The sequence below is a fragment of the Chanodichthys erythropterus genome, chromosome 16, assembly GCF_024489055.1.
Source record: "Chanodichthys erythropterus isolate Z2021 chromosome 16, ASM2448905v1, whole genome shotgun sequence".
NCBI lineage: Eukaryota > Metazoa > Chordata > Actinopteri > Cypriniformes > Xenocyprididae > Chanodichthys > Chanodichthys erythropterus.
Window position 1 is genome coordinate 26,283,967 of NC_090236.1, and position 112,163 is coordinate 26,396,129.

General features: G+C 37.4%; 4 protein-coding genes and 1 non-coding gene across 7 annotated transcripts; 2 read left to right on the top strand and 3 right to left on the bottom strand.

Moving 5' to 3' along the window:
* Positions 1-15,044: 15,044 nt before the first annotated feature.
* On the bottom strand, positions 15,045-15,117 carry trnak-cuu (transfer RNA lysine (anticodon CUU)). The gene has a single exon. It is a non-coding gene; the product is annotated as a tRNA-Lys (tRNA).
* A 4,265-nt stretch (positions 15,118-19,382) lies between these two features.
* Positions 19,383-62,639, bottom strand: fbxl7 (F-box and leucine-rich repeat protein 7). Of its 2 annotated transcripts, none has more exons than XM_067363305.1 (4): positions 62,147-62,639; positions 54,253-54,342; positions 25,775-26,380; positions 19,383-20,796 (listed from the first exon to the last, which is right to left on the bottom strand). In XM_067363305.1, the coding sequence occupies exons 1-4, from the start codon at positions 62,277-62,279 to the stop codon at positions 20,060-20,062; spliced, it is 1,566 nt and encodes a 521-aa protein (XP_067219406.1). In that variant the 5' UTR covers positions 62,280-62,639; the 3' UTR covers positions 19,383-20,059. The 2 variants fall into 2 exon arrangements, with proteins under 2 accessions (XP_067219406.1, XP_067219407.1); XM_067363306.1 differs by lacking the exon at positions 62,147-62,639 and adding an exon at positions 57,503-58,020.
* On the top strand, positions 58,720-61,220 carry c16h7orf25 (chromosome 16 C7orf25 homolog). 2 transcript variants are annotated; one of them, XM_067363125.1, is made up of 2 exons: positions 58,720-58,807; positions 59,473-61,220. In XM_067363125.1, exon 2 carries the CDS (start codon positions 59,491-59,493, stop codon positions 60,802-60,804), a length of 1,314 nt encoding a protein of 437 aa, XP_067219226.1. In that variant the 5' UTR covers positions 58,720-58,807; positions 59,473-59,490; the 3' UTR covers positions 60,805-61,220. The 2 variants fall into 2 exon arrangements, with proteins under 2 accessions (XP_067219226.1, XP_067219227.1); XM_067363126.1 differs by having other exon boundaries at positions 58,787-58,858.
* A 1,921-nt stretch (positions 62,640-64,560) lies between the features above and the next one.
* On the top strand, positions 64,561-72,432 carry ralab (v-ral simian leukemia viral oncogene homolog Ab (ras related)). Its single transcript, XM_067362231.1, has 5 exons — positions 64,561-64,986; positions 67,791-67,982; positions 68,067-68,275; positions 68,351-68,525; positions 69,628-72,432. Exons 2-5 carry the CDS (start codon positions 67,881-67,883, stop codon positions 69,748-69,750), a joined length of 609 nt encoding a protein of 202 aa, XP_067218332.1. The 5' UTR covers positions 64,561-64,986; positions 67,791-67,880; the 3' UTR covers positions 69,751-72,432.
* A 43-nt stretch (positions 72,433-72,475) lies between these two features.
* Positions 72,476-73,389, bottom strand: mplkip (M-phase specific PLK1 interacting protein). Its single transcript, XM_067362232.1, has 2 exons — positions 72,909-73,389; positions 72,476-72,676 (listed from the first exon to the last, which is right to left on the bottom strand). The coding sequence occupies exons 1-2, from the start codon at positions 73,251-73,253 to the stop codon at positions 72,479-72,481; spliced, it is 543 nt and encodes a 180-aa protein (XP_067218333.1). The 5' UTR covers positions 73,254-73,389; the 3' UTR covers positions 72,476-72,478.
* Between the last annotated feature and the right edge of the window lie 38,774 nt (positions 73,390-112,163).

Below are 112,163 nucleotides of genomic sequence, written 5' to 3' on the forward strand. Positions count from 1 at the left end.
CCTACCTGTCTCCGCCCCCTGGATCTGGATCCAACTCCTCCCACTTTACATATCCCTAAACCTACTGGTCTCCGCCCCCTGGATCTGGATCCAACTCCTCCCACTTTACATATCCCTAAACCTACCGGTCTCCGCCCCCTGGATCTGGATCCAACTCCTCCCACTTTACATATCCCTAAACCTACCGGTCTCCGCCCCCTGGATCTGGATCCAACTCCTCCCACTTTACATATCCCTAAACCTACCTGTCTCCACCCCCTGGATCTGGATCCAACTCCTCCCACTTTACATATCCCTTAACCTACCCGTCTCCGCCCCCTAGATCTGGATCCAACTCCTCACACTTTACATATCCCTAAACCTACCCGTCTCTGCCCCCTGGATCTAAACATACCCATCTCTGCCCCATGGATCTGGATCCAACTCCTCCCACTTTACATATCCCTAAACCTACCCATCTCCGCGGGTAAAAAAATAAGCTCTGTGTTTAACAAAGGGTTATGATACTTGCACGTTTTGTCCATCAAGATAATTTTCACAGATGAACATATTTTTTATGAAGTTTGAAGCCTAAATGCAGTCGCCAGAAGTAAAAAGCTAAAGGTAGGCGAACTACACCACAGTCGCTCGACTTAAACGTCACCATGACTAAGCTTCTGACAACTCTTTCAGTTTTTATCTAAAAACATTTTCCCAGCACGTTTGAGTTAAAATAGTTTATAAGAGTACAATTATGAGCATAATGAGGCTGTAAAAGCATGTACCCTGACTGCCTATGTAGTCCCATTTAGCCACTTGTTAGCAACCGCCTTTTTCAAGACACATAACCGCTTAAAAAAATCACGAGTGGGGTAATACTGATGTATTTTTTGTCGTAGAATAAAACGTGAAACTGTCTTGAGCTTACATTCACCACAGACCTTATTTCAAGCCATTTAACCAAAATCCCATTAAAAAATAAACATTGTGCGTCCCAATTCGCGTACTTATGTACTATTCTATGACGTTTTTAAGTATAAATAGTGCGAGTAGTGCATTCACACTGAAAATTCCAAAAAGAAAAAGTACACTTTAAATACCCGGATGATGCACTAAATTAACGGGGAAAAACGAAGTGTGGAATGGATGAGTGCATAGTGCACAAGTACATAGTGCGTCATTTGGGACATAACTATAGTGTATGTGCGTCATTTGGGACGCAACTAATGATTTAAGGGCGTTGGAACCGGAAGTGGAAGCTAACTCACTTCCGCATTGTGGCCTACAAAGTGATGTCAGACCTGCACCACTCTATTACTGTTCCAGGACTGATTCATGGACGCAAGTCTGTTCTCTCAGAAGAAATGACCGGAGGCATTGAGGTGCGACTAATTAAAATTATTATTACATAATCAGCTAATTGGTGGACGCTTCCTTTTAATGAGAGCAGCTCATTAGCTATTGTGACAGGTCTGTTTCAGCAAGCCTGGGGCTCAGCGCACTGTTATCTAGCGGCAGAGATCCTGTATCTGTTCGTACGATTATATGGTCCGGTCAGCCGCTGAACTGATTTAATATTCAGCGGAGAGCCTACATAGTTTAAGTAATGCACAGGAATGTGATCCCGATGACCTGCAGTTTCCTCTTACACGATTCCAGGAGATGTGTCACAAAAAGCATGGGTTATATAGCGTCTATTCTGAGCACCCAGCCAATGAGCCTAAAAACTACTGTTTTCTTCAAATGTCAGGCTCTGGCCAGCTGATTCTTATTCTGAGCCAATAAACATGTCATTTCCAGCTGGAGTTGGCCGGGCCGCCTGTCTCTGCAGCTTTCCGATAAAGAGCGATTTGCGGTCGCCTTGACGACCTAGTGCCTCGCAGTCTTGGTTACGTGATTGATCACAGTATCCTGCGTCGGTGACACAGGTAGGGGGAGGAACGTTGCTGAGCTCTATCAGATGCAGCGTCGATGTCCTTCTCCCCGGCTGAAGGGATTTAAAACCGTCACACGCTCTCACACCTCCTGTTTCCCCCGGAGACGGATGTGTCGTGCGTGACATTGAGGGCGAGAGGCAGAGCATCAATCGCAGACTGGGTGATAAGTGTCATGCCGACTGCTCGCCTGGCCTGTTTCTCAAACTGCGCTCACACACTTTTTCACGCTCTCACTCAGTAGTGCAAACAGATGTCAACTTTAAACTACCGACAGCTTCTTGTGGAAAACAGCGAAGGATATAAAAATAGAAATATATTTTAAATGAATAGTTCTCCCAAGCATATGTCATTTACTCATCCTCATATCGTTCCAAAACAGTTTAAATTTCTTTTTTACAAGAAACAAAAAAAAAAAAAAATGATTTTAACAGAATGTTTACGTTGCTCTTTTCCATGCAATGGAAGTTAAAGGGTTTGTTCACACAAAAATGAAAATAATGTCATTTATTACTCACCCTCATGCTGTTCGTCACCCGTAAGACCTTCGTTCATCTTTGGAACACAAATTAAGATATTTTTGTTGAAATCCGATGGCTCAGTGAGGCCTGCATAGCCAGCAATGACATTTCCTCTCTCAAGATCCATTAAATGTGAGCACAGTGGTTCAATATTAACATTATAAAGCGATGAGAATATTGGTGCGACAAAAAAAACCAAAATAACGACTTCTATAGTGATGGCCGATTTCAAAACAATGCTTCATGAAGCTTTGGAGCATTATGAATCTTTTGTGTCGAATCAACAGTTCGGAGCACCAAAGTCACGTGATTTCAACAGTTTGGCGGTTTGACACGCGATCTGAATCATGATTCAACACAAAGCTCAGAGGCTTCATGAAGCATTGTTTTGAAATCGGCCATCACTAAATAAGTCGTTATTTTGTTTTTTTGGCGCACCAAAAATATTCTCGTCGCTTTGTAATATTAATATTGAACCACTGTACTCACATAAACTGATTTAAATATGTTTTTAGTACATTAAATGATCTTGAGAGAGGAAATGTCATTGCTGGCTATGGAGGGCTCACTGAGCCATAGGATTTCAACTAAAATATCTTAATTTGTGTTCCGAAGATTAAGGTCTTACGGGTGTGGAACGGCATGAGGGTGAGTAATAAATTACATTATTTTCATTTTTGGGTGAACCAACCCTTTAATGGTGAATGGATATCAAGCTCCATAAATGACCATGAAATATTACAATATATTTGAAGTCTTCTGAAAGTCATGTCATAGCTTTGTGTGAGGAAAAAGTCTGAATTTTCAGTCGTTCTTCATTGAGAATATCCTCCGCAGCTCTTTAATCTTATTTACGTTCATGTATTGATATGTGGGATGTAAAATGTTGTTTGATATCAAAGATGGCAGATTTCATTGTGTCTACTTTTATAATACTTTTATAACTTGATATGAACATTCTGTCTAACATCATTTTGAATTTAATGGAAGAAAAGAGTGTGTTGCCAGGTTTGGAATGGTTGAGTAAATAATGAGAGTTCTCATTTTTGGATAAATTATGAGTGAAAATCCTTTGTAAAAAAAACCCAAAAGATCACACTCATGTCCACCAACTTACTTGAAAGCCTCTTGTTCATGCTTGCTGGTCTGTGCTTGTCAGTTGAGATGAAGACTGATTATTCAGCCCAGGTATGACTCATCAGAAGCCATATTGCCTCAAGCCAGTGTCTGTGAGCTGTGAGGCCCCAGAGACGGGCTGTATTTCACTGTGAAATTAAACGCTCCTGCGCTACACAAACAACCTCATTATGCCCTGTTCGCCCAGGAAGATTTGCTGCAGAATGTTTTGCCCAACTTCTGCTGATATGGGGGTGGAAGAGAGGAATGCATAACTTAACACATGGCAGTTTCTCATCTCTGAGAGAAAATGATGTTAAATCCTCAACTCTCAGTGTTATAGTCTTAAATTGTCCTGTTATGAAAGTGTCTGTCCAGTAAACAAGACCCTAAAAGTCAGTGGTTTTGGTGGGTTGTCTGTTCTGAGTAGAAACTCAAGTTAGACGGACGCCAAAAAGGAAAGGTAGTTCAACATATCTATTAACAAAACTACACAAGGTAGAACAAAATATGACACAGACTAGATTAAAGGGTTAGTTCAACAAAAATGAAAACTGTCATCATTTATTCACCCTCAAGTTGAGCCAAACCTTTATGACTTTTGTTCATCTTCAAAACACAAAAGAAGCTATTTTAATGAAACTTGAGAAATTTCTTTTGGTTCAGATCACATTGGTTCTCGTTGTTTTGACATGAGAACCAACAAAGCTTGAGTCCGGTTGAGCTTCTATTTACCATATTTAAAGTACGCTGATAAATGTTTATACGTATGTGTATAAAGGTCTAAATGAAATCTTATCATATAAAGTGATCATGTATCTTTAGAAGACTTGGAAAAAACTGCTTGATCAATATAGATTACTTGGTTACGCTTTAGGTAAGTGTCCTTAGTGTCCAAGTGTCCAACATACTATAGGATTAGGGTTAGAATTAGGGTTTGGTTTATGGTTGGTTACATGTATTTATGCAGAATTTTATTAACATGGTAAGTCAATGTAATGTGTAAAGTTACCGATTTCTTTTATGGTCTCTTTATGAATGTTTTGGATGAATGGGCTTTTAATGGTGGGAAATCTCTCAGGTTTCATTAAAATATCTTAATTTGTATTTCAAAGATGAACGAACATCTTACGGGATTGGAATGACATGAGGGTAAATAAATGATGAGAATTTTTTTTTTTTTTTTTTTTTTTTTTGGGGTAAACTCCCTTTACACAGATTGACTTGCAATGAAGATCACAAGCTTGTGATTCGAGTCCATTCCACTCCGATTCAATATTGATTAATTTGTACAGCACAAGGCATTTACATAAACTATACAGGGAGTGAGTTGATAATCTATTTATCTGTTACCATTTCAGTCGTATCCGACTCTTGGTGATTCTATGGCCATCTCTTTCCATTTTGCAAGAGACTGGCAATGATTTTTTTCCAGGGTAGGTTACCAGGTCTTTCTTCAACCTTCCTTTTACATGGCTTAGGACTCTCTCACACACACACACACACACAGAATTTAGTGTCTCCAATTCACCTAGAAACAGGAGCACTGGGAGGACACAGAGAGAACATGCACATGTAGAAAGTCCACACAGAAAGCTCAGCCTGGACCTTTTTGTTTTGAAGCGACCGTGCTACCCACTGAGCCACTGTTCCGGATAGATAATACATTACTATAATACTAAAGGTTAAAATAGACTGATTCTGTAAAAAAAAGAATTGTTGGTTTAACTTAAAATGTTGAGTTTAATGCAATGAAGGCGATTGGTTTAATCACAGAAACTCAAAATATTATGTTATCTGAATCACATTAATTATCACATTAAGTTGATTTGAACAAAGAAAACATGATAAATCATAATTTTTTTTACAGTGGTTGTTAAAAAACATTTAATTACACACAAATAATTTTTATTATAATAAAGTTATAATACTAACTTTATAATTATATAATTGTTTCTACTGCAATTTGTTTTTGAAATATAAACATTTAAATTTGAGCTGTCATAAAAACTTGACAGATTTATTTATACATTAAATATTTAAGAAAAGTAAAAATATATATATAATATGGTGCATATATTTAGCAATGCTCCACTCTAGAGTTCATTTTTCTAGATGATTAATGAGTTTCCCTTACAAAAGAGAGTTTATTCAAGTGTGCTATTAGTATACTTCTATTAGTATGCCTCTTTTTTATGTAATTCTCAGAAATATACTTTATACTTCTCAGAAATATATTTAAAATTACCCTCAGGAAAACTTAAATTGTTCTGACAGAAAAGTCTAAGTATGTTTGGCCTATACTTCAATCTTTTGATCGAGATATACTTTAATTAAAAGTATAATTAAATATTCTAAGCCTATACTTGGCTTGTAGTTGTGTGTACTCTTTTGATTGAGTAGCCTATTAAATACTTTTTTCACATAGTTTTACATACTGCCTTATAAACTTACATTGTTTGAAAATATTGATTTTATAAAGAAAACATATGTTCTTAATTCTGAGTAAGTGCATTTTTGTGTAGTCCGCTGGTAGGTATAGGGATTTACTCCAAATCTACTTAACTCTTTCCCATTGACAGAATTTTCCATCATTTACGCAATACACAATACGCTTGCTGACGGCATTTGTGGAGGTGTGTCAGTTAACTTAAAAAAAAATATATTTACAAGTATACTTGCTGTATAAAACTACTAAAATAGTAGTTTACTGAGAGTATACTTTTAATGAACTAATCAATCAGTTGAACTAATTAATGAAGTGTACTTTTAATAAACTAATCAATGTGCTACAAGTATTTAACTAGTAAGCTATCAGTATACCTATAAGTTCACTTGTTGCAGTACAAACTAAAAACCTAGATGTGTACTCAAAGTTTACTACTTTTACACTTAAAGCACTCAAAAGTATACTTAATTAAAAGTGGGCCAATTTAGTCCCATATTGAAATACACATAGAAGTATACTACTTGTACAATGATATTATTATACTTATTACATAAAGTATACTTAAAAATATGTGAACTTTACTTAAGTAGGTAAATGTAACATTACATGACATTGTTTACAAGCTATTTTATTGACGTCTTTCTGTGGTTGAAACACTGATTGCGTGAGACATGATACGGATTTCGGCAAGTTGTACTATATCTTTCAACATACCTTCTGATGTTCATTTATGTTAATTTTGTGCTGTAACTATAGAAGTAAAGTGGAAAAAAGATTAACTGTTCATGTGCCCTTCCTGCTGCTGCTTCACTTGAACTAAGGCGGCAACAGTGATCTGTCACACTACATTAAAGAGTGGCAAAATTATATTTATTGTTTGAATTTCATAATAAAATGGACAGAATTTGAAATTTGACACTGAATCTGAAATCGAAAACTTCCCTACTATATAGTATATGAAAAACATTACGTGAGTAGTATGTCCGACAAATAAAGTAGTATGTTCAAATTCATAGTATTCGAAAAACAGTAGACGAAAAGTCCCCAGATAATCTACTTTATCTGGTGAGATTCTGAAGTGCACATTCGGTGGACACTTTACTATCCCGTGTGGGGATTTATGAATAGAGGTGAAGCAACACAACTGACGCTGGTAGGTCACATGATAATAGCGACATGGCGGATGTAGTACGTCCGGATTACATTCATACTACATACACTCATTTTTTATATAGAACAAACTTTTTTAACAATCTCAAAGTAAGTTCAAATTCAAACGTAGTACCTACTCAGACAGTACGCGATTTTGGACGCATCGTGCGTGAGACTTATATCAAAAACATACAAAAAGTAACAAAGCACGTTTATTGTGATTTATTGGATGAGAGGCTACAATGTTCCGTTTATTCATCAACTGAAAACAGCATAGAATAAAAGATAGATTCTTGGGTTTTAAAAATTGATATCAGTTCATAAATATGAGAAATCAAGAAATCTAAATTTTTACCCAGCCCTAATATTAATACATTTCACTGATCAGTTACAAGGACCTTTTTCATTTATTTATTAATAAACTGTTTTTTGGGCCGCCACTTGTCCAAAGTAGCCTAACATATGGGTCCTGAAGCAAACCCAGTTGTACGGAAGAGGATTAGGGCCAAGCAATAATAAAAAAATAAAACCATCTTGAGATTAAAGTTGTTAAATTACAAGAAAAATCTCGTTAAATTTCGAGAAAAAAGTCAAAATAAAATGTTGAGAATAAACTCATTAAATGACGAGAAAAACTCATTCAATTTGAGAATAAATTTGTTGAATTACGTGAAAAAAAAACTTAAATTTCGGAAAAAAAGTTGAGATAAAATGTTGAGAATAAAGTCGTTAAATTATGAGAAAAATTTTTTTTAAATTTAGAGAAAAAGGTTGAGATAAAATATTGAGAATAAACTCATTAAATTACGAGAAAAAACTCGTTAAATTTCGAGAAAAAAGTCAAAATAAAATGTTGAGAATAAACTCATTAAATGATGAGAAAAACTCATTAAATTTCAAGAAAAAAGTCGAGATAAAATGTTGAGAATAAATACGTTGAATTACGAGAAAAAAAATTGTTAAATTTCGAGAAAAAAGTCGAGACATAATGTTGAGAATAAAGTCATTAAATTACGAGAAAGAAGTTGTTAGATTATGAGAACAAATTCGTTAAATTATGAGAAAAAAAGTTGTTAAATTTTGAAAAAAAATTTTGAGATAAAATGTTGAGAATAAAGTCATTAAATTACGAGAAAAAAGTTGTTAAATTATGAGAACAAATTCGTAATTTAACAAATTTGTTCTCGTAATTTAACGACTTTTTTCTCATAATTTAATGACTTTATTCTCAACATATCTCGACTTTTTTCTTGAAATTTTACGAGTTTTTTCTCGTGATTTAATGAGTTTATTCTCAATATTTTATCTCAACCTTTTTCTCTAAATTTAACGATTTTTTTCTCGTAATTTAACAAGTTTATTCTCAACATTTTATTTCGACTTTTTTCTTGAAATTTAACGAGTTTTTTCTCGAAATTTAACAACTTTAATCTCGAGATGGTTTTATTTTTTTTATTATTGCTTGGCCCTAATCCTCTTCCGTACAGTTGAGAACCTCACTACACGCTTTTTATTATTATTTTAAGAGTAACATTACAAAGAAATTATAGTTTTTTTGTTGTTTACAACTTTTTATATGACCCCATTCATCTGTGTTCTGGCTTCTTCTTCTGCTGTCTTTTGACCAAGTGAGGCTGGTTCCCCTCCAGCTGCATTTCTTATCAGCGTGACACACAAACCCAGCCGTGAGTCTGGACCGCGTCTGTGCCTTGAGTTCTGGCTGCCGCCTGCACATAGACGCTCTACTGAGACGGTTGAGAATCAACATCCAATCTCTAGCCAGCATTGTCGCTGAAGCCACATCAAGTTTGTTTAAAGGGATAGTTCACCCAAAAATGAAAATTCTGTCATCAAAAGTCAATGTGGCCCATCAACAGTTTGGTTACTGACATTCTTCAAAATATCTTCTTCTGTGTTTAGCAGAAGAAAGAAATTCATACAGGTTTGGAACAACTTGAGGGGGAGCAAATGATGCGAGAATTTTCATTTTTGGGTGAACTAACACTTTAACTCACTGCACTTTTTTTAAAACAACCATGGTAGTAAAATATCTTTTTAAATGACAAATGAAGTTCTTAGGGGTGTCTGCTGTGAGAGACGTGTGGTTTGATGGCCTTCGAGGACTGGAACAGCAGGTGTTGCTGTGGTGCCATGCTGAGCAGTAAAGGTCACTATTGATGGAGCTGGGTGCAAAAATATTACATTTTCTCTTCACAGTCACGCACTCAGGGGTGGGCTATAGAAATCTAAAGATAGAAGCACAGGTCACAGAGTCCCAATACATATAATTGGCCAGACACGATCCTGATCTTAAAACAAACCTTCCCATCTCCTCCTCCAGTGAAAGATTCATTCATTTACATGTGTTACATACTTTACCTGCCCAAAACTCTAGATTACCATGACAAAAGAGGCGCTCCAACCCCCTCAAGAGAGATTAGAAACTTAACTCTGTGAATCCTCCAGCAGTCATTTGGCTTGTGAGGAAGGACAATGCAGGAGGTGGTGGGGCTGTAATGTGTGGCACTGTGTCCTGCTGTTCTCCTTTTCGCCATGCTGACTAATGACCTTCCCCCCTCCTCCAGCCTTCGACGTCTCCTCCTCCTCCTTCCGCCCCTCCCCCCTTGCCCTCTCACGCGATCTCCCATCCCCCCTGCTCCTCTCAGGGGTGGAGTCCAGCGGCCTGTGCCGCCAGAGAGGCGTCCATCACAGGTCTTTAGATTAGCCACAACGCCGCTCAGGACAAAAGAGCTCCTCCCCCCACCCCTCCACTCCCCATGTCCTGATGGTTAATGGAGGAGGGGATGCATCATGGACACGGAGAAGAAGTTCACGGCTCTGCACTAATACCACAGTGCTTCTCAGCAGATCAAGTGTGGATCTGACAGGGACACATCTCTGTTTGAGATAAACATGCTCGGAATGACAAGCTGTGAAACTTGACAATATAAAAGAAGATGAGAAGTCATATTTAAAAACCACATAAATTACAATGGCAAAAGCTTCATGTATAGGTTCTTATAACAAGTTGATGTAAAAGTCTAGAGTGATTCTGTAATCTCATTTCTTCTAGGGCCACTTTAATAGATTCATAGAATTATTTCAAGGCAAAGAGACAATTTCTAATCATTTGATACCCTCTAAGTTCAGGCTTTTAATTTCAGGGTTTTGGACATCCCTTGCAATGCGAGTAGATCACAAACAACAGGAGGCAAGACTCAGCTTTACATGATAAAAATCCAATTTAACTACAAAAACTGATCTATCACACCTCTACCAACAACCAGCCTGTGCTGCAAGTTAATATGTACTTATGTTTACCTCTTTTCTTACATTTTTTCCCCCATGCTAGCATATCTGAATGAAGCCAGGCTGATGGTTTTCCTTCATGATCAAGAAAAATGTCTGAAAATACACAGCAAGCACATGGTCAGTCAGATTGAGAGTTGTTGTTGGAGGGACCTCTGCTGGAAATTAAATGTAGTGTACATATAGACCAAATGTTCAAGCTTTCATACAGGACGTTTCTGTGTTTGGACCTCATTGTTTTGTAGATTTAATACAAGGGAGATAAAAGTAAAATTAAGTGTAGGGTAATTGTAAGCACTTAATATAGTCTAGTAAATTGAATCAATTAAATTAAATTTATATTGTCATTATTTGGCCTATACTCTCACTCATGTTGTTCAAACTGTATGTCTTCTGTGGAACACAAACACATATTTTGAAGAACGTTTCAGTTCTTGCAATGCTTAAATTCATGCTTCCTTTGATTTATTTGGGATTTATATCTGCCTTTCATTTAGATCATCTCTCTGTGGTCTAGCGTCTGTTGTTATGAGCTATTTATTGTCAGTTGACATTTTTTACATAACCATCTTTTCTGAATTTCAAATGATCATTGTTATCTATGAAATGAATAATCAGAAGTTGTAAAACTGAAAACCTATGTGTGGGCCGTTGAATTCCTATAAAACCTGTATAGAACATACATTTACTATATAGTTCACCACACAATGAACTGCACGATTAATCGTTAAAAGATCGCAATCTCGATTTATACATGCAATTTTATTTCCGGTGTTGGTCAGTAACTAGTTAATAGTAACTAGTTACAGTAATAATATTACTTTTTGCAGTAACTAATTGCTAATAAGATTTCAGTAATATTACAGTTACCATTCATAAAACAACTCGTTACTTAGTTACTTCTGATGCCTCAACCCCTACTGATTTGAAATCCAACAATTCCTAGATATATTTTCATAATTTTCACAACTCGCACAGGCACATGAAGTTACCAGTCAGCAGCAGGCAAGCTTGGAATATGAAAAAGTTCATATTCAGTGGATTGATTTTATCAGGAGAAAATATGATCTGAACACCCCTCTGATCCCGATATAAATTATATTACTAATATAATATATAATTAAAAATCTTTTTGGAAAACAAAACATTTTTCTTACGTAATTTATTTTGATGAAATACATCATGAAATAAAATCGTATATGTGTAACAGAGAAATTACAGCTATAATTATCTTCAAGCTACACCTGATAATTAATGATTAACACTTTTTACTTAAAAGTCACTATCAATCACCACTGAGTGTTTGTAATAACTTCTGACTGCAATCCAATGTGGATTTCAGTCAAATGATGAGGCAGAAATATGTTGTTAGTAATATTTTAGAAGAATTTTATAGGGAAGATACACAATTACAACTTCTGTGGGGTGTGAAGGGTAGTAGTGTAACTAATTACTGTTGCCAGAAAGTAATAATATTACTTTTGAAAGGAGTAACTAACTTTTTGAGCAATGAGCCCAACACTGCTTATTTCTAAATGACAACAACTAGCGTCTATTAAACCTTTGACAAGTGGGCCTGCGATCACAGCGAACATTCAGATCTGCGTTGGCACTGCCGCTGACCCATGCAGTTGTCATGTATGAAACAGCTTCACAGTCATTTCAACCACACAGTGTCATTATTTCTGTGTTACAAACATTCAAAGTATCACAGAAGTACTGGGATTAATGTTTATAGTTTGGATATAAACACTGATGTCTATAGTAGTGATGAAAATAGAGTAAATTTCACACTTGAATTTGAAAGTAAGGACGCTTCAAATAAAGACTATATCAATTACATCATTCCACCAGTAGGTGGAGACAAATGACCTTTAAAAATGTATTTGCCATTGAATCATTAATTCAAGAGATTCGTTTCAAAAATCGGTCTCATCCTGTAATGAAACAAGTGCGCAATACTACTATATAGCATACGAAAAACAGAACGCCAACAGAGTAGTATGTCTGAATGTATAGTAATCGAAAAACAGTAGTCAAAAAGTCCATGAATGACCTACTACTTCCGCCAAGAATCGGAAGTGCGGATTCTATCCAATGAGGCCATGGGAGGGGATTTATAAATGGAGGTGAAGTGACGCTACTGACACTGGTAGGTACACTACACATGATACAGAACACACTACACACTATATAATATATCCACCTTATTTTTCAATGCGGAAGAAGGTGTTTTCTGTGAATGTGAATATTAGCCGCTATAGGGAAATAACGAGAGGAATATCAAAATACAGTAAACTATAAAACTGTTTGCGCTACAAACCAGTATGTTTATAAGTAAAGCAAGGCAAGGCTATTTTATTTGTATAGCACATTTCATACACAATCTTAATTCAAAGTGCTTTACATAAATAAGAAGAATAAAAATAGAACATAAGGAATAGAAATAACAGTAAAAACAGAGAATTTTGCTATCTGGATGGATGAGCTAGGAAGTCTTAGGGAGCCAGACACACTAAATTTATAAATGACAGCGCCTGCTCTTACCTGAAAAACGGTGGACAGAACATACTTTTTAACGGTCACAAAATAAGTTCAAATTCAAATGAAATACCTACTCAAACAGTACGTGATTTCAGAGTATTTATGAGTGAGTCATTGAATCATTCATTAAACTGTTTCTTTTTAAATAATTAATTCTAATTAATTAAATATTTTTAAAATAGATCACAGCACTAACATTTCATCAGAACCTCTAGTACACTGCATGATATTTTTTGTCTATTCAGGATGGTGGGAGAATCATGATCTCTATTTTAAACAAAGAAATCGTGACTCTCAATTCATCCCGAATTGTTCATCTATAACTACTAGCCTATAGGCTAGTATGGTGGAAATATGGCAATTTTCCTGATATTATTTAAAATCTTCCCCTCTCCATTGGCCCTAAAACTTTCCCCCAACAGACTGTCTGCCAGTCATATTCATAATATTCATTATTTCATATAGCTTTTGATGAGCACTGCCTGTTCTCCAGCACACCCTCTTCCACCCTGAGCCCACAAGAGCTCTGTGCTGCACACTTTTTACTGACACATCAGATTTTTTAACAGATGCCATTGCGCCCCTTTGAACTAACCACCTCACCCCACTGCCCAGGCATGCATGACTCATAGTTTAACATCATCACATATGTGGCCAACTTTTCCATGTCATTGCCATGTTTATCTTTGTCTTCATTTTAGTTTTAAAATTAAGTAGGGTGGAAAGCTGTAGTTATAAAGTAAAGCAAAACACAAACCTAGACTATCAGAATATTTCTCTTATCCATGGTCAGTAAGATGGCAACATCCTCAAAAACCACTAAGTTTTCCTGCTCCTACAGATTTCTATAATTTCTATCTTTCATGAACAAGGCTGTTGTCAGTAAAAAGATACATAACAGCCTACAACACAACCTTGAAAGGAAAGATCTTTTTAAAAAGATTCAGACCTGAACCTTTTTAAAAACATCAAATTGTTAGTTTTCATGTGTAAAATCTCTTCTTACAAAGAAAAAAATTAATGCCTGACTATTGGCATGTTTGTTAGAACTGCCCTCTGTTGGCTGAGAAAGGTTAGTACAATTACCTTAACCTTGTCATCTTGTCCTGTTTTTAAATTAAAAAGTGTATAATAGTGTTTTCTTTTCTTAATATCTGATGATATAAAATTGCTACTATCTTATATATTCACTGGACCAATTCATGCTGCAGGGATGCAACAAGTCCTACCCCGATTTTTGTTAGGTCTGATAATATTTAGTCATTTTAATATTTAGTAAATCTATATACATTATTCATTATTATTACTTAATAAATAGAAAGATCGGTGTTAGTAGGAAGTAACTGTTGTAACCCCATATGTTTATATTTATTTATTACCCATATGAATATGGGGTTCCTTGAAATTAAATATGCAATACATATGAGATATATAGGCCTATAATAATAACAACAACAACAATAATAATAATAGTAATATTTTGACTCCGGCTCACAGATAATCACTCACCTAATAATAATAATAATGATAATAAATATATAAATAGAAAACACAACAAAAGAAACACAAAAGAAACCTTATGAGTATTTAAAGATTATAAAAAAAAAAACATAAAATAATTAAAATAAAAGTGCTTGAGCTGGGTTCGAACCACCAACCTAAGAATATTTCTTTGTGTTTTTATTACTATTATTATTATTAGGTTGGTGGTTCGAACCCAACTCATGCACATATTTCATCATAACATACAATAACACGAGAAGTGTGCCGATAACACTAAATAAACACCTTAATGAATCATAAAATACGAGAAAATATAGATAGGTAGTAGTATTTCGGCGGGGTATTCCTGAGAATAAAAAAGAGCCAGCCGCCTCAACGGCGACTGCAAGATAAAGATCCGACGCGTGATTGGCCGAGGAACTCTGAAAAAGATGAAGCCCGAGAATGCCATTCGCGCAGTAAAGATGGAGTAGCTCGCGTTGATTGGCCGCCGTGAAAATTAACTCTTTTCTCTGTCAGAAAAAAAAAAATGTATGTCGCCCAACGTGGGGCTCGAACCCACGACCCTGAGATTAAGAGTCTCATGCTCTACCGACTGAGCTAGCCGGGCTGCTGATCTCCACTTTTAAATACAGAATAAGAATAAGTGTCAAACAACGAAAACACTTTTTACTATTGAATAACTCATTCTAAAGCATCCACATTATTAAATATGCACATCCTTATCCACTCTACGTATTTGTCCATGATCTATAGATTTTCTAAATTTTCCGTGAATTTTGCGGGTCAAGACAGCAGGTGGTGCCCAAACCTCACATAAGTAATGGCTAGCTTCATTTGTCTCTAATGTAGTTAGGCCTATGTCTTTCTTGTCTACTTTATACTATATATGTGTTTCTCTTTCTAGTTGTCTTGACACCTAGTTTGCTTATCCTTAAAAGGTAAATGTCACCACCGCAGACAAATAAAACTATGAGGTGGTATGTATTTCTGAGGTAGCTTTAACAGCATCAATAATGTATTTTATTATTAGAATATGGTCAGGCCTAGGCTAGCTTTAATGTGATTTTTTACTCATATCCTAAGAACATCCCAACTTCTTGTAGGCGACACATTTATTTGAAACATTTATTGAAATATTCATATATGGGGATTTCCCTAACAATCTGGGGAAACTCTTCTATGTACTGCTGTTCTGAACTGCTGTGGGCTGTGATGTTAATTGTATTAGTTGTATAATGTAGTGTAGTGGCTATATAGTGTCTGTTAGCCTGGACTGCTCTGCTGCTCAGGGATGTAATATTACACTGGACTGTACTGCTGTTTTATCACTGGGAAATAGTCCGACTCAAATGAATTTGATTACATTTCCTTCTATTTTCTCACAACTACCTTGCCAGCTAGCTTTGTTCTGTGGCAACTGACCAAGGTGTCAGTTAGCGGCTAAATGATAGCTAAAACAGCTTAACCTGCAACACTGTCTTTGAAGTGTTTCATTATAAATCATAAAAATTCAAAAGCACACAGTACTTACGTTAGACGCCTGTTCTTTTCTTTAAACGTGGGTAACATATTGTGTGACTGGGAGCATCACTGAATATTGTACCTTTTGTTTTGTAATAGTTGTGCATGAGTCCCGAAGATTCCAATCATACAGCCAATGTTGGAAAGGGTGTGTAAAGGATAAAGAACAACGGGCAATTTAACTATCACAACTATCACAAAATAGCTGTTATGTAAAATAGCTTATTCAGGTAATGGTTTTTACACTGAGCTAATGACATTTTCTATCCCCTATCCCCAATTTTACACCTAAACACAACCTTCATAGAAAACATTATGCATTTTTACATTTTCAAAAAACATAATTTACAGCTGTGTTTGTGTTTGCAAAGTGCTTCTAGATTATGTTCAGATGCATTTTAAATAATTGCAAAAAGCAAAACAACAACAAAAAACTTTATTACAACAATCCAAAACAGCTAACATAATTTCACTAATCATATCATCAGCACATGGGGAAATGTGAACAAGTACTAGTTGGGTGAAATAATTCTATAATACTTCCAATCATTGTGTTCTTGTGTTAACCATGGTTACCTCCAAAGAAAGTTGTGCAGCCATCATTGCTTTGTATCAAAATGGCCTCACATGCAAGGAAATTGCTGCAAATAGAGGTTCAACTACAGTGATGAAAGCTTCAGGTCGTCCCAGAGTGTCCAGCGAGTGCCAGGACCGTCCCCTCCTAAAGAGTTGGCTATGGAATCTTGTCATCACCAGTGCAGAGCATGTTCAATATTGGCAGTAGGTGGGTGTGAGTGCATCTGCATGCACAGTGAGGCCAAGACATTTGGAAAATGGTCTGGTGTCAAAAAGGGCAGCAAACTCCAAGAAAAACAAAAAGGACAGACTGAAATTCTGCAGAAACTACAAAGATTAGACAGGAGAAGATTAGTAAAAAAAATTATTTTCTCTGAAGCACCCCACCGACTGTCTGGGACATCTGGAAAATTGATTGTCCGGAGAAGGAAAGATGAATCTGTGGATCCTGTGTCGTACCAACAGAAGCATCCTTAGACCATCCATGTGTGGGGCTGCTTTTCATCCAAGTGAGTGGGCTCTCCTGCAAGACCAAACTTCTCCCATTGATCCAGGGGCAATTTGGTGATGATCTGTGCATTTTCCAGCATAATGGAGCAACTCCTTGAATCTTAATCCCATAAAGAACCTGTGGTCAATCCTCAAAAGGCAGGTGGACAAGCAGAAGCCAACAAATTGTGATCAACTCCGAGCACTAATTGGGCAAGAATGGATCACCATAAATCAGGATATGGCCCAGAAGCTTATTTACAGAATGGCAGAGTGAATCCAGAAGTTATGAAGTGTCAACACTGTAAATAATTACTCTTTGCATACTAGTGGCAATGCTACAGGTGGGCAGATCTCTCTATCCACTATCTTGAAATGACTGTTTTGCTTTGGAAGACAAAGGCCTGCACACAATTGCAGCTCACTGCACTCAGCTCATTGCAGGCAGTTTCTTAGTTTTACCTATTACTATAGGTGCATATCATACGCTTCGCACTTCTCAAAATGATGATTTGTCAGTTGTTAGTCCTACCCACAATATTATCTTTACTTTGTAAAGACATAATACGAGTCATGCATTTGTGGAGTTGAAATTGAAAATAATTAAACAAATATCAGTCAGTTTAAAAATAAAAGACAAATCATTTGAGCGCCATGCCCAGATTCCCACTGTCTTTTCTAAACGACAAGTATATTGTGGTCAATAGTATCAAACGTTGCACTGAGATCTAATGAGACTAAAATCACAAAGCTACCAACCAAATTTCTTTTTTACATTTTTTTTTTGCTTTGATTTTGATTTGATTTACTTTGATTTTGTCATTTCATGACTGCCACGGCAGAGCTTCATCACGCCATGGCCGCCACGGCAGAGCCTCATCACGTCATGACCGCCACGGCAGAGCCTCATCACGTCATGGCCGCCACGGCAGAGCCTCATCACGTCATGGCCGCCACGGCAGAGCCTCATCAAGTCATGGCCGCCACGGCAGAGCCTCATCACGTCATGGCCGCCACGGCAGAGCCTCATCACGTCATGGCCGCCACGGCAGAGCCTCATCACGTCATGGCCGCCACGGCAGAGCCTCATCACGTCCTGCGTTTTGGAGGGGGGCTATAGTAACCAAGCTCCAGCTAATAGGTGGACGAGACTAACTGCCAGTGTTACGGATCCGCAACTGGGGTTCATGGTCAAGCAGGTCAAGTCCGGTAGTCCTAAGTCTAGTGGTTCTGGAGGTCATCCCATTATCTGCAGTGCTTCCAGTGGTGGCCACCACCATCTTGTGTGTTTAGGCCATACACACTTCCGCTGCTCCTCCAGAGGCAGTGGTGGCGACCACTAGACCTCTTCCAGAGGCGGCTGCGGAGACTGCTACAGTTCGGCCACGAGGCCATCCATAAACTGTGTTTGCCCCAAGTCATGGCCACATGCTCTATGTCACATCCATTGAGATCATCCATGTCAGCCATGTCACATCTAAAGAGTCCGTCCATACCAGCCATGTCATTGTCATGAATGCTGTCCATGTTCCTGATCCGCCATGGCCTCCTGACCCACCAACTCCACTATAGAGGACTACTGCTCTACTGAGGTTGTCATCTCCTTCTCTAGCTCCACCCTGGTGAACTCCATCGCTACTGGCGCCACCATGGCCGCCCGAGGCCCCATAGGATTTACCACTGCTCCATGGTCCAGGCCCTCCACATCGCAGGCCTGACCTTCCAACCCTCACCCTGGAAGGCCTCCGCTCACCTGGACTTATGTTATTTTGGGTTTTGGGTGTAAGGATTCTGGAGCCACCCATAGATTGGCTTGTTGTTTGATTGCTTCTAGGTATTCCTTGTTATGTGATTAGTCCTTGTGTATATATATCACCCTCATGTTACCATTGTCTTTTGTCTAGCTCTGTTTGTGTAACAACTGTTTGATGAGTTTTCATGTTTTCAAGTTTCAAGTTTGTTCAGGTCATTGTTTTAGTCTGTTTATGTTGTATTTGTTCTCGTTTACTCTAATAAAACTGCAATTTGGTTCTATACAACTCTTCTTAAGTGGACTCAGTTACACACTTGATTCTTTAAAGTATAAATTGGATATCCCAACTGAAACTAAGTCTTAGCAATGAATCTGGACGTCTACAAATGAAACCAGACATTATAGACTGAAAACTTCTGAGCCAAGCATGTTTGAAGCATCATATTAGCATCAGTAGAGTGTTTGGATAGATGCTAAATAGATCGAACAATAAACTGCATAAAAACATCTATGTTCCTTGATGCTTACTCTCTTTTGAACACAAACTGACAAAGACACTTGATTTTGAGATCATCTGCATTTTAACCCATGCATCTTCATTCAGGGATAAAAGCAGACATGATTTTGTTTGATATGGCTTAGACCTCTTTATTCCACCGTGGTCATCCATTTGTTAAACACCCGAAACAAGCCTTATTGACCATTACAAAGGTGAACGTCACAACAAAAATGGCACTGTTTGGTAAAATTCCTTGGCAATGAAACCAAGATAGAAACCAAGCTGTTACAAGGCTAACATGATGAAACAAAGCAAAACATTCATAAGAGAGATATCAAATGTAAACACTGAAGAAATTGAATTATGGGCCACTGTAGTTCTGCAAAATAGTTTCATTTCTGGTTAAAGTCACATCATGTAATCCTCTATGCATCAACAAATTGCATTCATGAAAATTCATTGCTTGAAATGTACATGTTACATGTAATACAATCTGACATAGAAAAGATGAGTAATCAAAAAAAAATATATAAGTGAATAAAAATATAAATAGATGAATTAAAAAGTTAAGATTTCTCTCAACCATGCAAATTAAATACAGAGGTGGAGCAGTGCAAATCTCCACTATGTTGTATAGCAGAGACGTCACCGGCCCGGGTCAAAAGAGATTATCTTCTCAAATCCATCCACACAATCTCATGTGTGCAGCTCTCAGAAAAAGGCTGGATTGGTGTGTTCAATGACGCAGCGTTTACAGTGACGTTTGACAAAGCGCAGCGCCTCCAGTGACACGTCACAGTCCTGTACATTCAGCAGCTGAAGGTCGAAGCAGTTTGCCGCAACCACCTGCAGCCCACGGCCCGTGATGCTCTCGCATGACTTCAGACTCAGTCTCTTCAGGTTGAACGAGTTTAGTGCAAGCTGCTCCAGGCCTGCATCCGACACCAACGGGCACTTCCCAATGTCCAGGGACTTGAGCTTGAGGCAGTTCTTGGCTAGGTGCTCAATGCCGTGGTCCGTCAGTCCCTCGCAGCCACGAGCGTTCAGGTAACGCAGTCTGATGCAGTATTTAGCCACGTAGCGCACGCCCACGTCTGTGATGCGGCCGCAGTGCGCTATGCTGAGGTACCGCAGGCGGCCCTCTAGTTTAGCGATCTCCCGCAGGCCAAAGTCACTGATGAAGCGGCAATCGCTGACGCTAAGCTCCCGCACAGATGGGCAGTAGATGACCAAAAATCGCAGGCCCTCGTCAGTCAGACGCACGCAGCGCCGCAGGTAGAGATGGGTGAGCTGAGTGCAGTGAGCTGCAATGGTGTGCAGGCCTTCGTCTTCCAAAGCAAAACAGTCCGTCATGTCAAGATAGCGGATAGAGATCTGCTGTCCATGAAGAGGGGAGAGTTTCACGGATACGTCCCGAGTCAGGCTGATGCAGGTTACCTTAGAGCACCCTGCAGAGAACAAAGACAGTAAAGAATATTAACGTTGATGTTTAACCAAAACCTTGTATTTAGAGATGAATTGTATAATTTCACCAAATTAAATAACAAAAATAATTAAAGCTGCAAGCAGTGATGAAAGGGCCCTTGCACCAGTGCCACCACCACCCGCTGGCTTTAGGAAAACAGAGCACGGTGGGCAATATGCATTTAAGTATATAAATATAAGAGGACAACATCAGAGATTTGTATTTGCCACACTTCTTGCCACCAGCTGGTGGCACTATGACTATAACTAAATTTTGCCATATAGATGTCTTCAGGCCAGGGCACTTATCAAACATGTGAAGTTTGAGGCAGATTGGACATTGTATACTTGTGTTACAACAACTTCCTGTTTCATGACAATAATTGCAAGCTTTAGCACTCAGCTAAGTGTTGCTAGCATGTTTAGCACTCAATTGCATATTTTAGTATGCTGCTAGTAGTGAATATCAGTGTTAAACACATCACTTCCTGTTGCCAGTGGGCGGCGCAATTACTATAACTGAATATTGGCAGGACTCTTATCAAACATGTGAAGTTTGGGGCAGATCGGACATTGTATGCCCGAGTTACAACAGGAAACAGTTTCCTGTTTCATGGCGAAACATCGAATTTTGTCAGGCAGCCACAGACACACTCTTCGCAATTTAATGTCGCAAAAGCCTTTAAATTAGACTGACTAAATATGATGTTTATCTGATAAAATCTCTGGGGAGGAGTTTGTTATAATACAGCGTCTGGAAATGTCAAAAACTGCAGAAAATTTTGCAGAGAAAATTCAAAATATATCACTTCCTGTTGGGTTTTCAGATTTTGCTCCTAGGGACTTTTATTGTATGTGTCTACCGAATTTCATACTTGTACGTGAAATGTAATGCGAAGGGCGCTTAATTGAAATTTTGTAGGTGGCGCTATCGAGCCATTTTGCCACACCTAATTCTAAAACCCATATCAGATGTCATTTTTCACCACTTCTAACGTGTGTGCAAAGTTCCATGAGTTTTCGAGCATGTTTAGGCCCTCAAAAATGCAATTAATTTCGGAGAATAAAAATAATAGACAGAGCAATTACAATATTGGGACCTCACACCATCAGTGCTCGGGCCCTAATGATAAATATTAGTTATAGTTTTATACAGTTATTATATATTATTTATATTATATAAAAGTTGTCTGCATTTAAGCTGCATATTAACATTTTAGGATAGTGTACGTCTGTCTATAATAATCTATGTGAGCGATTGCAAGGTATATTGCGAGGGGATATTCAAAAATACATGTCCTATCTGGAGCACCCATATATTTTGCTTTATTTTTTGAGTACCAAATACGCTCTGTGATTTTTTTCTTCTTCTTTTTTTCTTACTTATAGCTGTCTCTGCATATTAAGTTGCAATAGGAGTAAGTATTTTATGAAAAATTACACATTTCATCTTTGAAGATAAATTATTTAGGGATAGTTTTGACCATTATGAAAAAGAAAAATCCAAAAACATTTCTTCAGAACCATGAGCATGTGATGATTTTTACTCCCAAAAGACAAAGAGTTTTTCATGTTGTCAGATGCACATGAAAAGAAATACCAAATGTTTGGTTTCAGATCTGTTTTTATAGAAATCACAGAAGAAAGCCTTGATGTAAAACATGCCATCTGAGAAATGTATCTACTCCGCTGTCTGTTCTTCACCTGTGTCATCTGATTTTACTTATGAAACACCAACATCAGACTTAACAATAGAACTAAAGCTGAAGGTTATTGCAGAATATCTGAAGAACATGAAAATGGCAACAGAGGGTTTGATTTAAACCTTGGAGAGACATCTGAAATGAGTCATATCAGGAAGAGTGGGGGATGGGATCTCCCTATGTCTCCTTTAGGAGCACAGTGAGAATGCAGAGCTCGAGTCTAACAGCAGAGGGACTCCAGCCGGACCCCTGCACTCACACAGGGAAAACAACAACGTGCTTACACAGGAAGTGCAGTGCAGGAAGTTGGAAATAAAACACCAGGGAAGGGACTTGAGGGCATGAGGAGGAGGAGTATTATTTTCTGACATATTCACTAAATCCTACATTGTCAAATTCTATATGGTCCTTTGGGAAATGTAGTACTTGTAAGAAAACTGAAAGGAAATCCGGCTAAAATGTTGCCAGGTAAAGTCATTAATAACTGAGAACACAATACTGAAAACAAACTGGAGAAATGGACAAAGATTCATATAAAGGCTCATTTAAAAGAGTTTAAGTTATATGCACATTTAATAATCTACTTTTATAGCCATTTATTTAATGCAAAACATGGTTGATCATTGATTCTCTAAATTAGGGTAGCAGATTTTCCCAAAGCACCTTAAAGTCAGAGGTCCTGGTTCTGCTTGGGCTTATGTTTCTTTTGGGAAGTATAGAGAGCAGAGATAGAATGCCAGAGCTATTAATACCTTTTCCAGCTTTTCCAAGAGGAAGTCCTGGACATTTCAGAATAATCTCTGTGAGTAAAAAAAAAGGACTCAACTGTCTTCTGTGCTGGACAACAAAGCAGGTGAAGCACAGGCTGTCTGGCTCTGATTCAGGAAGTCATTTATAAAGCTGAATACAAATCCTTCTGGGTTTTTACAGAGTTTGTAGACCAACACAGCAACTTTACTGACATGTTAGGTTGAGAATGTCAAATTAAATATAATTGTGTCAAGTCAATACTCATATATGTCATTATTTCCTTTTTTTGCCAAATATCACAGGACTGTTCTGATAGGATTGTGGACCGCAGGAGAAATTCAAAGGTGAATGCAAATTATAAAATACAACTATAGTTTCTCATCTTTAAAAACATGAACAAGACTACACAAGTTAGAATAAACTTAAAGGTGCCGTAGAACGTATTTTCAAAAGATGTAATATAAGTCTAAGGTGTCCCCTGAATGTGTCTGTGAAGTTTCAACTCAAACTACCCCATAGATTTTTTTAATTAATTTTTTTAACTGCCTATTTTGGGGCATCATTAAATATGTGCCGATTCAGGCTGCGGCCCCTTTAAATTCTCGTGCTCCCCACCCCAAAGCTCTCGACTGCCTTAAACAGCATAAACAAAGTTCACACAGCTAATATAACCCTCAAAATGGATTTTTACAAAGTGTTCGTCATGCAACATGTCTAATCACGTAAGTATGGTATTTATTTGGATGTTTACATTTGATTCTGAATGAGTTTGATAGTGTTCCGTGGCTAAAGCTAACATTACACACTGTTGGAGAGATTTATAAAGAATGAAGTTGTGTTTATGAATTATACAGACTGCGAGTGTTTAATAATGAAAATAACGAATAAGTCTTGTCTCCGTAAATACAGTAAGAAACGATGGTAACTTTAACCACATTTAACAGTACATTAGCAACATGCTAATGAAACATTTAGAAAGACAAATTTACAAATATCACTAAAAATATCATGATATCAATGATCATGTCAGTTATTATTGCTCCATCTGCCATTTTTCGCTATTGTTCTTGCTTGCTTACCTAATCTGTTGATTCATCTGTGCACAGATCCAGGTCGTTAATACTGCCTGCCCTTGTCTAATGCCTTGAACATGGGCTGTCATATGCAAATATTGGGGGCGTACATATTAATGATCCCGACTGTTGCGTAACAGTCGGTGTTATGTTGAGATTCGCCTGTTCTTCGGAGGTCTTTTAAACAAATGAGATTTATATAAAAAGGAGGAAACAATGGTGTTTGAGACTCACTGTATTTCATTTCCATGTACTGAACTCTTGTTATTCAATTATGCTGAGGTAAATTCAATTTTTAATTCTAGGGCACCTTTAAATTAAATCCTGTTTCACTAACAATGAAGATAAACATAGTCTGTGCCAACCACAATTTGATATGTGGCAGCTAAGACCATGAGATCATTGAAATTCAAGAGACTTTCAGAAATGAAAAGTAATCCATTTTCAAAATTCAGTGTAAGTCATAAATAATTTTGCATACATTTGTGCCTATGTATATAATTTTGTGTATTTAATTACACAACATAACAATTACAACGTAACAATTTTGGTGCTGTTTTGGGATGCCACTTGATATAGCTAGGTAACCCCACTCAATGTGAAATCTCATTGGTCTAAAATCTTGCTAGAACTGTATATTGAAGGGTTAGTTCACCCAAAAATTAAAATGATGTCATTAATTACTCACTCTCGTCGTTCCACACCCGTAAGACCTTTGTTCATCTTCGGAACATAAATTAAGATATTTTTGATGAAATCCGATGGCTCAGTGAGGCCTCTATTGAGAGCAATGTCACTGAACCTCTCAAGATCCAGAAAAGTACTAAAAACATATTTAAAACAGTCCATGTGAGTACAGTGAGGTCTACCTTAATATTATAATGTGACGAGAATACTTTTTGTGCAAATCTTTTGTTTCGAATTAGTTGTTTGGAGCACCAAAGTCACATGATTTCAGCAGTTTGGCAGTTTATGCGATATGCAATCCGAATTACTGATTCGCAACAAAAGATTTGTACAGCTTCGAAGCAGTGTTTTGAAATCGGCCATCACTAGATATTGTTGAAAAGTCATTATTTAGTTTTTTTTCCACACAAAAAGTATAATATTAAGGTAGACCCACTGTACTCACATGAACTGTTTTAAATATGTTTTGAGTACCTTTCTGGATCTTGAGAGGTTCGGTGACATTGCTGACAATAGAGGCCTCACTAAGCCATCGGATTTCATCAAAAATATCTTAATTTGTGTTCCGAAGGTCTTATGGGTGTAGAACGACATGAGGGTGAGTAATAAAAGACATTATTTTCCATTTTTGGGTGAACTAACCCTTTAAACATTTAATGTCTTCTGATTGCATTCAGTGTTGGCAGCACCTGTTTAGAACAGATAAATACTAGTAATAAACCCAAACATTATTACTCAAAATGAATTACCTGAAACATCCAGGTGTTCCAAGTTGGGGCAGCGTGACACCACCTCAAACACAGCCTCGTTGGACACGTTATAACAGCCGGCCACCTCTAAGCGCCGGAGTTCCGGGCAGCACTGTGCCACCGTGTACAGTCCTCGATCAGTCAGTCTCCGACAGCCACTGACCACCACCGTCTCCAGGGTCAGACACACATTGGGGGTGTCCTGGCACAGTCTGCGAGTGAGAACCCGAAGCGCACGGTCCACGTGTAGCACATCTCCCGTTAGACGAATAGTTCTCCACAAGCGGGGATCCCACGCCAAGTTGTACCAGCGACGGCACACGCGGGCGCACCGGCACAGCTGGTTGGTGGGCAGGTGGGTGAAGATCTGTAGGAAAGCATGGTCAGGGAGGATGTCAATGGGCGCCCCCTGCTGGTCTCTCGGTTGCCGCAGGCCTCTTTGAGGATGGGTGAGGGAAGTGGGCGGCGTGTGGACCATGGCGATGGTTTCTGTGCCAAACGTGGAAGAGGATGTAGATGAGCCATTAAGTACGGCTGAAGATGAACGAGGTGGCAAAATCAGAGCTGGACTTGGCGTACTGACTGTTCGCATGCTAAGGTCCGAATCTGGGAAGAAGGGAAATAGAAAAACAGACAGGAAAGTCAGAGAAAGAAAGACAAGAATGCACTATGATACTGCACTCAAACCACTCTGAGAACATCATTATGTAACACAGACAAGTTGTTGAAATATTGTAAACAAATCTCAGTCTTTCTTTTCCAAATCATTTCCTCAGTTAATGCATTGTCTTTCTGCACATGCAAAGCGCTTGGCTCCATCCCGCAATGATGACTGAGGAAGAAAGTGTTTCATAGCTTAAGAAAAAATGACTCCCTGGCAGTGGTGTTGAGATCTAGCATGTACACACAGCCTGCAAAAGCCATATTCACAGACTAATCTCCCATGAATTTCCTCCACTGTAGGATCTGGCCCGGTTTGTGCCTGAAACCCCAGATATAATGTATCAGGCCTTATTTATTTTTTCCCAAACCATCAGGACAGTAATGATTGGATGAGGATCAAGGGTTACTAAGCTTTTATTATTCCATTTGATTAAACTGCGAGCTGCTTAACTGGAATATGTATTGTTCAGCAGAACTGAAGCCATAACTCTGTTATTTCCATTAATTTATGGGCATGATGACCCCATTGTTCCTTTTGACAGATGTTTTTGTCTCCTACGGTTTCACTGTGCATCGTGTTGAGTAATGGGAAACAGAAGCGCATGATCATATCCCATATATGAGGGATATGCTTCTATTGACAAGAATCTGAGAGCCAGCAAACTCAGTCATCAAGCACTGCCTATGAAGATCATATCTCTATAACATCACAAGATATTTAAGTCCATTGATCGACAAATTAGCTTCTGTTCTGATTAAATATTTGAAAGAAAGTGTTACATGTTACATAAATCTCTAAAATATTTGGCCTATATTAAACAACAATACTAAATAAACAAAAACGTGGTAAAATATTTCATTTTCAAAAAAAATGAAAAAATGCATGTGCAAGAACTGTTAATGGTAGTAAACACCATTTGGTTACAGTATTTTTTTGTACATTTTTTTATTGGATGTTATTCAGAATTTGCTATTGAACCAAAGTCCCTTTAAGACAAATCATTTTACTCGGCCATCTTTGAAACGCCTCTCAGGCATTCAAGTGCAGCTCCTATCTCTTTGAATGGGGAACATCAAATTCTCCAAAGTTGTTTGCCAAGCTTTCGATTAAATTTCATATTTGAAATTACCAATAAAATCTGCCAACAACTATCTCATAAATTTTGGTTCCAAACGCTCGAATCATGACAAAAAACCCTGATATTTTTTAGGCTGGATCAAGCTAATGTGAAAACGCAGGTCTAAATGCGTTTGTGTCTCAATTCGAAGGTGTGTCTGACTGTTTCTATAGGAACCGGAGCTTCTAACGGCCGCTGCAGTGACGCGATGACTTTACCGATTGGTGATTGGCTCTTACTTGGAAGGCGGGACTTATTCCGCCACTTTGCGCATTGCACTTTCTCCCATTCAAAACAATAGTGATGTGTCTTGTGTTATTCTAGTCTTTGTTCCAAACCATATAATTAATAAAGTAAATACAAAATGCTTTAAGAAATAGAAATCAGTAAGGACAAAACCCCCACACAACTTATAGTGCCGGAAGGGAACATAGACAGAGACATTTAGCTTTGAGTGAATGGCTACAGCCACCACATTCACAAACTTAGTCCTCAGAGCAGCCAAAGCCCCATAATGTTATGGGGAGCCACTACAGTTGGCAGAAGAAGTAGAAGCCAATTACGTTTTAATGTCACCACTAAAGATGAAGAATTGGAAGTAGCCGTGTAGGCTGGCACTGATCGCTGACTCACACGATAGATCACCGCTCTCACTACCAGCTGAATTACACTGCTATGCACAGCTAATACAAGGCATTAGATCCTAGTTGAACAAATATCAGGAGGAGCTTGTGGTCATTTTCAAAGCATTAACCTTGCAGGAAAACCCATCTTAAACCAGTAGCTGATTTGACATGGTTTCATTTATGGACATGAGCCAATCAGCCAAATTATCAAGTGGCCAACTTGGTTTTGACTGCTGTCTTATTAGTTGACACAGAGGGGTCCTAAAGATCACAGTTGAATGAATTCCAGAATTTCCCATTATCTTTAATGACAGCAGCAATTGGGCTGCATGAACTCCACACATTTGTGTCCAACCTGATGTGATTTAAGAGTAATCCAATGAGCATCAAGAACACATGGTCAGTCGCTATGAATGTATGAAAGAATACTGGAGTGCCTATATGAAAGTTGTTTGCGGGTTTTAACCACCAGGGAACGTCTTGCTCAATTTATCTTGCTAAATGCTAGAAGTGTAAAGTTGCTTATTGTCAAAACTCAACAGGTGGCTAAAAGAATATTTCCTGAGTTAACAGATTATACACTCATATGCAGATTTTTTTCTTCGACTAAACATTAAAGTAGCAGCCGTAATCAGGGTGCCAGTGTCTGTTTCCACATTTGTAATACATTACTCAAGCACACAATGGGATTTCAGCAGCTTAAAGCTTCTCTGAGGACTGGAAAGCAGTTGATACTGAAGTGTGTCATGCTGCTTAGAAGAGGATTAAATATCTACTAATCCTCCATCTATTAGTGTTAAATCAATGGTTCATCTGTGAAACCTCCACAAGAGTAGCTCTGTAGCAATCCAGTGACCTCAAACATATGGAGAAACCTGCTTCTGGCACTTTTGCATTTTCAGACTGCTTCTTAAGTTTCTTGAATATACATTTTTTAGCCTTAAAGTATCTGCATGTTTTTTAGTAATGTTTTTGATACAGGAAAAAAGTCTATTTTGTTTCTCTCCATGCCTCCAAGTTTTATTTGCTGCAGTTATTTTCTTGTAAATCCCCCAAAACTTCTGGTTTAAAGAAGTAACTTTGCCAGATTTAACCCAAAACCACATATAATGCCACAGAAGCCATAATTACCTCTAGCCACGAATTGTATCTCATTATTGCATTTATTTAAAGACTGTTCCATGCCTGTTCTGGTTGCAATCTAATGAAAATGAGGTGAAAACATGAAACTTGAAGCTAAACTAAAACGTTATTAATGTCAATGTACAACTTAAACGGTTTTTCCTACAAATCATTGGTAGTTGAACCTTGAAAAATGTGAAATACCTCTGGAGTGTTTGTTTGAATTGTTCAAGGGGGGCCTTCTTCCTCTTTTCAGCAGAGAGTTGGTGCATACTAGACTGTGGATTGGTATTCCAGGCAGGTGTAATGAGGTTCTCAGACATAAAACTACTCCAGAGACAAGCTGCCAACTAGCCATTTAATCCACTGACTAATGTTGAATCTGACAAAAGCTTTTAAAAAAATGCAGACAAAAATAAAGCATCCAATGTTTCAAAGCAGCAATGCTTTGAAACAAAGTTTCCAATGTTTTAGGCTTGTTTGCAACCAGGTTCACAACCCAAGTAGCACAGTTTACTTTCCCAGCATCTCTTTCTCATCAAAAATAACAGGGAGCTGGAATAAGTGTAAAGACGTTGTTTGTGAAATGGCACACAAAAATTGCTTAGCCTGGTGATTTTGATATTGACTTTTAATTATTAACTGAAATAAAATCACCCATCACAAAAGAGATAATTCACCCCAAAATGAAATGTCTGTCACCATTTATTCACCTTCATGTTGTTTTAAACATATAGAATGTTGTCACTGTTTTTATCCATTCAATGAAATTCAAAGTCTAAACAACGACCCCATTGACTCTCATTGTATAGATATATATAAATATATATTTAAAAAGCATCACTGCTTTATATTGAAAACAGGACTAGGTTAAATTTGAGGTAGTTTGATCTTAGAACTATTGTATTATGTTTCACCCAAGCACTCTGAGTGACTGAAAACAAATTAATGAAGAAAATGTGTAAATTCAATTCCAAACTTTTGAGCCCTCTTATCTCTATTTAAAGAGGACCTATTATGCTCCTTTTTACAAGATGTCATATAAGTCCCCCCAGAATGTGTCTGTGAAGTTTCAGCTCAAAATACCCGACAGATCATTTATTATACCGTGTTGTAAGTGGCCATTTTTGAATGGAAGGAAAAACATGCTGTTTTCGTGCATGTATCTTTAAATGCAAAAGAGCTACTTCCAGAAGAGGGCGGAGCCTACAGCTTGTGCCTCGGATACTGTGCCAAAAACTAACAAAACCTCTGTTTGGTTTTGATTATCATCTCTATCACGGTTCCGTGAGTATTAAACTAAGTTCTTTTTCACGTGTTATTGTGCTAAAACTGTCAAATACACACAAGGTTATGTCAAAAACACACAAAGTTCACATAAACACAGTCGGTTATGTCTGTGAACGTAAACAGGTGCAAAAGAAATCGCATGTGTATATTACATCTGTGTATTAAAGTGACAGCAACATAATATACAGTATCTACTGCTGTATATGCTGTTAATATGAATCAAACAACAAAAGAAAAACAGAAAATCACTCACTGCTCTTGATTGCATAACTTAGAAGCTTTAATAAGATTACATTTATTGCTTGAATGCTGCTGTTAAATGCTCTGGCGAGGAGATAAACATGGCGGACTGCGTACAGCTCACTCAGGGCGGAGTCCATCAGCAGTCGTGGGCTGGGCCTAAGCATTTGTGATGTCACAAAAGCTAGAATCTGCAAATGGCTTGTTCTAGGACACTGCTTATGATTTATGGGGATTTAAAAATGAGGAGTGGGTGGGTTATTACCATTATAGGGTGGTAAAATGGTGGTAAAATTATGTAAAATGAATTTTGCATAACAGGTCCCCCTTAAGCTCCTATTTATGATGTATATACTGCAATACTGCAATGGGCCCTAAGAATCTGAACCATTAGGAATCCAAGTTGCAGCTGCAACATTCAAATAACGCAAACAGTTTCCAAACATTAACCAAACACAGCAATTTTGCAACCTATTCAGCAAAATTCTGCCACAAAGCATGCAATTCATTTAGCCAAAAGATTGAGAGCAAATGTTCAATATCAGGTTGAGCTCTTCCCATAGCCTGGCTCCGAGATAGGTGTTCGTTTTAAAATACATAGACCAAAAATCGACAGACAGGAATGTAAGGAATGTCATCTCACTTCAGCAAAGTCTGCTGTGAACTCTCAGACTCATCACTCCTCCAGCTGTTCAGCATCCCGTCACTCAATGACCTCTGAACGCTGTCAGCCAGGAATGTTTTCCTGCACACCTCTATAATCTGAGACGACGCGGCTCATGTGGCCTGTACAATCATTATTAATTGCACAGCTGTCAGCTCTGGGATTGATTAGTTGTTCCTCTTACAAAAGCTTCCTGCTGTTGAACTTTAAGACCTTTATTCATACATACTTCATAGTCTGCTTCTGAATAATTAAATCTGATAGATATGCTATGTTCTCACAGTCTTTTTGAAAACACCAAATGGAAAAACTGCACAGAGAAGGAGGGGTTGGGAGGGAATCATGGTTACAAATTTGACAACAAAAGTCCTGTTTCATCTCAGGAGTGTTCCAGGGGTAATTGCTCGCAAATATGCCTAATGCAGATTGGTTATCTTAAGACAGGACCCTTTAACCATAATCTCAGTTAAAATCTTCTACCTTTTGAAGGATGAAAATGAGATGTTTGGAGTTAAGGTCAGCTTCCATGTTTTGAGCAGACTCCAATGGGTCTGGAATGAGGGTGAACGGGAGGTCAGACCCACTCACTCATGTTGTTTACTCATGCACAGATGACTGCACAGCTCCACGCAGACCACTATCAGGGGAATCACCACTAGCCAAAACTAAAAATTCAGCTCTGGCAGTTGCGTTAAACGTGCAAGGCAGATTGCAAACACCACATTAGTCAAAGTTGCAAATATGTTGTTATATAATCCATCACACTCACAATACATTGAAAAAACCTAAAGCTATTATGTACCCCACATATTAAAAAAAAAAAAAAAAATGCTACCTGATACCAGAGTATATAAAGGGAGCAACAGCAATTTTCCCACCCTGTTCAAAGCATACTTCACTCAAGGTTTTCAATTTCCCTCTCACTGGTGAGAAAAACACTGAGTATGTTCCACAAAATGTTTTGGCAAACCTTTAATTTGAGAAAAAGTATTTGAATAACAGTTTTCAAAGTTTAAAAAACACTTTAGTTTGAGGGTTCATATATTTCATTACATTTGAGAAAATAACTTTTGTGGACCTGGGTGGAAAACTGTCTTTGAATTTTGGATTGTGTCCAAAAGCTGAAAAATGCTGCCTCCACAGGCAGCTTAAGGAGTCAGGAAGGTATGTCAGAATCCAATGATTGTGTAAGATCCTGCCTACTGAGATACGTTCATCTGATCAGTTTTTGAAGGTGTATCCTTTACTGTCAAATATAAATTTAAAACATTATTAAAGACAAGTAACAGTAGTTTTCAGGTAGAGACATTAAATAAAGTAATCAAAATGTAAAATAACACTGGATAGTCTTCACTGTATAAATTAAACAGATTTATCCTTATTACAGTTACAAAATTTATTCAGTCAAGTGCAGTAAATGACTTTTTTCTTTGTCCTTTGTTGTTTGATTAACATTAAAAACAGATAGCAGCAGAAATATTAGGCTGCCGTCACTTTAAAACATAATGCACGGATCCAATACACTTCTAATGCCATCTATCTCTACTGTTTACGTTCACTTAAAGGTACAATATGTAAAGTTTTTGCAGTAAAATATCCAAAAACCACTAGGCTAGTGTTATATATTTTGTCCAGCTGATTACAAACAATATCTCTAATGTTTTCAACTACTTGTAAATCATGAGAAAATTCCCATTCTAAACAGTGACACGGGGCAGTGCAGTCGCCTGTCAATGACGTCAGTTACCTTTGTTACCGCCTTTACTGACGTAGAAACCACATGACAACAGTGCCGTGGACAAATGCGGAAGTAGTGTCTAGCGTCCAGCAAACCACTAGTTGCTTCAAGCAGTTCCTTATTTACTTCTTGCACGTTTTATGGTGGATTGTGTTACTTATTTATGGAACATAATTACTGTTTACCATCTGCCGCTGGTTCTGTCGACAAGGACAACTCCCGTAAACTCATGACCGGAAAAGCGGAAGCGGCGCTGGCGACTGTGTCATAATAAAAGTCCCGCTGCTCGTGAGGCGTGTGTTGATCAATCGCTCCAGCTCCTTGTTCAGCTCCCGCAACACTCGCTCCTGCTCAGCTTCTTACTACAGTAACGTTAATAATCGCATCCACGAACATGAGTTCTTCCAGACTCCAATCACTATTCTTTTGCATCGTCCGTTGAGATGGAGACCACATGTCCCAAGTTTCCGCTCTAAAACTTGGCGTCATCAAACTACGCCTTTGTTTTGAATAGGCTTCTAGCGACCTCTAGCGGAAAAGAATATCACAAATTGTACCTTTAAACCAACTATATTTACAAGGAAACTCGAGACGGACATTTTTTTTTTTTTTGTGAATTTGTCCATTAAAGTGCAAGAAGACATGAAAGAGAACTCAATTCAGTATTTGCACGCTGTCTAAGACGCAACTTTCTGGGCACGCTTCAAATGTGTGCGTCCACAATACTTTCCACACCAGTGTTAATTTCGTTAAAACTATGACGAAAGATGTTCGCTGATGACCTATTTTTCCATGTCTAAAACTAGACGATGAGAGAAGACACCAATATCATTAAACGATAACTGTAACTAAATCAACACATACAATATCGTTGACGAAAAAGACTGAAGTGGCTAAAAGAGTAAAAACTTTACCAAAATCACTCTTTTGAAATTACATTTTATTTTTGTCGTTCATGCTTACGGTTGCCAGATTTCCAAAATTTAAACCCCCAATCAGAGATTTTCTGTTAAAAGAACATATTTTACTTAATCTTTGCAATCTGGCAACCACGCACATGCGCTCTTTCTACACTGAGGAAGCGCAGATGATCTGAAAACACAGACAAGTAAGCTGCAGTTCAGCGATCTTCGTTTGAGATTTTCTACTTAAATTAAAGTGTCATTCAGTTGGTATATTGCGCTGCTCGTTTGCTGACTCACTGTGCGTTCACACCGCTGCTGGCGAGAGCATCAAAATTCGCTCTGGCTGCCCTGCCATCAACGCTGTCGAACGATTCATGGACGCTCTGACGTAGATCGAATGCTTAAACGTTATTTAAACGGGCCGCAAAGCAATTAAGTACTGATCTTGTGCAGACTGACCACAAGAAGGGTATAAGTTAACCTCATGAAATCTTTTAAATGTGAAAGTAAGAAATTGATAGATGGAATTATCTTAACATGTTTGCTAACGAAATAAAGCAATTAAAAGCCATTTGTGTAGTGTGGCTTTTATGTTAATGGTTAAGTGCTAGTCGTCCAAGACGCGCCGCGCCGCTCTCGCTGGAGCTCGCCGCCAGCTCTCATTGAAAATGAATGACTTCCTGTCACTTTGACTCTCTCGCCGGCGGCGGTGTGAATGCACAGTAAATCTGCGACCAAAGTGGAGGCTGATATCCAGCAGAGGTTGTCAAACTGACGTACGTGAACAAAATGCTTTGTCGTTCATTTAATTCTACCTCACCTTAAAATGACATTAAAACTGAGCATGTATTTCTAGCAGGTAAAATGGCGTAAATAAACGACATTCAGTCAAATTACCTAATCTTTCGCGGTCAAAACTGACTGCATCCACCTCAGCAAATCGCGCTACATTAGTGCTGTTCTCGACAAAATACCTTTGTAAATGTGTGGATTTAGCACTATTAGCATGAAGAACAAATATAAACACAGACTGCATAGAGATTTTAGATTAAAACTCTCTTTGATATAAAAACATACCTTTCTGAGTTATTGTTTTTAAAGCTGCAGTCCGCAACTTTTTTTGTGTTAAAGATTTACAAAAATTATATAATGAGAATATACAACATGAATCCATTTTCCAAACCGTGTTTTTGTCTTATCCTGAATCATTATGGTACACTTAAAATAAGTGTTTATATTCGGACTATGTCAGACCAGATTCGTAGGACTCGCTGCAGAGTATCTCAGTAACTGCGTGACTCGCCATAGACATTCACGGAGAAAAGTAGCTCCGGCTAGAATGTTCCTCCGCAAGACGCATGCAGTTCTGTTTATTAACCGCTAGAGGGCCAAAAATCGCGGACAGCAGCTTTAATGTTGATCAAATACCAGCAAGAATGCAATGTTTCCCGAATATCCACACGATTTCAAATGTGACATTGATTTTACACAACAGTTCAACAAATAAAGGTGTAATATTAAGTGATGTCCATTTTAAACAGTATATTGTCGGTATTTTTGCAACAAAAGCCACGGCAGAACTGCAGCACACAAGCTGTTTCGTGAATGAATCTGCGGCTTTGAACGAATCGTCAATGATTCAATGACCCATTCATAAATACAGCCGCTTGCTTTGATACTGAAAGAATGAATGACTCGATGATTCACTCATAAAAACAGTGACTTACCGCCACCTACGAGCAGTTTTAATGTAATATTTAAAAGTATCACATAGTTTTTATCATCATTGTATTTACTGATTTTTAAATTTTTTTTATTTAAAGCATTATTTATTTTATAAAGGTATTTATAAAGGTAACAAAAATGCATTAGAAAAATCGACTTAAAGAGGATGTTTTTATACATTTTTGCAAGATTACTTGAAACTGTCTTTACTAACTGATAAAAGACTATTTATTAGGTGCACTGAAAGGAATAATATTAATATGCATCATCTGTGCACGAGGTAGGGCCTTAAAAACATCAGCCAATCGTTTAAGCGATCATCGCGTAAACGATTGACCTTCTGGCTTGTCAATCGCTGACGTGACGTTCCTTGTGAGAGACGAGTGCGGCTGCGCGCTCCAGTAACTTTCCACACTCTACAGGCGCCGCATGCAATGTTTTTGTCCGGAGACAGGAGTAACAACTGCAGATTGCGGTGAGTCCGACATAATGAATCCACTAACACATCACAGCGAATGCCGGTGGTAAACAAACACTCATGTTCCAATACTCGTGCACGAGTTTTGGGAGGCGTTCCCTCGAAATGAGCTGTGAAGGATGGGGGTTGTTCTTATGCATGCGCTCATTTCAAAAACTCACTAACAGGGGGTACGACACTCTAAAAAGTTTGATAACCACTGAAAAGGGATATGTAGAAGTGCTACTGCTACAGCCTGTTACCTTGATTCACATTTTTCATAAGCTTAAATGGACTGGTCTAAAGAGAAAAATTGTAATGACTTTTGTTTAAAAACTACGTATAAAATAGCTACCAAAATTAATGTTGGTAACTGTATTTTGACTAAAACTTGACAAAAATGCAATGACTTTTCATCGACTAAAACAAGACTAAAATATGAAAGACAAAAATGACAAAAATGTGACTAATACTAAAGAGCATTTTCATGGGAAGATAAAGACTAAGACTAAATCAAATATGGCTGCCAAAATTAACACTGTTCCACACAGAGAGTGAGTAACGAATTGGATTCCCTTTTGCGTCTTCTTGCGCTTGAATATTTAAATTGCCAAGATTTAAACTCTTGTGACGATGCAGTGCTGGCCTGTCAACTGTCCAGAGCATCATTCACGTTTGTTTACGTTCATGTTTTCACAACATTGCATTGGTAGAATTCATAAAAATATTACATTACTGCCCAACTGGTGATTGACTCCAACGCATTTGGCACTTGGCGAGTGTTGATTTTAGGCCCTGTTTCACTGTATCACTCACTATTCTGTACAAACAATTCTGGCAGTAGGGCTGAAGATAAAAAACGGTGTCTGAAAGTTGCCGCTGGTGGTCAGTTTTTGTATAATTTTAGTTTTTGCTCAACATTTGACAATTTAAAGTGAAATTAGCATTGTGGTAATTAAATATTAACATTACTATCACCAAAGCTCTCTCTATTTTGTTGTAGATCCATTATGCTGCATCAGAAACCTGTTGGAAATCAGTTTAGGAGGTACCTGTGAGTGCAACCAGTGAGCCAACAAGTTTTCAGAAAACTGAAATTCAGTAATTCCGCAATTCACCACTCTGTATTCTGCTTGCAAATTCAGTTTCACGGCCTCAGGTCTCAAATCTCACCATCAATTCATTGTTTTAGTTAAAAAAAATAAATAAATGTGATGTCTTCAGACGTGTCTCTTCCACTTTGACACAGAGCGTGACCTCTGGCAGCAGATAGTAATCTGATCTCACATCGCAACCTCGGGAACTTGTAACATTGTGGTGTCGGGGGCCAGAAACTGTACTTTGATTCAGCAAAACTTGTTTTCTTCAGTGTCAGAACTTTTAAGCTCAAACGTCACACCAAGAAATGAAATAATCATAAATGTAAAAGTACTAGGGTACATGACAGCAGAGATGGATCTTTCCATCTGCAGCAGCAGCATTTAAGTCGTTCAGCTCTATCAGAGGTTGTTGACAGACCTGGCACTCCCTGCGTTTGGCTCATCTGTCAGTCTAACCACAGTTCCTGACAGACGCTGGTCCTGCATATGTCTCAGCTGTGCCCCTTCCAGCTTCTAGAGGGGCATCTTGTTTTGATTAAAATGCCTTCGGAGCTTCTCATGCGAGATTCTGGGGCTCTGCAGCGTTTGTGCGTTTAATAGCAGCTGTGTTCAGGCACTACCAGCGAACACATGGACTAATCACTCATGTTACCCCACTTTATTCTGACACTAACTTGTAAATTAATAAGCAATTCATATGCGTTCTGCTTTATCCTGCATATAAAAAAAAAAAAAACACTACTAGAAAAAAAATGGTGGAACAAATGTGTGAGCTAAATATTTGCAAAGCAATAGGTGCAGAAAATCATGTTCAGTTTTGGCATAAGCATACAATTTGCGTTTTGTTTGTTCATTTTACTGCGTGCATTTATTCATAACAATATACAGAGAACTCAAACCATTGCATCTCTTTGATGTTTTCACTCTCTAATTATCATATTAAAAAGAAGTAAAGTAACTGTGTCACCATAAATATTGTTCTAGAAATATTCTTCCTTATGGGCACAGGATTCATCCTATTTAATCAAAAACATCATAAAGGAAATATTCAAACATCTGGTGTTCAAACCAGGGCTTTGCCACAGTAAAGGAGGAGAAGGAAAGGCATTTCATGTTCCTAACCAGTCTGCCCTGTTCTCATTCTCTCCCCTCCTCAGTTTGGAAAGCCAGCCTGGTGATGCATAAAGCAGAGAGGATCTGGAGAAACAGTCTGAAGCCTGATCACCCTTGCCTGGCCTGGGCCCCTTTACACAAATTAACCACATGTACACTCTTGCCTGCACACAAATTTCTACATTAGCAGATGACGTCCGGAGAAAATTAAATACGAGCAACAGTAAAGCGAAGACAATGATTGGAGTTGTTCAATGACAATGAATGAGTTGTTCCATAAGAACACAGAGATGACGTTTCTACACAAATACATCTTTAAATGGGTCTTGGCAGAGGATTAACAGATTAACTAAAATCTAAGAAACTAGTCATACTGAATTTTGATTGGATGGCCCACTAAGCAACCAAATCTCACATTGGCTGTCAGATGCCAGGCTGGACATGAATGATCCCTCCGCTTTATACATGGAAAGCAGCCAAAGCATTTGGCCTCAAAGCTCATTATTCACAGACTGTTGTTAGTGTTATGCTGATGTAATCTCCAAAACCTGAAATAGCTAATCTGCAGACTGGGCCGTGCATTTCATGGCTAAATCGAAGCATACTGTTAATCCAGAAAAAGACTGGAGTACTTCTACAGAGTACCTGTCCTCTTTCATAGTCTGGATGAAATATTTTAGGTTATCTGTCTTCCACTGTATATGTGAGTGAAAAGGGACTTTTTCCACTTCTAAGAAAATTGCAATTTGAATAGTATTAAAAGGATTGTAAAACGAAAATTCTGTCAACATTTACTTAACTTCATGTTGTTCCAAACCTGTATGTCTTTTATATTCTGTGTGACATAAAAAATATATAGTTTTGAGAATTATCTAAGGTCTTTTTTTGTGCATACAATGGAAGTCAATGGCCACAAAAACCATCTGTGCTCCACAAAAGACAGGTTTAAAACAACATAAATGATGAATTTTCATTTTTGGGTGAACTGACTCTTTAATACTATTGATTCACTTTTCACAGTTTTTAAAGGGATAGTTCACCCAAAAAAAAAAAAAAAAAAAATCCAAACAACACCGGACCCCATTGACTTTAATTGTATGAACAAATAAAAAACAGACACTTTTCAAAAAAAAAAAAAAAATATATATATATTGTTTTGTGTTCCACAAATGAAAGAAAATCATACAGGTTTTGGATGATCTGGAGGTGAGTTAATGATGACAGAATTTTCATTTTTGGGTGGACTATTCCTGGGCAAACAGTCAGGGCTGGGCAAATCTGGCCCTTGAGATCCATTTTCCTGCAGAGTTTAGCTCCAACCTCCAACCAAACTCATCTGCCTGTATAGCTTTCTAGTAATCCTGAAGACTTGGTTAGTTTGTTCAGGTGTGTTAGATTCGGGTTAGAGCTAAACTCTGCAGGAAAATGAATCTCGAGGGTCAGAGTTGTCCACTCCTGCTTTAAATGGTCAATGGCAATAATAGTCAAACATTAGAATCACATTTTGACTCATAACTACATTTATTTTATTCACATTTTTATTCTCTAACCTACCAAAAAGTCCATATAAAAGGATTCCAATATTATTTCACATTCATACAGCAGATTAAACTTCTTATAAAGCAGCTCCTGGCCTCCTAAAAGGAAGCAATGACCTCACCAGGGTAGTTGGGCACAATGGAAATAACTGCCTACTGACTTCCTGTTCTCCCTACTGTTCCCCATGATAGGAAATAACCGTGAGAGACAAAGGTCTCTGTACTCCAAGTGGAGACATTGTGCACTCCACAAACATACACGTCAGGGACGCATAATGACAAATGTTGATGATTCTCCTCTCTGCCATTTTTACTGGAAATGACAATTACACAAGACTTTAGATAAGCCATTTTAGAGCACAGTAGTCATTCTACCACACCTACCTCCATAATGGTAGTTTTGAAGTAAAAAGATGGCAGACTGGGTATCTACATAAATGCCACACCAAAGCACCACACCGTCAACTGGGCCAGCGGGGGTCTTGTTTACTCTTTCTCCACATAAGAGAAGCATCCCTCTCCTCTCCACTCTGCCCTCACATAACTACATCTCACTAATCAGGGGTGCGCTGCGGTCGCTGTAATCATCCTGTCATTTGGCATGAAAGTCTTTAGAAGAGCTTACAAGTGTTTAAAGTAGCTGGCTCAGAATCTTCAAACACGTTCTTAACTGATTTGAGACTTGTCATGACTGGTCAGGTCTTCTTGCACTTTAAATCACGACAAACTTACTTTAGTGTTCAAGAGATTATGGATCTAGAATTCAGAAATACCATGTGCACATCTGCCTTTGTATTACTAATGCACTGTATGGAGGAAAATAGCAATAGGAGAATGACTGAAGCATTGAAAACCTGTAGCAGTGCCAGTGCCATTACCAAACCTCTCACAGACTTGCAAAAACTTAAGCCCTGTGGAAAGAAAAACAGTGTGGTTGAGTATGGGAATCTTTGAATGCAGTGCTCTGCCAAGTGTCTATGGACATCAAATGAATTTCCTCTCTTAAACTTCTACTGTTGAAACTCTTCGGCAGTGAAAACAGGCAGACAAAGAAAATATACCTACAACCTAAAACCCAAGGCCTGGGATAAATCAGATCCGCCAGCTCTCCTAATGCAGGTCCCTCTCACCTCTGCTGTGACCATACTCTCCCAACCTGTTTCCTCCTCATTGCCAAAGAGGTTTGTCATGACACTCAGGGAAACTCTTTGACTTAAAGCATCCAGAGGTTAAAACGGAACAGCAGTCCGAATCCATCCATATTGTTTTGTTAAACAGGCAAACCTTGTGTTGGGAAAGGTTGTAACACAGGCACCTGCGGGACATTTCCCTTGAAAAACAAATCACTTCCCTTTGCTGCTGAGCAGCTTTCAACACCACTGGTACTTGGGCGAAACCAACTAGTGGGAAATATTGCCAAATGGAGAAATTAATTGTATTATATTCCTTTTACAGTATAACTATTGTCTTAGATATTGGCTCTAATTTAAAACCTGCATACTCTAAAAAGCATAAATATACTCAGCCGACCCAAATTTAATTCTTAAACAGATGAAATATAGTGCATGTACTCATTTTTAGGGTCAATAATATTTTTATTAAATTATTTTGTGCAGCAAGGATGCATTAAATTGTTCAAAAGTGACGATAAAGACATTTATAATGTTACAAAAGCTTTCTATTTCAAATAAATTCTGTTCTTTTAACTTTCTATTCATCAAAGAATCCTAAAAAATGCATCACAATTTATACAAAAAAAATGTTTTCAACACTGTTAATAATCAGAAATGTTTCTTGATCAGCATATTAGAATGATTTTGGAATGATCATGTGACATTGAAGAATGGAGTAATGATGCTGAAAATAGAAGTAAATCAAATTTTAAAATAATAAAAAAAAAAAAATCAAATCAACATTTCTTTATCCACCATCTTGGATGTTTTTTTTGTTATGAACTTATCGCAGTGCATTTTGGTATAGTCCTCTCGATTAACATGCACATCTGCATTCAAATTATTTTCATAATAATTTATGGACACAATGATGAAGCTCAGATCTATCCTTTAATGCAGGTCACTGTAATGATTCACCAAAATAATGTGGCCTTTCAAAGTTTTTTCACAGATTTTTTTTTTTTTTTTAAAGAGTCTAAACACTTCTCCAAAGATTATAACGCACAATGGATTTTGCAGGATAATGAAGTCACAAAAACTTGAAGAAATATAAGCAGTTAAGCAACATCTCTCTCAGATCTTGTTTTATCCACACCATTAATCCAGCTCTGGACTCGTAAATCTGGCTGGCCTTCTCTTGGAAGAGCCGCAGATGAGTTCAAAAGACTGTTACATCTCTTTCCCACTACCGCACAAAGTCTAGATGAGGCGTATTATTCAGCACGCACTTTTGAAGGCCATCTTCCGGGTGGAACCTCACAAATCCTATCATGTTGCACCGCATACCTCCTTACCAACGACTTCTCTCCAACACCCACTCTGTGTCATGCCAAAAAAAAGTTGTCGAGACCAGGCCGTCCAGAACTCAGATAATAAAACTTGGACTTGAACTGGAGTCTCTCAGAAGAAGTGCAAGCTGAACTGCTCTACTCAGTTCACATCAGGTGCTCAGTACTACCTCTAGAGCAAAGACAGGAAATCAAAAGCAAAGCAGGATCTGAACTGACCAAGCAACAGCTGTGAAACTGTTGGCCACAGACTACCTCAGATGTCTGATATGATTTTTCATGTCTGTAATGAAAGATCCGCTTGATCTGACAGTCACACCCACCTATCGTGCTCAGGGGGGCGAAAAAAAAAACATGCAATAATCCATTTTCAGTGTTCCCACTTCTTTTGGCCAATGAATTTCCATGTATTTTCCATTACCTTTGTAGTCATGAAGAGTGGATAAGGATTTAAAAATATTGTTTTTATAGAAAATTAATTTAGCAAATTTCAGAACTTAGCATTAAGTTCTCTATAGCATGTTTATGATTTCAACAAACTGTCCAGGCCATAGAAATGAATAAACAATAAAATCACCAGGAAATATAATTTCCTGATATTTCCATGTGTGCATTAATATATTAAATCCATATTTAACTAGTCACATTTGTTTCACTCACACTGTAATCTATCTAGTGTATCTATTGTGTATTATTCTACAGGCTTTTTACAAAATTCATTCTCAGCAGGGTGCAGATTTTGACATAAAGCCCAACTAAAGAGCAATAAAGCTGCCTGGCAAGGAATGCAGAAAGAAAACATGTCAGTTTATATCTGTTTTATGCCTCACTCAAATAGCCTTACAACTTGCTGCTTATTTGAAAATTAAAGTGTAAAGCCAAAAGAGACAAAAAGAGACCTTGTAATGTCTTCTTTTAGGTTTTAAAGGATTAGTTCACTTTAAAATTAAAGTTACCCCAAGCTTTACTCACCCTCAAGCCATCCTAGGTGTATACGACTTTCTTCTTTCTGATGAACACAATCGGAGTTATATTAATAAATATCCTGACGCATCCAGGCTTTATGATGGCAGTGAACGGAACCAATGAGTATGAAGCTGAAGAAAGTGCATCCATCCATCATAAGTGTACTCCACACGGCTCCATGGGATTAATAAAGCAATGCAATGCATTTGTGTAAGAAAAATATCCATATTTAACAATTTATAAAGTAAAATATCTAGCTTCCGCCAGATTTTCCATATTCAACTTATGAAGAAAGTGTAATGCCTCTCGCAGTTCAAAACACTTATGCTACGTCCTACGCCTTCCATATTCAACTTGTGAAAAAAGCGTAACTGACGCTCCATGTAAGAAAAATATCTTCTGGCGGAAGCTAGATATTTTACTTTATAACTTGTTAAATATGGATATTTTTCTTACACAAATGCATCACTTTGCTTCAGAAGGCCTTTATTAACTCTCCAGAGCCGTGTGGAGTACGTTTATGATGGATGGATGCGCTTTCTTCAACTTCATACTCGTTGGTCCCATTCACTAGCATTATAAAGCATGGATGCATCAGGATATTTATTTATATAAGTCCAATTGAGTTCTTCCGAAAGAAGAAAGTCATATACATCTAAGGATGGCTTGAGGGTGAGTAAAGATTGGAGTAATTTTCATTTTAAAGTGAACTAATCCTTTAACGTCTTAAAATCTAACTCTTTCCATAAACTCCCAGGTTTCCAGGTATGGAAACTAAACCACAAATCCACCTTTTTTAAATTTAAAGGCACACTTGATCTAGCTAAATCAGGAAAGTCTTACTGAAACATCTAATGTAAACATGGAAAAACAAACTCCTCATATTTATGTTAGCATTGTGAGCATCAACAGTCCTTCTTGAAACAGAAAGATATTATCTGCTGTATCAGTCATTCTGTACCAATATAAGCAACCACATTAAAGAGATGGATGAATATAAATGTGAGTATGAGGGTGTGTGTGTGTGACCCCGAGACACCTCTACAGCATGGAAACATATCTCTCACCATGAACTTCAACTCAACCCTGACTCCTCTCTCTCCAGCAAGCTTCAGACGCTGAGATCAGATTTCTGCATGAAAAGAAGACTAAGAGGAACCGCACTTTGTACAGCAACATAAACCCCTCTATATCAGATCACTGTTAGCAAGAAAGGCACTTTAGGGTGCAAGAGAGCCTTAATAGTTGTTACCACGTGTGATTAAACACCACGTGTTCGGTTACTGTGACCGTCCCTTTCATGTAACAGGGTAGTCTATACCACCTGCGATATTTGTGGCCCATGTGCCACGTCATCATGGTGGCAACTGCAACAGCAATAATCACAAACAATTGGTATGACCATATATGCCATGCGATGGTACAATGATGGATTCGGCTTTACCATTTGCACCATCAGTGACATAATTTAAAACATCCAACAAAGAGCAGAAATCTATAGTATAATAAAACAAATGATATTAACTTAAAGAGAACATTTCATTAGTACAAATAGACATATGTAATATATAAAACAGTTTTGAGCTCAATTTATTGCAAAAAAAACTACAAAATTAAATACAATGCTTTAACTGTGACATAAATTTTGGTTATACTGCATACCACACACCCAACATACAAGTGAATTTGTACATGAATATGTAATAGAGTTAAGCATTTTAGGGTTAAATTTCCTCCAAAAAAAAAAAAAAAAAAAAAAAAATGTAATGGGATCCAACTTTGTGCCCTTGAGCTTTCAAATTTGAGAAACTTTGCCTTACAACACTGTGTGATAGACCTGAAATGCACTCAGTAGGGCATTATTCAACCTCAGCACAAAGTGTTCCTTCATTTGTTTACATAGACTGACTGATATATGAATATGAAGCTAATAAAATGTCTACCACTGACCATTTCCCAACATTGTATAGAACAATTTTCTAATCTAATGAAGACTTCTCCTCCTTAGGGGAGTCAGTCTGCACTCCCTTCAATCCCATATTCAAGGAGAGTGAATTCCACTGGCCTGACGTACGTTTTTACTTTCACAGTCTTTCATACAGGAATTCAAAACTATTTCGAGCTTAGTAAGAGCCTATGTGTAATGTCTAGGGAGAAAAGTATTGAAGGGATAGAAATCATAAACCTGGATGACTGTTTCAAACACCAATTTCAAGGTTCAAACTGGGGAATGAAAGATATTCGATGTGATGTATAACATCTGTCATTGCTAATAAGTTAACAAACTGTAAAAAATAAGGGAACTCTACGGTGAAAAATTCAGATGTAAGAGAACTATGTTCCCATCAGCTCATTTAATTAAAAACAGCTGAGAGTGCCCTGTTTTGGAATAACCTTGACATGTAATTTAAAACAAACTTCTTATGATAAATCAGCATGGTCTTAGCCAAAATCATGGGTATCATCCAAGTATACTAAGAAGCATGCAGGCTTATGAAAAGCTCCTTGGGTCATCTTTAAGAGTTGTAGTTTACAGCTCCGGGATTAAAACAGAGAACATATGTTCCTTAAAGATGTAGCTAGCAAGAAGCTAATGATTACTTCCAGCAGGACTAGCAAAGCCTGCTAGGCTAATTACATCTGATAAAATCAATCCAGCTTTTGTCCATGCTCTTGCTTGGCCTGGCTATCAACTTTAAAATAAGAAAACACACCTTCAACAAAAGATGTTATCAGTACACAAATAACTGTATTTTGGTGCATTTTTTGGCAACTTTGCATGTACAACTTGATTTATTACATACAATGAAAGTACTGTGTCAGTAACATGGTAGAGGACTAATCAGATGGTTAAAGCATGCCATTTTGATACACTACTGTTCAAAAGTTTAGAGTTGGAAAGATTTTTTGATGTTTTTTAAAATAAATCTGTTATGTGCATCAAGGCTGCATTAATTTGTGAATACTGTGAAAATATTATATATTATTGCAATTTAAAATAACATTTTTCTATTTTTTATATATTTTAAAGTGTAATTTATTCTTGTGACGCAAAGCTGAATTTTCAGCATCATTACTGCAGTCTTCAGTGTCACATGATCCTTCAGAAATCAAAAGCTGATTTGCTGCTCAAGAAACATTTCTTGATATTATCAATGCTGAAAACAGTTGTGCTACTTGATATTTTTGTAGTGTCTATTTACAACAAGAGCAAACAGCTACCTTGTTGTCAAAAGCTTTTAAAACTAACTCCATCCACTAATGTCTAGTTGGGCCAGACAAAATTACAAAATAAACCCATCTTATAACAGGAGCAGGGGTGAGGAGAACAAGGTAGATGGCGGATAACTTGATGCGAAGGATCTGAGTTTGAATCCAAAGTCATTCTTCTCCCTTTTCCCACTGCATATCAGATCAAAAAGGCATTTATTTAAAATAATAATGAAGAAAACAACCGAAAATAAAGTGCCTCCTAGTAGGAATAAAGTGTTTGTTGGGTAGGGGTAGGGGTAGGTGTAGGGAGGGCTTTATTGTCCTAATAAGGCAACGTCCATTTAATTATTTTTATAAATTTAATAATTTACACTCAATATGTTGTTATTATTGCATATTGTTTTATAATTACAACAATACTCTGAGGTTCACATAGTATCTTCCACTATTTGCACTAAGCATCTAACAACTATTTACCTTTAGTGCTAAGAAAATACTGCTATTTTTACTTTGTGTAATTAGCCTCTGTTTATATTTTAGTGGAAACATTTTTTTCAGAACAGTATTTACTTTAAATATTTTTGTAACTATGTAAAAGCCTTTACTGACACTTTTGATCAATTTAATGCGTCATTACCAAATAAGGGTCAGATTTACTAACAGCTTGCGCCAGCTCATACCCTCTTTTGGCATTAAAAAACTACTGTCAGTATTTACTAAAGACACGCAATGCAAAATTCGTGCTGAAAAGGCATGGACTGAGTTGTTTTTGCATCTGACCTTATTGCATATGCATTTGTAGGAGTTTCCCTTTCAGACACAAAATTTAGGGGAGGAGACTATTTAAATGACTCACACAACGCGATTTACTAATGTTTGCGCTAGTCAATTTACTGGTATTTGCGCCATTTAACGCGCAAAAAAAGCATGTCTTAACCCATTTTGCGACATGGCTGCAATCGTTGCTGCTAGGAGGAGACACCACAGAGAACAGAGTGAGCGTGGTAGAAGGGAGAAAATATTTTCCACTCATATTAATTTCCTTGGAATGCCAGAGGAAGACGTTATCCGAACATATTTTTTGCCAAGCCATGTTGGCCTAGCCTGTATATATGTAATAACTTATAACTTAAGATAACTTTCAATAGTCAGGTAGGTCTTATTGTGTAAAATAAGCAACTACCAATCTTTATTGCCGTTGTGCGGCATACATAATAGCATTATCTTACATAACAGCATAATTAAATAATAAGAATTATTATTATTAATAATAATATGATTGTTGTTGTTGTCATTACCATTATTATGCAACCTAACAAGAATAGCATTATGCAACTCATGATGGAGTTCAAAAGTTCCTCTGCATCAAATTGGTACAGGTCAAGTGCTACATTCCAGTTAAAGTAACTGATCTTTGAAAGTGTAAAGCTGAACTGCTCTCTGAAACACATTTAATCACAATTGGAATGTTCAGGGGATCAGACTAAGGGGCATAAACAACAGCTAAAGACCACTGTAAGGATTGCTGATGCCAAATATCCCATATAAATAGCTTCAGAAGAAGGTTTCAGAATAGTTTTCTTAACCAAAATACAAAGCATTGAAAATTTCAAGCTGACATATGCTTTTACTCTGCAATAAAAACACACCACAGCACAAGCAGCATGGCTCAAAATCATGTGAGGTTATCAGTGAGGAAGTGCTGGTAGGAAAGGGCCGTCTCTCAGAACAATACTATCTGACAGCTCTGAAGCTGCTCTGCCCACTTCTCCTCAGTCAAATGGCCCCATTACTTACTTCTAACAGTGGCAAGTTTAGCGCTCTGTTTGATACACCGTAAGCATTGATGACTCACTATGGAGCAAATGAGTGGCTGCACTTTTCCATCCCAGGAGTGGCAAACAATGAGGAGCCACACATGCACATTAAAATGAAATAACTCAAGACACAAAAATGCCTTGCTAGCACTCAGTGCTAATCTAAAAAAAGGACTCACGAGTTTGTCCACAATACATTTTATAAACTGCCCTTGTAAAATGCAAACATGTGGAGACTAAATGACCACCCACAATTCATGTGGGTTTAGTTTCAAGCTTTGAATAAATTGAGAGTTTGCAAATTTGGTTCTGTCATTTTACTCTAAATTTTCCTATAAGCTTTATATATGTCGTGTTTAATATGACATTTAAAGGTGAAGCGTGTAATTTTTCTGATGTTTAAAATATTTTCTCCTCTCCAAGTTTAATATTGGCCTGTTTGTTTGACTGATTCAATATGTCACGTTCTGGCTCAACCAATGGTGTGAGTAACATTAAAGGTGCCATCGAACGTTTTTTTACAAGATGTAATATAAGTCTAAGGTGTCCCCTGAATGTGTCTGTGAAATTTCAGCTCAAAATACCCCATAGATTTTTTTAATAAATTTTTTTTAACTGCCTATTTTGGGGCATAATTAGAAATGCGCCGATGCAGGTTGCGGCCCCTTTAAATGCTCACGCTCCCCGCCCACGGAGCTCGCGCTTGCCTTAAACAGTGCATAAACAAAGTTCACACAGCTAATATAACCCTCAAAATGGATCTTTACAAAGTGTTCGTCATGCATGCTGCATGCATGTGTCGGATTATGTGAGTATTGTATTTATTTGGATGTTTGGATGGATAAATAAGCACTTTTAAAGGGATAGTTCACCCAAAAATGAAAACTCTGTCATCATTTTCTCACCCTGATTTCATTCCAAACCTGTATGACTTTCTTTTGCAGAAAAAAAAAAAGAAGATATCTTGAAAAAGGTCTTGTTTTTTTGTCCATACAATGAAAGTCAACTGAATACAATGCTGTTTTGGACAGCACTGACTTTCATTATATGGACAAAAACAGAATACTTTCTTTTGTGTTCCGCAGAAGAAAGTCATACATGAGTAACGATGGAACTTTTTGAGTGAACTATCCCTTTAACACCTCTGCTGTTTGCAAGACCAAATTGTAGGCGAATAGAGAAACAATGGCTTAGATGGTCTATACTGAGCAGTGGCTACAACGTCTTCCCATCCGCAGTGTTTAAGGCGGAGTTGGTGTAAATCAAAGCCGCAGAGGCAGTCATTGGAAGAACCGCTCTGACATTACTGTGGACAGGCTGAGAAGAGACGAGATCTGCTCTCACTGAGGGCTGGATATACTGCAGGCCGCAACCACACACACACACCACAGGTTGGCTCTGAGGATGCCCTCACTGGAGAACAACCTTCCACACTGCACACGCTATCCATTCCCTTTATGTCTACTTCATGTTCCCCCCAAGTCCACATACAGCACATTTTACAACCACAAATGTTGAGAAAAGCAGATTACTGCCTGTTCCTTCTCACATTATTTTATTTACCTTTAGATTTATAGACCCAATGAAATCGCCTATCGGACATGTTTCTTTCCTGTGTTGATGTATTATTTCCTATAGAAACAGGAAGTTTTGGACAGGAAACTTCTATTTCTGGCTATTGTTTATGAAGTTTATTTGCTTCTTGTTAGTTGTTTGCAGGAGGTATTAGGGGGAGGAATAATCGCATTCTAGAGAGCATCTGATTGGACAATAATCTGTACAGTGCAGGATGAGTCATCAATAATTCTGGTTCATCCTAAATGAGCGAGACTGGAAATTTTAAATGTTTATTTCTGATAATGGTTAATTTAACTTTAACTTTAAAAAGCATACACTACCTTTTTAAAAATGTTTGGGGTTGTAAGATTTTTTGTTGTTTTTGAAAGAAATCTCTTATGCTCACCAAGACTTCATTTTTGAATTAAAAAGAAATACAATAATAAAAAAAAAACAGTAATACTGTGAAATATATTATAATTTAATATAACTATTTTAATATATTTTAAACTGTAATTAATTCCTGTAATGGCAAAGCTGAATTTTTGGCAGCCATTACTCCAGTCTTCAGTGTCACATGATCCTACAGAAATCATTAAAGGATTATTTCACTTCAGAATTAAAATTTCCTGATAATTTACTCACCCTCATATCATCCAAGATGTTCATGTCTTTCTTTCTTCAGTTGAAAAGAAATTAAGGTTTTTGAGGAAAACATTCCAGGATTTTTCTCCATATAGTGGACTTCAACAGCTACCAACGGGTTGAAGGTCCAAACTGCAGTTTCAGTGCAGCTTCAAAGGGCTTTACACGATCCCAGCTGAGGAATAAGGGTCTTATCTAACAAAACGATCAGTCATTTTCTAAAAAAATAAACATTTATTTACTTTTTAACCACAAATGCTCATCTTGCACCTCTCTGCGATGGAAAGGACATGCATTACATAAGCGGAAGTACCGAACCAGTGTCTACAAAGCGAACGTGCAAAGACTAAGTCAAATGGCCTTAACAAAAAAAGGTAAAAAATTATATCGGAAAGTTTTGAAGTAGGAAGACAAAATGAGATGGAGTTTTTTGTCATGCGTGGCGCATCCCAGAGCTAGTGCAAGACGAGCATGTAGAGCCCTTTGAAGCTGCACTGAAACTGCAATTTGGACCTTTAACCCGTTGGTAACTGTTGAAGTCCACTATAAGGAGAAAAATCCTGGAATGTTTTCCTCAAAAACCTTAATATCTTTTTGACTGAAGAAAGACAAACATCTTGGATGACAAGGGGGTGAGTAAATTATCAGGAAATTTTAATTATGAAGTGAACTGATCCTTTAATAATATGCTGATTTGGTGCTCGAGAAACATTTCATATTGTTATCTATGTTCTTTGATAATAGAGTTCAAAAGAACAGCATTTATCTGAAACAAATCATGTGTAACAAATGTCTTTACTGTGACTTTTGATCAATTTAATGCATCCTTGCTGAATAAAAGTATTAAAGTTTATTTACAATATATCTCCAACGCGTGTTCAAAAGAGCACCATAACGCTTGCGTGTTATGTTGATGTGAGAGAAGACGTTGTTGCATGAAGACGCGTTGGAGATTAATATTTTGTAAATAAAGTGCTAAATTATGTGCTTTTTCCCACAAAACAAAGCACTCGCGTCACTTCATAAAACTGAGGTTAGACCACTGGAGTCAAATGGATTACTTAAATGATGTCTTTATTACCTTTCTGGAGCTTGAAAATGGTAGTTGCGTAGGCTGTCAATGGAGGGACAGAAAGCTCTCAGATTTCATTAAAAATCATTTGTGTTCAGAAGATGAAAAAGTCTTACGGGTTTGGAATGACATGAGGGTGAGTAATTAAGGACAGAATTTTCATTTTTGGGTGAACTAACCCTTTAATTAAAAAAAACAAAAAACAAAAACAAAAACATACTGACTCCAAACTATTTCAAGGTGCCCTAGATTCAAAAATTGAATTTACCTCGGCATAATTAAATAACAAGAGTTCCATACATGAAAAAGACATACACAGTGAGTTAAAAAACTCCATTGTTTCTTCCTTTTTATATAAATCTCATTTGTTTAAAAGACCTCTGAAGAACAGGTGAATCTCAACATAACACTGACTGTTACGTAACAGTCGGGGTGTATGCCCCCAATATTTGCATATGCCAGCCCATGATCGAGGCATTACGCAAGGGCAGCCAGTAGTAACGTCTGAATGTGCAGAGCTGAATCAACAGACTAGGTAAGCAAGCAAGGACAATAGCAAAAATTGGCAGATGGAGCAATAATAACTGACATGATTCATGATAACATGATATATTTAGTGATATTTGTAAATTGTCTTTCTAAATGTTTCGTTAGCATGTTGCTAATGTACTGTTAAATGTGGTTAAAGTTACCATCGTTTCTTACTGTATTCACGGAGACAAGAGTCGTCGCTATTTTCATTATTAAATACTTGCAGTCTGTATAATTCATAAACACAACTTCATTCTTTATAAATCTCTCCAACAGTGTAGCATTAGCCGTTAGCCACGGAGCATAGCCTCAAACTCATACAGAATCAAATGTAAACATCAAAATAAACACTGTACTTACGCGATTAGATTTGCTGCATGACTAGACTCGTGGCGATATTCGGTAATGCGATATATCGCGATAATGAATATGCACGATATTGTTATCATGGACATTTCAAAATACCACATATAATAATTTATTACCAATTATTAAAATTTTTATAATGCATTTAAGAATACTTTCCCCATCAACCGTATAAAATGCACAACACCACTGTATTCTCCGTCAAAAGAGCACACGCTCAGATGTAAACAAGCCCAACGTGCACGAGAAGCACATGGCGCAACGAGTGAAGAAGACGCGCTGAATGAAAGTGTACGTTCACTCTCTGACAGCAGAGGCCGCTGATGGAACAGCAGAAATGCAGCAGTTACCCCGGAAACCCCATAAACAAAGCAATTGCGCTGGTAAAGTTTTTAAAATGCCTCAAACATATATTTTAATCTAATATTCAACATGCCCTAATGATTAGAAATGTTCTGATTATTTGTTATTGTTCAGTAAAACGTTGAGACATACGGCTTCATTAGTTAACATGTTAATTCATTATTACCAAACTGACAATGAAAAATACTTATAAAGCATTAATTATTCTTAGTGAATGTTAATTTCTTAGTTCAAAAGAACTTATTTAATGGACCTGAGATAAAACTAACAATACCGTATACCGTGATAAAAGCTTCAGCAATTAATCGTAACATGAAAATTTGATACCGTCACATGCCTATGCATGACGAACACTTTGTAAAGATCCATTTTGAGGGTTATATTAGCTGTTTGAACTTTTTTATGTTGTTTAAGGCAAGCACGAGCTTTTGGGGCGTGGAGCACGATAATTAAAGGGCCACACACCCTGAATCGGCTCAATTCTAATTATGCCCCAAAATAGGCAGTTAAAAAAATGAATTAAAAAAAATCTATGGGGTATTTTGAGCTGAAACTTCACAGACACATTCAGGGGACACCTTATTGCCTTATTGGACTTATATTAGATCTTTTAAAAAAAAGTTCTAGGGCACCTTTAACGGTAGTGTATATATGACCTCAAATATATGACTTAAAGTCATAACAAACAAATTTTGACTTCATGGGGTCTTTAAGTGTTTGATGGAATTCTCATTGATTTATTCTGGGGATGGTTATTAGACCAAAATCATACCAATGACTGTGTTCTAATAAAACACATCCAGAATAAATAAACAAATGTCGTATTTTCTAATTAGTCACCTTGAGAAAGTTTTACAAGAAAAAGGCCTCTAAATCTCATAATTTCCCCCAGCATTTGTCATTTTATTTTCATCCACATTCACACAGTTCACCCAAACAAACCCTAAAGCACACTCTAAACAGCACTATGGATTTGGACAAGATTTGTGGACTAGATTGTGAAAAAGAGAAAAAAGGATGAAAATGAAACCCTGTTCTCCGTAGTATTTGTGATGCCCAGTCTATTTTTACGATTTTATAGCTTTAAAAAAAAAAAAGTTCCACTAAAATAATCAACAAGTCAAAAGGAACAAAACAAGAAGGAACGAAAGGCTAGCTAGTGATGGTTAATGAGGACCATATGCCTACCTTCACTGGTAGCTGCATTCTTTGGAGCTTTGGTTGATGTCTGATCCGTACTTGAACTCAGGTCGGAGGAAATACTGGAACTGCCTTTCCCTAAGATCACAAAGAACACCCCAGGACACATCAGGACACTCAGAGAAACAACACCAATTGAGAATCAACATATTAGCCTTAAAAAGCAGAAGCCAGAGCAAGATAAAAAACACATAAAACTGCTTCTTATATTGAGCACACTTACACATCTGTACATATATGATGCTTTATACACAATACAAAAAACTGTATATCAACACATTATTTTATGTCAAGAGTGCACAAATAAAAAAAAAATGAATGTGTAATGTTTAAAAGAAATGAATGCAACAGAATCACCAAATACAATAAATGCCATGCATTCTTTTTCTGTCCATCACAAACTTAGAATAACAAACCAAATGCCTCCCAGAGATTCTCCCCAATGGCAGGGATAAGAAAAAACTGAAAGCTGAAGCTCTTTACAAATCACATTACAGAAAGACATGGCCAAAGAAACACAGTCCCAGCTAAATTTGAATTACGCATGCAAGCTGAAGTGCCATTCATTTGAGTTCATCACATAAAAATAACATATTATATAAAGACCATCAAAGTTACTAGAAAACTATATTAAAAAAACAAGCCAAAACAATTGTTTTGGTAATGATGAAGTTCTTTGGAGTGCTAAATGAGAAGCCTTTTGTTTTACAAATTAGGAAAGACACAATAATAGTAAGCCTAAGCCTCGTGTTTCTTTCAATTTGCAATTTGATTAGTTGTGCCGATTCCTCTGTGTTTCTGATTAATTTTGAATCAACGCACCCGATAACCAGAGAAACAAATGTATTTCTTTTTTTTTTTTGGATAACAGTAAACCTAAAACAACATGCCCTGATGTGAATGTTTCCTAAACACTCCTGTTTGTTTCAATGGCACTTCAGAGCATCAGGTCACATATGAGGCATGTTTACAGGCTCGATGAGAGAGCAAACACAACTAGAGTTCACATAAGCTTTTATTTTACCATAAATGGTCTGACTGATGGAGCTTCCACATGCTGAGCAAAAAATGTGTTTTGCTCAGTAAACAAACCTGTTTTTCACTAAATAGTCTCACAGTGATATCACTAAAGACATTTCAGGCCAGTTTTTTTTTTTTTTTTTTAAATGATCAGTTAAATCAGTGAACCGAAGTGGAATCTGCTCAGACACTAACCTTGAATTCATCTTCTGATTACATCACAAGCATTGTTTATTGTTCATTGTCTCTGAAGAATGTGCTTCACTGCCGATGAGATTAACTGACTGAATATTACATTAATGGAATTCTGCAAAGCTACTGCTGCCACAACCATTCATTTCACATGAAAACTTCAAATAGAAGCAAACACCTTTTTTGATTATGGAGAGAACAATGAATGCAGGCATATGAGGAGCAAGGTATTTACAATAAAAAACAGTGTGCAGATTTAACTATTCCTTTTTTTATTTGCAAGGTACAAATGTTTGATTGTACATTAGTTCTAAAGTTTACAGTGTCACAATTACATAAAAGCCTTAAACCGACCAAAAAAAAGTGCTGTATATCTATATCTGTGACTGTACAAAATAAAATCCAGGAAATTCAAAACAAAGAGGCATTATAGGTTTACGTTTTAACATGAGATTTGTCATAATTTGGATGGTTTCCTTTGGATTACTTATTTGGATAAAAAAAAACTGCACTGGAATAGATCCAGAACATCCTTATTTTATTTTGAGGAAGAAAATATGGTCTTTGACAGCGACTCCCTCTGTTAGAGGTTCATATAGTCGTCAAATTAAACATGAACAAACATTTGCTTTAATGCATCCATGATGCACTAAGGCTCATAGTGTATTGTTTGTAAAACAAATAATGGAAAGAAAGGTGGTACTTAGTAAAAACATCTCATGGCTGACACTAGAGTAAACAATAGTAAGTATTTAAATGCATTTATGCCACAAAAATGCCTCTTTACAGGGAAAAGTGCACATTTTGTTGGTTTACAAACTAAACTGCAGTTTTTAGTGCATTTGAATGCAACATAGAAGTCATCTCGTCTTACTATGCTTAATGAAATCAAGAGAGCTACGTAGAAATAATTAATATAATCAGTAATAACTGATCTAATCAGCAGACAAGGCAAAAGATGGTGATATGTGAAATATACAAATTAAAGAGCTGCATGTGGGAAAATTCTAGGTTTTCTCACTGAATGCCAGTCTTGAGGGCCAAACCTTGACCTTCCAGAGAAATCTGCTGTGCTTTAAAAGACCACAAGTCTCTCACACTGCCAAGAACTCACTCTTTAGGAGCAAAATCTCTGGCAGTAATGCTTATGGTTATTAGGACATGATCCGTGGCAACCTTCAGCATTCTCATTTAAAAGGACTCTGCCTTGGCCTCTAATCACTGTTGTACACCTATATTTTGGGAGAAATGAGATTTGCCCACAATCTAAGATGATAGAATGCATTAGGCCATGATTCCCAGTTTATTAAAGTACGCACACCCTCTGTTGATGGTTACTTTAGTAAAAGCAGTCAGCTTAAATTGTGCTTTCTGATGCTGGCACACACTCGTTCCTTATTAGCTCTAAACATATACCTCTTAAGTCCTCATAAAGCTGCTTCGGGCACCATGCTTTTTTTTTTTTTGTCTGTCTGTGACAAAAGGTAAACAGAGGAGGATATCAGTCACTTAAAAATGAATGCATATAAGGCTCAAATATTATAGATTTATAGGCAGATTTGTTGCAGTATGAATACCAATATTCTGAAATACTAAAAAAATTAAGTGTTATGAAACAATTAATAATGCCACATGCATTTAAATTTGTTTTAGCATTATTCTCATGTATGAATCCAGTATTCAAATTCAGAAAATTAACTCTTCAAGTACCTTTCAGCCTTACAAAATGCAGTTCATAGAGACATGAGAGAATTATAATGATGCATATATGTATGTCTGTATGTATATAATGGCCAAACGCCAGCAACATCAGAAAGTCTTTTCACTGCTCATCTTTAAAGGGTACCTTTCAAATCAAAAGCTCATGCTATGACAGAAAATGAGATGATTGCTGCAAAGCTACTGTTGCCCACAAAGAATAAGGGGGAATAGTGACGTTGACACAACTATGGCTGCTGTACACCGAGATTTAACAGTGGAAAAGGAGCATTGTGGCTGGCTGTAAGAGTTTGATTCTGGCACTCACCTTCACTCCCGCTCTGTTTCCCATTGTTCGCACCCATCCTGTGGAATGCATAATCTACCCTCTGCTCTCCAGAAAAGTATCCATATGCGTAAAACACTTACGGCTAAAGAAAAGATGTCATGAAAATCCGTGAAAGACCGCGTTCAAATACAGTTCGATCCTGTAATGGAACTAGATGAGCAGAAATAACGGTAAAAGTCAGAGCAACTATTATGCAATCGGTTAAAACTTAGCGCAGTTCCACACACGACAGTTTAAAAACTGTATTACTTCAGATACAATGTTGGCTATGCATTTTCTTCATGTTAAAAGCTCTTCGTCTCCAGACAGCGCGTAGTCATCCAAAGGAGAGACTGGAAACCAGATACTTGTTGCGTCAGGAGCACGCATACGCTCTTGCAGAATCTGTAACCATGAGTACACTTCAGCGCGACTCACTTTGACCTAATATCCTCCCTCTTTCCTGTACAGTAACTACAGTAATAGTATTTTTTTCGAATTATAAATTGTAGCTAGACAAAGCCTATTTATATAGCACATTTCATACACAAATGGTAATTCAAAATGGTTTACATAAAAGTGACTTTAAAAGTCACAAAAGGTAAAAAAAAAAAAAAAAAAAAAAAAAAAGATGAAATTCCAATAGTTTCTAGTTTTATATTCAATTAGTCGCTACTTTAATCCGTTGCTACTATCTCAGTAGTGACAAGTAACCTAGGCTAAATATTCAATTGTTAGCCTACTTCAAAATGTGAATTTGTCCATTTATTCTATTCATATCCAAGTAATATTTTTCGTACCTATTTCAGTTTTACTAGTAACTATTTTTACTATTTATTTCTTATGTATCATGACAATAGTCGCTATCATTTTAACTATTTATTTGAAACGAACAAATTTATTAAGCTCTAATATGTATCTAAATTTTTACTAGTAAAAAATGTAATTTTAGTAGCGGGATTTTGATTGACCTTTAAAATTGATATAGCCTAGTGCTTCGACAAGTCAAAAATAATGAGAGACTGAAAAAATGCACTGAATTGATTACTAGTATTAAAAAAATAATAATAATACTAGAAACATAAAACAGGCTACTAGTTATTTTTAAGGAGTAAATGTTTGTTATACAAAATATAGCAATAGGTTTGTCCCGAATTTGTCACTGTTTTCATGCAATTCATAACCTCCAAGCTAGGTGGCAACACAAACGCGCTAACATTATGACAGCGCGGCTAACTTCTACTTCGGGGTGGAAATAACGTCAGCCAAAATGCAGAAGAGACAGAGCTAGAAGCTGTAAATGCTGTAAGTATATATCACAGTTTCCAGACAACTTGGCTTTTCTTCACCTAAACGGTCAGTTGTTGTTTTACTACTATTAAAAGCAAACAGGAAGAAGTGTGTCTGGTTTGTAGAAACCCATGGCTTAACCAAGCAAGCTGACATGTCCATGTATTTATGAGCCGGTGTGTAAAAACAGCGTGATAATTTAGCCACTGATTGAAATTCTCGTAAGAATGTAAGAAAGCTGTATCTTTATATATGTATTATCCGATAGTGGTTCGTTAAAACCACGCCTTAATCTTTCTAGACCTTCTTTGGTGGTCATACAAGTAGTAAGATTTTTGTTTATTCAGATACTTTTATATGTTGCTGTATCCTGCTTTTGCTGATATTAATAGTTTATTTAAAAATTGCTTTGGTAGATTACCTGGGTGATCTCGTGTATTTACTTGCCATTTTTTGTAATCATACAAAAATCCAGAAAATTATAGGTGATTTAATTGATGATTTAATAGATGATTTAATTGTAAATTTCTAAGTAAACTGTCTCTCTCTCTCTCTCTCTCTCTATATATATATATATATATATATATATAGATAGATAGATAGATAGATAGATGAGAGAAAGAGAGAAGCTGTAATTGCTGTACTTTTTTGAAAACCCTTTTTTCATTCTCATTCTGTAGGAATAATGTTCAACAGCAATGGCTACTTACAACACGCTGCAGGACAGGATCAGAGTAGCCAAGGAGCTGCTTGAGCGAGTGGACAAGATTTGCAGTCGACAAGGCCGTGAGGTTGAGGGACGTGCTAAACTGTGTAGTAAGCTCCGGGCTGAGCTCAAGTTCCTACAGAAGGTGGAGGCCGGCAAGGTTGTGATCAAGGAGTCTCACCTGCAAAGTACCAATCTCACTCATCTGAAGGCCATCGTCGAGTCAGCCGAGAATCTAGAAAACGTGGTGAGCGTCCTGCACGTGTTCACCTATGAGGGACCCGATGGACAGAAGCAGACTTTGGTAGTCGACGTGGTGGCAAACGGAGGACACACTTGGGTGAAAGCCATCGGGCGCAAGGCGGAGGCGCTGCACAACATCTGGCAAGGCCGTGGCCAGTATGGGGATAAAAGCGTGATCCGGCAAGCAGAAGATTTCCTTGAGGCCAGTCAGCAGCAGCCTGTGCAGTACAGCAACCCTCATATTATATTTGCCTTCTACAATGGGGTATCCAGCCCTATGGCAGACAAGCTCAAAGAGATGGGCATATCTGTGAGAGGTGACATTGTTGCTGTTAATACAATGATCGAAGCTGGAGAGGAGGAGGAGGAGGAGGAAGAAGAGGAGGAAGATGACGGTGAAGACAAGCCTGGTGGTGTGGAAGAAAATGAATTTTTGGTTGAGGAAGAAGACGATGCAGAAGACGACGACAGTGACGATACAGACCTCATGCACACTCGTGTTGATCGAGACACCATTGTGGCCAGCCTTGCCTTCCCCACTGAGGTGAAGGTAGATGTGTGCAACAGGGTGAACCTTGACATCACCACTCTGATCACTTACGTGTCCTCCCTCAGCCACGGCAACTGTCACTTCACTTTTAAAGAGGTGGTGCTGACAGAGCAGGCCGCACAGGAACGGCAAGAGAAGGTCCTGCCCCGACTGGAGGAGTTCATGAAGGGAAAAGAGCTGTTTGCTTGTCATTCTGCGGTTGAAGATTTCCGTGTGATTCTGGATACTTTAGGAGGCCCGGGAGAAAAATCCCGTGCTGAGGAGCTGCTAGCCAGGCTCAAAGTGGTTCCGGACCAGCCGTCTGAGCGAACCAACCGCTTAGTTACGAGCTCAAAAGTGAACCGTAGATCACTGATGATCTTTGGGACAGGGGACACGCTGCGGGCAATCACTATGACTGCGAATAGCGGATTCGTTCGTGCTGCTGCTAACCAGGGTGTGCGATACAGCGTGTTTATCCACCAACCTCGCGCACTCACCGAGGGGAAAGAATGGAGAGCAATTCCAATTTGACTGAACGGCTGTTAAAGAAATATGTCAGCAATTAAGAAGGTTATTGCATAAGATATATATTGTATAACAGATGGTTAGAGTATAATATGTCATTCTTAAATCCAGACACTTGTGAGAGGCAAATAAATTGCACGGCTGACAGACACTTTCTGTGACTCTTTATGTAAACTCAGTGAGCTCAGTGCCTCGAATGCTGCACTTAAATGGAATGATGTCAAATTAACCAAATATATGATTATATCATAACTATAGTGTCAAAAACAGTGTTTAAATCGAGGCATATACATTTAATTTCAAAGCTCTCTATGCCTCAGGGTGTTTTTGTTTTCAATTTATTATTTTTTCACAAACTTGATTTTTCTGATTTAATCTTGTCACATCCATTTTCATAAGAGTACAAAATAAACACTCTTCAGATGGCTTTATCTCATGAAGAATATCTCTTTGTGATTGATTGATTGATTGAAACCAAGTCATTTTGTGGTTTTACTGTAAAATGATACAAAATATTTCTATTGCAAATAAATGCTATTCTTTTTAACTTTCTATTCATGAAAAAAACCCTGAAAGAAATGTATCATGGTTTCCACAAAAAATATTAAGCAGCACAATATTTTTGTGATGTTTCTTGAAATGTTTTTAAGCTGCAAATCAGCATATTAGAATGATCTGAAGGATCATATGACACTGAAGACTGGAGTAGTGATGCTGGAAATTCAGCTTTGCCTCACAGGAATTATTATATAAGCAATACGGTACTCGAGGCTAGTGCTGTATTGTGAATAAGTCACGGCTGAAGGGCGTTGTTAGGCACGACACAGAGTGCCTGCAACCCCTTAACAGATCTCAACATAACACCGACTGTTACGTAAAAGTCAGGATCATTAATATGTATGACCCCAATATTTGCATATATGCCAGCCCATATTCAAGGCATTAGACAAGGAAAGGCAGTATTCACGTCTGGATCTGTGCACAGACAAGGTAAGCCAGCAAGAACAACAGCGAAAAATGGCAGATGGAGCAACAATAACTGACATGATCCATGATAGCATGATATTTTTAGTGATGTTTGTAAATTGTCTTTCTATAAATGTTTCATTAGCATGTTGCTAATGTACTGTTAAATGTGGTTAAAGTTACCATCGTTTCTTACTGTATTCACAGAGACAAGAGCCGTCGCTATTTTCATTTTTAAACATGTGCAGTCTGTATAATGCATAAACACAACTTCATTCTTTATAAATCTCTCCAACAGTGTAGAATTAGCCATTAGCCATGGAGCATAGCCTCAAACTCATACAGAATCAAACGTAAACATCAAAATAAATACTTTACTTACATAATTCGAAGCATGCATACAGCATGCATGACGAACATCTTGTAAAGATCCATTTGAGGGTTATATTAGCTGTGTGAACTTTGTAAATGCACTGTAATATAGTCGAGAGCTCGTGTGGCAGGGAGCACGCCATTTAAAGGGACGGCGCTGCCAAAAATCAGTGTATAGTTAATGATGCCCCAAAATAGGCAGTTAAAAAAAATAATTAAAAAAATCTATGGGGTATTTTGAGCTGAAACTTCACAGACACATTCAGGGGACACCTTAGACTTATATTACATCTTGTGAAAAAGCATTCTTGGGCACCTTTAAACGGATTTTTTATTATGAACATAGGACTGACCTGAAGGAAAATGCTAAATCTGAATGCAGGTAATACACTCGCTCACTCGATCTCTTTCTAACAGTACTCTTAAGCTTCAATGAACAATATCAATTGAGAACATACAATTTATGTTGCCAAGAGTTGTTGCTAAGGGTGTTGCGTAACATTGAACCGTTGGGTGAAGTGTTGGTCATAGCTGTGTTTTATCGTGAATAAAACAGCTAACGTTATTGACCAATCAAAATCGAGGACAGGAACTAACTGTTTTATAAATCAAAAATATATAATATTTATATAATTATATCTTAAAATATACAACTATTTTACAATACTACTGTTCTTATATTTTTTGATTAAATAAAACATTATAATCATTTTACTGACAATTTTTTGAAAGGTAGTATTATAAATGTAATAATGTTTTATATATGTAAAAATGTATTTGCATTATATAACAAAATATCAAATAAGTGGTATTATTTAAAAAAAAACACTTTAAAAAATAGGTTTTGTAATATGAAACTAAATATATTGTTCAAAATTAATTTAATAAGGTTGGGACACTTTCTAGTTAGTGATCCATATTTATTGTTAACATGAACTACAGTGGTTATTCTGCTAGCACACCTGTGTGAACTTGAGGGGAACTGACTTTATACATCCATGAAAAATGGCCTTGAGACCAACTGATTCAAAACAACTGAAAAAGTGCCTCAGAAAAGTTAAGTTAGTCCTAGTATTAATAATTTGCAGATGCCACTTGTTTGTGCTCCAATGAAATGTAGATTGAGATAAATGTTTTTAATATTTTAAAATAACATCTAATTCTTAGTCATTCTATTATGATTCTATCTGAGAGGAACTAGAAAGTTACTGATATCAAGAGAAAGCGATATCTTCTGAAAGAGATCTGTATAGAATCTGCATGGAAGTTGAATGCTAACTTGATAATCACATGGCATTTATGGTTATTATTATTTTTTTTTTTACATAGCTACTGTAATAATAATTCTCCATTTGTTAAAGGCTAGCTGTGTCTATTAAAGGGTTAGTTCATCCAAAAATGAAAATAATGTCATTAATAACTCACCCTCATGTCATTCTACACCCGTAAGACCTTTGTTCATCTTCAGAACACCAATTAAGATATTGTTGAGGAAATCCGATGGCTCGGTGAGGCCTCCATTGAGAGCAAAGTCATTCAAACTATCAAGGTCCATAAAGGTACTAAAAACATATTTGAAACGATTCATGTGAGTTCAGTGGTGCTATCTTAATATTATAAAGCGATAAGAATACTTTTTGTGCGCCAAAAAAACACAATAACGACTTTTCAACAATATCTATATGGGCCGATTTCAAAACCCTGCTTCAGAGCTTTACTAATCGAATCAGTGAATCGGAGCGCCAAAGTCACGTGGTTTCAGCAGTTTAAGCCAGACACACATTTACCGACTAGCTAAAACATTCTAAAACTGATCTCAACACACGGCGATTGTTTCCTGCGACTGAAGCAGATTTAAATACTTACACACGGGATTGAACACCGACTGTAATCGCCGACTGAACGCAACTCGCTCTGACTGGATGCATTTGAGCACGATCAGTCGCAACTATCAATTTACATTCATAATCAGCCTTACAATCGTTAAGTGTGTCCTCGGCTTTAGCCGTTTGATAGGAGATCCAAATCACTAATTCAATACAAAAGATTCATAAAGCTCAGAAGCTTCATGAAGCAGTGTTTTGAAATCTGCCCATATAGATATTGTAGAAAATCAGTTATTTTGTTTTTTTGGAACACAAAAAGTATTCTTATCGCTTTATAACATTAAGATAGAACCTCTGAAGTCACATGAACTGTTTCAAATATGTTTTTAGCACCTTTATGAATCTTGAGAGGTGCAGTAACATTGCTGTCTATGGAGGCCTCACTGAGCCATCGGATTTCATCAACAATATCTTAATTTGTGTTCTGAAGATGAACAAAGGTCTTACGGGTTTAGAACGACATGAGGGTGAGTAATAAATGACATTATTTTCACTTTGGGTGAACTAACCCTTTAAAAAGCACATCCATCCTATCTTCCTAGCAGTGATGTACAGTTATCCAGGAGACCTCTAGGCGGACAATATTCTTGTGGTGACATCGAAAAAACACAACATGCTAGTTTGGGTCTCCACTGTACAATCGATACTGTAGACGTATTATCGACAAGAACATGCAATTACAAAAAGTGTAAAGGTGAAGGACACAAAGCTAACATTGTTTTGTTTTGAAAAGTAAAACATATGACAGAGGCGTAATCCCATCGAGTTACGTGGCGTACATTCAGGCCTTAGCATAATACTTTTTTCAGAAATAACCTGGTAGTCAGTGTGAAGAAGACCAAGCCCAGCCAGCCGAGGCTGACAGCAGTGCTGCTCCCTTCTGAGTCATGCACTGAAGCAAAACAAATCTGCCCGCAGCAGCACAGCTAACAAGACTCCGAACACGCGAGTTCATGTTCATTTGGTAAGTATCTGATTTGTACACACATTTCTACAACTATTATTGTAATAAAAGACTGCCACTCGTTTAATTTGCTGAATGGTTTAACAGACCACCATGTACTAAACCGGTACGTGTTGTCTATTAGCAGTGGAGTGCTAAAACGAAATCCTCCCTTAAACACGGAAGTGGCATTTAGCGCGCTATCAGTATTTAAATATAACAGGAAAATCACTCTTGATTTTACTCTTAAGAGCTCGCGAACTACAGCAGCCCCTCGTGCGTGTCATATCGAAACAATTAAGTTAGCTTGCTAGCTCAGCAGCAGTCATTAGCTCTACCAAAGAGCACTTTTCTGAATCAGTGTTGTAGGTATCCCCTTTATGAATGATGGGACACAGGCCATTGGAATAATTCACTCACTTGTGGCTATCGAGTCTATTCAAGCGAATCTGTTTTCCTGTAAACGACTGTACAAGCGGAACAGGTGTCAAAATATCACGCGCTTGTATAGTAAGCCGTTATTTAATTGTTGAGGAATGTATCACGACCCTATAAATAGTTTATTTGTCAGAAATATGTCCTCGTCCTCACCCTGACCACTGTATAAACTGTGATTAAAAAAGTACACCCACTACATCACAGCTGTCACGTGCACGTCGAGATGTTAATATTGAGCTCTTTTTTACAGTCTATTATTGAGCTAGTAAGCAGGTGATGTAGCAATCATATATTATATTCACATGTAACTACTTTCACATTATTATAGTGAATCTCAATCTCAGACAAATTACAACACGTTCTAGATTTGAAATGGTACTGCTCCTACAGGTTAGGGCTGTTGTTAGAGAACATGTATAGCTATTCATATGCAAATATAAGGTAACAGCTTGTCACTGGAGTAGTACTCTTAAAGGGGGAGCTTTGGGCCTTAACTACCCCTAAAAGGTGTATATCAATACCTCAGAGTAGTCAGGTACTAATTTTGAATCAAATTATATATTTTGATAAGGTGCTCTCACTTGTTTCCTCTGACAATGCTGTCTGTATGAATTAACAAAAGGCCCTTTCATCAACACTTTATTGAAATATTCACCAGCCTGTAGTCTTTGGTCCAAAACTATTTACTGCTTTATTTCCAGTCCTTACATTGCAACCTGGTAACATTCTCATATGTTATTAAAATGAAATAGGCCCACAAACAAAAGCCTACTGAGGCACCTTTATAGAAATTCGCCAAGTGCTCATTTGAATTTTCCATTCTTTTTTTTCTCGCTCCATCATCGTACAAACAAGTTGTTAATGTGGTGTCAATCATGTTGAAGCAATCAACTGTACTGCATGCATCATGTAGTTTAGCATTAGCCACACCCTCTCCATTAACACCACAGATGAGCTGTGTAAACTGAGAAAACCAACTGCTGTAGTTAGCAGTCAGCACTTGAGTCAATAGCAGTAATCTGTTATTACTGTATTGTCTAGTGACTCCACCCATGATTTCAGGTTTTCAAAGAGGATTTATATATATATATGTAATTATTACATACTATCAGATTACACCTATAACCAATAGTCTCAGAATCTGGACAGCTGGCTGACCTTGAGGCTAATCTCAATGTTTTTAAAATTAAAATTGGATTTATTTGGCTACATGGAAGCCATTGATTCCACCTGGATTAGGAAGATTTAAAGGGACAGTTCACCTAAAAATGAAAATTCTGTCATTATTTGCTCACATTTTATGACTTTCTGTATTCTGTGAAAAATTAAAGATGTTTTGAGAAATGTTTATTCACACAGTGGAAGTCAATGTTCACCAAAACTGTTTGGTTACCAACATTCTCCAAAATATCTTTTTATGTGATCATGCAGAAGAAGAAAAAAAATCATACAGGCTTAGAACTATATGAGTGTACATAAATAATAGAATTTTCATTTGGGTGAACTATCCCTTTAACTATTGACAGTCCTTTAAGGGAGTTTGAGTGAGAAATGATGTCAGTGTCAGTTAGGAAGGGAACCGACAAATGCTATGCTAGCTTTAATGAGAAGCCTCATTGTTTTAGCATTTTCTCAGGGGATGGAGAAGAAACTAAGTCTGTGTTGTCATCATCACAGGCAGGGTGAATGATGGGAACAGGAGAAAGCTGATTATTCATAAGTATAAGCCCAAACATGTTTGACTGACTTAAAGGTGATAAAGAGGATATTTTCGTCGACTGAGAAACCAAAGACTGTTACTGAGTTTTTGAAATGAGCGTATGCGTAAGAACAACCCCCTCCTTTCGAGGGAAAGCCTCCCAAAACTCATGCCACGAGTGTTTGGAACGAGTGTTTACCACCGGAATTCGCTGTATCGTGTTAGTGGATTCATTATGTCGGACTCACCGCAGGTAACTCAAAAACATTGCATGCGGTGCCTGTGGAGTTTGGAAAGTTACTGGAGTGCGCAGCCGTGCTTGTCTCTCACAAGGAACGTCATGGCAGTGATCGACAAGCCAGAAGGTCAATCGTTTACGCGATGATCGCTTAAACGATTGGCTGATGTTTTTAAGGCCCTACCTCGTGCACAGATGATGTATATCAATATTATTCCTTTCAGTGCACCTAATAAATAGTCTTTTATCAGTTAGTAAAGACAGTTTCAAGTAATATTGCAAAAATGTATAAAACAAAACATCCTCTTTAGCACCTTTAAGAGGGTGCAGGTATATACTATTTAAAGTTATTAAATAATGTTGGTAATTGCTCCTGTACAAGTAAAATACCAGTCTTGCATCATTAAAACAGCTATATAAGCTTTAACATCTCCTTTGTTCTTCTCAAAGATCCTCCTTCTAGGGTTCCCTTAATACCCATCTACCTCTGACTTTTCACTGCTTCATCACTGCACTGCCACCTGTGTCATTGCTTGAGCCATGGCTGCTAACAGGAATGCTTTGGCCCTTCACAAAGTGATAATGGTAGGCAGTGGCGGCGTGGGCAAGTCAGCATTAACACTGCAATTCATGTATGATGAGGTATGACTTAGTATTTTGGAATTTCACATTGTTTGTGTAAATTGATGTTACCCATAAAGTATAATTATGCTGCTCTCTTTCAAGTTTGTGGAAGACTATGAGCCCACTAAAGCTGACAGCTACAGAAAAAAGGTGGTTCTGGATGGAGAAGAAGTCCAAATCGACATCCTCGACACGGCAGGACAGGAGGACTATGCTGCCATTCGGGACAACTACTTCCGCAGCGGAGAAGGATTTCTTTGCGTGTTCTCCATTACAGAATCCGAATCCTTTGCTGCAACTGCTGATTTCAGGTAGAGAGACAACTTTAAAACTGATGATTAACATAATACTAGTCAAAGTTTTCTCATTTTATCTCTAAACTTCAGAGAACAGATCCTTCGGGTGAAAGAGGAAGAGAACGTACCTTTCCTGCTGGTGGGAAATAAGTCAGACTTGGAGGACCGACGGCAGGTCGGAGTGGAGGAGGCCAAGGCCAGAGCAGAGCAGTGGGCAGTCAGCTATGTCGAGACTTCTGCCAAAACCCGTGCCAACGTAGATAAGGTAGGCCTGGTTTGGCAACCATTACTTAAAAAGGTTAGTTCAAACAGAAATGAAATTTCTGTTTGTAATTACTCACCCTCAAGATGTTCCAAACCTGTAAGACCTTTGTTCATCTTCGGAACACAAATTAAGATATTTTAGTTTTTTTTTTAACCCCCATAGAAAGCCAAAATTACCACATTCAAGGTCCAGAATAGTAGTAAAGACATTGTTAAAACAGTCAACGTGACAACAGTGGTTCAACCTTAATGTTATGAAGTGACGAGATTACTTTTTGTGCGCAAAACTAAAAAATAACTTTATTCAACAATTTCGTCTCACCCCTGTCAGTCTCTTACGCGGTTTATGTTGTATAGACAGTGAATGCTTCTGTGTTCTGCGTCAGAACGCTGACTCAGTATTGGCCAACGCTGTTCACGTGAGCAGCACTATGCATGCGTGTGATGCTGACGCAGGAGCAGGCCAATACTAAGTTAGCGTTCTGATGTTTTGTTTTGGCACACAAAAAGTATTTTCATTGCTTTAACCTTAAGATTAAGGTTGAACCATTGTAGTCACGTTGACTATTTTAACTGTTTTTACTACTTTTCTGGACCTTGAATGTGGTAATTACAACGCTTTATATGGGAGATAAAAAACCTCTCGGATTTCATCAACGATATCTTAATTTCTGTTCCGAAGATGAACGAAGGTCTTAAGGATGTGGAATGACATGAGGGTGAGTAACGACAGAATTTTCACTTTTGGGTGAACTAAAACTTTAAAAGGGATAGTTCACCCAAAAATGCTAATTGCCATAATTTACTCGCCCTTACATGTCATTTCAAATCTGAATGACTTTCTTTCTTCTGCGAAACATAAAAGAAAGCACTTTGAAGAATGTTCAAAATACAAAACAATAAAGGCCCCAATTGATTTTCATTGTATAGACAAAAACATTCTTCAAAATCATGCAGGTTTGGGTGACATGAGGGTGAGTAAATGACAATTGTCATTTTTGGGTGGACTATCACTTTAATAAACAGAATGAATTAGTATTAGCAGAAATTAAGAGGATTTTTTTCCCAATGATGCATTCATACAAACTTCATAATCTCTACAGGTGTTTTTTGATCTCATGCGTGAGATCAGAGCCAGAAAAATGGAAGATGGCAAAGAGAAAAATGGAAAAAAGAAGAGGAAAAGTTTGGCAAAGAGAATTCGAGAAAGATGTTGCATTTTATAACAACTAAGTCGCACTATAATGCTAACATCTCTTCTCTACTCTTCCGCTGCTTCCAAAAAAATCACTTTCATCACTCTCCAGTCAACTGCTGGAGATCAACTCGTAAAAACACATCTAGTCTACAGTCTGTGTCTGGTTCTTCTCATTGTCATTTCTCAATCGGTATAAGAGGACAGAATATCAGATATGCATTAAAATGACAAATGGTGTCAAAGGTCTGACATATCAGATAAGAACATTTCTCAGCTCAAGCACAACATAACAGACTACTATAATGATTTTAACTTGTAACTAGATTCTGTTCACTTTAGTTGCTTTTAGTTGAATGCGAGTACATTGAGTGCTGAACACTAACACTGTAGGGAAAATAATACTACTCCAAGCTATTTGTTACTGAGTTCACGGTGTGTTTTGAGGATTTAAACCTCCTGTTCTGTTTTACTTCCCAAAGTAAAGCCTTAATGTTAGAGTATACAAAAAGCTGCATGAATGCTTTTAGAAACTCATCTAAAAGAAAATTACAGCTACAATCTTTGCCTAACATAGGCATTGCTAAATACTTCCTAAAACAATGATTAGAAACTAGATAGGAATTTAATTGGCTGTTTTACCAAAAACCTTTGTTTGAATTCAAACCCTCCAACGTGTAAAAGGTTTTGCATTTCAGAACATTTGGCACTTTATTTAATTTTAATATCCTAAGTCCAATAGTGGATCAAACTTGTTTCAAATATGTGATTTAACATACACCAAGCTCTCCTTAAACGCATACATAAAATATTTGTAGTCAAAAGGGCTTATTCACTCATCCCTGTTGCGTGGCACCAGATTTAGAGGTTTGATTTGTGCCATCTAGGGGTCCCAAATAACACATAAATTAGAAATGAGAGCGTCATCTAGCTTGAATCAACTTTACTGTGAAAACGGGTTGGAATGTTTTATAACACAGATTGATTTGTGTACTTTATTAGAACTTATATGCAATTTAAATTTTCTTGCAACTTGTATCCTGTGTAATTATATTTTCTATTGTAAATTTTAGTTATTGTGAGGGTAAGAGAATATTGCGAAATCATACTCGCTCATACTAAAACTAAGAAACTCTAAAAGGGCTGGACATAATCTGCTCTGCAGATATGAGTAAAAGAAAACCGTCACCCATTGATGAATGGTTTTGAATAAGCACATCCATGTGTAAATAAATGTGAGGTTGACAATTTATTTCCACATTATTCTGGCATCTACCAAATATTTTTCTTTTGCAGCTAAAACTGCTTCTTTTAAATGTTAATTAACTCCGCCACTGTCTTTATCCAAATCTCTGTGTGCACTGTGGCTTTTGCAATTTTTTTCTTCCTTTAGTTCAGTTTGTGTGGCAAGTGTGCCATGGGGCAATGATGCTGACATATCATTGGCGGATGCCTCAAGAAACCCTTCATTACTTTAAAGAGTGACTGACTTTGAGTGCTAAATGTTTACAATACAAGATGTTTTAATATAAGCCTCTATTGTTTTGAGTCTTTCTTATACACCAAGATGAAATGTCTTAATTTCATTCAATCTTTTGGCAAATGCTAAACATGCAGGAATCAGAATGCTAAATAATGTAAGGCCAAATTATAAGCGTTTTTTCAAAATAACTAGCTTACAACCAAGACCAAAAAAAAAAAAGCACTATGAAATGTAATTTTACAACAGTAATCCTGGTGATATGAATGTTGAATGAAAATGAAAAGCAGACATTTTAAGCATACTGAACTTAAAAATGTAAAATGTTGTCTGTTACATTAATAAAATCTATTTTTTTTAGACCTCTTACATGAGTATATCCTTCAGCAAAAAGTGTAATACTTACAAAAAACAAAACAAAACAAAAAACCCCACTGAATTACAACTTCCAGAGATGTGTAGAAATATTATGGTGTTTTATCTACATTATCTTTGAAAATCCATGGTAAGATCAACTTTGAAGATATTAAACATGTTTTTACTAGTAAATAAAAAAAAAATTCACTTCCAATTTTTTTTTTTTTTTCACAAGGACTGTATTGCATTACAAATTTTAATTAAATTAGGCTTATAATTCAACGATGGTCCTTTGTGGGCCGTTTATAATGACAATGTCTGTTATTGGATCATGTTTTTTAATATACAGAAAAGAAACAGTTATAGATTGTAATAAAACCAAAAAAGCGTCACCAAAAATAAAAAGTAATAAAAATTAACAGTCCATAGAAAATTAGGAAAGGAGCCAAACCTACAAATACTTGACCTGACCTGTTTTAGTTAACAGCACACAGTCAATACTGAGAGGTAGATGGATGTGTTGATCAGACATCTCTTTTGTTAGACTGCATTTTGAGCTTGAAGACATATTCCTCTGAATTCAATGAAAGATTTGCAAACTCCATGGGAGTGGGCCAGAGATGGCAAACTACTTTCAATAGGTTGCCAGTTACAAAAGCACCCCATTTTTATGATCCTGTCGTTGAAGTGCAGATATAAAAGTAAAAGAGGAGGTCTCTTTATACACGAAAGTACATATGATTTTAAAAAATGTTGTGGAGTCAGTTTCTCAAGAATTATTGCTGGTGAATCCTGCCTCAGGTCCATGTGTTCGGCTGGCTCCATTTGACTTTAAAAATTTAGTGCACTACAGCTGCACTAAATAAAAAGGACTGTTCAGTGACTTTTGCCTCTCACTGAAGTTAGAGAATTGTACTGCGTTTTAATTGTAGTACCTCCCTTGTCTGCTTGTATTGGTTTGTTTGTAGTTGCTTTTAGACTGAGTTTGTGTTACTGAGATAGGCTGAAGGTCAGCCCAGGGATCTTGGAGCATTGATGGTTTGTAATATTTTTCCATATCATTTGTCCCTCTCTCCCTGCCATGCGCTGACCCAAACGGTGTGGATGTCCGTGGTGAACCCTTAAGGAGAAAATTATCATGCAGAAAGACGTTAAAACGACCACATTTAACCAGAGATTGTATTATAGTGTCCTAGCCAACAACAAAATCTAAACGCACATAATTCGCAGAAATTAATTCGGATCAGAGCAGCAGAATACTGCAAAGAAGCGAATTTACAGCATATACAACTATTTAAAAACTAAAATCGCGCATTACTGTTTTAATTTGGTCCTGAACTCGAGTGAACTACCTGATATCCAGCGTGTCGCCCGGGGCTCTCATACGGCGAGCGTCTGAACGGTGCGCCTCGGGGACTGGCGTTCGATCTGCGCGGTGTGTGACCCGGAGACTGACTGTTATAATATTTCCCACCGCCGCCGCCGCCACCACCCCTATTACCACCAAACTCTCTCGGTGGGGTATTAGGAGAACACTGTCCAAATCTCGGTCCAAACGGCGGCGGCGGGGTAGAAAATGCCCACGGAGGCGATGGAAACATACTCCCTGCCCTGTCGTAAGCTGGAGGCGGGCTGCGGAAGCCTGCTGCCCGTGGACCCGAGCCGTGGCGGGGATGACGAAACTGTGGTCTTTGCATCCTGTCGTGATATTTTCCTACACTTCTTCCTAAACTTCTATGGACGACCGTATTTAAACCTGTTTTTCACTTAGCATAAGAAAACAGGACGACCCGGAATAAGAATTGTCTCTCGACGATTATCATTTGAATACATCGCCAGTGAAAGACTCGATACTGCCGCCTATTCTCATGGCGCGTCAAGCACCCAAACATGCGTTTAATCATCGAGGGTGATTTACACCAACCATCTCTAAGCAAAGTTTTAGTGTCGCTAGTTCAGACACGTTACCTCAAGTAGCTACTTAAAGTAAATGATGCAAAAATTTTGAGAAAATGAGATCCAGGCTGTCCAACAATGATTATGTCAGAGATTAAATTTAAATAAGGAATAACAAATTTATTAATTAAAAATTATAGAGACAAACAAATTCATTTAATAATCAATAGTTAATAATAAAATTTAGAGTATTGTAAAATCCAGAGTATTGTATCTAATAGATGAAGATCAGAATATACAGAAAGAAGGAACAAAATTAAGACACAGAATGAAATGAGAGAAGAGAAGATCAAAGAAAAGCGAAGGAAAAAGCTAAACTATCAACGACTCAGTCCATTTTATATCATAAGAATAGGGAGATTTACATCACACTCAAACTTATGTTTTGTTCTAATCAGAAACGGTCAAATGATTTATCCAATATGTCATAGACTGGTCAGATGTCAAAAATAGATGAAAATATCTTCCCCTTAAGGGAATTTTGCAGATCATAAATTATCACATGTCAGCAGAAATAGAAACAGACACATTTTGATATAAAAAATACATCGTTCAAATTAGCAACTTATTTAGAAAACATCGCTTCTGCAGTACTTTGCAAACGTCCAATATCTAACCACAAATGTGTCGTGATCTGTCACATTGGAACACCAAGCATACATACTCTTAAATATAAAAGAATAATAACCATAAAGGAGTACAATAAACAGTAAATACTTTAAAATTTTATGAGGATTAATATATACTTTGGGAGTACATGAATATATGAAATCAAAGGTAATATTGATAAATCATAAGCCATAAATGATTAACATAAAATATGAATAAAATGCATGAATATGAATATTGACCATTTTGGATCCACCAGTAAACAAATTTTGAACATCGATGGGTAGTGTTTCCCCCCCTTTATAGTCTCTCTTTTTCTCTCATTTTCTACGTATGTGCTTTTCTCTCATTTTTTTTTCTTCCTAGCTGCATACCAAGAAACCACTGAAGTGCCGTTTAAAATAAAACAGGCTTCATATTTAATAGTTCTTTAAGACCTCAAATGTAAAAATGTAGATCTCGTGTCATGGAAAGCACATGGGGAGTTCCTGGGATATCGTTATCAGTATTTTATAATTGAAAGAAGCCTGAGTGTTCACATTTCTCTTTATGATTTACCCTAGGATATTTAATATTATTTTATTTTATTGAAAGCAGTCTGTGAGTTAATTTGTCTTTATGATTTACTGTAGGATATTTGTGAGGGCCAAGTGGTTGTTTCTCTTCAGCGGTCAGTAGAGGTCAGTGTAACCATTACACAGTCCTGTTTGAAGATTGAGCAGTGAGCTGATTAATGTGTTTGAAGTGGATAAACCAATATTTGCATTAAAATAATAGTAAAACATAATTGACATAACAATTAAAACCTCCATACACCCTCTGAGTGGGAGGGGCCAGATCTCCTGTTGTTGTGGATAGACTTCTGTTGAGGTCACGTTCGTGTTTTATTAGCAGTGCTCTTGAAAACAGATCATAATTCATCATAGAAAAAGTTTTGTGCTGAGAGGATAAGAGGTTTACAGTGAGGAGGAACTACACTTTCCCACAGAGTTCTGATTGAGGACTGCGGATGGATTGAGTTCTCAAGTATGTTTTCTTATTCAATTCAAAGCTCTTGTGTCATAGTTTCATTGGTGGAACAGTGTTTGGTTTTTGTTATTATTTCAATTGGACATCAGCGAATAGATAAAGTGTGGCCTTAAAAGGCAATCTAAAGCTTGAGAAATTTAGTTTGGCAACTTAAACCAGGACTAATGGCTGCAGCGAGAATATTAGAGTTTTCTAATTTTCTCTACTGAGTAATTCAGAAAAAGTAATGTAAGTTGGTGCAAAGTCAGTTATTTTAATTGATTTTAAGGGACTTTAGAATGGTGTACAGCACAAAACTTTAACAGATGTTGGAGTCACTTGGTTGCAAGTTTAGTTTAGTTGTAACATTATATTGCAATATTACAACTATGTAAGATTACTGGTAAAAGCTTGTCAAAGGATATAATTGATGCAGTTGGAATCCCACAGTCCTAAATGTAAGCCTGTCAGCTCATATTGATGCTGTTTATAAGATTGTTCTTCAGTGTTTAAGATTTATCAACTCACATATTAAGTTGGAAACCAACTGTAACATTTTGCTGTCCTGCCTGGGAAAGACGACCATTTCTGGGCTAAAGATCAGAAGCAGGCTTGAATGGCATGGCAAAAATAACCAGCAAGTAAATGCACACAAAAAATGCAGACTGTCTAATGTGAGGGACAAAATGTTTTATGGGACAAAACTGTGTCACTGAAGTCATGAAACATTTTGCCTCATTGAGAAACAATCTGGCACTCAGATGAACCGTGTTCCCTCTTAAGTCTCCCAGGCAAGTGACCTATTTCCTCACACCCTAGATAATGCTCATGTTCTAGCCCTCCGGTTCCCATGTTTCCAGAGTTCCCAGACTAACTTTGTCCCACCTCAAATGCCCCTCCATCATCCACTCACTGAAGGCTGGTCACTTTCTCAATTTACTAGGTCTACTATGATTGTTGCAGGTATGTTGACATGATTTCAGTACTTATAACTAAATGTCTGTAGAAAAAAAAAACATTGTTTTTGGCTTTATTCTTTATTATACCACATTTAGTTCTGGTCATTGAATTTTATTGGTCGAGCAGAATTCCAAGAGCGACACACAGTCCATCCAGTAGGTGATGACAAGTGACTATCTTTATGAGTGAATCATTCATTCAAGTTTCTTTCAAAATGCTGATTCATTCAGGAAAACAAAACAAAAAAATTACTGCCTGGGTCCAAAATCATGCACTCTCTGAGTAGGTGCTTTTTATTTAAATAAATAATTACTTTAATTTCAATTGTTAAAAAATATGTTCTTTATATTATGAATATAATCTCTAAATTTTTCATGTTGTCATTATCATGTGACCTATCAGTGTGAGATGCTTTGCTTCACTGTCCATCTACAACTTCTCTCCTTCTGCCTCATCTAATAGTAGGCATAAAGTGTCCATAGTAGGTCATCCAGGTATTTTTGCCTACTTTTTGTTTTATGTATACTGTGAATTTGGACGTACTACTCATTTGGACATACTTTTAACATACTGTTGTTTGACAACTATATAGTAGGGAAGTATGCATATTTGGAGTCATTGAATCATTCATTCAACCAATTTTTTTCAAAAACACTGATTCTAAACATTTGACTGATATCTTTAAGACTTTATTTCTTTATGAGTGAGTCATTGAATCATTCACTCAAACGATTGTTTTTAACTACAGTTCTTTCAGGAACTAAACATCATGGCTGTGTCCGAAAGCTTAAAAATGCTGCCTTCGGAGGATGCATTCCAAGGTAAGAAGGCATCAAGGCACGTCCGGATCCAATGTTAGCTTTACTTCCTGTCTGCTGAGATCTGATCGAGTTTTGAAAGCAGCATAGATGTATCCTTCACTGTTTTTGATATCCCACAATCCTGTGCCTTCCATTCTGTGACAGTTGAGCTAAAAAATTAAGATGGAATCTGAAAGTTGTGTTTGGTGGTAAGTTTGTACTTCAAAGGAGTACATTTTTGCCCAAAGTTTTCCACTTTTGAAGTAATTTCATCAAAACCTATTCTAGTACACCCCAAAAACAAAATCAAGACTTCATAATAGGACCCCTTTAAATACATATTTTTCTAGTTTACAAAGAAGACAATTTGAGTCCCTAATCTTTGCTTTAGTTGTGCTTAAAAAAGGCTGTTTCTGTTTATCCTTCTTCACTTTGGAGTACATTAATGTCTTTAATATCCCAAACTAAAAGTCAGCTGCAAGAGTTAAGATCTTTTCCAACTTTCAGTAGAACCAGGAAAGTCTTGCTCTTGGCATAGAGGAGATGATACCTGTTGAAGTGATCATATCCCAAATCATTTTTATATATTGTCTCCTATTAATGCCATGTCAGGGCTTCTGTTCATTACTGGTTCTTTTGAAATTTTTTGGCATTAATTCATGGACCTAGCCTGAGTTCAGTTGTTGTTGGGAGATGCCATCGGTCTCGCTATAGCGAAGGGCTGATCGGTACCTCAGCACAGACTATTTATCTAGAGTTCAGAATCCTGCAACATTGGTATACTCATGCTCTAATAATCAGATCTCGTCATCTGGCTTCATGCTTAGTTGGTCACATGCTATTTGTACGGCTTCTCTCTGGCTGCTTCATTGAGATTTTTTTACTTTGTCTTTTAAACTGTTTGGGACAACTGATAACTGATTAGCCATCTCTAGACCTTTTCCCAGTCTTCGATAATATTTCATCCTTCATAGAATTCGGTGAATGGGAAAATGATGCGGTGCACTTAAAAACCTACATATGTAAAATGCTCATTTTTCATAGTTTCAGAGGAAACTAATGAATCATGATGAATAGTGCTGTTGTTTGTGGACTCTTAATGGAATTGGGGAGCTCTGGGGATCTGTTACAGGAACTGGAGGAGTTTAAGACAGTGACAGATCTCAGGTGAGCAGTAGCACCTGCATCCATCAAGAGTTCAGCAGACTAAAACTTTTTTAAGGTTAATCCACTTCTAGACATTGTCGTCACTTTTTTTTTTCTTTTTGGCAGCTGTGCAGAGCCTCTAATTTTTTTATTTGACCCTGGAAAACTTTTCACAGATGCTGTGAGACAGTGAAATCACGTTGTTTCCTTCACTCATTCAACAGGGTCTCATAGCACGTAATGCTATCATCATTCCACCTAATAACACCTGAAATTCCACCCATATTTACTTTACGAATCTTACTTAACATTCATGTCTATAACATAGCATCCTTGTGATATCAGATAAATGCTTCTTGAGAGTTGAATTCTGGGAAGAGTGCAGCGGTCTGATTAAGATAATGACTTGAATATTCCTTAGAGTGGAATTATCATCTTCCTTTGTCTGATTCTTCACAACATAAAAAAACAGCTGTTTTTATGGCATACGAGGATAGATCTAAACACACCTGTTTGGGCTTTAGGGTATTATGAAGATATTTCACTAATTTGCTTTCTGAGCACATCCAGACTGATTTTTGCAGGTGTGTGTGACACAATTGAAAAAGTTTCTTGAATAACTTCATTTTGTGCTTCTTGAGGATTGGGATGAAATCCCAAACTCGTGACTGATATATGTAACTTTGTTTTTTTCACTTCACAAACAAACCTCTATTCTCAGACTAAACAATGCACCCTTGAAATGCCATCACTTTGATGTGTAAAACTGTTTCATAAACACATTTTTGAAAAGCAAGAATGTATGTGTTAACAAATTAATTGATCAATGACAATACGTGTATTTTTAGACCAATTAGGACTCATGCCAAAATAGATGCTGGTATGTCCTACTTGCCAAGTCTGGATCGGAGGTAGCAATCGGATACGTGAATAGCTGCGGAAAACGCGCTTGGTTTCGAAACACGTCCATTGTCATCTGTGTGGCAAATGAGAGACGGGGTCATGCAGGAATTTTTTCAAACAAACAAACAAAACAAAAAAAAAACTTGGATAGCTGCAGATGGATCAAATAATAGTTTAGTAAATATTACATAACAGGATAGTTTGGGATCTTAATATGACTGCCAGATAAATGCCCAATCTTGCGTATAATGGCTCTGATGTTATATAATACTGGTGGCCCATCTACATTGTCCTGTTATCATTTCACATCTTGATTACACATTTTAATACTAATAAACACTGTCTCATGTGTTATACTTGTGAAAAACAACTCTTTAAGGTGTGTTTCGTTAGTATACAGTATGCATTTATACAGCTTGTAAAGGCCATAAATGGAACAAAGGGATTTTAATGTGTATTCAATGAAATATAAGGAGGTCAATAAAAACACTTTAATTTAATCCAGCAGATATTGAGGAATGAAGGTATTTTAAGTCAATATTTTATCTAAGACAATTACATGTACCAGCCTACATGACAATGAAGGTTTTGTTAATGAATGAATGAATGAATAAAACGTTGAACAGATGACCTGCAGCAAAATCTCTCTTTTTATCTCTCTATTGATGATGTTATCATGTTTGATGGACATATCTAATAGCGAAGTATGTACTTTCCTCTTGTTTCTAGCATGACAATCTAAAGGCGTTTCTGTTTGGATGATAATGTGAGGATTTTGCCATTCCAAATCAATGTGCATGCTAAGAACAACACTAAAAAAACACTACTGTGGAAGTTTTTGTTCATGCACACCCAATTTACCTTGGACAAGATTTGTTGCCATTTCTGATAAAGAAGGAATGGCAGACACCTCCTTTTTCCTGCACTGGCAGATGTAGTGTTTGAGGCTCTTAGCTTAACTAGATATCCACAAGAATAACTGTAGATTACAATTATTTTTTTTTTAAGTTTAATAATATGTCTGTGAAATAATTTGTGCCGTTTTTCAGTGCAATTTCATATGCTTCTGTGCAATTGTTCATGGAAAAGGCTGTACTATTTAATTATATATAAAAAATGTTTCCCCTAAATATAATCAATTTCTTACTGTGGTGTTTAACGCTGCTTTCATGTGCTATCGGAATTATCGTAAATACAAGTTTCCAAGTTAAAAATTGGACATGAATGCCATCTCAAGTTATATTTACCACATGGAAGCTCTGGGATAATTTTGATACCAAAGTTCCTGAGTTTGGCAGGTCATAAACTTTACACATGGCAGAGGGAAGAATGATTGCTGCTGTAACTGCTATTTTTTTATTAGTTTTTTTTTCCACAACAGCTACATTGCCTTGTCTTGTTAAAGTAGTGCACATTTACATATAAAATAACCATTTGAAGCATATTGCACGTTTTATACACGGCAAAAACAGCCTGTATTTGACTGGAATTCCAGAAGCAACAGCTGATGATCTAGATAGGGCAAATGAATGTTTATTGTTGACTCAGAGCTGGGCATAAGCTCCGACCCTGGGGTGGGTTCGGATTCAATTTCCACAGTAGGCTTGTTGATTGACTAGGCAGGCTGGACTGCGGTTAGGTAAAGTTAGGTAAAGTTCCTCCTCTCTGATGGTAAAGGGGATCCACACTGGAGAATGACCCAGTTCACATATTCCACAAATGTCCCTCGAGGAGCATCTCACAGAAAATCACACAGAGGCTGGAATCATCTAAATGAACGAGATGTGCAAGGTCCAAAAAAAAAAAAATGCTGTGAAGAGTAGTTGAACTGCTGCTAGATCCATGGGTTATCAGTCAGATCTTCGGTCACCAATGGCGCAGCAGTGAAAAAAAACTAAACAAAAGTTCTGGATCAATGCACAGCAGTAGATTTATTAACAATAAACTAAAAGAAACAAAACACTAGGGATTCTCAGAAATAGCGAACACTAACAGAACAACCACTATAGCAAGACAGGATCTGACAAAACACAACTGAAAATGTGGGCTATATATGCTCGGAGGAACACTAGGGACTAAACGAGATAATTAACTAGACACAGGTGAGACACATGAGGGCAAATCAAAAACCATGGCAACAGACGAACAGGGACAATGGAAACACATGAAACTGAACTGGAGACTTAGGGGCCGTTTACATGACACCGTTTTCAACTAAAAACGTAAAACTTTGAATGTATTTTGGCTGTTCGTTTTGGGTTTGCACGACAATGATGTACTAAAAACGTAATTTTTTTTCCTTTGTGGTTTTCGCGTGCATACGTCAAAGTTGTGTAAATGATCAATGAATGTAAATGAATATATTATTCATGCCTGGCCAGTAGTTGGCAAGGTCACTCGGTAAAGAAACACTATGAGCCTGTAGACTGAACATGTAACACGCATGTGGATGCCATCACCATTTTCACAAATTCACGTTTTTGAAGTTTAAACAGAGACGATTACGCCATCATATTCAAAAAACTTGCACTTTGAAACCTGTTTTCAAAAGATTGTGTTTTCAGGCCCCCAAAATGTTGTCGTCGTGTAAATGAATAGCCAATAACCATGGGCAGTCGTGACCTAATAGTGTTAGAGAGTCAGACTGGTACCCCAAAGTTTGCGAGTTTGATTCTTAATAACAGCAGGAAAATGACTGAGGTGCTTTTAATAAAGGCACCTAACCCCCAATCGCTACAGGGGGCCACAGCAAAATGGCTGCCCATGCTTACTGCCCTAATGTGTGTGCACTAACTTGGATGGGTTAAATGCACAGGACAAATTTAACATACTTGGCCATCACTCACTTTCACTTCTGTGAATGTAATGTGAATTAGAAAGGTCAGAATGAGAGATGGGTTGTATGCACATGAATTAGGGAAAAGGCATGATTTATTAACAGAGTTTTACTAAATTGAGCACAGAATAGCAACAAATGTAGGTCCTTGTGAGAGTTTAGTGGATAATGAGTGTTGGTGTGGTTTGTGAAGACCTAGCTTCAGGTATGAGCACATTCGCATGAATGACACCGCAGAGACACATCTTGATTATTATATCCTGTGCTTCATCAATCACACAGCACAGATCTTCCCAAATGTCCAAATCGTTTTTGTACAACAGATTGCAGACTTGGAATGAACATTTAATGAGGTTCTTCAGACAGTATATAGACACTCCCTTCCATTATTATTTCATGACCGCAAATTACTATGAGTGATACTCCAGAGATTAATGAGATTACATGGTCATAATGATGATTGTCAGGTCAAACAACAAGCATTATAAAATGTTAAGTCCTGTAGATAGAAAGCTTGTGGAATCATATGGCAGCTAGCTATGAGCTACTTGAATCTTGATTCAGGCAGATTTACTGAAAGTTGTTTGTGTTTCTACCACTGAATGTAGAACTTGCTGACATCCTCTTTCAAACAATGGGTGAGTATTGAAATGTTAAAGGGTTAGTTTACAAAATGAAAATTCTGTCATTAATTACTCACCCTCATGTTGTTTCAGACCCATAAGACTTACGTTCATCTTCGGAACACAAATTAAGATATTTTTTGATGAAATCTAATCTTGCTGTGTAACACAAAAATGAAGCTCATTTGTTCTTGCACAAGTCAAGCAAACATGCTTGAGCTTCTGTTTACCACAATTGATGTGTGAGTTGATTAATGAATAAAAGCATAAATTCAATCTGTTCATCATATAAAGCAGGGGTACTCAAGTTCAGAGGCCAAGAGGGCCGCATTTTAACCAAATGAAACGCGAAGGGCCACAAATTATAACTTGGATCGTAAGACTTTTATTTAGGCCTACTTAAGACAATATTTGTACAATATTTTACTGTTTATTTACTAGAAATGCAGTTTTTAAGGTCTGGCTGTTGTTCACTGGCTGATGAGAGTTTGTCCATAAGACGAAAACATTGCACTTTTTTATAGTCTTTTTATACTCAATTGCACCTTTTATCACTTTTTATAGCACCTATTTATACTCAGAGAATAAATGTTTTATTATTTGTATTATTATTACCTACCTTTTAATTTGGTCAGAATCCAAAAATATATTTTCTTTTTTTTTAATGTTCAATCACAATTTTATGAATTATCTAACTATAACCAATTTTGTAAACATGATAAATCAGATATTCTCCATGAGCTCAATTATGTGATGACAGATCTGTAATGGGAGCGCTGCTTGCTTTCTGTTTATAACACATTGACATTAAGAATAAAAGGTGTGTTTTTCATGCTGCTCGGCAACTTACACACTGCAAAGTTTGAGGAATGTCAACTGCATTTCATCATGGAAAAATAAGGTTACTTTGTTTTTTACTTGCGCGCACAGTCTCGAGCCTTTGGTGGCGTTCACGAACACAAGTGCTCGACACATGCGCACTAGAGAGATTAATGCTTGTCTAGTCTTTTTCGCTCAAATAGTTACAATAAAATCTCTTTGTACTTGTTTAAAATTAGAGTTGCTGGTATCTTTTAATCCCCTCAAACGAGCGCTCTTCAACACGGTAGGTGTTTGTTGTTACTCTTGTTCTGTCTTCTCCGTTTCTTTTCAGACTGAAACAACAGCCCGTTTCAGTGCTGACACCTTGTGGACAAACTAAATTAGTGCAAAAACTATTCAATGCGCGCGTGCAAAGTGCCTTCAGTTTATATTGTTCTTTGCGGTTAGAAAAACTGTGCTGCGCGCGTACACTATACGCGATCTCTGCTGATGATTACAGCGTCACGTGCACTGTACGCCTACCCTTTTGTACGTGTAAAAAAAACGAAGAAATATTCACGCTAATTTTGAACGCAAATTATAATAAAAACACTTTTTTATGTAGCATGATGCGGGCCACAAATGTAATGCTGACGGGCCGCCTGTTGAGTACCCCTGATATAAAGTGATAGTGTCTCTTCACAAAATTTGGACTAAACTGTTCAATATTATAACCATTATAAAAAAATCAGTTTGAATGTCTGCTGAGGAAAGCGATATCTTTGCCATTTTAAAAGTTAAGGGGATTTCCTACAGTGCTAAAACAACTTTCTTGTATGACTCACTCTTAAAGACAGTCTTTGCCGCCATCTAATGGTGTAATAATGTAGCTTTCACTTAAGTCCATATCACCATCACTAATGGACACTTTCTCAATTCCAAATACACCATATTATTTAAATAAAACAATATTTATTGAACAACAATATTTAAATTAACAACAACAGCCATTTTAAAAGACAATAAATACATAAACACAATAAATAAACACAAGCAAACAATTCAGTCGAACATACAAAAGCAACGCTCTAGTAGAGGATATAAGTTAAATTTAGCCTAAATATAAAGTTATGAAACTTAATTTTCCCCTTAACCCAAATCGTTTTGCTCTGGAACAAGTAATAGATTAATAAGACCAAAGATTGCCCATTTGATATACCCCAAATTAATTATATCTCATGTTTAACCACTATATTCACATATAAACATTGATCATTGAACATAAACAGAAGCTCAGATGAAACTGTTTGACGCGTGAGAACAGCTCTAACATGCTGCGTAACACACAAGAATGAACCTCAAAATTTAGACTGCTCAATTCATATGGATAGGATAGTTTTACGATCTCTTATTGAACTGTTTGAAGCATCAAAGTGTCAGTTGCAAAGGCAGTCTGTGAAAGGTTCTTCATTTGTGAATATCTTAATTTTTGTTCTGAAGATGAGCAAAAGTCTTATGGGTTTGTAACGACATGAGGGTGAGTAATTAATGACAGAATTTTAATTTTGGGTGAACTAACCCTTTTAATGAAAGGGTTAATGTACATTATGTACTTTCTGATGTGAATGATGCATGTGGCTTAAATGTGCAATGAAAATCAGGCCTCGTTCATTTTGTGAATTGTCATAGAATTTTACAGACAGATACATTGTAGAACAAAATTTATTTGGAAACTTGTATTCCAAGATGTTAGCAAAGTAATGCTGACCATGGCTGCATAGGAAAAGTGTATTTATGAAAAGCAAAATTAATACTTTCTTGCATATCTGCAACAGACATTAAGTGTGATTGAAGAATATTCATTTTTTTAGACACTTTCATCTGTAGTGACTTAAATCTGGTGTGACATATCATAATTGTTTGAATTTCTCTAAACTGTTGGACTTTTAAGCACAGAAACATAAGAATACACAGACAAATGTATAAACTTACACATGCACAGAGAAAGAAATAAAAGGATGCATTGAGGCCAGCACATTGGCGTCTGAGCCCCTCTGGGGAATGTGCAGGGGCACTAATTAACCAAACCGAAATGTCCCAATTCTGCTGTGGCTGAACTGTGTGACCACAGACCTGTCAACCCTTGCACTTGGGTCAGCACGTGTGGACCCACATTTTCTCCACCAGCAGATCCTTTGTCTATGCAATCAATGGGTTTTTTTTTAACAAAAACTTATTAAAAAAAAAAAAAGAGAGAGAGTTCACAATACTTTGTAGCTGATGCACACAATGTCCTGATGGGGATGAGAGGTTTTTCTTAAAAAAAAAAAATGCACAGCCCTGTCACCTATTCACTGCTGTCTGAAACTCTTTTTAGCATACATTTGTCCTGCCCATACTTCACATGGGCAACAAGCCAGAGGCATTAATGGGCCGGTGCTAAGAATGTCTCCACTTACTAATTGTCACCCTTTACACTGAGTTTGGCTGGATAAATGAAGGAATGGACCATCAGCTGCAAGTGTGTACTGAGACAGAGAGAGCAGGTATAATTGATCAGAAGCTGATCAATAGCCCTTTTACTGGAAAATATTGTCTTTCCTTTAGGCATGATTATTGCAAATTCATCCTATCCATTTGATTATAGTAACATTTGCCCTTTTTGTCCCAAGCTATTATTTGCACTGGTCTGTCAAACCGGCCTGTAGGAGCCGTCCTTAGAACACTCCTCAGTTAACCTCTAGCCTGCCCCAGTTTTCTGCTCTCCTTTAGAGTTATCTTTTGAACAAGAAATGAAGCAACAAAACTGATCTACATTGTCTATACATATATTTGTTGGGTAGATTGGAGTTGGTTGGCTACACTCTAAAAAATGCTGGGTTAAAAACAACCCAAGTTGGGTTGAAAATGGACAAACCCAGCAATTGGGTTGTTTTAACCCAGTGGTTGGGTTAAATGTTTGCCCAACGTGCTGGGTAGTTTTATTTAACTCAACTGTTGTATAAAAATTACTGTATTGCTTGCTTAAAATGAACCCAAAATATGCTGGAAAATAACATTTATTAATGTGTTTAATAAATGAGCATTTATTAATAAGATAATGAATAATAAACAATAAACATTTATTCACTCTAAAAAATGCTGGGTTGTTTCAACCCAAGTTTGGGTCAAAACCCAACCATTGGGTTACATTTTTAAATGCATTTTTTTAACCCAATGGTTGGGTTTGTCCATATTTGACCCAAATTTGGGTTAAAACAACCCAGCATTTTTTAGAGTTAAATTGCTTATTAATAAATGCACACCTTTTGATTATTATTGTTGCCTCTAGTAATTATGTGTCTGATTTTTAATTTCTCACCTATTTTGGATTCATTTTAAGCCAGCCATATAGTCATTTTTAATCAGTAGTTGGGTTAAATAAAACTACCCAGCAGGTTGGGCAAATATGTAACCCAACTACTGGGTTAAACAACCCAATTGCTGGGTTTGTCCATTTTCAACCCAACTTGGGTTGTTTTTAACCAAACATTGAGTGATTGGTTAATTTCTAATCATAACTGGATGCTGTTGTAACATCTGAATGTTTGGTGAAAATATCTTTTCAGTATATATTATAATTTAAGTTAAATACAGCCTAAATATAAAGTTATGAAACTTAATTTTCCACTTAACCCAAATCATTTTGCTCTGGAACAAGTAATAGATTAATAAGACCTAAGATTACCTGTTTGATACCTCAAATTAATTATATCTCATGTTTAACCACTATCTACATAAGATCCATCAGCAAATTCCCGAAGGACTGGCCAAAATGTAGCTGTTCTCTGCGGGTACTTGAGCACTGAACGGGCGCTAAAAGCCTGGAGCTCACATCTGCAAAAGGTGCTATGTTTATATATGTAAGCATATAAATTAAAAACAATCAAAATTGAATCATTTTAAAACTATATCTGACAAACGTGTTTGTTCTACTATTAAAAATTGCTATCTTTTATCTATTTCTATCATTTTTACATTTTAAACATTTTAATGTAGTAAAATTAAAATGTTTGGTGAGGACATATATATGTATCAGATTATTATAAAAAAATTTAAAATATTTATCTGACAAATATGTGTTGATTTTGGTAAAATATTAAACATTTTTTTATCTTATTTGTTAATGTAGTAAACATTTAGAAAATGTTTAGTGACATTAAATGCTATTTTAAGCTTTTATTTGCACCTAGTTTGATTACAGTAATTCATCTAATTCATTGTTTTATTGTTGCAGGCCTTATACACAGAGATTCAGGATTCAAGTGGAAAGATTCATGGCCATGAGAGTTCAGTGGGGTCAGTCTTCCACAGCATCAGGAAATAAGGTACACTTGTGTTATAGTCGTCCCATTGCAAATCATGTCAAAACATTTGATGTTATTGATGATATACATATTTTGGAGGACTTACAACCAATAGAGAAACCTACATTAAAACCTGCAGCCATGAACTGGAAAACTGGAAGAAAGCCAGAGGAAAAAGATTTATGGGTTTGGCCCAGAGTATGTGGGAGCCACTTTGTAGTTAGTATGTTTTTTTCCCCAGGAGGTGCTGTATCTGTGTAAGGACGACCACACTTCTTCCATGAAAGCCACACAATTCATTCTGGCATTGTAAAAGCCTTCATTTGCATGTGCTCATTATTTACCTTTCATGATTGCCTAATCAAAACAAAGAGCCTGAGTGAGAGAGAATATCCTGGGATGAATAATGGCCAGCTGTTCACTGTGTTTCAAAGATATTTTCACACCTCACATCCTCTAACATTTCACCTTTTGTCTTGAAATTGAAAAGACCTGATACCGCGAAGTGTTTCTACAGAGATCAGTGGCACGGGAAAAGAGCTTAACCATTTCTGTCAGCTGTTAAAACTTTTTTCACTTAGCGCTCCCTGTGGATTTGAGTGGTTTTCCAGGGATCTGAGATTGTCTGCTGTAAAGCTGGAGAAATCCCCTCTCACATACACTCATATCCTCTCGTTATTTGACTTTTATTCTTTTAACTTTACAGGGACCAACATGTTGGTCATTCAAGACTGCATTTCACATTGTCACTACAAAATATGAGGAGATTTTTGTTAGGAATTGAGGTTTTGGGAATCTCCTGAGCATTATGTAATTATTGTGAGCCTACAACCTTTTAATTTTTTCATTTAAATCTAAAAACTAATTTGATTCAACAAGAAAGAAACAATGCGTCCAGTCAGAGAAAGAAGGCACAGGCTTTGGCGAGGCAAATAATGTCGAGGAAATGACAGAAATGAAAGCAATTTTCATTTGATTAGTTTAAGAAGATAAAATATGGTCCCAGTTCTTGATATCAGTTTACACTGCTCACAGCAATAAGCTGAATTATATCCTTCTGTCACACAATACACATCTAAAATCTTTTAATCTATTAAAATCACAGTCTGTGAATAATTAAAATTCAGATGTGTGCGGCAGTGTGAACAGTTGCTAATTCTGTAACAGATTCTGTGTCATGTGAGTTCTGTCTCCAGCAGATGTTCTTCCACTGATCACATTAAGAGCTTCTCACCCCTGTTGCCAAAGCAGTGATGCTGCACATTTTACCCCACTGAGCAGCTCCTATCATATCGGAAAATCAGAAGGCAATAGTTATATTTCCACTCTCCTCCCCAAACAAGCTGATTTTTAGTTGCTTGACAAATATATATATATTCTATTTCAATTTCAAGACAAAAGGTGAAATTTATATATATATATATATATATCACACTAGAAAAATATATATTCATAAAATTTATAAAATGCTCACAGAGGTATAAGATTTGATTGATTTCTAGATATAGAAAAGTCATGTAAATTAATCAGTTTTAAAATCAGGCGACCTTGTTTATCCAGGTTTTCCAAAACTGTGGGAACCCTGGTTTTTCAAAAAAAAAAAAAAAAAAATTAAATAGGAAATATCTTGATTTTAGTTGTTTTGTCTTTTTTTTTTAAGTTTGCCCCCCTAAAGAAGATTAAATTGTAAGAAGTATGACTTTTTTCATTAGAAATGTAATTGAGTACAAGTATTAATTTTCAACATTACTTGGGTAAAGTTCAAATTCGGAAAAAAATAAAAAGCAAGTATACCAGTAGAAGTGCTACTCTGATTCCTTTTAACCACAAGATGTCATTTGCAATTTCCTTTCAGGATTCATCCTCCAGCTTGAAGGACATGTCTCTTTGTTCTTTCTATCCACAATTTAATTGTTAAATAAGTTTTCAGAGGCACGATGCACTATTTTAATGATTTTGTCTCTCTAATGTCATTAAGACTAAAATATGATACAAAAGGAACAAACAACACACACACACATAATATAATCATAAGAGAAATGAATTGTTGACTACATGAGTAACAGTGTGAAGATTTGAGCTGGGAATAAATTTTCTCTCCACAGAGCAGTGAAGAGGACTTTTCAAGAGTGGACATCGTGCATACTTCAGACTTGACTGAAACCACATGTTTAAAGCTCCATCAAACGGAAACGTTTTCACATCTGCTGCTTGGAAAAAGCCTGTGAAAATGAATTAGTATCTAGCGGATTTTCTGCTCATTTATTATACGTACAAGCAATGAGAATGTCAATCACTGTGTAGGCCTGAGCGAATACTCTTTACTGGCCTTATACTTCAGAAAACCCTTTAAAGGTATACATATGAATTAAACGTGGCCTTCATCATCACAGTATGCTAATGGCTATCTAGTGCAAGGGATTCATCAGTATGCGGATTGAGGACTGTTGGGACACTCCAGGCACTGGATGGTTCCGTCTGGGGAGACAGAGTCGTTTACACCTCAATGACACATCTGTGCCAAAAGTTTTGGGACATTATCCCATTCTTAATCTGTAGGGTTTAATATGGAGTTGGCCCACCCTTTGCAGCTATAACAGCTTCAACTCTTCTGGGAAGGCTTTCTACAAGGTTTAGGAGTGTGTTTATGCAAATTTTTTACCATTCTTCTGGAAGCACTTTTGTGAGGTCAGGCACTGATGTTGGATGAGAAGGCCTGGCTCGCAGTCTCCGCTCTAATTCATCCCAAAGGTATTCTATCGGGTTGATGTCAGGACTCTGTGCAGGCCAGTCAAGTTCCTCCACACCAATCTTGCTCATCCATGTCTTTATGTACCTTGCTTTGTTCACTGGTGTGCAGTCATGTTGGAACAGGAAGGGGCCATCCCCAAACTGTTCCCACAAAGTTGGGAGCATGAAATTGTCCAAAATGTCTTGTTATGCTGAAGCATTAAGAGTTCCTTTCACTGGAACTAAGGGGCCAAGCCCAACATGAAAAACAACCCCACACCATAATCCCCCCTCCACCAAACTTTACACTTGGCACAATGCAGTCAGTCAAGTACCGTTCTCCTGGCAACCACCAAACCCAGACTCCTCCATCGGATTGCCGGACAGTGAAGTGTGATTCTTCACTCCAGAAAACACGTCTCCACTGCTCTAGAGTCCAGCGGCGGTGTGCTTTACACCACTGCATCCGACGCTTTGCATTGCACTTGGTGATGTAAGGCTTGGATGCAGCTGCTCGGCCATGGAAACCCATTCCATGAAGCTCTCTACGCACTGTTCTTGAGCTAATCTGAAGGCCACACAAAGTTTGGATGTCTGTAGCTATTGACTCTGCAGAAATTTGGTGACTTCTGTGCACTGTGCGCCTCAGCATGCACTGACCCCACTTATTCTATGATTTGGAGGGGTGTCCCAATACTTTTGGCAATATAGTGAATGTCATGTTTGGTCTCATCTGATAGCTTATAAACAGAACTGAATGGAGGTTAAATTTATAGAGATATTAAAGTATCCTAACGTACAATCTTGATGCTATTGCTTAAACATGCATTGAGGAGAATATGTTAATGTATTTATCCCCCTTGATCACCACCCATTTACCATATCTTTTGGCTTCCTATCAGTTGGTTTTGGTGTTTGCATCCCACTCATGTTTAACAATGCTTTGCTCAGGGCATAAGAAGGAAAGGTAACTGTTGATCTTGGAAAAAAGGCTTTAACCCTGCCGCTCCCACGTAATGCTCCTGCGTAACTTCATACAACAGGAAAGGCTTTTACGGCCTCCCCTTCACAGCGGTGCATTATTTTTTACAGCTAAGTTTTTCCTATTCAGATTGTTGTTCCATTCTACTGTCTGTATATTTAAACATGTAACTCAATAAATAACGTTGCCTGCTTTAAAGGCCTTGAGAATCTTTCCTTTTAACACTGATAATGTTGAAAGCTAAAGTAACTATAACTTTTGTTATTGAAGTGTTCAGGTTAAATCCTATGTTTTGCTATCAGTTTTAAGAAAGACGTTTACCTTTTAAAAATAAGAGGTTAAAGAATAACAACTTTAAAGGGATAGTTCACCCAAAAATGAAAATTATCCCATGATTTACTCACCTTTAAGCCATCCTAGGTGTATATGACTAAAAATATATCCTTAGTCCTCCAAGGTTTATAATGGTTGTGAATGGGGGGGCCAAGTTTTGAAGCCAAAAATAATGCATCGATCCATAAAAAAAGAAATTCATACAACTCCAGGGTCATCACATACATAGCGTCAGAGGATTAGTCATTTGGCGCAAATCAACTTGCACATTCTGCGTATGGTTGTCCGCAAAAATGAATCGCTTTGCTTCAGAAGGCCTTCGTTAACCCCCTGGAATCGTATGGATTACTTTTTTTTATGGATGGATGAATTTGTTTGGCTTCAAAACACGGCCCCCCATTCACAACTATTATCAATCTTGGAGGACTAAGGATATATTTTTTTTAAATATATCTCGGATTGTGTTCGCTTGAAAGAAGATAGTCATATACACCTAGGATGTCTTGAGGTTGAGTAAATCATGAGATCATTTTTGGATGAACTATCCCTTTAATGGAGTCAGATTAATTGTATTGGATTCAGATAAATAATTGAATTATGCACGTCTTCCTTCAACTGCTTTTTGTTCTAACTATTGGTTTAAAATAGCAACGTAAGCTTCCAGCCTTACAACTGTTTGCTTTAAAAGTTATTTCTTATATTTCTTTCTGCTTGTTGAAACATGCTATAGTCACCATGAAATCAAAATTGACTATTCTTTTTTAATGGAATATTGCAGTGTTATTATGAATGATTTATCCATGCATTTCATTTTTTAAATTAATGCGGCCTCTAATATTTATTCAAAAACATTAACCTGACGTGTGCACCAGCACGAGGATGGGACAATAATCCCTCCCATCCAGCAACCTGTCACTCACATCAGATTGCAGCAATTAGCAAACGATCCACTCAATTCCCAATGGGCAAAACCAAGTTTCGTTCTCCAAACATATTTGTTTAAAATGTAAAACTTTGTAAAATGTTGTACAGCTTTGAATGAAAAATCGTAAACACGCTTATAGCGATGCCTTTAACAGTGTCAATTTAGTTTGTATGCTTTGTATTAGCATAAAAAAGACCCAGCATCACAAATGTCTCAGAGGTGCACTGCTTTGTCACCATCATGACGAACTAAACACCAGGGAGCAGCTGTTTGTGCCCCAGAGGTCACCTTGATCTAGAGGTCGGTAGGAAGCTGGTGGACGTCAATATCCCACCACATGAAAAAGCCTATTGATTGAAGAAGCTACCTCTGATGCCTCTATGACTCATATATAGGAAAGGAGCGATAGGAGCCATGGAAGATCAAGGGGAATACATACACCACATTAAGTTCCCTGTTAATTCTGCTCAGTTTTGTGTTTCTCTCCCATTGTGGCACTAGTGCCAAGAGCATTACGATTCTCATGTGAAAGTTTATTTATTTATCACATCAAAGCATCTGAAACGATTGTCACATGGGATGCACATTAGCCTATCATCTTGCTGACACAGCCTACTGCTCTGGAACCACTAAGGAAATGAGCTTGTTTATGACTTACATTTACATTGTTTAGTGCATGTGGCCTGCACATTTTCTCCAAACAGCTGCGTTCACCCTTCCGGACAGAGTATATGCTCTTTTTCCGAGGTCAGACAATTGTATTCTTGGATACACCATGAGCGTTGTGAACGTGTAACCTCACACTTCTCTGTAACAGGTTCCCAGACTCCAGAGGGAGCAGCTAGGATTAATATGTGCTTTCAGGGTGAAGAGTCCTCGCCTCTCTCCTTGTCAGCTCTGGCCATCGCTGCTTTGGTTAGACACACGTTTTATACAAAGGTAATGAAAAGTTTATAGAAAACAGGTGGACATTAAATGAGTTTCACAGTGTCAGTCTCAGCTGCGTTCCCATTGTGTGAGATAAACATCCAAGAAATCTGAACACATGAGCTCCTAGTACAACATTTCTTCATTGATTTGCGTCAGTCATGGTGTCTGTGTGCCTTAGTGCAAATATACAGAGTTTTGGTTGTTTATTCACTAAATAGTGGGGTGACTAGTTTTTTAAAGAGTATTATGTAAGTTGCTTCTTTTTATTCTGAACTTGTGAAAGGGGGAATGTGATGAGATGGAACATTTCAAATCAAAATGGCAGCTGGTTTTCCTGGTTGTGGCCTTCTATCAGTAGCATTCAAGAGTTAAAAATAGGATTTTTCTATAAATAAAAATAAAAAAACTTTTTCTTTTGTCTATTTTACAGTAAGTAAACTGTAAGTCTGTTATAATGTTATACTTAAAAATCTGATCAAGCATTAAAAAAAGGCTGCATGGATGGGCAGGGAGAATAGAACCATACCGCCAATCCAAAAAATGTATGTATGTATGATGTAAAACTTTGATGGAAGTTGCCCTGACAGAAATGCGACCTGAGCTTGCTATATTTTGATCTTGACCACCCTGAAAACTAATGTCACTTCCTCTTCATAATGTCTTTTAACATATAGACGGGTTTCTTGTATTCAAACAATACTGGATGCGCGCGCATTCAGGGGGCAAAACCGCTAAGGAGTTTTATGCCGGAAAAACGCTTAACATGGCTTAATGTACCAAGACAGTGATATTAACAGACCAAACACAGTAAACATCATACTAATAAACCATACTATGTACAGAAAAGCAGTTGAGCCCAGAATATGAAAGCAATTCATTTAATTACATTGTGTTTTCCTCCCATAGAAAACCGTTATAAAGAAAAAGCTTAAAGGGATAGTTCACCCAAAAATTAAAATTTGATGTTTATCTGCTTACCCCCAGGGCATCCAAGATGTAGGTGACTTTGTTTCTTTAGTAGAACAAAAATGATGATTTTTAATGCCAACTGTTGCAGTCTGTCAGTCGTATAATGCATATAAGTGGGAACTTCTTTTATAAGAGTAAATAAAACTTGCTTAGACAAATCCAAATTAAATCCTGCGGCTCATGACGACACATGAAACGATCGGTTTGTGTGAGAAACCGAACAGTATTTATATAATTTTTTACCTCTAAAACACCACTATGTCCAACTGCGTTCAGCACTTGCTTAGTGAGGTCTGATTGCGCTCTGACAACAGCAGTGATGTCTAGCACTCATTGAAGTATATGCGCGAGGGTTTAATTTGAATTTGTCTAAGCAAGTTTTATTTACTCTCATAAAAGAAGTTCCCATTGACTCACATTATACGGTGGACAGACATCAACGGTTGTAGTTAAAAGTCATCATTTGTACTGAAGAAACAAAATCACCTACATCTTGGATGCCCCGGGGGTAAGCAGATAAACATCAAATTTTAATTTTTGGGTGAACTATCCCTTTTACGTTGCTTACAGTCATTTATGCTGAGAAAAGAGGTGGATGCAAATCTCTGCAGGTTGCCTACAACATCTGTTTTGTTGAATTATTTATCACCATTAATTAACATTTATGAACTTACCTGGTTTTGTTGGTTGTTGAGCCTTTCTATTCTAAATGTTTACGACAAGGCTACGGACAACCCGCCACATTTGAAAGAAATTTGATACTGTAAACATACTGTAGGCTACAAGACATGAGACATGTGACAGCTAGCTAGGTGTTTGACAGTGAGGAAATGGCTAGCATCAATTACTTTGGAAGCCTAGGTAGTGTGGACTCCACTGATTATATATAAGAAATTAACTCTCAGTAATGGTGAGACAATTGCTTTCTGCCCCCTAGTTGCGTGCACATCTCTGTGATGACGTTGCACGGAAACACTTCCATAATGACAGTTTTACCATGTGGCAGGAATCACAATTCATGGAAACAGATAAATGATCCTTCTTAAAATATATTCACTCACATTTAAATCAGTGTTGGACAGTTTATGAAACGTTGTCCATAGCCAGTTGGCGGTAACATTTTTATGAATTCTAACAATGCAAAATTGTGAGAACACGAAGGTGAAGAAACATGAATGATGCTCAGGAGCAACACTCACAAAAAGTTTAAGCCTTGCCAATTTAAATGTTCAAGCTCAAGAAGATGACAGGGAAATCAATTTCGCACTGTGTGGGAAGTTTTCTGTGCGCAAACATCTGAATAGTGAGCTGAGCTCTCTTTCAAGTCTTCTTCAGTGTGAACAGACACTGAACAGACACATCCTTAGTCAGTATGTCTAAACTGAATGTAAACAGCTGAGAAATAAAGTGCATGTGTAACAGTATACTGGATCCATGCATTAACTCTTAAAATGTCAGCAGCAAGAATATTATGCTGCTGTCACTTTAAAAGCTAATGTTTTCAATGTTAATCAAACAACAAAAGACAAAGAACAATCAGTCATTGCTCTTGACTAAATTGACTTTTGTAACTTTAATAAGGATTTTAATAAGGATTATCTCTGTTTCATGGCTGTTAAAAAATATTTATGACCAGTAAATTTTCTTAAAGGTTCAGAGTGTTACGAATTGCAACCAACGGCTCAGCCCTTTCGAAGCACACAGAGAAGCTCTGGTGGCCGACACAGGACAAAGATGTTATTGTCTGAGACAGCAGAGAGTAGCCAGTCAAGCAAACACGCTCTGTAGAGCAGTTTGTCCATTTAGGGTTACTGTAGAAACATGCCGGCGCATAATGACGACTTGACATGGAGGGGGGACCTGTGGTGCATGTAGATAGAAATGGCTCATTCTAAGGTAATAATAACATAACAGTTCATTATGTAAGGTCTTTATACACCACTGAAAACATAGTTACTATATTATATTGCATTTCTGTCAATAGATCGTCCTAAATATTACACACTGGACCTTTAAGTCACGGGCCATTGGCAGGTGTGGAAAAAGTTACAATATCTATCTATCTATCTATCTATCTATCTATCTATCTATCTATCTATCTATCTATCTATCTATCTATCTATCTATCTATCTATCTATCTATAATATATATATATATATATATATATATATATATATATATATATATTATATATATATATATATACACACACACAATATACTGTATGTCTCTGTGTATGCATGTGCCATTACACTAAAACAGTTATATTTTTATTTATATAGGTATTACATGCATAGAATAATACACCATCAGGACATTTAAGAAAAAAAATTATATATTCTAAGCTTATAATACACTTAATAGCAGATTTTATGTGTTCACTACACTTCCTCAAATGTTGTGGACACAACTGGTGACACATGAATGATTACGATCATGTTGAATCTTGAATTGAATGTCATGGCATCTGGTCTTTATAATCTATTCTGAATAATTTCTTAGCAGAGCTTTGACTGTAACAAATACATACTTGTGTGGTACAAATTACCCTCCAAAAAATGAGAAACTAAACCAGTCACTTCATGCTAAAAAAAATCTGACGTAATTTCTAATCTTGATGTCATCCTGAACGTTCACTGTGATGTCACAGCTCAGGGAAGAGTAACACTTCCCACCGCATGCTTTTTTTGCAGCGGTGCAGAGAGAAAAGTTGTGAAAGAGACTACGCAGAAGGAATCCCCTCTTACCTCACTTTATCTGTTTCCCACAGATGAATACTTATTGACACAGTGATATGTGTGGGCAGCTCTGTTAGAGGATGTCTGCATACGTGGGTGCTTGCATACGTGTGTTTATACCGTTTTGCGTCCATAACGTTGAGTGTGCACAAACGCGTCTGTGCGCATCTCACTTCTATCTGTGGCTAGATGTAATGGATGAAACATTCCTTGACCACACTATGTGGGCACCATCATCATCATTATCATCATCCCTGAGACATGGAATGGACGGCAGGGTGTAGGTACACACAGTGTGAGGGCCACTAATATGAGAATGACACCTCTCTGCCCACACATGGCCTGTTCCTCACCAATCAGAGTCACTCACAGAGGCATGCAGGGTGGGCGGCCATATCACGCAGGCTAAGTAATGAAGGTGTTGATGGAGAACACCACCGTTTTCACACGTCACGCCGGGCAGATTGGTCATATGGTGAAAATAAAATGACCTGTGTCATCAGTACACATATACAGAAATAGATCACATGAAATGGTACCATTTTAATTAATCAACATGCTCCCCGAAGCCTGCCTACCGATGTCCACAAGGTCCATTTTTGTGATTAAGCCTGTATTTCTATAATGATTACACCCGCTCCCAAAACACACACGCACACACATGGAACCACATGCCCAATTACCAGGTCTCTTATTAGCTTTAGATTAATGATCCCCTGAGGCTTCTCTTGTGTGAAAGAGCGCAGCCCCACCAACCCACACACTGCTCACACACATGGGCATTTTAATTGGCAGCCAAATCCAACCATAGTAATGCTCTTACAAGTCTGAGTCATCCTCACAGCACTGCATGCAAAACACAATACTATTAACTTTCAAGTGCATTTGTGTGTTGATAGTTTGATATGCTCTCTAATGTGAGGCACATTATGGCTCTGGCAAATTTGAATTATTTTAAAGCTGCTTTTAATGAAAAGTATCCTAGTATGGAACGCATCTGAAAAGTGTAAGGATGTGCTTACTTACTTGTTACTTGGACCTTCTTTACTTATACACATGACAAACACTCAATGACAAACGTTGGGAGACTGAAATTTCTTGCTAAATTTAACCTGACAGGTTTGAATGTAAATCATTTATTGTAAGCTTACTGTAGTAAGAAAGCCATTCTAAATGTCTTTTCTGCAATAATTAATTTTAATGAAAAATTTAAGAAATCCTCCATAGTGTACCTTCATTCAAAACCTTATTCTAGTAAATGAAATAACAAACTTACTTTCCATTATCAGCTAAAAATATTTACCTAAACCAATAATCAATCGCTGAGAATTGGCCTGTCCATAAAACATGGCCGATCCTTGATAATTGTTACAATTCCTGTCTTATTTCCTCAGTTTTGTGTTCAGTGACTTTTATTTTGAAGTATATTTTCTGTTCCTATTGTTTTGCTGTTTCACTTCCTGTGTTTAGTTCCTGTTTGCCTTTGTTTCCATAGTTACCTTGTTAGTCTTTATTGTTATTGATTACTCTCACCTGTTCCTTGTTTGCCCCTTGTTATCCTGTGTATTTATACCCCCGTTTTTCTCTGCTGGGTCTTGTTCTTCTATGGCTGTAATGTTGGTGTTCAAAGTTCAGTTCCCTTGTGTTTTGTTTTTCCACTTGGAGAGTTAACTGTATTTGGATCAATCTCTCCCTCGTCTATGAGTTTGCCGTGTTTCACAAATAGATTGTGCACACGTGAAACTAAAACAATGACAGAAAATGTAACAAATATATATCCCAACAAAAATATAAAAGAAACAAAACTTAAATAAGATATAATCATAATGTGTCACTCATAGGAATTTCCTTTTTCTTTAATATTACAGTAAAATTTTAACATCACATATAATGCAATGTTAAGTAATTTACAAATTTTCACCGTATATTGCGAGTTAACTTAGAGTTAAACTATAATAGGTTTTTACTGTAGCATTTTTAGTTTTTTTCTGAAAAAAAAAAATAATACTGTGTGTAGCCTACTTCAGTGTTTTCTTTACCATTAATGTGATGAAGTTAAAAAAGACTCATAACAAGATGGTCTCTGCTTAATGACACTGAACATGAATGAGTCAGAAAATGAGCAAAGCAGAGCCTGACTCAAGTGTTTTTTTTTTTTTTTTTCACTTTTAATCCACCCAAACTATGATCTATTTTAGCTGAGAGAAAAAGTTAAAAGGTTAATGTTGTTTACTGTTTAATTCAATGCATCTCACTGTATCATGTCTTGAAGGCACTGTTGTTGACTTTGCATATTATATTTTGCTCCCTATTCAACCTTGTTCTGTTATGATACAGTATTTGAATGAAACACCACAAATGGCATTTGAATGAAACATTAAAAATGAAAGAACACACTGCACATGTTGCCAAAATGAAGTTGTGATCAAGAAACCATGTGATGCCAGAGACCTTGCTGGAGAACAGGTTTGGAGTATCAAAGGCGGATAAATTTACCCGTTTCCTTCTGTGCATTTGTGAGACAAGCATATGTGCCTACACTGCCAGTAAGTACAGGATGGAGGATGTCTGAAGGGAATAAAATGGTTGAGCTTTTGCTGAGGGGGAACTCAAATAAAACCACACAGCTGACTCAGACACCATCTATCCAACCACAACACACTAACTGCTGCCATAGAGAATTATAATATTACACCTGGGCACACCACCATAGATTTATAGTCACACCCTACCAGGCTCTACAGCCGTGTCACTGACCACAAACACAAACCCATTGGCACCTGGGAAAACCTAATTTTGTCTAACTTCCTGTTAGTGTGAGAGTGTCTCCAGTCATCTACAGAGCTCCAGGCAGACATTCTCCTGGCATGATTGTGATATCACACATTGACAGAGCCTGAGCATCAGGTGCACCTGTTACAATTGTCACACCTGTGATCATAAGTGATGAGTTTTGACCAACTCATGCCATAGGGGTTCAAATAATGTCCTGGCAATGACCTTATCAGAACCCCTATGGGCATGGATGGGGGTTGCGATGCTCCAATTTCTTGTTCAGTGTTCAGCATCCAAGCTTTCAACTGAACCATGCACATGCATTTTTAATATTTACATTATGTTCTTGTGTATTTTGCTCAGGTAAAGTCAATAGTATGACCCATTTAAAGGGTTAGTTTACCCAAAAATGAAAATTATCCCATGATTTACTCAACCACAAGCCAAGGTGTATATGACTATCTTCTTTCAGATGAACACAATCAGAGATATATTAAAAATATCCTTGCTCCTCCAAGCTTTATAATGGTTGTGAATGGGTGGCCACATTTTTAAGCAAAATTAAAATGCATCCATCCATAATAAAAGTAATCCATACGGCTCCAGAGGGTTAATAAAGGCCTTTTGAAGCAAAGCGATGGGTTTTTGTAAGAAAAATATCCATATTTAAAACTTAATTAACTATAATAACTATCTTCCAACAGACAGCTGTGCGCCTCGATTTTGTGGCAGAAGAGTAACCTCTAACCCGATGCAATGACGTAATGACGAATGCGGAAGCGCAGAGGGTAGAGCAAAACAAAACACTGGTCATAAAGTCTAAAACGAGAAATTCTAAAGAGAAATGTTGGAGGATTTTGATGTAAGAGAAGAGGAGCTTGAGTTTGTTGCCCAGCCCTATTTGTTTGAACCATGAAGAATAAGCTTATGATACTACTACATCCTACATCATACATTGCATCAGGGGTTACTCATTTGGCGCAAGTATGCGTACGGTCGTCCACCGGAAGCTAGTTATTTGAATCTATAAAGTTTTAAATATGGATATTTTCTTACAGAAATGCATCGCTTCACTTCAAAAGGCCTTTATTAACCCTATGGAGCCGTATGGATTACTTTTATTATGGATGGATGCATTATTTTTGCTTCAAAATGTGTCCCCCCATTCACAACCATTATAAAGCTTGGAGAAGCAAGGATATTTTTAAATATATCTCCGATTGTGTTTGTCTGAAAGAAGATAGTCATATACAGCTAGGATGGCTTGAGGGTGAGTAAATCATGAACTATACCTTTAAGGGATGATCAAAATTACACTTTAAATTTCACAAGTAAATATGAATATACAAATTCATGAAGATGTATTTAAACTCCCTGTAATTCACCCCTTGATACCACACAAAAAATTTCTGCCCATTATCACTTGTCTGATTGTCAGCATCTGCTTTTCTGCAACAAACTGAATCTGCCTCATTTATAATATGCTGTTGCTTTCAGTTAAAAAAGGAAGAATTTTCTTGTGTTATGATTAGATGGGACAGTCTTCAGCCCTTCCTCAAACATCTCAACACACAGTCAACCTGAGATTGCATGTAATAAATGCAAAAAAAAAAAGAAGAAAAGATTAAAACGTTATCTTTGCATGACATCTGATTGGATGCGAAAGACAGATATATGTTAGGGTAGGCATCTCTAAACAGATGCTTTACATCTACCAATATGTAACATGAGGCTACGCTGTCAATATTTATATAGTGTTACTGTTCAAATCTGAATACAGATGACATATGCTGTCCGTTCACAACAGCTTTATAGACTAAACTGCACATCAACATGGCACTGAATGTAAATAAATGAACAGCACCTGTTTTGCTAAGAATTATGATCAAGCAATCTTCCAACAGTGACGTTGCTGAGCTCATATGTGAGCTCTGGACTATCTCCTGGAGAGCAGTGATGAGTGTTCAAAATTATACAATACAACAAAGCGGTGGAGGGAAATGTGTGGTCCAGTTTTTGACTCACAGAGGAACCTGAAGAGACTGCCAGGGGACATATGGCTCATACCCCCTGTAGTTGGGCCATAGCGTTCTCTGATGTGGCTGATTACCCATCAACATCCAGAACAAAGAGAGCAAAACAGAGAGAGCACCCCATGTGGTCAAGCATGCGTGACAGTCCTTAATTATCAAAGGCTGGAGTGGGATGTTGGATTGTTTATTGCTGCACGGTCACTGAAAGTGGGAAAACACCCATATTCCCCTATCTTTGAGTGAAGCCTTGTTTAGACATGGCAAGAGGATGGCACACGGCCCTTGCCCAGGGCACATAATGCTATCGATTGTAAAAGGAAAAGCTTTTACAGTTCCTTGACATGTAAACAGTGCACCCAAAATATAATTCTTATTGACAGTGTTTTTGTTAAAAAGCAAAGCAAAAAGTTCTAAATAAATGGGAAATAGATAACTTGTTCTGGACCTATCCCTCTGAATGGCTTTCCACATTGTGCATTCAAATTTCTGTGATGGATAGTGGCCAGTAGGCAGCGCTGTCTTCTGAATGAGTATGGCCAGAGGGAGTTGAGGTTAAGATTAAACCTTTTCAGGAAAACAGTCAAATGCATTTAAACATGAAGCTGCCAATTCTTTCTCAAGATGGCCTTAAAGGGCTTTCCTTAATCTAACTATTACATAAAAACATATTTGGGGCACTTTGTCATGTCTAAAGAAAGCACATGTCTGGAAGCCGTTCAGGGTTACTAGTCTGAATATTCAGCACAAATGTATAATGTATTTTGCAGCTCATTCATGGATATTTTTCAGGGCAACCCTTACATTGCCATGGAAAGCAATATAAAAGCACTATTTTTCAGCACTGGCTTTATGACTAATTCTTCTAGAATGGCACCCAAAACCTGCCACATAGGTTCATATCTATGTATATTTATTTATTCCTCTTCTTCTTCTTCTTTTTTTTTTTCCAGTGTGATTTTCAGTGAATAATGACTTTGATTTTTTATCTGTTCCTCATTTACAAGACTTTAGAAGCCCTGGAATATAGCTTCCAAATCACATATATGGCTAAAACATATTAAATCAAGGTTTAATCATACTCTGAAGGTGTGTGTTGATAGTACTAACTGAATATAAATGAAAAGTTAAACTCGAGACAACGTATTTCAGGTTGGGGCAAGTTGTAATTATATAAAATTACAATTGCCTTTTTTCAGACAAGTTTAATATTTTACATTTACTTTTTTGCCTTTTTTACTGTTTTTTTTGTCATTTTATTGTTTACTGTTGTTATGTTTTGCATGTATTCATAAAGGTATTCATGCATAATGCATTAATACATAAACAAATATTCTATAGTAGGAAGAACACCAATTTTATCTTCTTTTTTTTCAGGGCAATAATGTAAATATAGCTTTTGTTGTCACATTGTTTTTAAATGTTGTAATTTTATAAAATTACAGTTGCACTTTTTTCAGACAAGTTTGATATTTTAAATTTAATTTTTACCTCTATTTTGTTTTGTATGCATGATATATATATATATATATATATATATATATATATATATATATATATATATATATATATATATATATATATACACACCAATCAGGCATAACATTATGACCACCTTCCTAATATTGTGTTGGTTCCCCTTGTGCCACCAAAACAGCCCTGACCCATCAAAGCATGAACTCCACTAGACCCCTGAAGGTGTGCTGTTGTATCTGGCACCAAGATGTTAGCAGCAGTCCTGTAAGTTGCGAGCTGGGCCTCGCCTCCATGGATCGAACTTGTTTGTCCAGCACATCCCACAGATGCTCAATTGGATTGAGATCTGGGGAATTGGGAGGCCAAGTCAACACCTCAAACTCGTTGTTGTGCTCCTCAAACCATACCTGACCACTTTTGCTTTGTGGGAGGGTGCATTATCCTGCTGAAAGAGGCCACAGCCACCAGGGGATACCATTTCCATGAAAAGGTGTACATGGTCTGCAACAATGCTTAGGAAGGTGGTACGTGTCAATGTAACATCCACACGGATGGCAGGACCAAAGGTTTCCTAGCAGAACATTGCTCAAAGCATCACACTGCTTGCCTTCTTCCCATAGTGCATTCTGGTGCCATGTGTTCCCCAAGTGAGCGACGCACACGCACCCGGCCATCCACGTGATGTAAAAGAAAATGTGATTCATCAGACCAGGCCACCTTCTTCCATTGCTACGTGGTCCAGTTCTGATGCTCATGTGCCCAGTTTTGGTGCTGGACAGGGGTCAGCATGGACAACCCTGACGGGTCTGTGGCAAAGCCTTGGCCGCTCATGAGAGAGGCTACTAACTGCAGAGCCATACCCTCCAGCTCCCCCTCTCTCGACCTACTGTGGGCATGATGGGTGGAGCAGCATCCCCCAACCACACTGTAACCCTACCCATAACCCATCTCTCCACCCATTTAACAGGTTAAGCTCCACCCTTGAGCTCCAGAGAGGTGGAGCTGGAGGTCATTTTGCTCTGCAGTGAGCACTACTTGGCTCATGACCCTGTTACCGGTTCACCACTGTTCCTTCCTTGGACCACTTTTGATAGATACTGACCACTGCAGAATGAGAAAATCCCACAAGAGCTGCAGTTTTAGAGATGCTCTGACCCAGTCATCTAGCCATCACAATTTAGCTTGTCAAACTCACTCAAATCCTTACGCTTGCCCATTTTTTCCTGCTTCTAATACATCAACTTTGAGGGCAAAATGTTCACTTGCTGCCTAATATATCCCACCCATTAAAAGGTGCCCTGTTGGAGAGTGTTATTCACTCCACCTGTCAGTGGTCATAATGTTATGCGTGATCGGTATATATATATATATATATATATATTTCTATAGATGAAAGGACACTGAGTTTATCTTTTTCCAGGGCAGTAATGTAAATATAGCTTTTGTTAGTCAAGGCTGTACAAATTCACTTTAAGTAAAGTCTAGAACACCTCACCACTGTCATTTGAATACAGCCTTTTCAAAACAACACAAATGTTCTAGGAAATCATGTTATAGCTCTGTGCAAACCACACACTTCATTATAGAAGAGGTCAATAATGGATTCAGATCAACGAGGCTATTTATGAAGAGGATATACACAAGACAAATGTACTGCAACCACATCACAGTATGTAGAACTATAAGTGAGAAGCATCAGCACATAATAAGCTCAGCTGAGAGTGTGGGAGAGGGAATAGGTGTAGGTGAGCTGTAGGGTAACCTTTTGAGGCAGATCTGATTATTTTCCTTCTCTCTATGTAGTGAAGTGGGCAGAACCGGCGTGAGAGAGGCCCGGCTCTAAGTGGGTTGCATTTGAGGGTGGGTAGGTCGCCACCACAGGGACGAGAAGATGCATGGTGCTGCCTCGTGACAGATGTGTCATCATCGGCGCGCCAGCCACAGCCAATGTCAGCCCTTTATTGTGAATGTTAAAGGAAGCAGTTCGTTTCTTGATCACTAAATTCTTTTATACAAGAAGATCCAGAAATTTGAAACGGACAGACTTTTCAAACAAACTTTTCCCAGAAGTTTATTCCAGAGCAAGCCAAATGATTGGCTGCGTCATCATTGCAATGCCGGCTGCAGCCAATCGCAGGCCTGTCTTTGAATGGTTAAAGGAAGTGGTAAGCCTCTTGATCACTATAGGATTGAGAAAACTGACAGGCCTTTCAAACAAACCTGGAGCAGAAGTTTATTCCAGAGGAAGTGTTCTCAAATCCTCCGACATTTAGGGGTAATTAGGGCTTGGAACTCACGCATGCTGTTTACTTCAGCCCTTAAAATCCGACGAGCATTTGACAAGCTTGTAAACTTCGTTACAGAGAGCGAGGTATTAAATGTACCCCTCCAAATTGGCTCACGCTGGCGCGAACACTGAGATCCGCGTATAAAGTTCAACACAACATGTTTGGCTTTTTAATTACAGCCTCTCCCACAGTACGGCGTCTTTACAAAGCTCGTGATATGTGAGAGACTCTCCGTTTGGCCCGTCTGACATTTTAGCAAATATGTCGGTACAGTGTGTGTGCAATCTGTGGTAATTAGCGAGGTCAGGACCACCCACCGCACGCATTCTTTCTTAATAATTGTGCGACGTGTTCTTAAGACTGAAAAGCCCGACTGAAGACGTATAAACGGTAATATAGCCTCCCCCTCTTAGTCCCTCTTCCAACAGCCTACATCCTTCAGGAGCCCCCACACAGTGTGTGCCATGTCCTTAACCGGTGTGCGTTATTCACTGTGAAGAGAAGTGTGGCCTTCAGGAAAGTTACAGCTGTGGTTTGATCTTACATTGCACACTCTCTGACAAACACTGACAAACCAGCATGACTACTTTGGTTTCTACATGTGCAGTTGTGAGTGTGAGATCTGTTTCTTTTGCATGACCAGTCAGGCTGTACGTGTGTGTGCATGTGCAGTATGTGGAGGTGGCACACATGGCATTACACTTTAATCACCCACTATAGCTGTAGGAGTGAGTCAGCATCTCCAGTCTCATCAGAGGAAGGATGCATCCTGAGCCCAGCTGACACTCCACCATATACAACTCCATTACTGGCTCACTGCTTCCCTTTGGTACTCGGTATGTGCAAATCCCTGAACACCAGGGCTGGGAAAATTGGAATTGAATTGAATTGGACATGGCTCAATGGAAAATGGATGAAATGGATTTTGATTTGGAATTACATGAACAGGAATTTACTGACTTGTAATTCAAAGAAATTAAACACAGTCACACAACAGAGAATATATATATATTAGTTATAGTTTTTTTTATAGTTTGTTCTAATCCAGTGCTAAAATGTGAATGGTGTATACCGCTCTATATATTGATGTATAAAATGTGTGTATGTATGCCTTTAAAGGATTAGTTCACTTTCAAATGAAAATTACCAGGCTTTACTCACCCTAAAGCCATCCTTTATATGACTTTCTTCTTTATTCCACTTACGAAGAAAGTGTAAACTGGTGTCACGTCAGCTTTTTCTGTAAGTTGAATAGGGAAGGCGTAGGATGTAGCGTAAGCTTTTTGAACTGCGAGAGTTTTTTTTGTAAGGCGGTCTGGTGGAAGCTAGATATTTTACTTCATAATTTGTTAAATATGGATATTTTACTACACAAACCATAGACTGTAAAAAAATATGGACGTAGTGCCCGTGACGTCACCCATAGAGTTCTGAACAGCATTTTTGACGTGAAAATTATGCCGTTGCCATCTTAGCTGCGCGTCACCGCACGTCAACCCCGGATAACTGAAAATGGGCAAAGAGGCAGGATGTAGTTGGAGCCCATGTGACTTGTTGCTGAAACCACGCCTGCCTAGCATATCTATCTTAGATACTATCTAAAATATTAATAAAGAGAACAATATCATTAGAAAGTACTAAAAGGTTTGCTGTCAATCTACAGTGTTTTTAAAGATAACGTTATAGATGCACTAACACCAGTAGGCTAATTAATTTGTGTGGGGTGTGCAAATAACACAAAAAAATCAACTGGGACTTCATACCTTTAATGAAATAGAGATCGCGAGATGAATCCAATCCGTTGCACTTGGGTAAAATGTCCATTTCAAAACATAAAAAAAACTACTTTTTGTTCATGAAAGCGTTAAATCCATGAAATCTTTATATATTGTCCATCGTTTGCATTACATATCTTCGGAATGGTTTGCTCTCCATCATCGTTCTTTAAGAAAGGATGCAATCTGAGCATCGTTTATAATGTAAAACTCTATACGTACATATATAGGTACCAGATATCTGTATAACTCTGTCCAAAGTATAATTTTTCAAAATAGTGCAGCAGTTTTAGTTATATCCAAGCAGTGCTGTCGGAGTTGTATATCCTCCTGGTATTGTCATTGTAGTAAATCTCAGGAACAAAACTTTTAGCCAATGCCACGACGATCCAACAACGTGTGTTCCGCATGTGAGCACATGTACACAGACTGACATCTGTTTCAAGTATGCAGCAAGCCAAATATTGTATAAAATAATCCAGAAAAAAGGCACAAATACAGCTGAGATGCCAAATTCAGTGGCTGAAATGAGCTGCTGAGGTAACATGACGGCTCACAGACAGCAGCGGCATACCTGTCACTCAAGTGACCACGCCCTTAATTATGCAGAACTTTAAGGCTTAATATAATTTAAACGGATGAGTTATAAAAAAATTCACCCCCCTCAGAGTTGTCATGAAGGGCAAAATTAGCAGTATAGACCAAAACACAATTTGAACCAGAGTGTAAACATGTTTTTTTTCTGCTGTAAACTTGGCTGTTTTAACATTATTGTCAATGAGATTCTGCTCCCTTTTTGCAGCCTGTCCCCAGCGGCCAGTCGATGAATCGCAGTTTAAAGGAGCTAAAGAGGATCTTTTTGTCGACCGAGAAACCAAAGACTGTTACTGAGTTTTTGAAATGAGCGCATGCGTAAGAACAACCCCCCTCCTTCGAAGGAACGCCTCCCAAAACTCGTAAACACTCGTATTAGAACACGAATGTTTACCACCAGCATTCGCTGTGTTGTGTTAGTGGATTCATTATGTCGGACTCACCGCAGGTAACTCATAATCTGCACTCCTGTCTCCTGACAAAAACATTGCATGCGGCGCCTGTGGAGTGTGGAAAGTTACTGGAGAGCGCAGCCGCGCGCGTCTCTCACAAGGAACGTCATGGCAGTGATTGACAAGCCAGAGGGCCAATCCGCGCACGTCTCTCACAAAGAACGTCACGGCAGTGATTGACAAGCCAGAGGGCCAATCGTTTACGCGATGATCGCGTAAACGATTGGCTGATGTTTTTAAGGCCCTACCTCATGCACAGATGATGTATATTAATATTATTCCTTTCAGTGCACCTAATAAATAGTCTTTTATCAGTTAGTAAAGACAGTTGCAAGTAATATTGCAAAAATGTATAAAACAAAACATCCTCTTTAGCACATTTAAGTTACTTCCATATTGGCTTCACGAGAAACTGGGGGAGGTTGCCGCTTGACACAAACCCATCGCTTCACCCTTCCCCCGGTATGTTTATGATGGATGGATGTGGATGGAAGCACTTTCTTCAGCTCATACTTGTTGGTATCACTCACTGCCATTATAAAGCTTGGATGCGTCAGGATATTTAATATATCTCTGATTGTGTTCATCAGAAAGAAGAAAGTCATATACAGGATGGCTTGAGTGTGAGTAAAGTTGGTAATTTTCATGTGAAAGTGAACTAATCCTTTAAGAATGCTATTATACAAAGTTTGATAAACAAATTTGAAAAACGTGGTTTAACCTACAGTTACTTCACTTTCTTTATTTTATTGGTTTATGATCACCCTCACCGGTGTTTTGTGTAATGTGAGTGTTTGCTCGCGAGTGGTGAGTTTGACAAGTGCAGCCAATCAGAGAAAGAAGCTGAGAGATTGTGGCAAATAAAATAAGTTGTTTAATCGAAAATTCATCGTATTAAGACATTAAATTGTGCTCTGTGACGTGTGTAAGACACGCGCGAGTTTTGAATTAGTGCTATTTGTTTGTTTGGTTACTGAGTTTTCCGTGTATTGTTGTGCGCTTGACATCGCGGCCTTCATTCTTTAGCGGAACAGATCGCTAATACACACTGTGTTATTACAAAGATAACTGATGACAGACACAAAGACTGAAGACACTCACTTTATTCGCGGTTTGTTGATCTGTGTGAGGAGGCCCACAGTGCCCAGATTAACGTGAGCGTCGAGAGTTCGCTGGCTGCGCGGGAGGCGTCTGCGGCCCGTGTACAGAGAGATATCCCGGAGGCCTACTACTTTGCTGCTGTAATTCATTACGGAGTTCAGGTACTTTAAGTTTATTTTCCTGCTCAGGAGAGTGAAGGGGCCAGTTTGTTGTTTCCAGTGCCACCGCGTAACGTTACTCCAGCAACGTCTCAGGCCCGCAACAGGGTGGGTTGAATGTTGCACCACAGAATTTAATATTTGTTCATTGTGTTATTCAGTGACCTTTTTGATACTCCATCTGAGTTATTTTATCCATTCATTTCAAGCGTGATTCAGTAATTTTGTCACCTGGGTATTGCATTATCAATCTGATATTGGCTGCGTCCGAAAAGTGGAAAATGCTGCCTTCTGAGGACACATTTTAAGGTAGTAAGGCATCAAGGCACGTCCGAATCCAAGGTTTGTTAGCTTCACTTCCTGTCTCATGAGATACCTTCCTCAGATCGATTTGTGAAGGAAGCATAGATGTATCCTTAGCTGCCTTTGATATCCCACAATCCTGTGCTTTCCATTATGTGACAGTTGAGCTAGAAAAATAAAGATGGCGTCCGAAGTAAATGTGGCGTCTGTATTGTACGATTTTGACAAACATATTTCAATTTTGATATCATTTCTATCGAGAAATTACTACTGTAATGATTTAATATTTGTTTAGTTCTCACCAAAGCTCGCGCTATATTGCTGTAGATCATTAAACTCACTTTGTGATTTAAAATAAATTTGAATTACTCGCACAAGTGCTGTTTTTTGTACCGTATAGCATTGAGTGCAAATGTGATATTGATTTTATACAGCAGTTCAAAAAATAATGTTTTTTTTAAACATATTATTGTCTACTTTTTGCTCAGCTCTGCTTCGTTTCTGAATGAATCGCACTATTCATAAAGAGAGCCATTTACTTAATTCCTGAATGAATCAGCTGTTTGAATGAATCTTGACTCTATGACTTCGTCCGAAATCGCATACTCTCTTTAGTAGGCTAGGTACTTATTTTGAATAAGTATTTATTTACGACCGCTGTTTTTATATAAATGTGAGTAGTATGACTGTATATTTTTTGATTGTACTACATTCACCATGTTGCCCTGATCATGTGACCAACCAGCGTCAGTTGCGTCACTTAACTGCCATTCACAAATCCGCTCACGTGGTCTCATGGGATATTAAAGTGTCATTTGTATGCACATTTCAGAATCTTTGCCTGCTCTTTTGTGAGTACTGTGAATTTGGACATACTACTTTGTCACATACTGTTTTTCGCCTACTATATAGTAGGGAAGTATGCAATTTCAGATGCAGCCTTTGAATCACTCATTCAGACATTTACTGCCACCTACTGGCAGTTTTAGTTTCTTCTTTAGAGTATCATTTCATTTTAAAAAAAACATACTTCCATATTAATAAAAAACCCATTAAAGTTATTGTTAAGCCAAAAATTTAAATTCTGTCCTCATTTACTCACTTTCATGGCTGCTGAAGCTTAAAAGTTATGCGTAATCATTTCTATGTTGAATCAAATTAAATACTTTTTTCGCTAAAGCTACTTTTTGTAATGTCTTTTTGATGCTTTTCTCATTTAACACAAAAATGACTTTAAATGATCCTTTAGAGGGAATTTGATGTGCGAAATATTTTATTTTATTTTTTGAAAAATTTGAAAGCCAAATATGATGTGCAATTAATTTGCGATTAAAGCAACAATATGTAAAATGTTCGCCACTAGAGGTCGCTCATTCAAAACAAAGGCGTAGCGTGATGACGCCTTTATTTCACTGAATCGTGGCACGTGCTGTCTTCACATCTACAGCCGGTGGAAAAGAATCGGGATGGGACTAGGGCAGAAATCATGTTCGGGGAAGAGATTATTAACGTTACACAAGTCAACAAATTATATGACATTGTTCTAGTGGTTTTTGGATATTTTAATCCAAAATTGTTATATATTGTGCCTTTAAATAAATTAATTATTTAGATTGAATTATTTTAATTAATTAGATTAAAAATTGTAATCTCTTGACAGCCCTAAAATATATATATATATATATATATATATATATATATATATATAACTTTTAAAATATATAGCTTTTTTTAATTCGGTTGTGTGTATATATACACAACCGAATAAAAAAAAAAAGCTATATATTTTGAAAGTTTGTGCCTCTTTCTACATGTTACTTCGTTTGTTCAGTAGGTGCTGTAGTCTTTATTAGTGAGTCATTGAATCATTAATTCATCAACCGATTCGTTCGAACACAATGAATCATTCAGGAACAAACCCAAGTGATGATCTTTATGAGTGATCATTCAGTCAACTGAATCATTCAAAAACACTGAATCATTCAGGAACGAAACACTGCTACTGTGGGTTGTACGGAGATGACTCTCAAAATGGCAGAGCAAAAATAGTAAGTTACTG

Coding starts and splice junctions, on each gene's coding strand:
- c16h7orf25 (XM_067363125.1), top strand. CDS start 59,491: ATGGCTACTTACAACACGCTGCAGGACAGGATCAGAGTAGCCAAGGAG.
- fbxl7 (XM_067363305.1), bottom strand. CDS start 62,279: ATGGCGTGCTCCCTGCCACACGAGCTCTCGACTATATTACAGTGCATT. Junction 26,381..54,252: donor GAATGCAGCTACCAGTGAAG/GTAGGCATATGG, acceptor CCTTCTTCCCAG/ATTCGGACCTTAGCATGCGA. Junction 20,797..25,774: donor GGAACACCTGGATGTTTCAG/GTAATTCATTTT, acceptor TGTTCTCTGCAG/GGTGCTCTAAGGTAACCTGC.
- ralab (XM_067362231.1), top strand. CDS start 67,881: ATGGCTGCTAACAGGAATGCTTTGGCCCTTCACAAAGTGATAATGGTA. Junction 68,276..68,350: donor GCTGCAACTGCTGATTTCAG/GTAGAGAGACAA, acceptor TCTAAACTTCAG/AGAACAGATCCTTCGGGTGA. Junction 68,526..69,627: donor CCCGTGCCAACGTAGATAAG/GTAGGCCTGGTT, acceptor TAATCTCTACAG/GTGTTTTTTGATCTCATGCG.
- mplkip (XM_067362232.1), bottom strand. CDS start 73,253: ATGCAAAGACCACAGTTTCGTCATCCCCGCCACGGCTCGGGTCCACGG. Junction 72,677..72,908: donor GGCGACACGCTGGATATCAG/GTAGTTCACTCG, acceptor TTTCTCCTTAAG/GGTTCACCACGGACATCCAC.